Source organism: Papio anubis, unplaced genomic scaffold, assembly GCF_008728515.1.
Source record: "Papio anubis isolate 15944 unplaced genomic scaffold, Panubis1.0 scaffold119, whole genome shotgun sequence".
NCBI lineage: Eukaryota > Metazoa > Chordata > Mammalia > Primates > Cercopithecidae > Papio > Papio anubis.
Window position 1 is genome coordinate 107,652 of NW_022161054.1, and position 120,174 is coordinate 227,825.

The 120,174-nt window shown below is 41.6% G+C and overlaps 1 protein-coding gene, 1 non-coding gene and 2 pseudogenes across 11 annotated transcripts; 3 read left to right on the top strand and 1 right to left on the bottom strand.

Annotated features, from left to right (window-relative positions):
• The first annotated feature begins 2,627 nt into the window (after positions 1-2,627).
• Positions 2,628-7,427, top strand: LOC116272514 (annotated as a pseudogene). The gene is made up of 2 exons (XR_004181182.1): positions 2,628-2,714; positions 6,435-7,427. The product of XR_004181182.1 is annotated as an elongation factor 1-delta-like (transcript).
• Positions 7,428-40,113: 32,686 nt separating this feature from the next.
• On the top strand, positions 40,114-97,460 carry LOC101001442 (ankyrin repeat domain-containing protein 18A-like). 9 transcript variants are annotated; one of them, XR_004181183.1, is made up of 19 exons: positions 40,114-40,846; positions 44,581-44,695; positions 44,858-45,031; positions 49,534-49,640; positions 50,374-50,511; positions 53,110-53,177; positions 57,432-57,485; positions 59,440-59,513; positions 64,502-65,419; positions 67,006-67,155; positions 72,484-72,596; positions 74,804-74,933; positions 83,349-83,630; positions 84,230-84,441; positions 85,803-86,025; positions 89,593-89,646; positions 90,770-90,825; positions 92,440-92,612; positions 92,766-97,460. XR_004181183.1 is itself a non-coding variant. In XM_009199159.4 (17 exons), the coding sequence occupies exons 1-17, from the start codon at positions 40,644-40,646 to the stop codon at positions 89,709-89,711; spliced, it is 3,126 nt and encodes a 1,041-aa protein (XP_009197423.3). In that variant the 5' UTR covers positions 40,114-40,643; the 3' UTR covers positions 89,712-90,379. The 9 variants fall into 9 exon arrangements, 7 of the variants coding, with proteins under 7 accessions (XP_009197423.3, XP_009197424.3, XP_009197426.3 ...); XR_004181184.1 differs by having other exon boundaries at positions 59,443-59,513; XM_009199159.4 differs by lacking the exons at positions 90,770-90,825; positions 92,440-92,612; positions 92,766-97,460 and adding an exon at positions 88,385-88,430 and having other exon boundaries at positions 89,593-90,379.
• LOC116272517 lies at positions 51,880-51,983 on the top strand. Its single transcript, XR_004181186.1, has one exon. It is a non-coding gene; the product is annotated as a U6 spliceosomal RNA (small nuclear RNA).
• A 21,736-nt stretch (positions 97,461-119,196) lies between the features above and the next one.
• LOC101002609 lies at positions 119,197-119,909 on the bottom strand (annotated as a pseudogene).
• Between the last annotated feature and the right edge of the window lie 265 nt (positions 119,910-120,174).

Sequence of the window (120,174 nt, forward strand, 5' to 3'; positions counted from 1 at the left end):
TTACATCAGGTATAACTCCCAATGCAATCCCTCCCCCATCTCGGCCTGTTGTCTGATGGTTATTTTTCTTGAGTTTTGCTGATGTCGTGTGTCCTGATATGGTGATTTTTATATCACTTGCCAGACAATATATATTAAAATTGTAGAGGTAATAAGATGGTCTGGATAATATCTTCTTCCAGAGAGGATTTGCCATAGCTTCTAACATAGCTTCTTAGGCTAGGATCAGTAGTAATCCCTGATTGCCTTTATCCAGTCATATATTAAGATTATTTGAAACTGGGCTTGAGTCTCTGGAAGACTCATCTTATTATATGTTCAGAATGTGAACATATAAACCTTATTTCTAGGATACTTTTAGGACTTAGGATTTTGGGAGGTACGTCAGGCCCCTCCTCTTTGGAAAGACTTGAATTCTAGTATTTCTTCTTCGGTCACTTGAATTTGTCAAAAATTCTCTCCAGCCTCTCTTGCCCAGTATTTGCCTTCAGAATTAGCAAATACCTCTTGGTAATAAACAGTTTCAGACATTATGTCCCAAATTTCAGACATTATGTCTTATCTCCAATTTTATTCCTGCAATTTCTCATTGCCGTGGTAGCTTTCTTTATGCCTTCAGAAAATTAAATGTGTTTAATATTTTCATCCACCTTTTTTAGTTCTCAAAGGAAGTACTAGTCTGTACCACTTACTCTGCCACTGGCAGATGTTTTCAATTCGTTGAGATAGCTGTTTATATTTAAGAAGTATCAAGACCAAAAATATATTTTCTTACTTTCCAAAATTACTGACTTGTAAATGAAAATGCTTAGATGTGCAGCATTACTTTATTCCAATCTTTTGTTGCTAAAAGTCTTAAGGCATTCACTCATTTGTTAAAACCTTTACAAACTTTGATGCATAAGAGAAAATTACCTCTGGTGGTTTCAAATTTTATTTTGGTAGCTGCCAAATTTAGCAAATGGAAGAGATTCACTAAAAGCTTCTCAGATGTCTTTTTTAATACTATGGTTTTTCCTTTGTATAATTAATAGAAAATGGGGTTAATGAAGACTGGTATAGAGTCCCAGGGCTTGAAAAATTAACTTAGGAGGATTACCGAGATAGTGATTCTTAACCTTTATTCTCAAGCACATTTTTAAAAATAGAATGTTACACTCCCAAGAAAAAGAAAAAACTATAAAAGAGCTACTTGACCTTTTGTCAACAAAGTATTAATCTGTAGAAGAAAGAAAGACTTTCTTCTGTGGGATTTCTTGCATCTCAAGGGGCACTTGTGGACTGATTGAGGAATAAATGGTGGAAAACTGAGCGAATTGGGAGAGCTAAATATTAAGTAGAATTTAAAGGTCAGTATAGATTGGAGGCATGTGGAATATAGACTTTACTAGGGAGAATACTGTAGGTTCGCATCTCTTCTTTTTTTTTTTTTTTTTTTTTGAGACAGAGTCTTGCTCTGTCACCCAGGCTGGAGTGCAATGGCACACAATCTTGGCTCACTGCAACCTCCACCTCCTAGGTTCGAGCGATTCTCATGCCTCAGCCTCCCAAGTAGCTGGGATTACAGGCATGCACCACCATGCCCAGCGAATTTTTGTATTTTTAGGAGAGACAGGGTTTCGCCATGTTGGCCAGGCTGGCCATCATGTTGGATGAAGTGATCCACCCACTTCATCCTCTCAAAGTTCTGGGATAACAGGCATGGCTCGGCCAGCCGTTACCTTTTTATGCCAGCACGCTATTATAGTTCATTTGTATTTACAACAAACTATTTTAAGACAGTTTTACAGTTTGAATATTTTAATAAAAATGCATTTTATTCTATTTTATTAATTTTAATTTTTTTTTAGTGACAGGGTCTCACGCTGTCACCCCAGGTAGAGTTCAGTGGTATGATCATAGTTCACCACAGCCTTGAACTCCTTGGCTCAAGCAACCTTCCTGCCTTATCCTTCCAAGTAGCTCGGGCCACAGGCGTTTGTCAGCACACCTGGCTTTTTTTTTGTTTTTCTTGAGACAGAGTTTCCGGTTTTGTTGACCAGGCTGGAGTGCAATGGTGCAACCTTGGCTCACTGCAACCTCTGCCTCCCGGGTTCAGGCAATTCTCCTGCCTCAGCCTCCCAAGTAGCTGGGACTATAGGCATACACCACTACACCTTGCTAATTTTTTTTTGTATTTTTAGTAGAGACAGGGTTTCACCATGTTGGTCAGGCTGGTCTCGAACTCCTGACCTCAGGTGATCCACCCGCCTCAGCCTCCCAAAGTGCTAGGATTACAGGTGTGAGCTACCGTGCCTGGCCCTTTTTTTTTTTTTTCTTGGTAGAGATGAGGCCTCACTTTGCTTTGTTCCCCAGGCTGGTCTCAAACTCCTGGTTTCAAGCAGTCCTCCCACCTTGGCCTCCCAAGGTACTGGGATTACAGATGTGAGCCACTGCACCTAGCCAAAAATGCATTTTAAATTAATTTTTTAAAAGAGAATCATACTGTGTATTCAGAAAATAAAAGAAAACATACACTCAAACATTTACTTATGCATCAGATAATTCATAGGGGATAATAATTTTCTGTTTGTACTAAATGTGGGTAGGGTTTTCTTTACAAGTCATACTTCATTATATATCAGAAAATGAATGCTGGAGAGAAACTTTATGAATATGATGACTCGGAAGTCTTCCACCGAAAAGTTAGTGACGTGAACATACTAAATTCACACGTGAGAAAAAAATAATAATTCAAATCCCATCATACACTCAAAACACCATTTGGAGAACAAAGCCTGTAAGAACACTAGCTGGAAAACACTTCACCTGCAATTTATCAGAAAGTTTCTACCACAAGGAGACAACGTTAAGAGCAAATGTGGGAGTAGCTTCACACAGAAATCAGTTTTTAGTATTCTTCAGTATTTACACATGAGGGAAACTGTATTTCTTGAAAGTGAGAAAGCCTTTTCACAGAAGTCAGAACGAGTTTTAAATGACTCATACTACAGAGAAGCCCTGTGATTATTGTACATTATATATTGTATATGGAAAAATCTTTGTCCATGAGTCACACCTTACTGTATACCAGACAAGTAATTGATAAAAATATGTTTTGTAAGAATACATCATTTTATTAAATGCCATAACATTCAAGTAGAAAAGAAGCTCTATTTGATACATTGGAAAAGGTCTTCCTATAGAAGCAGATTTCATAATAAATATAATTCATTTTGTTTACTGATTTAACTTTAAGCCCATGTCTCAAACCAGTGGAGAAAAACAGACCATGAAACACTTGCCTTTCTTTTTATTAAAATAGTTACATACACACATATGTATAGATATATCACATGGCATAAATGTGACTTTATTCACTTTAGAGACTGTTTCAATCTGTTGCCCAGGCACCCAGGTGGGAGTCCAGTGGCACAATCCTGGCTCACTGCAGCCTCGACCCCAAGGCTCAAGTGATCCTCCTGCCTTAGCCTGTTGAGTAGCTGGGAGTACAGCCACACGCCACCACACCTGCTAATTTTTCTAGTTTTTGTAGAGATGAGGTCTTGCTGTGTTTCCCAGGTCAGTCTCAAACTCCTGGCCTCAAGCAGTCTTCCTGCCTAGCCTCCCAAAGTGCTGAGATTACCGGCGTGAGCCACCATGCCTGACCTAACTAACTTTTATAATGTATTTTATGTCTTCTTGATTTTTGTACTTCCATTCATAGCATTTCCAGGCACTCCAACAGTCTGTCAACAGATAATGCTAATCAACTTGATATTTTTCTCTATATTCACAATCACATACAGTCACATTAATATGTCATCTGTGTCATATATTAGTGTGTGTGACTTCATTGTCATACATAAGAGGGATTGTATACTCATTTTTGCACCTTTTACACTTAACGATTTTTAGCTAGCTGAAAAGACTCCATGGTGTGGACGTACCATAATATTTTGACCATACTGCCATTAGTTATTCACATTGTTTCATTAGGAGAAATAATCTTTTATAACTATACTTGAGAGATTATTGGACAAGGACGGTCATGCCCTTACCTACTGGAGATTATTTTTTTCTATAGCATCTGCTTGTAGGAGTGAGACTGATCAAATGGTATGTGTTATTTTATTTTAACAGATGTTGCCAAATTTCTTTGTCCCAAGACTAGCTTTTTATGTTTCCAGTACTAGTGTATAAATGTACCTCTTTCCCCCTACTAAAAGTAGCTGTTACTCTTTTTTTGTTTTTTGAGACCGAGTCTTGCTTTATCGCCAGACTGGAGTGCAGAGGTGCAATTTTGGCTCACTGCAACCTCTGCCTCCCGGGTTCAAGCGATTCTCGTGCCTCAGCTTCCCAAGTGGCTGGGATTACAAGCTCCTGCAACCACTTCCGGCTAATTTTTGTATTTTTAGTAGAGAGGATGTTGGCCAGGATGGTCTCAAACTCCTGACCTCAAATGATCCACCTGCCTTGGCCTCCCAAAGTGCTGGGATTACAGGCGTGAGCCACTGTGCCCAGCTATGGTTACTCTTTAACCTTGAGAAATTTTACAAGTTCCAAGTGATAACTAATTATAATTTGTATATTAATATGCCTCTAAATGTGTCTTGGCCATTTGAATTTACTATTCTATAAATTGCCTTTACAAAGCATTTGTTTATACATTTCTCTTTTTGGATTGTTTATCTTATTAACTTAAAACAGCTTTTTATGTTAAAGGGAGTAACTCTTTTTTTAAAAAACATCTATTCCTTGTCTCGACTTTGCATATGATATTATCCCATTCACATAATTTTATTTGCTACATGTTTATATGTGTATTCTTTTACAGTTTCTGAATTTTTAATCTTAAGACTTAAGCTTCACATATAATATTTTAAAGTGGTCTTCTGGATAGTTTGTGTATCTTTTGGGAAATTTTTGGAAAATGTTGCTTTGCTGAACCAGCATGCAATCCCCAAACTCCTCTCTCACGGCTTACTTTATCTGTTGTTGTTGTTGTTGTTGTTGTTTGTGAGACAGAGTCTCACTATGTCACCAGGCTGGAGTGCAGTGGCGCAATCTCGGCTCACTGCAACCTACGCCTCCCGGGTTGAAGTGATTCTCCTGCCTCAGCCTCCCAAGTAGCTGGGACTACAGGTGCCCGCCACCACGCCGGCTAATTTTTTGTATATTTAGTAGCGAAGAGGTTTCACCATGTTGGCCAGGATAGTCTCGATCTGTTGACCTTGTGATCTACCTGCCTCAGCCTCTCAAAGTGCTGAGATTATAGGCGTGAGCCACCGCGCCCGGTCTACTTTATCTTTTTTTTTAAATTTAACTTTTAAGTTCAGTGGTACATGTGCAGGTTTGTTACACAGGTAAACCCATATCATGGGTGCTTGTTGTACAGATTATTTCATCACCCAGAACCCATCAGTTATTTTTCCTGATCCTCTCCTTCCTCCCACTCTTCACTCTCCAATAGGCCCTGGTGTGTGTTGTTTCCCTGTTGTGTGTCCATGTGTTCTCATCACTTAGCTCCTATTCATAAGTGAGAACATGTGGTGTTTGGTTATAAGTGAGAATATGTGATATTTGGTTTTCTGTTCCTGCATTAGTTTGCTAAGGATAATGGCCGTCAGCTCCATCCATATCCCTGCAAAGGACATGATCTCATTCTCTTTAATGGCTGCATAGTAATCCATGATGTATATGTACCACATTTTCTTTATACAGTCTACTATTGATGAGCATTTAGGTTGATTCCATGTCTTTGCTATTGTGAATAGTGCTGTAACCTCATCACCTTCTGAAACTGGTAGTGGCCAAATGACCTGCCTCAGCCCAAGAGAAGCAAAACACTGGTAGATGTATTCTGGGAAAACCTTTATTTCCTAAGAAAAGAGACCGACTTAGCTCTTCCTGCCTTGTACATTATGCCACCAGCAGTGGTGATCTTTCAACCACCGGGGAAAGGCCAAAAGATTCACCAACACTGGTCCTGATGTTATTGACTCAAAAGTAGCAGCAACTTAACTACAGACTTTAGCTGTGTGATAAAAATAAACATGTTTGGCATAAACCATTCTATTTTATGTCTTTCTTATTGCACCCAAAACCATACCTAAACTTACTCAGGCAATGAAATTTATAAAATAATCCATCCTTTTCCTACTAAAATGAAAATATTTTAAAACATTAGTAAACTGAATACCTCACATAAACCCGAGTAAGGTAAAGAGATAAGAGCAAAATTATGTAAGATTTGTGATGAGTGAAAGGAGACATGGATATTGAATCAATTCGTAGGATCAGAAGAGAATACTACAGTAAATGGGTGATTTCCTAGTAAGATACAACTGATCAAAATTAATAAAATTAAAAAAACATAAAATAAGTTAAAAATATCGTTTTCAGAGTCATCATTTAAAATTTACCAGGACTATAGGAAAATATTTTTAAGGTAGTGTCCTTTCCTCAGGCATCCCACGTCCGCCAATTCCTCCTCCCTGGCCGCCGCATCCTTGGCTGGCGTCAGAAAACTGGCTACAAACTTCCTAGTACATGAGAAGATCTGGTTGGACAAGTTCAAACATGACGATGCAGAAAGGAGATTCTACGAGCAGATGAATGGGCCTGTGGCCGGTGCCTCCGGCCAGGAGAACTGCGCCAGCGTGATCCTCCGTGACACTGCGAGAGCCAGAGAGAACATCCCGAAATCCCTGGCCGGAAACTCAGGCCCCGAGGCCTCCAGCGGCCCCTGCGCAGACCACAGCGAGCTCGTCGTCCGGATCTCCAGTCTGAAAGTGAAGAACCAGAGCCTGCGCGGCGTGGTACAGGAGCTGCAGCAGATCATCTCCAAGCTGCAGGCGCGGCTGAACGTGCTGGGAAAGAGCTCGCCTGGCCACCGGGCCACAGCCCCGCAGACCCAGCACCTGTCTTCCATGCGCCAAGTGGAGCCCCCGGCCAAGAAGCCAGCCACACCAGCAGGGGATGACGAGGATGATGCCATTGACATGTTTGGCAGCGACAATGAGGAGGGGGACAAGAAGGCGGCACAGCTGCGGGAGGAGCGGCTGCAGCAGTACGTGGAGAGGAAGGCCAAGAAGCCTACACGGGTGGCCAAGTCCTCCATCCTGCTGGATGTCAAGCCTTGGGATGATAAGACGGGCATGGCTGGAGGCCTGTGTGCGCTCCATCCAGCTGGACGGGCTGGTCTGGGGGGCCTCCAAGTTGGTGCCCGTGGGCTACGGTATCTGGAAGCTACAGATTCAGTGTGTGGTGGAGGACAAGGTGGGGACAGACTTGCTGGAGGATGAGATCACGTGCAAAGTGTCGATATCACAGCTTTCAACAAGATCTGAAGCCTGAGTGTGTGTGTGTGCGCGCGTGAGGCCCAGCCACGATTAAAGACTGAGACAGGCAAAAAAAAAAAAAAAAAAAAAAAAAAAAAAAAAAAAGATTTTTAAGGTAGTACACATAAATAATGAACTATAAAAGACAGAAATCATAATTTGTAATTTTCAAAATTAAAAACTCTTGTCCTTTGAAAGCACTTAAGGCGAGAAGGAAAGACTCAGAAGGGGAAGAAACAGTTGCAATAAATTTCTGACAAAAGATTTGTTTCCTGAAAATGTAAAGAAATGTATAACCGAATTGTAAAAGGACAACTTAATAAAAATGACAATATACTTCAACAGAGATAATTCATAAAATAAGGTATGAAATGGTCAATAAGGCCAAGAAAGGATTTCAACATAAGCCACCAGGGAAATACAAATCAAAACCATAATGAGATACTTCTACACACTCATTAAAATTACTGAAATTAAAATGATTGACAGGACCAAGTGTGGGAAGATGTTGAGCAACTGGAGCTCATGTGTGGCAGGTAGGGATGTAAAACGGCACAAAGACTTTGGAAAATACTTTGGCAAATTTTTAAAAAGTTAAACACATAGCTATCATACAACCCAACCATTCTACTCCAGTATTGAACCCAAGTGAAATGAAAACTTATGTCCAAACAAAGACTTGTACATGAATGTTGACAAGACCTTTATTCACAATAGCCTCAAACTGGAAACAACCTACATGTTTATCATCAAGTGAATAGACATAATGTGGTGTATCCATAACTAGAAAACTACTCAGCAATAAAAAGGAACAGACTAATGATAAATGTAACAACATGGATGAATTTCAGTCATTTTGAGTAAAAGATGCCAGACATGAAAGAGTGTTATGTACCATATGGTTGTATTTATATAAAATTCTAGAAATACAAACTAACAGTGAAGTAACAAAATTCGGATTAGCAGTTGCCTGAAGCTAGGGCCAGAGACAGGGATGGCCAGCAAAGAGGTACAAGGAATCTTTTTGAGTTGATAAAAATGTTCTGTATTTTTATTGTGTTGGTAGTTTCATGGGTGCACACACTGTTAAAATGAACACTAAATAGGTACAATTATTGTATGTAAATAATATCTTGCTAAAGTTGATTTTTTAAAATACAGAAGATAAGCAGATAGATCCATATCTGAATGTAGTTCATATTTAAAGATCAGATCATTTTATTAATTGAAATCATTTCAAGTTATAGAGAAATATATACCAATATTTTATTTCTTGTAATTGCTTCATTGCAACTTTAAAATACATCATTACTCTTAGACCATCATAGTAAGTACAGGAAGAAAAAAACAAGAAATTATTGACTCGGGTCATTTATCACCACAGATGCAAAAATTCTAAATAACATTGTGGTGAATACAATATTTAAGTATATTTGAAAAATTAGTAATGATTTTAATTCTAAAATTCGAAAGTGATAGACTATCAAGAAATTGAGGTTGGCCAGGCGCGGTGGCTCACACCTGTAATCCCAGCACTTTGGGAGGCCGAGGCGGGCGGATCATGAGGTCAAGAGATTGAGACCATCCTGGCTAACACAGTGAAACCCCGTCTCTACTAAGGATACAAAAAATTAGCCGGGCGTGGTGGCAGACACCTGTAGTCCCAGCTACTCGGGAGGCTGAGGCAGGAGAATGGCATGAATCTGAGAAGCGGAGCTTGCAGTGAGCCAAGATTGTGCCACTGCACTCCAGCCTGGGCGACAGAGCAAGACTCCATCTCAAAAAAAAAAAAAAAAAAAAAAACAATAAATTGAAATAATTTACTACTGTAAATTAAAAGAGAAGGTAATATATTTATATCAGTAATTACTGAAAGGTATTTTATTAATTCAGCATTCTTAATAAAATAGGCATGGTAGAAAACTACTTAAATATTATTTAAATGCAACAGCAAAATTTTTGAATTTTTTTAAATTGATGAATGACATTTGCACATATTTATGGGGAACATGTGATACTTTGTTACATACATAGAATGTATAATGATAAAGTCAGGGTATTTATGGAGTCCCTCACCTTGAATATTTATCATTTCTATGTATCGGGAACATATTAATACATGTTCTCTTCCAACAATTTTGAAATATACAATAAATTGTTGTTAAATATAGTCGCTCTACTCTGCCATTGAACATTAGAACTTATTCCTTCTAACTATATGTTTGCACTCATTAAACAATCTCCCTTCATACCTCCCCCAACCTGCACACCCTTCACATTCTCTAGTATCTCTAATTCACCCTCTACTTCATGAGATCAACTTTTTTAGCTCCTACATATGAGTGAGTATATGTGATATTTGTCTTTCTGTGTCTGACTTATTTTACTTAACATAATGACCTGTAGTTGCATTCATGTTGCTGCAAATGGCATGATTTCATTCTTTCTTATGGCCAAATAGTATTTCGTGGTAAATATATACATTTTATTTATCCATTTATCCATTGATGGACACTTAGGTTGACTCCATATCTTTGCTACTGTGAGTAGTGCTACAATAAACATGAGGATGCAGGCATCCTTTTGATACGCTGATTTCTTTTCCTTTGAATAAAACGCCATTAGTGAAACTGCAGGATGAGGGAGTCTGTCTTGCAGACCCTGACCCAATGACAGATGAATAAAGTACACTGACACACAGATATTCTGCTTTGCTACTTCAGCCTAACGTCCAGGCCACTTAGTCGCAGCCATGGCCTTTATCAGTTAGCAAGACTTGCATTTATTCAGTAAAGATTAATTGACAAAGGTCGTGAGTAAACACCACTAGAGGGTAAATGACATTGTGGACTTCCTGAATAGAAAGCAATTAAGCACCCTCAGTAGATCAAAGGTCAGTCTTAGGACCACATGAGTAAACAAGCTAGTTAGGTAAACTACTCTACCTTCCTTTGTACCCACTTTAAGCTATTTACTCAAGGTATGGATTAGGTTGCCTTCAGTCATAACCTTATCCTGAGACTTCTACAGAAACCTTCAGGCCTTCCAAGAAGGTTTGTGGCTTATAATTTTCCCCACTGTCCTGATTAAACCCCTACAGCAGGACCGAATGTTAATTCTATTTTAGTTTACTATAGAAATCATGTTGTTTTCCTTAGTAGCTGTACTAATTTACACTGCCACCAACAGTATAAAGAGTTTCTTTTTCTCCACATCCTTGCCACATCTGCTATTTTTGTCTTTTTATTAATAGCCATTCTGGGGTAAGGTATTTTATCTTATTAGCTTTTTGAAGTTTGTATTTCCCTGATGGCTACTGGTGTTGAGCTTTTTTTTTTTTTTTTTTTTTTTTTTTTTTTTTTTTTGAGATGGAGTCTCACTCTATCCACCCAGGCTGGGAGTGCAGTGGCATGATCTCAGCTCACTTGCAACCTCTGCTCCCTGGAGTTCAAGCGATTCTCCTGCCTCAGCCTCCTGAGTAGCTGGAATTACAGGCATGCACCACCACACCCGGCTAATTTTAGTATTTTTAGTAGAGATGGGGTTTCACCAGGTTGGCTAGGCTGATTTCAAACTCCTGACCTCATGTGATTCGCCTGCCTTGGCCTCCCAAAGTGCTGGGATTACAGGCATGAGCCACCACACATGGAACTTTTTTTTTTTTGAGGTGCAGCTTCGCTCTTGTTGCCCAGGTTGGGGGGCAATGGCACAATCTCAGCTCACCACAACCTCCCCATCCTGGGTTCAAGTGATTCTCCTGCCTCAGCCTCCCTAGTAGCTGGGATTGCAGGCATGCACCACCATGCCTGGCTAATTTTTTATTTTTAGTAGAGACGGGGTTTCTCCATGTTGGTCAGGCTGATCTTAAATTCCCAACCTCAGGTGATCCGCCCACCTCGGCCTCCCAAAGTGCTGGGATTACAGGTGTGAGCCACCACACCTGGCCTGAGCATTTTTGTTTCCTGTACTTTGAGGTCTTTGCCATTAAGTATTTGCCTAGGCCAAAATGTCCTGAAGTTTTTCTCCTGCGTTTTTTCTAGTAGTTTTACAGTTTCAGTTCTTAGACTCCCTTAAGTCTTTAATCCATTTTGATTTGATTTTTGTGTATGGTGAGAGATAGCAGCTAGTTTCATTCTTCTCCATATAGTTATTCAGTTTTTGCAGCACCGTTTATTGAAGATACTCTCCTTTCCCCCATGTATGTTCTTGGAGCCTTTCTTGAAAATGAGTTGGCTCTGAATATGAGGATTTATTTCTGGGTTCTCTATTCTATTCCACTGATCTTTTTGTCTGCTTTTATATCAATACCACGCTATTTTGGATACTCTAGCATTGTAATATGTTTTGAAGGTAAGTAGTGTGATGCCTCCAGCTTTGTTCTTTTTGCGCAAAATTGCTTTGGCTATTTGGGCTCTTTATTGGTTCCATACAAATTTTAGTAATTTTCCTATTTTAGTGAAAAAAAATACATTAGTATTTTTATAGAAATGGCATTGAATTTGTAGATTGCTTTGGGCAGTACAGTCATTGTAATAATATTAGTTCTTCCAATCCATGAGCATGGGATGTTTTTCCATTTGTTTGTGTCCTCTTCAATTTATTTTATCGGTGTCTTGTAGTTTTCCTTGTAGAGTCTTTAACCTCATTAGTTAAACTTATTCCTAGGTATTTTGTTTTTTGTATCTATTTGAAATGGGATTGCCTTCTTTATTTATTTCTGATCTATTTCATTGTTGGTGTATAGAAAGGCAACTGGTTTTTGTATGTTAATTTTATATCCTGCAACTTTACTAAATTTACTGATGTGATATAAGAGATTTTTGGTGGAGTCTTTAGATTTTTCTAAATATAAGATCATATCATCTGCAAAAAAGGACAATTTGACTTCCTCATTTATTTTCAGTAACAGCAGATGTAAGCAGGTGGCTGGGGGATACATGTGTCAGCTCTAGGTGGTGGCTGCAGGTGGGGTAGCCAGCAGGGCACTTGTAAATCTGTGGTGATCCTGCTGCTTGTGGGTGTCAGGATTGCTGCTCGTAGCTTGCACTTCAGCTCTGATAGCAGTAGCCAGCAGTGGTAATGGCTCTAGACATGGGAGGTCAATAGATCTCTGGAGATGTGAAAATGCAGGGACTGTTGGACTCCAGAGCAGGATGCAGTCTGGTGATGGCTGGACTCTCAAAATGGCTCCTTAGAGCTCAGGAGATACATGCAATGCAGCGTGGGCTCCCTCTCCGGAGCAATGCCATCGCACAGTCTCCAGGCAGCTCCCTATGTAAGTCTTAGGGCCCACGAGGGTCGAGGGGCTCTCCTGTGGCTAGAATTGCAGGAGTTTGTGGTGGGAGTGTAGACCAATGGGGGTCTCTTACTTACCTTTTTCCCACATTGTGGAGTCTCTTTGAAGTTCCCAGCCAACCGTAGCCAAGCAGGCTGCCTGTCTTCCCCTCTCGTTCCTTGCCTGAGGTGTTTCCTGTTACTTCTCTGTTGAATTCCAGTGTTCTTTTTTAGATTATCTATTTGAAGTGTGATTACGCACTATTTTATTAAGGAAGTGAATCTGCTGAATTTTATGCCTGTTTTGCTTGATTCAGTTACCAATGTGGATTATTTCTTTCCAATGGGAAGCTATTTGAGTGCACATAATTACTACACCACATTTCTTATGTGGCCTCAGGCAATTTTCATCAGGAACAGCATTAAGCTAGTGAAGAGATAACAGTGTTCTTTTCATTGCCTTCCTCTGGGTAAACCGATTTGCACGTGACTAAATGGTTTTCACTGGTTTCTCTATACAGACACTTTTCTACAAATTATGCATGATGCTAGGTATAGTCCAAAACCAGACAAAAGCAGCAGGCTATAATTTGTTCACTCATAATTTGCATTTCACTGCATAAAGTGATTTCAACTGCATCAATATTTTTTCATTCAGAGTGAACAACTAGATTCTCAAAGTTGAAATGCCTGAGCCCCTGACTCCAAGGAAATTTAACACCATTTCTTCAAGTTTCAATATTTTGACTTTTTTTGTCCTTAAGTCTTAAATAGCAACTTGATATGCTACAAAATAAGCGTTTGAAATGTATACCCACCAAAAACATACTGAAAGTATCTGAATTATGTCCAGTCTTTCTCCTCCACCCCTCATTTTCTATACCAAGGTAGCAACGTAAGGTGAGACTTTAAAGAACAAAAGAAATTGGACCAAGAAGAAAAGAAAAGGAAGCTGAATGCTCGAGTTTACTGTTTGTAAACCACATGTTACCCTAATTTGGTATTTGGCAAAAGCACATCGAAAGCCCATTTCATTTGGCTTTTTCCTTCCCTTGGTGCGTGGATAAGTCCACTTCCACCCGCAGGCTTTCTGTGTGTGTGTGCACGTGTGTGCACATGTGCTGGAACTTTGGCTTTTTTCTCTCTTTTGACTGATTTTTCTCTTCCTACTCTATTCATAACTTTTACTTCTTACAATTTTTAGTTCAGACACTAACAGAATAAGAAATCCTTGAAGATCTCTTAACTCAACCTTTTCATTTTGAAGATGAAAATATTGAATATTATTGACATGCCTGACTCAGTGAGAAATTTTCTTGATTTTTTTTCTAAAAGGCCAGTATCTGAAATGCTGCTCTGAATAGTACATTTCTCCCCTCATTGATTTACGAAGCTCCCTTTATCAAATATCCTAGTCTGTTTTAAAACTCTCCATCATGTTTTAATAAATTATCTATCTATCCTTGTTCCTTATCATACTGTTTTAACAATAACATTTTAATCACAGGAATCTTTTCCTCCAGTCTTATCTGTGCAATTTATGCTTGCTGTTTACCTGGTGGTATATTTTCAAGTCAATTTTTCAAGTAGTGAAAAAATGTCCAATTGAAATTATTATTGGAATCAAAATTACACATGTTTTTTTAAAGAAATTCAATATGGTCAGGCACGGTGGTGCATGCCTGTAATCCCAGCACTTTGGGAGGCTGAGGCAGACGATCACTTGAGGTCAGAAGTTCAAGACCAGCCTGCCCAACATGGTGAAACCCCGTCTCCACTAAAAATACAAAAATTAAGGCTTGGTGATGCATACCTGTAAACTCAGCTACTAGGGAAGTTAAGGTAGGAGAATTGCTTGAGCCCAGGAGGCAGAGTTTGCAGTGAGCAGAGATCATGCCACTGCACTCCAGCCTGGGTGACAGAGCGAGACTCCAGCTTAAAAAAAAAAAATCAATCTTTGCCATGTTTAGTTAGTTAGTGCTGAACTCTGGGGAAGGCAGACTCACATTTCCTCAAGGTTTTCTATTTGTCCCAGATGAACTCAGTGTCAAATATGAAAAGGTATCTTTCCAAGGGCTGTTAAGAGAGTCTCATTTACTGTGTAAACAAGGACACAAGGCATCAAAGCCAGAATGCCATTATTCCTTGGCTTCTGAATGTTGGAGTGGAACTGCTTGCCCCGTGATTACTATTAGCATTAAAATATTGGTTGGATTGTCCCATGGACATCAGAGTTTACAGCAAAGAGTGATTTTTCCAGAAGAGGAGCTGCAACAGTATTTGAGTTCGGCTTCTACCTTCTTAATTTTCTGAGGTTCCCTCATGGAAGACCCCAGTGATTGGCAGAGTGGGTAGGATTTAGAAGGCTTTTTCAGGTCTCCGATTAGTCTGATTTTTTTTTTTCCAGCTCCCTCAGAGATTTATTTTGAAGTGTCCCTGCCATGACTTTTCTGACTGCCTGTGTGACTTTCAAACCTGCCCACCAAGTGTTTAGGGGTGAGTCATTTCCCCACAGGTAGGAGGGTAAGAAGAGTCTCCAGCCCCCACGAGGAGGGTCAAGAGAGCAAACACGAGAGAGGACTTGGTCCTTACCAGAGGTGGCCTCCAGAAAAGTGAGGTGTTCCAGTGATCATTCCCTGACCAATGACTTCCTGAGCTAGCTATTTTCTCCAGTAAACGAAGTCTACATGAGATATCATAGGAAATGAGTTTTAGATTTTCTTCCAGCAAACATTTCTTTTATTGTTTTCCAGGAACATTTGCATTGTTTTACCCTAATCTCATCTGTTCACTATTTGTGATTTTTTTTCAAGCCTCAGTTCACCTTTTTTTTTTTTTGAATGGAGTCTCATTCTGCAGCCCAGGCTGGAGTGCAGTGTTGTGATCTCGGCTCACTGCAAACTCCGCCTCCCGGGTTCAAGCGATTGACCTGCCTCAGCCTCCTGAGAAGCTGGGATTACACCCGGCTAATTTTTGTATTTTTAGTAGAGACTGGGTTCCACCATGTTGGCCATGCTGGTCTCGAATTCCTGACCTTGTGATCCGCCCAACTCGGCCTCCCAAAGTGTTGGGATTATAGGCATGAGCCACCATGCCCGGCCCACCATTTTTTCATGTCCCCTTCTAGTCCTTTGAGATAATGCTTTCAGAATTTTGCCATTCTGCTGTGAGACCTGTTGTCTATTTGCATGAGAATAATTCCATGTGGAGGAGGTGACGGCCCAGTTGTTTGATTTGGAGAAGCCCATGACTGCTCATTCTTCTGAGGCCCTGCCTGCACCAGGTGTATGGAATACCTTCATGTGACATGTACAGCTCTTCCAGCTGAGCATAAAAGCAGGCACCTCACCCTTTTATCAAATAATCGACTCAGAACTTTAATCAAGACAGATACAAGTATCTTAAGACCTGAATTTATTTTCTTTAATTTATTAGGTGTTGTGTTTTGTTTTGTGTACTAATTGCAATGTATAATTAAGGAACAGCGTAGGGTTGGCTAACATAGAAGGTGGTTAAACTCTCGTGCAGAATACCCTCTCAGTAAACTTTTAAAGGGCATGGGTTGTTGTTGAGCGATATAGAGAAAAGTCCTGACCTTTAATTCCTATTACTGCTTCTCATCTCTTGCTCTTATTTACTGTTTTGGGCTCTTCATGAAAGGGATTTTTTTCTAGTCCTCCCCAACTCTTGCTCATGGATAATTCAATAGTAGTTAAGTCCGAAATGTCTTAAATGAGAAAAGTTTATTCCTATTTAGATTTCTAATTACTCCACAGAATTTGAATTCCACATAATTTGAGATTGCTTTAAGAGTTCACTAATATCCAGTGCTGGAGTGCTCTCTCATCACTAGTTATAGGGCACTAAATGTCAAATGTTCATCTGGTAATTTATGTTCTTATTTCACAACTTTCCTTAATTGCTTTTTACATAAATCTGAGAAATGGTGATTAAAGTATTGCAGGCTTTGGCACATATCATCAGCTTGTAATATCTTCTGACGTTAAGTGCTTGGCTAACAGACCTACATCTGCATAGAGGTCTATGATAAATTTAAATTTTTCCAATCTCTTGATTTTTAAAGATTTCTTGGTGAATATTGGCGCTTAGCTACAGGATATTTTAGCAACACTTTGTCCAATCATGCTCTCCCAATCCGATGGGGCTTTGATTTGAATTTAATCTTATTATAGCGTCTTGCAACTTATTCAAGTCTACTTTTATTGGTGTCTGTAAAGGTTTATGGTTTATGTCATGAAAGCTCCTGTATTTTTTTTCTTTTGGATTTTTAGTTACTGTACTATTGGAAATGGGATTCACCACCAGCAGCATCTTGGTTTTTTAACCTGGCTTTGCTGTGACCAGCATCTAGTTATAGACATACAATAACGTATAAAAACCACGACCTGTTTCTATGTTTGAAACTTCTGTTTAAGCAATCAGCAAGCCAGAAAGTACCATGACTACTATTTGCTAAGAATCCTGTGCTAGGAGCAATGCCCAACATTTAAAACTTCCCTAAGGACACACTGAATCGAGGCTTAAGATCCCTGTTATCTTGCCCCAAGACCCCAAGAGCCATTGTCACATATGTGGGTCCTCCTGGAAAAGCAACCCAGGAAGGCAGTGAAAACCTGTCCAGTGGTTCCAGCCTGCCACTGACCATGACAGAGCTGCTTTCACCTTTACAGATCCCATGTGGTTACCCTAAACATGCAACTAGGAAACCATATGAATTCCTTGCTCACCAGGTACTTCATGCATGATCAGAACAGTCCAGCCGGCCAACTTGCTGCCCCTCCAACACAGGGAGAGAGAAATGAACAGAAATCTAGGCAAGAATCCTTGGCCATTCTCTTCTTTGGCTGGAGCCATGACAATATTGATAGTTTTGCTATAGCCATCAGGAAGGAGAAAAATTGCTTTAGCTTGTCCCCAAGTCGTAGCATGGAAAATAAAATAATTTTGAACCACAGAGGAGTGGACCAATTCAGGTCCTCACAATCTTTTACAGGTCAACATTTTCTCAAGAGGGAGACTCCTTCACTCATTTTTTTTTTTTTTTTTTTTTTTTGAGATGGTGTCTCACTCTGTCACCCAAGCTGGAGTGCAGTGGAATGATCTTAGCTAACTGCAACCTCTGCCTTCTGAGTTCAAGCGATTCTCCTGCCTCAGCTTCCTGAGTAGCTGGAATTACAGGCATGGGCCACCACACTGGGCGAATTTTTTTGTATTTTTGGTAGAGACGGGGTTTCACCATGTTGACCAGGCTGGTCTCAAACTCCTGACCTCAAGTGATCTGCCTGCCTTCGTCTCCCAAAGTGCTGGGATTACAGGCATGAGCCACCGTGCCCAGCCCCTTCACTCATTCTTGAAATAAGACTATGGATTTCAGAATGGTCAGGCTCCTTCAGCAGTGTGAGAACTAGGCCTACGGGATGTCACTAGTCTCTTATTCTTCTGACTGGAACTATGAATGAGCCTGATGTTCTCATCAACCCCACAGCAAGTTCCACATAGATTTAGCTAGCAGGAAGAGCCATTGTATTCTGAAGGGGCTGGTCCAGTTTGCAAGTGTTTCCAAGCTTTCCAAAATTATCCTGTTTTACACTTATTACAGAAAACACTTCAAATGTTATTTATATATTGTTTTCTATTTCTGCAAATTTTCATACATACAGAAGCTTTTTAACACTGTTGACTAGTACCTGCACTCACGGATTTTATTCGTAACTGTGTTTTTTAGTGACAAGTTTCCATCTCTTAACAAGGACCTCAAAGGAGGCAGAAAGAACCACTCCCCACTGACCTGAGGGACAAAAGGGAAAGAGAGAGAGAGAGAGAGGGAGGGAAATGACTCACAAAAAGCATGCTGGTGTCTCTTCACAACTATGTCTAAGCTCAACCATGTGGCTTTGCCTTTTTTTCTCGTAACAGTTTCTTTCACAGAGCAGAAGTTTTAATTTCGATTAAGTCCAGCTTACCTATTTTCTCCCCTCATGGATTATGCTTTCAATGTAGCATCAAAAACTCATCGTCAAATCAAATCCAAAATCATGTAAATTTTCCCCTATGTTATCTTCTGGAAGTTTTTTACTGTTATGTTTTACATTTAGATCTATGACCCATTTTGAGTTCAGTTTGTGAAGGGTGTAAGGTCTTTGTCTAGATCCTTTTTTTTTTTTCATTTGCATGTGATATCCAGTTGTTCCACCACCATTTGTTAAAAAGACTGTACCTTTGGGCCAGGCACAGTGGCTCACACTTGCAATCCCAGCACTTTGGGAGGCCGAGGCGGGTTGATCACCTGAGGTCATGAGTTTAAGACAAGCCTGGCCAACAAGGTGAAACCCTATGTCTACTAAAAATACAAAAATTAGCCAGACATGGTGGCAGGAACCTGTAATTCCAGCTACTCAGGAGGCTGAGGCAGGAGAATTGTTCAAACCTGGAAGGTAGAGGTTGTAGTAACCTGAGACCATGCCATTGCACTACGGCCTAGGCAATAAGAGCAAAACTACATCTAAAAAAAAAAGAAAAGGAAAAAGAAAAAAAAGACTGTCCCTTTATCCATTGAACTGCGTTTCTTCTTTGTCAAAAATCAGGTGACTAGGCCAGGCGTGGTGACTCACACCTGTAATCCCAGCAGTTTGGGTGGCTGAGGCAGGTGTATCCCGAGGTCAAGAGATCAAGACCATCCTGGCCAACATGGTGAAACCCCATCTCTACTAAAAATGCAAAAATTAGCTGGGCATGGTGGTGCATGCCTGTAATCCCAGCTACTCAAGAGGCTGAGATAGGAGAATTGCTTGAACCAGGGAGGCAGAGATTGCAGTGAGCCAAGATCATGCCACTGCACTCCAGCCTGGTGATAGACTGAGACTCTGTCTCAAAAAAAAAAAAAGAAAATAAAATAAAAAGAAAAAGTACATAATGTGCCTGGAAACAAAATGAGCACAAATAAATGTTAGTGCCTGCCCCTCATGGTAACGATATTTTTGGTGTGACAAATACTGGGGTGATTATGGGGACATTAGAGCAGTCTCCTTGAAGTCAAGGCTATTCTGGAATACTGGGGTCTCTGCAAACCCTTTCTGCTTTCTCCTCTCTCTGCTCTCAAGCTCTCTCTACAACACGAATAGCTTGATTTCTTTTACGTGCATAATTTCAAAATGTATTTCATTTCTCTACCTGCTCTGTTTGTTAGAGCCTTTTGCAAATGTAATCAACTTAAAAGAGGTCTGGCATGTGCCATCCTGGGCTGTATCCCATACAAATAACTTTCTTTGTGAAACTGTGAGCACCTCCAATCACCTGAATCTTATTCTTATGATCATCCTTTTAAACGCCCTGGCTGTGCTGCTGAAAATTGCAGCTCTGAAAGACATACTCAAAATCCCTGCCCAAGAAAACAGTGCATCATTGGGCTTGCACAAAATAAAATCTTTGGGTGCTGAACCCTTGCACTTAATATTCCTCAACAGCTGGCTGAAGGGAACACACCCAGAGGTAATTTGCGTTTACCTCCTGAATAAACTTTCTAATCAAAAGTACTTTGGAATGAAGCATGTTGAAATACGCTGCATTTGCAGTGGGTGGGGTTGATTTATTCATCTTCCCATGCAGTGTATGTTGCTTATGCAGTGCTTTATGGCAATCACAGGTTTGACTGTTCTATTTTTCTCTAACCAATGCTCTAGTGGGCTGCTTGCTTTTTATTATTACAGTGCTCAGAGCTGCAGGGTTGACTGTTTCTATGATTGCTGTCTTGGGGATTAGAATGGCTTTTCTTTTGGTTATTAGTATTGCAGAAGAAACCAATTATCAAATATGAAGTAATCTTGTGGTGATCTTCTCAAATGCCAACCTCATGAAGACCTCAACTAGGAGGTCATTCCTAACACCACATGCAGATTTCCTCAACCTTTACCACTCAGAGGACCCATGACTCACACAACAGAGCATTGACTCATATGGGAGTGTGCTCTAAAGGCAGATTCACACGCCCCACCCAGGGCGACTGAAGTACAAGGTACATTTTACAGGATCTGCAGCTGCTTTGTGCACATTAATGCCCGAGTGGCACCATCCTCAGCCACCCTGGGGTTTGGGAGTCTTTTGAGGCATTACTCCAGGGCTTCCACAAACAGGATCCCATTCAATACAGCAACCTAGCGGCAGCTGCTATCCTCATCTCACATGGTGGGAAAAGAAGGCTCAGCAAACCCATGTGAATGGTGGAGTTTGTTGGGAACAGGCCACCCAAAATCTGGCCATTAACTGGCCCCAAACTGGCCATAAACAAAATCCCTGCAACACTGTGACATGTTCATGATGGCCATAATGCCCATGCTGGAAGGTTGTGGGTTTACTGGAATGAGGGCAAGGGACACCTGACCCACGCAGGGTGGAAAACCGCTTAAAGGTGTTCTTAAACCACAAACAATAGCATGAGCACTCTGTGCCTTAAGGACATGTTCCTCCTACAGATAACTAGCCAGAGCCTATTGCTTTATTTCAGCCCATCCCTTGGTTTCCCATAAGGGATACTTTTAGTTAATCTAATATCTAAAGAAACAATGCTAATGACTGACTTGCTGTTAATAAATATGTGGGTAAATCTCTGTTCGGAGCTCTCAGCTCTGAAGGCTGTGAGACCCCTGATTTCCCACTTCACACCTCTATATTTCTGTGTATGTGTCTTTAATTCCTCTAGCACTGCTGGGTTGGGGTCTCCCCGACTGAGCTGGTCTCAGCAAGTGGCGCCAAAATGTGGGTCTCAAATCCAGGTAGAAGGGTTGCCATAGTGACAGTTGGAGAACTTGGAACTAAGCTGGAGGACACCCGAGTACTCTTAAAGCAATCCCTGTGTTGAGTAAGAGGGGGAGTTTGGAAGCATCAGGGTAACAATGGGACAAGTGTGGGTTCTGGTTTGTTCCACCTTGGAACTTTTTCACACTAATGATGAGGGGTAAGGAGAGTATAACAAAATAACAGAAGAGGTTACAGAGCAGGTTTATTTGCCAGCTAAAGCTAAAGCAGCAAAGGAGGGAGAGGTTCATCCCTACCCTTCTGCACCCCCTCATTATTATTTTGAAAAAAAAAAAGAGTGGCCTGACCCTCCAGATCTTTCTTTTCTGCAGGACACTGGGGAAAAGTAGTGGCCCCAGTGACTGTTCAAGCAGTGCCTCAAGTGACTGCTCTCAGTTCTATTCAGGCAGGAATTCAGCAAGCTAGACACGAGGGTGATTTAGAGGCTTGGCAGTTCACTGTTAGAATACACCCCCCAGATCAACAGGGACATGTTATAGCTACATTTGAGCCTTTTCCTTTTAAATTACTCAAAGAATTTAAACAAGCTATTAATCAGTATGGACAAGATTCTCCTTTTGTAATGGGACTGTTAAAGAATGTTGCTGTTTCCAGTTGGATGATTCCTACTGACTGGGATGCTCCTACTTGAGCTTGTCTAACTCCTGCTCGGTTTTTACAATTTAAAACTTGGTGGGCAGATGAAGCTTCCATTCAGGCTGCTTGCAATACCCAGGTCCAACCTCAAATTAATATAACTGCAAACCAACTTTTGGGGGTTGGTGGCTGGGCTGGTTTAGATGCACAAGTGGTCATGCAGGATGATGCCATAGAACAGCTTAGAGGAGTGTGCATTAGAGCTTGGGAAAAAATCACTTCATGTGGAGAACAATATCCTTCCTTTAGTGCTATAAATCAGAGACCAAAAGAACCATACATGGATTTTATAGCTCGGTTACAGGAGTCTCTTAAAAAGGTGATTGCAGATTCGGCTGCTCAGGATATAGTATTGCAGTTATTAGCTTTCAACAATGCTAATCCTGATTGCCAGGCTGCTCTGCAACCTATCAGAGGGAAAGCACATTTAGTTGATTATATCAAGGCCTGTGATGGTATTGGAGATAATCTGCATAAGGCTACTCTGCTAGCACAGGCAATGGCAGGACTGAGAGTGGATAAAGGAAATACTCCATTACCTGGAGCTTGTTTTAACTGTGGGAAGCATGGTCATACTAAAAAAGAGTGTAGAAAAAAATCAGTGAGTCAGGCCGCCAGATAGGGAAGAAAAGAAAACTGCTGAGTCCGAAATATGTCCAATTTGTAAAAAAGGAAAACACTGGGCTAATCAGTGTCACTCTAAGTTTGATCAAGGTGGGGACCCAATTTCAGGAAATGCCATGAGGGATGTGTCCCAGGTCCCATTCCAAACAGGGGCATTTCCAGCTCAGACCATTCCCTCACCCCTGTACAATGTCTGTCCCCTGCCACAGTCAGTAGTGCCACATCAGATTTATGCCGTGCAAAAACTGTGAGTCTTCTGCCTGGGGAACCTCCACGAAAGGTCCCAACAGGAGTCTGTGGACCCTTGCCAGTAGGGACGATAGGATTACTTTTAAGAAGGTCTAATTTAACTTTAAAAGAGGTACAAATACATACAGGAGTCATTGATTCAGATTATAATGGGGAAATTCGAATTGTTGTATCTACTTCTGTTCCCTGGAAGGCAGAGCCAGGAGAGCACATAGCACAGCTCCTGATTGTGCCATTATGTGGGAATGGGAAAAAGTGAAATTAAATGAACAGGAGGATTTGGAAGCACAAATAAACAAGGCAAAGCAGCTTATCGGGTAAGTCAAACTACTGATAAATGTCCTACCTGTGAAATAACTATTCAGGGAAAGAAATTTAAAGGTTTGGTAGATATAGGAGCAGACATTTAGATCATTTCTCTATAGCACTAACCTTCTGCATGGCCAATTCAACCTGCTCAATTTAACATAGCTGGAGTTGGTAAAGCCCCTGAAGTATATCAAAGTAGCTATATTTTGCATTGTGAAGGGCCTGATAGACAACCTGGGGCTCTTCAACCAATTATAACTTCTGTATCTATGAATTTATGGGGGAGAGATTTATTACAACAGTGGGGAGTACAAGTTCTAATTCCAGAACAATTATATAGCCCTCAAAGTCAACATATAATGCATGAAATGGGGTATGTCCCTGGTATAGGACTAGAAAAAAATTTGCAAGCTTTGAAAGAACTGCCTCAAGCAGAAAGACAAAGTTCCTGCCAAAGATTAGAATATCATTTTTGATGGTGGCCATTGTTAAGCCTCCAGAACCTATACCTTTAAAATGGTTAACAGATAAGCCAATTTGGATAGAACAATGGCCACTAAGTAAAGAGAAACTGGAGGCTTTAGAGAAATTATTTCCTGAACAATTAGAAAATGGGCACATAGCTCCAACGTTTTCCCCTTGGAATTCTCCAGTTTTCGTAATTAAGAAAAAAGTCAGGTAAATGGATAATGTTAACTGACTTAAAAGCCATCAATTCAGTTATAGAACCTATGGGAGCATTACAGCCAGGATTGCCTTCTCCTGCTATAATTCCAAAAAATTGGCCTTTAATAGTCATAGATTTAAAAGATTGTTTCTTTACTATCTCCTTAGTTGAGCAAGACTGTGAATGGTTTGCATTTACAATTCCTGTGGTAAACAACCTGCAGTCTGCTAAGCGTTTTCATTGTTTTACAGATGGGTCTAGTAATGGTAAAGCTTCTTATTCTGCTTCGAAAAGTAAAGTTTTCCAGATGCCCTATACTTCAGCTCAAAAAGCAGAGCTTGTAGCTGTAATTGAGGTATTGACTGCTTTTGATATGCCTTTTAATGTGATTTCTGATTCTTCATATGTGGTTCATTCCACACAGTTAATTTAAAATGCTCAGTTACTATTTCATACAGATAAATAACTAATGACAAAAACAAAAAAGGGGGAGAATAGGGATTATGGGACAGCCCATACACAACTGAATCTAGCATTATTAACTTTAAATTTTTTGAGCCTGCCCAAAGGCCAGATGTTATCAGCAGCTGAACAGCATCTACAGAAACCAGCTGCAAAGACAGAAGCAGAACAACTGGGTTGGTGGAGAGATCCGATAACAAAAAGTTGGGAAATAGGTAAAATAATAACTTGGAGTAGAGGCTATGCTTGTGTTTCTCCAGGCCAAAATCAACAACCAATTTGGATATCATCAAGACACCTGAAACCTTGTTATGAGCCAGATGCTGAGGAAGAGATTCCAGGAGGATCCCAAGGACCCCCTGGTTGAAGCCATGTTGAGACTGATGCTGAGGAGGACCCCAACTGCCACGACCAACACCCATTGAACACAGCCACCCACCTGGGGTCAGATCAAGAAGCTATCACAGATGGCGGAAGAAAACCTGAGGAAAGTGGGACAACCAGTCACAATGAGTAATTGAATGGTAGCTATGATAGCGGTGATCACCACTGCCGTGAGTATTCCTTCAACAAGGGCTGGCACAGAGAGCAATGATACTCGTTGGGCATATTTATCAATCTTGACTGGTAATAATGCCTGGATGTAATCACTCTATGACACAGTTACACATGTTTTCCGATCTCGGTATGTACTATAACAAATCTGCTCCTATAATTGAGGCATACCACCCTCAAAAACCTATTTGTAAACAAAATTGAACCTGGCCAGAAAGAATGAACATATTTGTTTAGGAGGATTGCATTGCAGAACAGGCAGAGGTGCTGCACAATGATTCCTATGGAATCATTAATTGATCCCTTAAGGGGATGGTTAGCTTGAATTGCACCTCTCAGTCTGCATGCCATGGCCACACTATGTTCAGATGATCTGAACAAAACGGTCAGATGGTAGAAATGATAAGAAGTACGGCAAGAGTTCCTATTATCTGGAACTACGGAGCTATAGTGGCACCTCAACCTCAAATGATATGGCCCGCTCTAGAAGCTAAACACAAGGATTTGTAGAAACTATTAATAGTTCTTAATAAGATCAAAATTCGGGAAAGAATAAAAAAGCATCTAGAAAGACACTCTACAAACTTGTTTTTGGATATTGCAAAATTAAAAGAACAAATATTTAAAGCATCCCAGGCACACCTGACTTTAATGCCAGGAACTGGAGTGCTTAAAAGAGCTGCAGACAGATTAGCAGCTAGTAACCCAGTAAAATGGATAAACACACTTGGAAGTTCTGTGATTTCAATGATGATTGTGCTTTTAATCTGTGTTGTCTTTGTATAGTCTGCAGATGCAGATCCTGACTCCTGCGAGAAGTAGCTCACCATGACAAAGCTGCCTTTGCTTTTATCACTTTGAAAATCAAAGAAGAGGGAGGAGTTCATTGGCTTTGGTCAAAGACTAGGATCACCTATAAAAGGCGGACCCCTTGCCGCTGGGTTAACATGGTTCCATTGTGACATGTTTTCAGAATCCTGCACATTGCCATTATGGAGGGTTGCTGTGTCTATCACTGCGAGAATTTGGTTACCATCTTTCTCCCCAACCATACTAGAACCCTATGAGCCCCAGGGTTCAGACTCCAGGGTGGCTGAGAACCCTAGCCGTACGGGGTGGAAGCACTGCCTCTGGGAGGAATCGGAATTCAGCCCAGGCCTCTGAGGGACTCTCCATCCTGCCTGTGCACCAGAAAAAAAAAAAACAAAACCCTGATTGTTTTAAATCAGTTGCTTAGTTCCCTTTGACCCACTGACTTAGAATCTCCTGGGCCCACGGTCCTGGTGCCTGTTTTGTTATAAAGTTCCCAGCCTTATGCAGCCAGGCTAGGGGCCTGCGTGCAAAACAGTCACCCCATCCAGCCACTCACTGGGCCCTAGGAAAAAATGAGATGTCAAGCAGCTGCTAACGTTGATTTGGCAGCTAACACTGCTTCTTTATGCTCTGTAAGTGTCTTGATTTGCTTATGCGTGAGTTTCAATGCCAGTCCCTTCAAGGCCGGAACCCTGATCTTTCCCCATTAACCTGGTCCTCGTCTCGCCCATTCATGGCTCTGCAAATGGCACCAGCCTATGCAGTGTGGAAGACAGACACCTAAGAATGCTCTGTAATGTTCTCTTCCTTTTCTCATATTCAGCCCCATCCTAAAGCTACTACCTGTCAATTTTACCTCCTAGAATTGTCTCTCCCTTTATCCGCAGATTGTCATCATCTGCAGCTACTGACCTCTTCCAGGCTACAATCTACAATCCCTCTTGTGGACTCCTGGAGCCTTTGAATTACTCTGCCATTCATTCCCGACCCCTCCAATCCATTCTCCACCTCGGTAGGCAGCATCTCCCACTGGCACCCAGACATTTCCACCCCCTGGCATTCCTCCTGGCACAATCTCTCCTCCTGAGTGGGCCGCATCCCAGGTAGACTTGTTTCTATGGGTAGAATATTGTAAGTGACAGAATGCCATTTCAGATTAGAGTTACAAAAGGAATCTTTTTCTCTCCTGCCTTTACATTCTAGGAGATCAAATTGCTATGTTGGCAGAAGCCTTAGGGAGGCTCATGAGACAATGGAGAAATGCCTCAGCCAGCAGTGGGCAAAGGCCAGGGTCTGCCAACTGGCCACTTGAAGTAGCGGATGCCAGATCCTCTCCCCAGGCAATCCTTGAGATAGCTGCAGCTCCCACTGGCCACTGGATTGTAACCTTGCTTTAGGAGACCAGGGAGTCAGAGGACCCATGCAGCCAAGTTCCTAAGCCCAAAAGACCGTGAGATGATAATAAGTTGTTTCTATACACTGCCTTTAGAATTAATTTGTACACAGAAATGAATGCTTTAATTACACCTTGCCACTCTTGCACTAGCTTTGGACCACACCCAGCCTTTAAGAGATAAAGGCTAAGGCCATGGCACCCCTAAGGACCTGGACTCTGCTATTTATCTGCCTCACGCAAGCTTAGAATGTCCCTGCTTTCCAGGGTTCCAGACATCTCATCTTCTAGCTAGGTCAGCAGAAGAAGTTTGTAAACCCTCCTGGACCCACAGGGCCTTTGCACAGGCCCCTCTGCTTCAGATCCCTTCGACCCAATTTCAGGAAACGCCATGAGGGGTGTGTCCCAGGCCCCATTCCAAATAGGGCCATTTCCAGCTCAGACCATTCCCTCACCCCTGTACAGTGTCTGTCCCCTGCCACAGTCAGTAGTGCCGCATCAGATTTATGCCGTGCAAAAACTGTGAGTCTTCTGCCTGGGGAACTTCCACAAAAGGTCCCAACAGGAGTCTGTGGACCCTTGCCAGTAGGGACGATAGGATTACTTTTAAGAAGGTCTAATTTAACTTTAAAAGAGGTACAAATACATACAGGAGTCATTGATTCAGATTATAATGGGGAAGACCCTGTCTCAAAAATAAATAAATAAATAAATAAATAAATAAATAAATAAATAATAAATAATAAAAACCCCAAGCTAGGAAGAACCTGGAGACTGAATACTCCTCAAGTGAAACACAATCTCTACAGAACATTCCTCTTCTTCTTCTTCTTCTTTTTTTTTTTTTGGAGACAAGGTATTGCAATGTTGCCCATGCGGGAGTGCAGTGGCTATTCACAGGTGCAACCACAGGACACCACAGCCTTAAACTCCTGGGCTCAGGTGATCCTCCTGCCTCAGCCTCCCAAGTATTTGGAACAACAGGCACGCACCACCATGCCTGACTCAGAACCTTAGTCTTAAAAGTATTATCCAGGAATATGGGGCAAAGACATGTGGGGGACGGGACTTCTGTGCTATAATGAGGGTGGCTAACACTCAGTGAATCCTGTGTATCCGCTGGGGTTCTGAGCAATTTGTATGCATTATCTCATTAAACTCCTCCAGATATATATGTGTGTGTGTGTGTGTGTGTGTATGTATATATATGTGTGTATGTGTATATATACATATATGCCAGGAAACAGACAAGAACATTCCTAAAACACACAGCATTTTTTTTAGCTCAGTATTAACAATGAAAAATAATTCCACTATTGAGGCACAAGTTGCAAATCAGTAACATATTCCTATTGCTGTAGAAAAGGGGGTTAAGTCAGGTGTGTCATATGAGCACTAGAACTTTTCATGGTGTCACAAGCCAGTTGTCTGTCACAAAGAGTTTCAACTTCAGGATTTGCATTTCCTCAGAGGAAGACGCTGTGGACGTTTGTGGTCATGAACTTTTGAGTGGCAATAGCCCAAACAGGTCCAGTGTCTGTAAGCTCTTAACAGGCAGCATCACTGTGAATTATCATTAGACTTGAATGCCAAATGAGGGTGTCTCACTCCACATCCCAGGATCACAACACAACCTCTATAACTTTCTGTATAACTTTACAACGGAATTGTATTTCAGTGACTATTTTGATTCTGGATTAAACTTTGCAAAGAGTTACACAACATTAGGGTCTATTTTTCCTATCAGTAAGAATTGTGCTGAATTTCAAAACCCATCACCACAGTGTTCAGCTTTAAGAAAATTAAACACACAGTAATCTTGCCAACGTCAATCAAAACCAAAACTTCAGAATGCCGTGGTGTTTATGCAGCCAGTCTGGGTTCTAGATACCAATAGCAGCTGTTTATCCCATGAACCATTCTTGCTAGGCTGAGGCTGTGAAAAATCACAAGATGATGTACAATTCTTTTTTTTTTTAATCTCACAAAGGGATTTATGTAGATGGTACAGGGTGACACTGAACAGATCACGAGGCATGGCAGACATAGTTCTCTCCCTCCCCAGCATCTCCCGTGTCTCCCTGGTTTCCCAATGTCCACAGTGAGACTGTCCCAAAGTCACTGCATGATGGGAGTGCTGTCTTTATAAGACACTTCACTCAGTGTATCTAACTCAAGAATTGCTTCATCAAATGCCATGTTTACTAAGTTGCAGGCCTTTTCAGGAGAGTTTAGAATCCCATAGCAAAAGGCTGAGAAATTAAGTGCCAGGCCTAGTCGAATTGGGTGTGTGGGCTGCGTATATTTCTTACTAATTTCAGATGCTTCCTGGTAAGCCTGCTGGGAGTTTATCAGGAGAACCCACTCCCAATGTTTAACATGGGTTTTTTTCTATTTCCTAAGTGTCTCGGCTCGGTTGAGAAATAAAGGAAAAGAGCACAAGAGAGAGAAATTTAAAGCTGGGTGTCCGGGGGAGACATCACATGTCGGCAGGATCCGTGATGTTCCCTGAGCCGTAAAACCAGCAAGTTTTTATTAGCGATTTTCAAAAGGGGAGGGAGTGCACGAATAGAGTGTGGGTCACAGAGATCACATACTTCACGAGGTAATAAAATATCACAAAGCAAATGGAGGCAGGGCGAGATCACAGGACCACCGGATGAGGAAAAATTAAAATTGCTAATGAAGTTTTGGGCACGCATTGTCATTGATAACATCTTATCAGGAAACAGCGTTTGAGAGCAGGTAACCTGTATGACCACAATGTATTAGGTGGGGATTTTCCCATCCTAGTAAGCCTGGGAGCACTATAGGAGACCGGGGCTTATTTCATCCCTTCGGCTTCGACCATAAAAGACGGGATGCCTTAAAAAGGGGCCGTCTATAGGCCTACCTTCAGGGCGCTTTCTCTTTCTCAGGGATGTTCCTTGCTGAGAGAAAGAAAGCAGTGATATTTCTCCTATTTGCTTATGAAAGAGGAGGAATATAGCTCTGTTCCGTCCGGCTCACCGGCGGCCGGTTCAAAGTTACCTCTCTTGTTCCCTGAACATCGCTGTTATCCTGTTCTTTTTTAAAGATACCCAGATTTCATATTCAAACACACATGCTGTACAAACAATTTGTGCAGTTGACACAATCACAGGGTCCTGAGGCAACATTCATCCTCCTCAGCTTACAAAGAAGATGACGGGATTAAGAGATTAAAGTAAAGACGGGCATAGGAAATCGCAAGGATATTCACTGGGGAAGTGATAAGTGTCCATGAAATCTTCATAATTTATGTTCAGAGATTACAGTAAAGACAGGTGTAAGAAATTATAAAAGTATTAATTTGGGGAACTACTAAATGTCCATGAAATCATCACAATTTATGTTCTTCTGCCGTGGCTTCGGCTGGTCCCTCCGTTTGGGGTCCCTGACTTCCCACAACAGGAGTTCAACAGAGCGGTTTGTTTATTGTCTCCAGACGACACCCAGAAAGATATACCTGAAATGATCTCCTTTCATTTCCAAGCAGAACACCTTGCTTTCAGGGTGTGCAAGTGATGCAGATGAGAGATTCGCCCAACCGCTTCTGGAACCTCATTGGCCATGTCCAGTAGCTCTGCCTGTCTTCCCACGTACTTCTTTGCCCATCTGCTGCTTCTCATTCCTCCCTGGTTCCCTGCTTAGTGCTGGAGATGAGAATCCAGGAAGAATGGCGGGCACCCGCCATGTTCCTGTAGGTGGCAGAGGGCAGATTGCTGTCTTCAGTTGGGGGTGCATGCCCCTGTGGCATGGCTGCCTTCCCAGCTGGTGCTCACATCATCACCGACTCAGCCTGGCTAGCTGGTCTTGGCTTCTGTACCGTGACACTTCACTTCCAAGCACAGGCTCTGGAGCATGGTGCACTCACCTCCCAAGACCACTCCTCGGCCGGGCTGCAGTGTGGTAGCAGCGGCAGCTACCCCAGAAGCCCAAAACCAGCAGCTGTCTAATTTCCCCCCAAAACAGCCTCTTTATGAGCCATCATGTCCTGCCCTGATCACAACACCTTGTAAAAAACTAAATAAAAATGAGCAGAAATAAATGAGCCCTAAGTTGCCAACTCTCTGGAAAATTCCCTAGGCGACTCGCCAGCAGGTGTAATTTCCAGGTGTGAGAAAATAGGGAGGCCCTGAAAGCAGACAGGTGCAGCAATGAGGGATGGTGGAACTCAAGGGTTTCTGGCCGGTGAGCCATGGCAGGGTGAGAGTGTGGATGGTTCCTGTGTTCTCCTGAGTCCCTGTCTCACCACAGACCACACAGGGGATGGTTCGGCTCAAATTTTTAATCTCGGGAGGTGACCAGAGTGCAGCCTCCTGGATATCAGAGCATCGGGATGGTGGGTTGTTTTCTTCTGCAAGCCCCACTCTGCCCCCTTGCATCCAACAAGCCCATGCTCTGGCTGATATCATTCCCGAGAGCATCCCAGCCTACTCACAGGGAAAGGGGTCCACACTCCATCTGTCCTGGAAGAGCTGCCATCTCTTGGGCAGCCTCAGGCTGGGAACACTCCGGCCAGAAGTGGGGTATGTCTGACTGTATCATAGTTTGTCATAGTAGGAATAATTGAACTAGCTTTCCTTGGGCCTTTTGATTTTCTAGAAAGGTTAGGACATTCCAAGTTTTTATTTCCTCCTTTCCCATTTCTTGCATCTGAAATTCAATTCTCCACCCCATGCAGTGTGAATCGTATAATGCAAGCCAATAGCCCCATCTAGTGTACTCGTCTCCAACTTCCGCAAAATGACTCTGTGGCCAGTCCTCCCGGACAAGGAGAGGTGCCAGATGTGTGCTTTTATCCCCCTGTCAATCAGACATAAGAAATGTGAGGGGAGACGGGAGGATCGCTTGAGCCAGGGAGGTCAAGGCTGCAGTGAGCCATGATTATGCCACTGCACTCCAGCCTGGACGACAGAGTGAGACCTTGGCTGGAAAAAAAAGAAAAGAAAGAAGAGAAGCATGAGGACCTAATTAATTTTTCAGTGTTAGAATAAATTACATTTATTTTCTGATAAAATTGCACATAACCCTTGACCTATACATGCCCCATGTACCCTTTGTTTCCACAGTTAGCACAAGCGGTGGCAGACCATGCCTGTTCGGTCCTGAGGCACATCAGGCATTCCCCCAGAGCCCCCAGTTCCAGGAGGTGGGTCACAGGGGCCATGCGCAAGGTCTGAGCTCTGAGAGAGAAAATCCCCCTGGGGAAGATCATGATTGACCCCAAATCCCCATCGCGCTCAGCTCAGAATACATTTGAGAGTTCAAGGAGGCACTTTGGGCTAAAGTGAAAGATCCACACTAGAGCCGGATCAAGTCGAAGAGGGATTTTTGTGTCAAGATCCAAGCATGCCTCACTGGGCCTGGCGATACTGCTCTGAAGTTATGCTCACTTTCCTATCTCCATGTGCTGGCTTTACTTCTCTTTGTTTGTCTCTTGGCTGGCAGAATTTCTGTGCTTCCTGGGCCACAAAGGAGAGCTGGCTTTCCACAGCTCCGGGGTTCCCCAGGGCTCTGTTCTAGGACGTGAACCCAGGGGCACGAGCAGGGAGATAATAGCAAAGGCACGATGTTAGGTAGCCAGAGCACTGCGGAACTCAGCAGAGTGCTAGTCCGGTCTGTTTTCTCTCTCCTTTCACCCCTTAGAGACTCCCACTCCTGGGAACATCACACACCAGGGCCTGTCAGGGGGTAGGAAAAAGGGGGAAAGAGAGCATTAAGACGAATACCTAATGCCTGTGGGGCTAAAACCTAGATGATGGGTTGACAGGTACAGCAAACCACCATGGCACATGTATACCTATATAACAAACCTGCATGTTCAGCACATGTATCCCAGAACTTAAAGGAAAAAAAAGAAAAAATAAAATAAAAAAAGACCAGCTCCTGCCATAAAGAGTTCCTGCAGTCCACAGGCATGTAAAGTCGGTGCTTCCTCGGTCCTCTGAGTTTTCCTTTCCTCAGTACCGACTTCATTTATTCCTAAGGCCACTGGGCTTCCCCATCAGAGGGGAAGGTGACCACTCTGATGCCAGATCCAACGCCTCCAAACTCTTGAACCCCCGCAGAAAGGAAAGATGGCCAGAAGGCAAGTGGAAAGCAGGCTTCTTTGGATGCGCTTCAGTTTTACAGAAATCTTTTTGTTTTTTCTTTTTCTTTTCTTTTTTTTTTTTTTTTTTTTTTTGAGATGGAGTCTCCCTCTGTCGCCCAGGCTGGAGTGCAGTGGCTTTGATCTCAGCTCAGTGCAAGCTCCGCCTCCCAGGTTCACACCATTCTTCTGCCTCAGACTCCTGAGTAGTTGGGACTACAGGTGCCCACCACCATGCCTCGCTAATTTTTTGTATTTTTAGTAGAGACAGGGTTTCACCATGTTAGCCAGAGTGGTCTCCATCTCCTGACCTCATGATCCCCCCGCCTCTGGCCTCCCAAAGTGCTGGGATCACAGGCGTGAGACACTGCACCCAGCCCAGAATTCTTATTTTTAAATAATATTTCACATTAATCTGAAAGCATAGACTTATACAGCATCAGGAGAATCATAAGATTTTTCTTACTTTGAAAACTAAAAACAGGCAACATACAAAACTGGCCAATCAGAGGAGGCTTAAAGAAACTAAATACATCCTGGCTACAGACAAAAAGAATCCCCAAAGTATCTCTCTCTTTCTGGTCTGAGGGGAAGGAAAATGAGCCCCTACAGGTGAGAAAGAGGAGGATGAATTCCCTACTCTCTTTCTGCTTTCCTTTCTTTATAACCTAAGCAATACTGTGGTGGTGATTCAGTGGTTGCAGCTGGGCTAAGAGCAACAGCTACCAACAGGAAGCACCTTCAACTCCGAAGGAAGGAAACTCTTCTCTCTAACCCAAGAATCTGTGGTTCCAGGAGTTCGGAGTGAATCTTCACTGCTCGCTTTCTCTGTGTGCTTGTGCCACATGGCTCTGAACCAACAATAGAACTACAGCCCATTGGAGGAATTTGCGTATTGAATCTGACCTAGCTGATTGCCGTTTAAAACAACAGCAAAGCACATTGTCCTGATGTTTTAAACAAAACCCAGAGTCTCATAAGATGATATCCAAAATATCCAAGATATACTCCAAAATGATTCAGCATATAACGAACAAGGAAAATCTCAACCTGCAAATGAAAAGACAGTTATGCTTCAGAACTAAAAATACAAACACTGAAATTAAAAATTCACAAGATGACCTCAACAGCAGAATAGAAATGACAAAGGAAAAAGTCCACGAACTTAAAGATAGATCAATAAGAAGTATTCAATATAAACAATAGAGAAGAAAAATGATTGAAGAAAAATGAGCATAGCCTTAAGGATCTGTGTAACAATACAAAAAAGCCTAACATTTGTGTCACTGAAGTTCTTTAGAGAGAAGCATAAGAACAGAGTAAAAAATATATGAAGCCATGCATCTCTTAATGACAGTACTACATTCTGAGACATGTGTCATTACACAATTTCATCATTGTGTGAACTACAGAGTGCACTTCCTCAAACCTAGATGATAAAGCCTACTACACACCTATGCTACATGGTATATCCTGTAGCTCTGAGGCCACATGCCTGTATAGCATGTTACTATACAGAATACTTCTGGCAATTGTATTACAATGGTAAGTGCTTGTATATCCAAACAGAGAAAAGGTGTAGTAAAAATACGGTAGAAAAGACAAAAAATGGTACACCTACATAGGGCACTTACCATGAATGGAGCTTGCAGGACTGGAAGTTGCTCTGGGTGAGCCAGTGTGTGAGTGGTGAGTAAATATGAAGGCCTAGGACATTAATGTACACTATTGCTGACTTTATAAACACAGTACCCTTGGACTACACTGAATTTATTTTATTTTATTTTTTTATTCAGGCTGGGTTAAAAAAATTGACAAAACCATTAATGGAGGTCCCCAAGTACTGGGAAAGTGTTTCAGGAAGTGCAAGCATATGATAGTTAAAAGATATGGCAGTGTGGACAGAAAGATGGGTTAAGTGCCTAAGATTTTTATGATAAAGTGTAAGAAGTTGCAAGATATGACCAGTGATTTCATGACTTGCACCTTGATGTTATACCTTGCAGTGGAGTGGAGAGAAAAGTTATTGGGTTAAAAAAAGTCGAAGAACCATGAGTCACTTTCCAAGAATTATCAGACTGCCCATGGGGAGCAGTGATTAGAAGCCGGCGACTACAGGAAGGGAAAGGACTATGATGGACATCGGTAGAGTCATGTTGCGTGGTGGCAGGAGTCTCAAAGTCAAAGGCGTGTAACAAGGGAGAAGCGAGTGGAAGTGGAGAACACAGATCAGAAGGGCACTGACACCACCAATAAGCTCGAAAGGAGAAAGGAAAAGGACAGTCTTTCCCTAATTCCACATGTGACCCAGGTGCCACATATACATTACCATGTAGGGAAAAATCAATGGCTATGCACACCTTCTTCTTTAACTGTATAATAAAACAATACGTTTTCTTTTCTTTTCTTTTTGTCTTTTTTTTTAGACAGACTCTCGCTCTGTCACCCAGGCTAGAGTGCAGTGGGATGATGTGGGCTCACTGCAACCTCCGCCTCCCAGGTTCAAGACAGTCTTCTGCTTCAGCTTCCCAAGTATCTGGGACTATAGGCACATGCCACCATGCCTGGATAATTTTTGTACTTTTAGTAGAGACGGGGTTTCACCATATTGGCCAGGCTGGTCTCGAACTCCTAACCTGGAGATCTGCCCGCCTTGGCCTCCCAAAGTGCTGGGATTACAGGTGTGAGCATTTTACCAGCAAATTGTATGAAACATTTAAGGAAGAAAAGATAACAATTATTTACAATCGCTACCAGAAAACAGAAGCAAAAGGAAAATATCCCAATTCATTCTATGAAGTTCTTATACTAAAAGCAGAAAAAGACATTTAAAGAAAAACAAATATTCAGACAAATATCTCTCATCAAAAATTCTCAACAAAATATTAGCATGCTAAAATCTAACAATACATTGTTGAATTACACACCAAGAGCAAGTGAGATTTATTCCAGGTATGCAAGCCTGCCTTAACACAAAATAGTTAAGGCAATCTATCACATAACTAGCTAAAGAAGAAAAGTTATTTGATTGTATTAATAGATCAAGAAAGCATTTTATAGAATCCAAAGCCCATTCATGGTTAAAACTTTCAGCAAATTAGAAATAGAAGGGAAATTCCTCAACTGATAAAGAACATATACCAAAAGAACACCCCACAGACAATATCATACATAATGTGAAAAATGGGATGTTTTACACAAAAGATAAGAAGCAAGGAAAGGTTATCCTCTCTCACTGCTCCTATTCAACATCATACTAAAATCCTAGCTAATGCAACAAGACAAGAAAATAAAATAAAAAGCATACAGATTGGAAAGGGAGCATTAAAATGCCCTTTACTCGCTGATAAATTGATTTTCTATGTAGAAAATCTCAAAAGTATCAGCCAAAAACCCTTCTGGATTATAGCAAGGTTGCACAGTATAGGGTTAATATACAAAATCAATTGCTGTCCTACATCCAGCAATGAACAACAAGAATTTGAAATTAAAAGCCCAATATCATTTTCATTAACATCAAGAAAATGAAACAGACACAATCTAGCAAAATGTGGCAGGCTCTATGTGAGGAAAACTATAAAATCTGTTGAAAGGAATTAAAGATCTAAATAAATGAAGAGATATTGTGTTCACAAAATAAGACTCAGTGTTGTTAAGATGTCAGTTCTCTTCAATGTGATTTATAAATTCAATACAACTCTGGTGAAAACATGAACAAATTATTGTGTGGAAATTGACAAACCAATTCTAAAGTTTATATAGAAAGACAAACTAACCAGAATAGCCAACAATATTGTAGGGGAGGAACAAAGTTCAAGGACTTGCAAAGTGATCAATGGAACAGAATAGAGAAATAAGAGCCCACAAACACAGTCAATTGATCTTTTACAAAAAGTTAAAGGCAGTTCAAAGGAGAAAGGGTAGCTTTTTCAAAACCAGTGATGAATCCATTGCATGTATGTATATATACGTATATGCAAAAAAAGAATTGAGACACAGACCTTGCTCCTCAAAAATTAACTCAGAGGACTCGTTTAAGTTAATAATATTTGAAATTGTCAAACCATAATCGCATACATTTATGGGGTACAGTGTGATGCTTGGATATGTGTATAAAACAAGAATGACTACATCGAGGATAAAATATCCATCACCTCAATTTTATTTTCTGTGGTTAGACATTTGAAATTTACTTTTTGTTATTTTGAAATATACAGTACATTATTATTGACTATAGTCATACTGCTGTGCAATAGATTTCAAAATGAATTTCTCCTGCTTAACTGAATCTGCACGTGTGAACAACTTCCCATTTTCTCTCCAGCAACACAGCCTCTGGTAATCATCATTCTACTCCTACTTTTATGAGTTCAATTTGTAGACCTAAATTTAAATCCAAAAGCTGTAAAACTTCTGTAAAATAACAAAAGGAATAGATATTTAGGTAACTTTGGGTTTGGCAATTACTTTGTAGATACATCACTACAGTACATAAAAGACAAATTTCTACCATGAAAGAAGATATTGGAAAAGAAAGAAAGAAAGAAGATATTGATATGACTTCGTGCTCTGGGAAAGAAAATATTAAGAGAATGGAGAAACAAGCCACAGACAGGGAGAAAATATTTGCCAAACACCTGTCTGGCATCCAGACCATTAAAAACCACTTACAACTCAACAATAAGAAATCAAACAACCCAATTAGTAAATGGACAAAAGATCTAAAAAGGCTCCCATCAGAGATGGCATATAGAAGGGAAAAGCTTATGAAAAGATGTTCGCCTTCCCAGGGCGTTTCCCTCCCTGCGTCCGTTTCTCCCCTACACACCCTCCGCTGCAGCGAGAGTGGGAGCGGATCAGGGTCGCTGAGCTGTGACGATGACGTGCTGTCACTCTGGCGAGGCGTGAGATTTAAGCGCATTACAAGCCGTGGGTCCCGGGGAATCCCGAGAGGCTGCGCTTGGAGCCCAGACTGACCCGCCTCTCTCATGGTCCCGGCCCGCTGCCCTGCGGAACCCGCCTTACTCTTCCTCTCTTCAGGCCTGCTAGCCGCGGCAGGCCTTGGCTCCCCGGATCCTGGTGGACCCACAAGGAGCTGCGTCCAGGAGGAGCCGCCGCCTGGGAACAAGCTGCCCGCGGGCCCTGGGGAGAACTGCCCCTCCGATGAGCTCGGCTGAGTCGAGTGTCGAAATCAAGGACGCCTGGATGCTTTTCATGGCAGTGACGAAAGTTTAACAAGAGGAGGAGAAGGGCTGCTGAAAGGTGCGGTGCCGCGGGGCCAGAGTGCGGGATCCTGAGCCCAGGATGCCAGTCCTCGCGGGGCCGATCGCTGCGAGCCTCGCTCAAGTCCAGTCGCCTCCAGGGAGGACTAATGTCCACGAGACGCAGGGCGTGAGGACGGTGCTGGCCGCACCCCTGGTCCTGCAGCCGCGGAAGCCGCGCGAGGAGGCCGCCTTCCACTGCCGCCTGCGCCGGGACGGGTTGCTGCAGGGGTGCAGCTGCAGGAGCTCCGCGCCTGCTGCTTCTCCGACGCCAGGGCGCCACCAGGATGGCAGGTGCAGGAGGCTGCGGCTGTGGGCAGATGCGGCTTCCAGCCCCAGGTCCCGGCGGCCCCTGGCTTCCCAGCCCGCTGTCCTGTGGGCAAGAAGATGAAGAAAGCCACCCCATCAGCAGGTCAGCTGCCCCGCCTGGCAGCACAGCCGGACAAAGGCAACCCGAAGTTCATCCTCTCTGAGGTGACTTCATGCGGGCAGCGGACCCGCGCCCAGGATGCTGGGGAGCCCTGTGCGCCGGAGGCCGGCCCCTGGGGCCCAGAGGCGTCACAGGGCGAGAAGGCACCCGCCTCCCAGCGATTTCACCCTCCGGCCCGCCCGGCCCGCGAGGTGTCCCAGAGGCTGCGGACAAGCCAGGCATTCTGCTCGGCGGCGGCTGCACAGGGGCGAGAACTGAGAACCCCCGATCAACCCCAATCGGGGTGACTGCCAAGTGCCCATGCCAGCGACCCCGATCTCCCTCCTGCGGAGGAGTGGGGCGGGAGGCATGGCCGGGGGCCTCAGGCTGGGCGCGCTGGCGATCCCGAGGCAGACCAGGTCATGCACCTCCAGCCCGCCTGCGCACCCAAGCTACAGCCGGCTTCTGTGTGCAGGCAGCAGGCTCCAGGCAATCCCCGAGCCCGCCCGCACTCCCCATATCTCAGAACCGGGGCCAGACGTCCCAGTGGCTGCGGCCAAGCCAGGCGGTCTGCCCTGCAGCGGCAGCACAGGGGCGGGAACCGGCCCTCAGCCCCATCCCCGGTGGCTGCAGAGGGCGCCCGGCTAGAGGTCCCGAGCTCCGGCAGAGCAGGAGCCGGCGGGGGCAGGGCCTGGCAGGCTCTCAGGCCAGGTGCACTCGCGATCCAGAGGCCGCCCAGGCCATGCTCCACCACCTGAGCGCCCAAGCTGCAGGCGCCCTCTACCTGCTGGCGACAGCTGCCTGGCAACTCCCAAGCTGGCTGGCGCTCCCAGCCTCGCAGAACCGGGGCTAGATGTCGCCTTGTCTGCTGCCAAGTCAGGCGGTTTGCCCGGCGGCCGCTGCACCAGGGCGGGAATCGGATCCCAGCCCCATCCCTGGTGGCTGCGGAGGGCTCCCGTCAGCTGCCGCGATCTCTCTTCGGAGGAGGAGCCGGCGGGAGTCACGGCCACGCGGACCCTCAGGCCCGACGGGCTTCGCGCCTGCGATTCCGGGACGTCCAGCGCGAGCCTAGGAGAACCCGCAAGCCAGCGGCGCCTGCGCTCAAGCTGCAGCCGCCCCCTTCCGGTCACGCGGACTTGGGAGAGGCTTCCGGAGTCCCGGCGGGCGCTGAGCTGCAGGCGCGCGCGTAACGCTTGGCGGGACTCACTCGATCTGAGAGGTCTGAACGCTGAACTGCAGGCGGGTGCCTAACGCTTCGCAGGGCTCACGCGGTCTGAGAGGTGGGAGCGCTGAGCTGCAGGCACGCGCCTAACGGCTTCGCGGGGCTCGCTGGGTGTGAGAGGTCGGAGCGCTGAGCTGCAGGCACGCGCCTAACGGCTTCGCGGGGCTCGCTGGGTGTGAGAGGTCGGAGCGCTGAGATGCAGGCGCGCGCCTCACGGCTTCGCGGGGCTCACGCGGTCTGAGAGGTCGGAGCGCGGAGCTGCAGGCACGCGCCTAACCGCTTCGCGGGGCTCACTCGGTCTGAGAGGTCGGAGGCTGCGAGTGTCGCTGCTGAAGGCTGTGGTGGACCGGGCTGGATCGCGGATTCTGAGCTACATCGCGGGTTTGGGGACGGATCTTGGATTTGGGGGTGGATCGCGGATTTGGGACTGGGTGGGGGTGGAAAGGCCACGAGGGGCCGCGGCGGCTCAGGAGCGGGTTGTGGGCGTCTGAGAAGTCGCCACCATGAGAAAGCTCTTCAGCTTCGGGAGACGCCTGGGCCAGGCGCTCCTGAGCTCCAGGGACAAAGAGTACGCGGGTCCCGGGTACCACATCCGGGACTGGGAACTGCGGAAGATCCACAGGGCGGCCATCAAGGGCGACGCCGCGGAGGTGGAGCGCTGCCTGAGGCGGTTTCGGGACGTGGACGCCCGCGACAGAAAGGACAGGTAGCGGGGGCTCAGCCCGCGGTGGGAGGGGGGCCCCAGGCCTGGTTTCACCGCAGCCCCTGAGGCGGGGGCCTTGGAGGGCGCCGGCACCCTCGGAGCCGAGGAGCCAAACGGAGCCTCAGCTGCTTTCCATCGCTGGCAATTCCCTTACTGCAGCGCGTGGTGGAGAATTTGAGTGATTTAACTCACGAAGTTAAGCATATACACGTTTAAAACATGGGGTCATATACATGATAGGGAGATGCCTAATGAGAACTCATTCCCATGTCAAAAATACCAGGAGCCATTTTCAGTAGGCGAAGAGTTCTCAGATAAAACCCTGTGTCGGTTTCACATCCGAATCCACCTAGGTAGATAGGTTCTTTACTGCGGCTTCTTAGAGGGACACTTGGAAGTGGGACGTGGGTTCCTTGAATGGGAAGACTCAGTTTTCTCAAAATGTGAGCTCTTTCTTTGTTTATCAGTTCTACATAAACCAAATGAAAATATCGAGGTTTTATGATTTGTGCATGACACTTGCTGTCTGTCTTACCATTGTGATGACTTTTAAAAATGTTTATGATGGAGTGAAAAGACTTGCTCCTCTAGATACCAAAATGTGCTATTAATTCCCACAATTAATTATTTACTAACAGCTGTAAACACAAATAAATGGAACAGAATAGGAAATCCAAAAACTCTGAAATATATGCAAGATACATGCATAGGGATTGATAATGGTAACCTTTCAGATGAGTAGGAAAGGATGTTATTAATAATATGCCTGCTGTGTGAAGAAAACTAATGAAACTTTATGTCACAAAAGTGAGTTCCTGATGGAATTTAGACTGAAATTTTTACATATGCAAAATGAGAAAAGTACCAGAACAAAACACAAAGACTTATTTATACAGGTACGTTTTATGGTAACAAAGGCCTTCCTAAGAATGACCTCGCAAGCAGGCTTTCTGAAAGTTGATTTAGCAAACTAAAAATTAAAATCCCCTGTGTATCAGAGAAAAATTAACAAAAGATAACACACTTGAAAAAATTTACTGTATATATTTTTACTAATATATAAAAATATATATTCAACTGAAAAGTGTATCTTCATCCTACAGGGAATTTATTCTTTATAATATGATATTTAATGATTATATATAAAACATTTACTGATTTTATATATATAACAAATTGTATATATTACTAATATGTTATATATATAGATCAGTTATATATATACAGATAAAAAAACACATCTTTATTTTACAGGGAATTCTTTCCAATCAAATCCACAAGAAAAGAACTCTAAAAGTGAGCAAAGTACTTTTTTGCAGATCCACAAGTTACTTATGTACATAGGAAAAAATCCTTAGTGTTTCTCATAAGAGAATTTAAGTTGAAAGAGGAATGCGACTGTTTTCTATCCACAATGTTTGTGAGAATAAAGAGCAGTGGTACTTATACTGCTGCTTGAAGTTTAAGTTGCTGATGACTTTTCAAGTGGTAATTTGGAGATAATTACCACATTTTAAAAATGTATATGCCCTTTACCCATCAATTCCATTGCATTAAAATACCTTTAGAAAATAGAGATACATGCACTTTGTTTTTCTCAGCATTTATATTAAGAACCGATAGAATGGATATGTGGCCATTGAAGGTGGCAGTAGGTCGAGAAGTATGTTGATGTGTGAAGATGTATTTTGTTATAGCCAGTGAGGAAAAAAAAATCAGTTTGCTTGCACATACACACAAACATACTATGGTCTTGTGTTAGCCAAAATTATGTACAAAATAGGATAAAATTTGTAACTTCTGAGCATTTGTATTTTAAAGTCTTTTGTTCCTTTTTCTTACCTTTGATTTCTGAAGTGAGCATTTAAGAAACTTCTAGTAAAAATTTATTATTAATGGAATAATATTTGGGAAGAGAGAAATATGAATCTTGTATAGATAAAAATAATTTCTCACTGTTTTATATTATTATTGAGAGTTATCTTGTTTGAACTTTTAGCTTCAGAAATAAAAAGGGAATCTTTTTATCTGTGCTTGCAGATTTTATTATGTATATATTTTTATGTATATTTTTATGTATATATGTTTTTCTTATGTATAGATTCATTACATATGTGCATATGCAAACAATGATAGATTAATCATTTCATTATAGTTGTAGTCTTATAAAAATAACAAACAGCAAATATTATTACTATCACGAAAATATTGGTTTATAGAAGTTGTATTTAAAAATACTGGGATCCCCAACTGTATTCTATCAATCCATTTATTCATCAAACATAACCTGAAAACCTGTTATGTAGCAGACATTTTGCACTATCTCTCAGGACCCTTCCATACTTAAAACCTTTATGTTTACCTGTTCTACCTGAGCAAGATGAGAGATTTAAAATGGGAATAGTAGGACTTAATCTCACTGAAGCTTTTCCTCCCACCTTTCAAGCAAAAGCATTTCTGAAGGTAGAAAACAGTAAGAGATAACCTTTAACTGCCCTTTTGAAAATTTATCAGTCTTAAATTCTATTATTAATAATTGGAAAGTCTGATTTGCATATATTCTGTAAATCTAAGTGTTGACTAAAATGAGCCATACCTGTTCATCTCAATCATTAGTTTTCTTTAGCTTCATGTTTTTAAAAATCAAAGTAAGAAGTAATTTGTTTAAAAAATATGTTGTTACTTCAGTGATCGTTCCCCATGGTACTTTTACGAATTAAAATGTATTTAAGTGTCAATTAGATGCCTAGAACTGCCCTAGACCTGCTGTGTATACCGTATTCTACTTAATGTAAGGCCTCATGGATTGTGTAATACCCTACTATTTTCTATATTAATAAGATGATTTTTTAAATGCTACCAATTATAAAAAATTATGAATTATAAATGCCATTCCAATATCAGATATGCTAAAATATGACCTAACCTTTAAATCATCCTGCAAAATAGCAATAATTGTATCATTTTACTTAATTAAAATGTTTTTGTTAAGTAGTAGTAATAGTAATAATTATAACATCTGGCTGGGTGTGTGGCTCACACCTGTCATTCCAGAACTTTGGAAGCCTGAGGTGGGAAGTTCCCATGATGCCAGGAGTTTGAGACCAGACTGGGCAACAAAGTGACATTCCTACTCTACACAAAATTTTTAAAAATTTGCTGATTATGCTGGTGCGCTCCTGTGGTCCCAGCTACTCAGGAGGCTAGGACGGGAGGATTGCTTGAGCCTACGAATTTCAGGCTGCAGTGAGGCATAAATACACCATTGCACTCCAGCCTGGACAACAGGGCAAGACCCTGTCTCAACAAACAAAAATCTAACAGTTATTGAGTTGTTGCTTGTTCTGGAAATGGTTCTAAATGCTTTACATAGATTTTCATTTAAGCATCATAATGGTGTCCTGTGAGCTAGCTACTGTTGTCGTCTTTATTTTATTAATGTGGAAATTGAGGCACAGAAAGGTTAAGCAATAGCTGGTATGTGACCGAGTTCAAAGTAGAACTCAAGCCCTAGTTGAACTGAATCCAAGCACCAAGCTCATTCTATCCAAATAGGCTGCTGTTTCATTAAGGTAGGGAGCAGTAAGAGCTAATAAATACTGTACTTTCTTCAAAAGAAAATTATTTGTTTTGAAGGCAAAGGAATAACTGCCATTCGTTGTTTACAATTACATGAACCATTGTAGGTTTTGAGATATTGCACTACAATTTCCTGAAATCTCCTCTTATTCTCCTAGGACTGTTCTACATTTGGCCTGTGCCCATGGCCGTGTGGAAGTGGTCACTCTCTTGCTGAGCAGAAGTTGCCAGATCGACATCTGTGACAGACTAAACAGGACACCGTTAATGAAGGTATGTAGTAGCCAACTCTTTCAGCATGAAATGAATTTGATTTAAATACATAGAGTTAAAATTAATTTATCTCATTTAAATATAACTAGTTGGTGAAACCTGTGGAATACGTATTTTGAATTCTTAGAATTTATAGTCTAATTTTTTACCTAACACGAATAGGCTGTACATTGCCAGGAAGAGGCTTGTGCAATTATTCTCCTGGAACATGGCGCCAATCCAAACATTAAGGATATCTACGGCAACACTGCTCTCCATTATGCTATGTATAACAAGGGGACTTCGCTGGCAGAAAAACTGCTTTCCCACCGTGCAAATATTGAAGCACTAAATGAGGTATAGATCGATCAACTTTCTTTTCAAAATGTTTGTTTTAACATTGACATAGGTAAGAGTCAGTTTTTCATATTTGGAACTCAAGTATTTCTGAATAAAAATATTTTGAAATAATTGTCTAAAATTTTATTTTAAATATACTTTTAAAGAAGCATTAGAAGGCACAGCTTTTTTAGTGCACTTATGGGAAATATTTGTGAATTTGTTAAGGTAAAACTTCTTTTCAAATATTTGTTTCCTACCCCAGGTGTGTTTTTTTTTTCTAATTAGTATTTTAAAAATCACAGGAAAAAAATTACCCTGGAAACAGGTTTTATCTTAAAACTCAAAGCTAAAGCAACTTACAATAAATGTAAATCTTGCTGCTGCTGACAGTTTTCTAAAAAAAAAGGATGTATCTTTCATTGGTAAGGTTTAAGAGGGAAAAATGGGAAGGGAAAAGGGGAGCAATCAAAAACATGCAGGTCACTTGGAAATTAGGTAATGAGGGAAAATGCCAAGAAGAGGTTTTGTTTTTCAGTTTGTTGTTTTCCCAGTTGATGTATTGAGACAAAGTGCTCTTCAGCTTTGGGGTAATCGTTTTTGGTCTGGTAAATAGAGTGATTGAAACTTGCCTAAAGATTAATTTTTAGAGGACTCTGAGGAAACCAGATTGGCAGTGAGTAGATGGTGATGAGGTGAGAAACACTTCAGCAAAGGGTGGAACAAATTAGTAACTGACTTATTACCCATCCTGGCAAAAACAGTCACTTAGATAAGAGTCTAAACTCTCAAATCTAGAATATCTTGGTGGGAAGGTGGGAGATGAGGAACTTATAAATAGCAAAATCAACTGGGATTTTGAGTTTACTTGTCCCTGTTATACCCACACCCAGGAAAATTAACTGGAGTTTTAACAAAAAACTCTATCTCATACTCTTCTCTTTCTGGCCACATCCCAACTGATAAAGGATACTGGCCGTGTGGGTGAGAGATGAAACGGAAGTGATTGTCTGCTGCAGTAATTCTCAGCTAGAATTGTGCATTACAGTGACCTGGGGAAATTTTGTTAAAAATCTACAGGTGTAGGCTTTCCCCTGATGTTTTTGATGTAATAGATCTAATAAGTTCTGAACATGTATGGTTAATAATATTTTCTTGAAGTCATACACAATGACATGTACCTGCAGTCCCAGCTACTTAGGAGGCTCAGGTGGGAGGATTGCTTCAGCCCAGGAGTTTGAGTCCAGCCTGAGAAACATAGTAATTTTTGTTTGTTTGTTTTGAGACAGAGTCTCACCTTGTTGCCCAGGCTGGAGTGCAGTGGCATGATCTCCCCTCAATGCAAGCTCCACCTCCCAGGTTTACACCATTCTCCTGCCTCAGCCTCCCAAGTAGCTGGGACTACAGGTGCCCGCCACCATACCTGGCTAATTTTTTGTATTTTTAGTAGAGTCAGGGTTTTACCACGTTAGCCAGGATGGTCTGGATCTCCTGATCTCGTGATCCGCCTGCCCCTTAGAATCTATAGTCTAATTTTTTTATCTTACACGAATAGGCTGTACATTGCCAGGAAGAGGCTTGTGCAATTATTCTCCTGTAACATGGTGCCAATCCAAAAATCTTGTCTTTTACAACAAGAGCAAAAACAAATACCTCAGCATTCAAATACACTCCTGATGAAGAAGCACAGAATAGATAAGTGCAGTATATAAATTCCCATATCTCAAAGACATAAGAAATCTCTAAAAGAGTTGGCATTTGATAGGTGCTACTTTCTTCAAAGGTCTCCTTTCCAATAACATTAGCCTGACTTATCTGTCTTTCTCTATGTTTGTGACTGGGAAGTGAAAGGAAATATCATTGGCAACAGCTCTCAGCTTACAAAATAACACCCTTTCCTTCCCACCATGAATCATTCACTGTCATTCAGAGAGTCTTCAGCAATTTGCTTGTGGGTAATCTTTCAATAAGTAGAGGCTGACCCTTTCACAATTTCATGTTCCTCTGTCACCATTCTAGTGATTATGTGTCAACAAATGTTCATTACAAGTGAGATTTTCTCAATTAGATTAGTAGCTAATCCCGAACCTTTTTTTTTTCAGTTGAAGTTGTGTTAGGGACTATCTCAGTGTGTCTGTTAAGTTTATAGAGCTTTGGCATAATCAGGATGTCAGTTTTAAACACTGAAATCCTTGAAGTCAGTGAGAATACAATAGAAATTCTTTTAATAATTCAGTTTCCGCAGTCCTATGAACTAATTATCTATTTGGTTAACAATCTGGGAAAATGATATACACATAGATTGCAAATGAATAAATGTTGGGAAAATTCTTGAGGTGGGTATTATGAGTCTTAACAGCATTTTTTATTATGTATATTTCAGGGCCTGAGTTTTTTTATTAAACATATGATACTAGAGAAGGAAAAAGTTCCACATGCAAATACTTGGTTTATACACAATTTAGTAACACATTCATAGCAAATATAAAAACACAAGGGTTATAGTCTACATGTGGCACATAGATTTGTTCTTTGCCTCTTTAAATTGAGTCAACATGTAAAATTTAGTAGACTCCTGCAGAAATCTGTACCTCAGGCTTAAGAATCAAATCTAGTGTCCCCTGAACTGCATCAGTGCTTAGTCTGCTGTGCAGGGGTTGCCCTGTGTAGGAGGCACATATTCTCCAGTTTGCTACTGTGCACACCTGAGTACTTCGCTTACTTAGGTAACCTCCTTCATCCTTACAAGTATTTGAGTTTACAACTCCTTTTTTATAGTATATTTTCATAAAGATATCAAGTTTTTCAAGATAGCATATATTGATTCATAATATATAGTCTATAGTTATATAAATCCCTCAATTATAGAGTTGGATTCTAGAATTCAGACGTTTAACTCTTTTTTTATATCTATACCACAAATAGTCATCTTCTCATAAGAATGCCTAGAAGCCTTTTTTAGGTTATGCCTGCTGAGAAGTGGATAGATTATGAATATTGCAGACATTATATCTTTCTTCTCAGCAATGTCCCTTAAAAATGCAAGTGACGACTGGGCACGGTGGCTCATACCTGTAATCCCAGCACTTTGGGAGGCCGAGGCAGGCAGATCACGAGGTCAGGAGATCCAGACCATCCTGGCTAACATGGTGAAACCCTGTCTCTACTAAAAATACAAAAAATTAGCTGGCAACTGTAGTCCCAGCTACTTGGGAGGCTGAGGCAGGAGAATGGCGTGAACCCAGGAGGCAGAGCTTGCATTGAGGGGAGATCATGCCACCACTGCACTGCAGCCTGGGCGACAGGGTGAGACTCCGTCTCAAAACAAACAACAAAAAAGCAAGTAACTTACTGGCTTTTGTTATGCTAGAAATAAGCCCTATACATCAGCATTAGAACTTTTATTGAGAAGCCATTGTATTTTTATTTCTGATTCATATTTTGCCTAAAGTAAAAAAATAATGTTAAATAGCAATTTAAATGGAAACCAATACAAATGGATTTAAAAAGTAAAGTTGCATTAGCATCCCAGGATTATCATTATAATTGAGAATAAAATTTCTTACTGAGCTTTGCTTTTTAATATTTATTTTCAAAAATTTTTAACTGGTCTGTATTACACAGAACATACTGAACTTTCTAAGTTAAGATAAAAATCTATCCTTTTGTATTAGGAAAAATCCCATGCACTATTTAATAGTAAGGAAAATAAGTGCATTTGAAGCCAATCTCTCTTAATTCAGAGCTCATTTCTTTAGTAGCCCCTTTGCATCAGGAGTGCCTGACATTGACATCCTGACACCATTGATGCAAGTGAATCAAGCAAGTTTGTACCACCCAGAGGAAACCTACACTTGTATTGCAAAGCTCTGACAACTGTGTCCCTGAAACTCTAGTTCCTAAAGTGTTAATGTTTGCCACAAAAAGTATTGTCAAATTGAGATTAGGCAAAGTTCAAGGGATTTCTAGATTTTTGGCCATGTAATACAGTTTTGTAATACTTCTCAAATGCAGATGATCATGGAACCTTTTCGTTGGGGTACAGTTCTTCTGGTAAAACAAATATTCTTTGAAATGTAGTTTAAGAAACACTGCTCTAGAGATAATTTAAATCATTAATTTATTTTAAAAACTTAAAGCATTTGCTACTATGTCTTAGGTTTTAGGGTTATAGAGAAAAAAGATAGAGCCCTTGCCCTCAAGAAGCTCTTGTTTTCAGTGGGAAACAATGAAATAATTACAACATACTGTGCTAAATGCTGAGATAGAAGCAAGGATTTTTGGGACTGGTAAATAAAGTGAGTTTTGGAGATGACCGAAGTTAATGTGGGGAGGCAGAGGAGGGGTGTTTGCAAGGCAGTGTGTGGGAAAGCACAGAGGAGTGAAAAGGAAGGGACTGCTTTGCATTTACTTTCTTTCTATATTGTAAGTTTAAGTTCATAGCATCTTATAGAAGATTTTTAGTTCAGTTGAGAAATATGTAATTTTGTCAATTATAAATTGTTTTTGCTTTCTTACAGGAGGGAAACACTCCACTTTTGTTTGCTATAAATTCTAGGAGACAGCAAATGGTGGAATTTTTGTTGAAGAACCAGGCAAATATACATGCCGTTGACAATTTCAGAAGGTGCAATAGTTTTTGGGTTTTTTTGTTGTTTTTTGTTTATTTCCTAAAAACCTGAGTGTTCTGGAGTGGTAACTCAAGTAAGAAATGTTAATAAGATTCACTTATAATTATTGACATATAGTAAAAAATAATACAAATAATCAGTTAGGTAGAAAAGCAGTTATTTGGACTGAGCAACATCAAAAACAGTATATAGTAGGATTCATCTTTTCTTATAGACTGTTATTTGTAATCTGATGTTTTTGGTCCTGTAATCATAATAACTAAAGGGGTTTTGTATTTTCTTAATTTTATAAAGCATAGACTTTAACTTTCAGTTTACAACAACTACTATCACTATTATTGTTGTTGTTGCTGTTGTTTTCAGCCTGCAGATAGCTCTTACTTGTTTGATCCCTAGCTGACTTTGAATTACAATATATCAGACTAGGAAAGCAATGGGGAAATCTTCATCTGAATCTTTGCCTACTTTAGATAAGTGACCTTAGCACAGTTTCTTGGCCATCAAAGGATTATAAATTAAGAGCTTGTATTATGTCATATCCCAGTGGGACAAGAAGCTTCCTTGTTGTCCCTGCCTTCTAGAGATGCTTATACACATAAGCTAGTACATGTAAATGGTTATTATGTCTATCCTGAGAGGCAAGATATGAAATCGGTAAAGTGTATCCAATTTGCTAATTAAATATCTTTATTAAAGTTCTTGAGTGCTGTTATTTCTTTGTTATTTTAGAACAGCCCTCATGCTTGCTGTGCAGCATAGCTCATCAAGTATCGTCAGCCTCCTCCTTCAGCAAAATATAAATATCTTTTCTCAAGACATGTTTGGCCAAACTGCTGAGGATTATGCTGTTTGTTGTGATTTGAGAAGGTATATGCTTATATTAGGTTAATACTACATTAAGGTTTAAAATAATTACAAATATTGCATCTTATACATTAGGTGAGAGTTCATAGTTTGGTTGAAGTAGTTTGGAATGGCAACAAGTTAGTCCACTTTTTAGCCAGAAATCAAACAGAAAGCTAGACTAGTTAGAAGTAGCAATGAGTGCAAGATTCTTTCAGAATCTTTGAAGACCTTTATCCCTAGGGATCTCAGTGTTGTTCATTTCATTCCAAGTATTACCCTTGTATGTGAGACATAAATAATGTCACATCTTTTACTTTCTTTTTTTCTTTCTTCTTTCTTCTTCTTTTTTTTAAACAAAGTCTCACTATGTTGCCCATGTTCCTGAGCTCAAGTGATTCTCCTGCCTCGGCCTCGCAAAGGCCACCGTGGCTGGCCTGACTTTCCAAATTAGTTGTTGGGTCTTGAAATGTCCAGTTTAGCAGAAAATCTTGTATTTATTCCCTGGGGCTATCTCTTATGCCTTCCTGCTTTGGATTTTTCAAAAAGCTAAGGGGTTCCCTAAGTCCAAGGAAGACAATCTTGCTTTACAAGTCAGAAGAAGGGGGGAAAAGGCCATTCTAGTCATTCTGTTGTTTCCATTGATTCACTTCCTGTATTGCTGCCATTGTAACTTGTCCTGCAATCTGGTAATGATTGACTTTTGGCACCAGGATGCCCTTACTGATTCAGATCCCTCTGTCTTCATGATGACTCATACACAGTGTCCACAGCTACAGTGTTTTTTAGTTCATGTACATAGATAGGCTCAGCCATTGTTCCCAGCACCCTGCTCTGGCAGAAAGGCCTCCTAGCTTTACCCACACACGTAGTGAGTAAATTGACCTTCTCCCTAATACTAAAAACCTTATTTGTAGCCCACGTCTTAGCTTGGCCTAGCCTATACCTTCATGGTATGTTATCCTTTGAGACCAGTGTCCATCTGTTCTCTAGCAAACATTAGTTGGATTGTACTCAACAGTTAGGGATGTTCAAATAATGTTGCAGGAAGAGAGCAGAGGTCCCTTTGCCTTTTGTTGTCACATCTGTACCTTGAACCTTTTTTCTGTCCCGTGTAGCCTTTTGTTAGATAGCAGAATGTTCCACATTATCCTTCAATAGAGTAATGAGCACCAACTTGGAGTTGGCCCCTCAAGTAATGTGTTTCCATAATAATGAAAACCTGTCAGGCTCTTTGCATCTCCACCTCAAGTTTTTAAAATATTTTAAAATTCTACCTCACAGGAAGTCATTCAACAGAATTCTCTGTATCTAAAGTAGGTAATTTGGATTTAACAGAGCTAAGCCTCATCCATGACTTTTGAGTATCCGTGTATAAAACAGGGCTTTATACTGGTTTCAGCAGCACATATTCTAAAATTGGATCAATACAGAACAGATAAGCATGCCTGCTGCCTAAGGATGGCACACAAATTCAGAAAGCATTCCACATGTTGCATGGTCCCCAGAAGGTCATTTGACTATTTGTTAACTAGCTTCAAGGAAACAATGTGAGTCAAACCAAAACAAGAGACACCTGATATGGAAATTGTTATTATGAACATTATAGAAGTATTCATGTAAGGTGATCTGTGAAATGAGAACACAGCTGAGTGGCATATGGGATGTTACATGCAAATATGTTGTTAGTACATGACTTGAAAATGAGGAAACATCAACTTGCATCTCTTTCATGGAACTGAAAAACAATACAAGCAAGGCTTTGTCTTGTGTGTCAGTCGGAGAGGACCCAGAAGATGCAGCCTCTGACACAGACCTGCTGGCTCTGAGTTTGAGGAGGGAGGGAAGGAATGTTAGTTGTCCCAGCCAGGTTTTGCCATCTATTAGTTTTCTGCCCTTGGTGTGATTGATGAGCTCAGTAATAGGGGACAATTAGGTTATATGTTTTAATGAGACAATAATATATTTATATATAAATTTAGTTATAAGTTATGAGCTAGCTAAAATGCTCTGAACTATAAGCCACAATGAATAGAACTAATAACCAAAATTAACACTTAATAATATTCTCTGAAAACTGTGACATTCAAGTATTAGAACCTATGAAAAAACACTCATCAGGTTTTATTTGAGATTCCAAAATTGTTCCAGCAATGCAGCTCAAGAATAAATTTTTCCATTGCTTTACTATTTCTCTGAACATTTAAACATTTTACCTCATTACATCCTCCTAACAACCTAGTGAAGTCAAGTAGTAAAATCTTTGTTTTTTAGAAGAAGCCGTGGAGCCTAAGAGAAGCAACTGGTCTGAAAACAAAATACCTATTGGTCACAGAGCGAGGACTTACTCCGAGTGCAGGACAGTTTCCAGGCTGTTAAGCTAACTAGAATTAACTTACTGAGCTATGTTTTTCTCAGTTTATGAGTACTTCCTGTTTTTCTTCTTTAATTAGAAGCTTAATAAGTTTATACAGCTTAAAATTTTAAAGTGTATTGGACATTAGAGTTCTGATATTAGCTCTGATATTGTCTGAAATGCTTTAAGAATTTAATATGTTTGGTAAATATTTTTCATATCACTATTAAAATACTAATTTTATTTATTACATTTATTATGCATAGCATTCAACAACAAATTTTGGAACATAAAAATAAGATGCTTAAAAATCATCTTCGAAATGACAATCAAGGTAAGACTTCTGATAGTAAATTTCTCATTTCTCTTGGTGGTCTTACTGATTTTAAAAAGCAAAATTACAGGCCAGGCGTGGTGGCTCAAACATGTAATCCCAGCTCTTTGGGAGGCCAAGGCGGGTGGATCACCTGAGGTCAGGATTTTGAGACCAGCCTGGCTAACATGGTGAAACCCCATCTCTACTAAAAATACAAAAATTAGCTGGGCATGGTGGCGGGCGCCTGTAATCCCAGTTACTTGGGAGGCTGAGGCAGGAGAATCACTTGAACCCAGGAAGTGGAGGTTGCAGTGAGCTGAGATGGCACCACTGCACTCTAGCCTGGATGAAAGAGCGAGACTCTATCTCCAAAAAAAACCAAAAAAAGTCAGATTACGTATTTTTAATCATAAAAGAGCAGTTTAAAATATGTATATTTATGTATAAATTAATTTTTTAAATTTAATTTCTTTAGTTTAGAATTCAGTTATTTAAGAAGTTAGTTCTCAATCTCAAACAGTATTCTCTGAAAAAAATTCGTTTATGATCCCTGAAATTCTACATTATATTTTTGTATTAATATAAATAAGAAATTAGATTTTTAAGTTAACATGTTGCATTTTCCTCTATAATTACATTGTTACAAATTGCACTTGTTATGCAAATGGATCTTCTATTTAACTTTTATAGTAAATGGTTTATATTTAGTAAATAAATGTTAATTACAGTTGATTCTTGAATGTTGTGGGGGTTAGGGACTCTGATCCCTGTGCAGTTGAAAATCTGAGTATAACTTTGACTCCTTCCAAACATAACTACTAATAGCCTACCATTGACTGGAAACTTTACTGATAACATAAACGGTCGATGAACACATAGTTGGTATGTGTTGCATTATTATATACTATGCTTTTAGAATAAAATAAGCTAGAGAAATGAAGCTGTTACGAAGAAAATCATAGAAAAGAAAAAAACATACCTACTATTCATAAACATAAGTGAATCCTCCCAAAGGTCTTCATCTTCATCATCTTCAGGTTAATTAGGCTGAGGAGGAAGAAAATGGTTGGTTTTGCTGTCTCTTGGTTGCAGAAGCAGAAGAAAAATCTGCATATAAGTGGACCCCTGCAGTTCAAACTCTTATTGTTCAGGGTCAAGTGTATTACACAGGAATTTGTGTCACTAAGAAAGTAACTGTCTTTAGAACTGGGAATTCAACAATCCCTTTCTGATACCATAAACAAATGGCAATAAGAACCATAAAACTGAGCCATTGTGCACCTATACAAATAGGAGATTATTTCTGAAGATACCTACTGAATGCAGAAGACAGAAAAGTAATTCCTTCCCAAGAAGCAGAAATTATGTTACATATTCTTATACAAACAAGGTCTACTTTTAATTTATTCACCATAAGTTGGAACCTCATGAGATATATTCACTTCTTAGAACAAGCTGTGTTTTTTTATATGCTGGATAATTATAATAATAGTAATTTTGTTGGGACAAGATAATCTGTTACCAGGCTGGGCGTGGTGGCTCATGCATGTAATCCCAGCACTTGGGAGGCCAAGGAAGGCAGATCACTTGAGGTCAGGAGTTTGAGACCAGCCTGGCCAACATGGTGAAACCCTATCTCTACTAAAAGTACAAAAATTAACCAGGCATGGGGGTGGGCACCCATATTCCCAACTACTCGGGACGCTGAGGCAGGAGAATTGTTTGAACCTTGGAGGTGGAGATTGCAGTGAGCTGAGAACGTGCCACTGCACTCCAGCCTGGGTGACTGAGCAAGATTCCATCTCAAAAAACAAAAACAAAACAAAACAAACTCTGGTAACCATTAGGCAAGAGATGATCATAATAAATATTCCAATAGCCAAACTCTAGGCTCAGAAAAATTTTTTTAATTATAATAAAATTATAAAAATGGTTCACAATAACAAAAGTATAACACCTAATGTGTTGTACAGTCTGAACTGTATAAAGACACCGTTAATTTAGTATATATTTATCAAACCACTTCTATAAGTTAGGTTTGGCAAATGCACGAGACAAAGATGGAATTGACGTAGTTTTTGTCTTTAAGGTGCTCATAATAGAATATTAGAATATAGATAACTATTTAATTTTTGTGTTTTTTAACAGACTTTTTAAGAAAAATATTTTAATTTATTCATATACTTGTCCACTTAAAAAATAACTATCATATATCTTTTATAGACTAAGCATTTTTCCAATGTTACAAAATACATTTAAAAAATACAGTTAGGAGATTGTTATTACCACTGTTATTTATTTACCACCTTAAATAGTGCTTACTGTATGTCCAATGTCACCTGGGAGCTTATAGTTATTATTTATTACATATGTATCATGTTCAGTATGTGCCAAGCACGTTTATGTTTGTGGTAATGAATGCAAGCTTCTAAAATGTGGGTAGGATTTAGGGTAAGCATGCATAGTGGGTGGAACTTTGCCAGGTAAGGAGGCAGAGGGATGATGCTTGGCAGAAGGAGTATCTAACAAGCTTGCATGTTTGACAGAAGCAGCAGCCACGAGGAATGAAAGTTTTAAAACACGAGGAGCAAGTTCAAAAGATAGGACACTTGAGTGAACTTTGTAGAGTTTATGAGCAGTTCAAATTTACTAGTGCAAAAAAATGTATATGGAGAGCTTGTTAATGAGGTGAAAATAGCTTACAGTTATTATTTATTATGTATTTATCGTGTTTAGTATGTGTCAGTGAAGGCAGGCTTAGGAGAGACTTTGTTGTTGGTTTACCTGTGTCTAGAAACAAGTCCAGTAAAAGACTTTTAATAGTATAGAACTGAGTAGATCTTATCCTGTAGGCCAGGGGAAACTTCTGAGGTAGAATGCTTTTGGCTGCAGATACTAGAGGACATAACAGTGGCCAAACCATAAGAACTAGACTTGTTTTGGTTGTCTGGTGATATTATTGGATCCCACTTGTTCCTCTTTCAGCTATGCTGTTGACAGTGTCTTGTTCATGTCTCCTTTCATGGTTGGCTACTTAGCAACAGCTCCAAACATCATGTTCTCACAAGACAGTATCTAAAGGCTGGAAGGGCTGCTTTTCTTCACATGTGTCTTTTAAATTGGGAGAAAACTCAGAACCTTGCAGGGGACTTTTTGTAATTTTTTTTTTTTTTGGCGGGGGGATGTAGTCTCTCTCTGTCGCCAGTCTGGAGTCCAGTGGCACGATCTCGGCTCACTGCAGCCTCCACCTCCCAAGGTCAAGCAATTCTCCTGCCTCAGCCTCCCGAGGAGCTGGGACAACAGGCACGTGTAACCAAGCCCAGGTAATTTTTCTATGTTTAGTAGAGACGGGGTTTCACCTTGTTGTCTAGGATGGTCTCGGTCTCTTGACCTTGTGATCCGCCTGTCTCGGCCACCCAAAGTGCTGGGGTTACAGGCATGAGCCACCGTGCTCAGCCCTTTTTGTAAAATTTTATTAGCTGGATCACACCACATACTCATTCCTAAACCAGGCACTGGGAAAGCAAATGTGGTTATGTGATTAGCTTTGAATAATCACTTACCTTTTGAAGCTGGAGAGGAGTATTGAGATAATAAATATCCAAATAGATTTGTGATTCTCCAGCAAGAAACGACAAGGAACTGCTCTTGGGTAGGGAGCCAGCAGTGTTTGCTCTAGAAATTCATTGGAAAATTGTGAGCAGGGGAGGCATTAGATTCAATTTGAGAATTAGGGCATTCTGTTCAGGGTATAAAGCAGGGATTGGCAAACTTTTTCTGTAAAGGGCCAAATAGGAAATATTTTAGGCCATGTGGTCTCTCTTTCTCTCTCTCTCTCTCTTTCAAGAACGATTTAAGCAGCTGAAGGCCATGTGATCTCTGTCGTAGCTACTCAACCCTGCCATTGTAGTGTGAAAGCAGTCATAGGCAGCATGTCAGTGAATAGGCATGACTGTACTCTCATAAAACTTTACTGAGAAAAAACTTACGGTAGGCAGGATTTGGCGTGTGGTCTGCAGTGTGCTGACCCATTTTGTAGAGGGTAGATGGAGGATAGGTGTCACCTGGGAGCATATAGTTATTATTTACTAGAAATTTATTATGTTCATTAGATGCCATGCACTTTTAAATTTGTGGTGATGACTGCAAGCTTCTAAAAAAATGGGTAGGATTTAGGGGAAGCATGCAGAGTGAGTGAAACTTTGCCAGGTAAGGAGGCAGAGGGATGATGTTTTCTAGAAGGAATAGCTAACAAGCTTGTATGTTTGGCAGAAACAGCAGCTGTGAAGCCTGCAAATTTGAAAAAAAGGAAAGAAGGTGCAAAAGGTAAGACACTTGAGTGTCTCTGCTCTTAACCATGTGAAGAGACTGGGAGACAAGGGAAGCTTCAGCCATAGTTAATGCTATAGTTTCCTTGTCACAAATCCATGGAGTCCATGAGTCTATTACAAGGTTTTCACCCATCCATGATAAAATAAAATGATGGAGCTCCAGTTTATTCATTTGAAAGTATTGGTGTTGCCAGGGATGGTGGCTCCTCCCTGTGATCTTGTCAGTGTTGGAGGCTGAGATAGAAGCATCCCTTGAGGCTAGGAGGTCCAGCAGCCTGGGCAACATCGCCAAATCTTGTGTCTATTTTTTAAAAATCTGTAGCTGGGTGTGGTGTTCTGCCCCTGTGATCTCAGTTACTTGGGAGGCTAAAGCAGGAAAATTACTTGAGCCTAGAAGTTTGATCCTGCAGTTAGTTATGATAACAACCTTACACTGTAGCCTAGGTGGCAGAGTGAGACCCCATCTCTAAGAAAAATCAAGTCAAATAGGATAAGATACAATAAAGTAAAATGTTGGTCTTTTTCTTGGAATTATGCGTTTCTAATTTGTTTTGCTTTTTTTATAAATTTAAGAAACAACAGTAATAGTTGGTTTATATAAGGCTTTCAGAAACTGGCTTCTGCCCAAATCTCCATCTGCAGCCCTTTCTCTGTCTGCCTCTTTTTCTGGCATTACTGAGCTGCTGGTGATGCCCCCGTCACCATCCCTCTCATGTAGACAAATACATACACTCTGGGAAACTTCTCTCCCTCTCTTGCCACTGCCTGGCATGTACTATCTTTCCTGCCCTCTGCCTCTTTTAATCTGGTGAACCTCACTGTCTAAGTCTCAGCCCATGCATGATCTCTAGAAAAACCATCCCTGACAGCTTTTATTCTCATTCTTTAAACCCCACTTAGCAGGAACTCAATTAAACATTTAGTAAAATAAAGACTTTATACAAAGATGATTGCTACAGTCTAGCAACAAAGGGGATAGACGTGCAAAAACATGATGCGCAGTTCAGATGGTGAAGTGACACTAGAAAAATGGACACTAGAAAAATGGACTAAGGGAGCCCCAAGGACAGAGAGCCTGTGTATGTGGAGAAAGATAGCCAGATTCAAGGAGGACTTCATATAGCATTTTGAGCCTTTTTTCCTTTTTTCTTTTTCTGTTTTTGGAAACAAGTTCTTACTGTGTCATCCAGGGTAGAGTGCAGTGGCATGATCGAGACTCACTGCAAACTGAAACTCCTGGGCTTAAGGGATCCTCTTGCCTCAACCTCTTGAGTAGCTGGGACTACAGGCACACACCACCATACCTGGCAAATTTTCTGTAGAGTCAGGATTTCACTATGGTCTCCAGACTGGCCTTAAACTCCTGGCTTTAAGCAGTTATCCCACCTGGACCTTCCAAAGTGATGGGATTACAGGTGTGAGCTACTGTGCCCAGCCTACATTCTGAGTCTTACAACACAAAAATACATTTATCAGAATAGTAGAGGAAAACATTTCAGATGTAAAAAACAGGGTGTACATTATAAAGGTGTAACAGTAACAAAAATTTTGCAAATTATTAGTAAATAACAACTTAGCATGTTGTTTAAAAGATACTATTATGAAGTAGAGAATGGTAAAGTGTTACTTTATATGTTTTCACTGTATTTTTAAATTTTGTTTTGTTTCCAGCAGTTTTGTTTATTTACATTGGGTGGAATAATTTGTGGGTGACCCTGAGACTTTTGCATGTCTTGAACCTGCTGATATCTAGTGTCTCCCCAAGTGGTTTGTTAAAGTTTTAGGTAATTAGAAGTGCTTCTTAAAAATGTAAATATTCCAATAAACATTTAGCTTCATTTAAACTCTCAATTTATAAAATAAAAGTATGTTATTTTGTATCCATTTTAATAAAGATTATAGTCTTTATTCTAAGTCATTCATTTTAACTGAACATATGGATTTGTCAGCAGAACACAACTTAAAAGTGGCTTCAGAGGAAAAGCAAGAAAGGCTTGAAAGAAGTGGAAATAAACAGCCACAGGTATATAGCAATTTAAATTTCTGGTTTACTATTGGTTTGTTTGTTTGTTTTTCTTTAATACCATAGCATAGTCCAAATGAAGTGACCTTATAGGCTATCCTTTTAGAATCCAACAGAGCGTAATTTCATATTGAATTTTAAAACATTTTAGCCACTTATAAAATTTAAAATATTCTTACAGTCTGTAGTAACTCATAGCTATCTGTACCCTTGGAATTGAGGCCAGAAATTTCCAGAAGTCGCTTTGCTCTTTTATTTTTATAACCTTCTTCATGATAAAGAAGGTAACATCAGAAATGGAGTTGTATTACTAAGCAAGAGAAATTATGAACAATTGGACAGTGATGGCCCCTGAGTTCACCTCATGTTAAAGGAGTGGTTCCCAGTGGTTCAAACTTTGCAGTTTTATGTTGCTGGTCACCAGTGCGGAGGTTAAAGACTTCGTCTGTTTTTTGGTTTCTGGTTGCCTTCAGTGTCTATGTTTAGGGAGAGGATGGGTTCATAAAATCAGCCCAACTGCCTATTGAGAGAATCATGCCTTCCAGAAAGGGACTTTGGTGTCAAGGTACAAACAATAACTTTCTTGTTTTAACATAAGTAGAAAATGCCATTAAAATTTTTTAACCCACTGTCACTAGTGGAGCTTAGAATATATTAGACCTGGATATAAGCAGATAACTTTCTAGATAACACTGTCATATTACAGTACAATATTTGAAGTAGAATGTAAAAATTTTCTTGTCTTTCTGATTGGTATTCATTTTGGCTTCTAATAATTTAGCATTTGCCAACTCTTTAGTTAATCCTCAGAGATATTAATTCACTGTAGGGGTTCACTATTTAGGGTATGCTGAGGTAAAAATCCTTTGAAGAGAGAAAGCCTGTGGAATACTACATATCATCTGTGAACCCATTTCTGTCAGATTTAATTCATAATGAATTAAGTTTATTCCAAACAAACAGAGTTAAGCTTCCTGACTCATGTTTTTCTCCTATATTAAGCCAAGGCAAATTATTTTTTACTTCTTAGTTATAATCCAGTAACTTAGGGGTAGTAAAACATAGATTAAGTTTCACAGTTCAATTTTAATTATTTTCTATTTTTTCTTTGTTCATACTTAATTGAGACTAGAGTTAATTTTAAAACATGCACCCTGTCAGAAAAGACATCTGAGAAACAAAAGAAGCAAATTAATTTTCACTTTTGCACCTGCAAAAAAAAAAAAAAGTCTCAAGAACCAGAACTGGGTAAAAATTGTAATAAAGACGATATATCTGTATATTCAGGACTTCCTTTAAAATTCATTACAAAGACTCACACCTGTAATGCCAGCACTTTGGGAGGCCTAGGCGGGCAGATCACCTGAGGTTGAGAGTTTGAGACCAGCCTGACCAACGTGGAGAAACCCCGTCTCTACTAACAATACAAAATTAGCCAGATGTGGTGGCACATGCCTGCAATCCCAGCTACTCGGGAGGCTGAGGCAGGAGAATCGCTTGAACCTGGGAGGCAGAGGTTGTGTTGAGCCAAGATCATGCCATTGCACTCCAGCCTGGGCAACAAGAGTGAAAGTCCATCTCAAAAAAAAAATTCATTACAAAAAAGTTCAACTGAAGATTGTTGAAAGTTTTGAAAAATCCAAAATTACTGTTTGTCCTGAGGAAGAGCTTTTACATTGTAAACCTAAAGAGGGACAAAGTTAAAGGGAGTGCCCTGTAATCTGATGAATCATATCCCTGATAATATCCCTGAGGAAGCAGATACACCTGGAGTGTCTTAACTCTCTAGTATTCCAGGCATTGCCTGAACAGAACGAGTCCATCTCACTCAGGTCTTGTCATTGCATTTACACTCGGAGTCCCTGAAACACACTTGCCAGTCGTCTTCTAAGCTTTATTCAAATGAAAATAAATCAGACTGTAAAAACTGTAACAAACCAGACATGTCGCCATTTCTCACAGAGATGAAGAAGAAAGAGAATTGTTGTAATGATACAGAAATTGAAAAATTAAGGAACCCAGTAGTTATGGCTGAAATGAAAGAAGACCAAGAGTTTGATATTCAAATGACAAGAAAATACAACCCAAAATACCACAGATTGGAAATTAGACATTAGACATTGGCCTCAGTCTAGAGATGCAAAAAGTCTTTTTGGTTTGTGGTTTGCTCACTTCAAAGAATTGAAGCATGTAATATGGATAGAAAGCTACAGTATTTCTGCTGTTACAGACACTTACAAAAACCGAAAACCAATACAGCGCTTGTTCCACAAGCCATATGGAACTTAGAAGCTCTTCTAAAGCTTAGAAGATGACTGGCAAGTGTGTTTCAGGGACCCACATGTGACAGTCCCACTGCTAATATCTATAAAAGCATGAAACCCGAATTAGAAAATGTGAGTTATTCTCCACCACATAGTGACAGAACATCAAAAGCATATCTAGAAGAAGACTTACAGCAAGATATGCAAAGGCTTAAGAATGAGGTGGGCTTGTTACAAGTAGAGGTCCTGGCTTTGAAGAAAAGAAGTTCAACTATAAAAAGAAAGAGGTTCCCTTGCTGCTTCTCTTATTATAAGTTATCTGATTCTTTCTGGTTCTCTACTCAAGAAAATCTCATGTATATAGTTACAGTGGGGTTATCTAAATGTGTAGTTACGTGTCAAAGTAGATTAGTGCGGCTATCTAAATAACAGTTCTGGAAAAAATTCCCATAATCTTTGCTCATTCATCAACTTAAGTCTCACTATGAGTCTTCCAAGTGGCATATGCACTGGGAAAATTATTTAACTATATACCATGTGACCTTCTGAACTAGATAAGCATAAGGAAAATTGCTAAAGAAATAATGTCTAGATTCTTTTTTCTATATTCATTTTAATATGAATTACATTTATTTAAATGATAAAATGGTAATACAGTGGGAGGGAAGCAATGACTGAGAAGAGACATGAAAATGTGTCTGACCTTGAGAGTTGCAACAAATATTTCCAGCCAAAGACGTCTGTTTAACGTGCTTCATGCATGCAGGTTTATCTGTTTGACTCAAACTGTTTAAACTTATAATTCCATCATGGCCACTTTAAATAATTTTGGAAACAAATATATATACTTTCACATATTTAAAAAAATCATCACTCTCCAATGTTTCTGTTGAATCAGACTTTTACATGATGTTGTTTCATAAAATATGGTAGATTTTGAGATGTATGATTTTATCATAAGTACCATAACTCCTCAGCCAAAAATTTAGCATTTGACTCTGTAGTAGAAGGCTGAGTTCTGTACATTGTGTTCTAAAGATAGACAAAAATCTAGAGATTTTCTTTCAAAGTAAAAGCAGATGAGGCCTCCCACCACCCTCTGAGCCATTAAATTGCTTTGCCAAAGTCACACCTTTAATTTATTTGATGAATTTAATGCATTTATCTGGTAATTTATGTAATTCAGCAACATGTAATTGTATCTTCCCTTTTGGTGCCACGAAATGCTAGGTAATGCCACCTTAGGAGCGTTGAGTGAGTTACTTAATATTTCTTGGTTTTACTTCCCTTATCAAGTAGATAATGGGGCTAGAGTGGACAACTATACTGTATATCTTCCAGCTATAAACTTTTGTGGTAATTGAATGTAAATTTGAGGAACATCTCATTTTCCAGGATTCTGCACTAGCAACTCAGCAGTTTGACTCGGCTCCTTGTGTTGTGGCAAACTTTGGTTCCTCATTTCAGTGAGCACCTTCACTTTTTTGGTATCCCAGGATCCAAATGAAAAAATAAGGAGAACAAGCAGTGGGGAAAAGAATAGCTTAGTGCAGAAAAGGGAAAGCTTCTTTTCTGTTTCTGAGGCCCCACATGTCACATCCTCTCAATCTGGCTATTTCATGGAGAATCCAGGTGACAAAGACAGAAGACACATTTTATGCCTGTGTCTTTTTGTTTCTGTTTTTGTGTTGATACATTTACACCACAGAAGTACCTGTGATCTGATGGAGAACTAGAAGTAGAATCAGAAGCCCTGAGGAAAATCCTGCAGCTTGCTTATATTTTTAACCTCTCTTTTTTAAGGATTGTGATGATTAAATAAGTTCATCAATGTTTGTATGTAGAAGTGCTTAGTACAATGTCTAGATTTATGATTTAGTAAATGTAATTCTTACAACTGACTAAAAAATGTTGAGTCAAATCACAATAGAATATGATCAGAGAAACAGAACTTTTAAAACTTTGAGAGATTTTATCTGTCCAAATAGATGTGGAGGTAAAGCTCTTGGGTTAGATATCAGAGTATAAATGCAATTTTCTTTTTTCAAGATTTTAGTCAAAATTTTTAACATTTAACTTTATGCTTTGAGTTTGTTGTAATTCAGAGAAAGGTTTTTCCAATTCTGATATTCTTAAAAATTCTCTAGAGTGTGTGTGTGTGTGTGTGTGTGTGTGTGTGTGTGTGTGTTTTATGGATTCATTGACATCAAATAAATTTAATTTTTTTTTTTTTTTTTTTTTTTTTGAGACGGAGTCTCGCTCTGCCGCCCAGGCTGGAGTGCAGTGGCCGAATCTCAGCTCACTGCAAGCTCCGCCTCCCGGGTTCACGCCATTCTCCTGCCTCACCCTCCCGAGTAGCTGGGACTACAGGCGCCCACCACTGCGCCCGGCTAGTTTTTTGTATTTTTTAGTAGAGACGGGGTTTCACCGTGTTCACCAGGATGGTCTCAATCTCCTGACCTCGTGATCCGCCCATCTCGGCCTCCCAAAGTGCTGGGATTACAGGCTTGAGCCACCGCGCCCGGCCTGACATCAAATAAATTTTTGAACTTTTTGAAATGTATGCTAAGGTTCAAGGTTTTACTTCAACTTTTTCTCCAGTTTGATATCCACTTACAGCAACTTTTAATTCCATGAATGTACAGGTTGTTCTTTCACTTCAGAAATAACCATGATATGTTATTTTGTTGAGTGCTAGCTAAAAATTTGTTTTGTTTTATTTAGGATTCTCAAAGTTATGGAAGAAAGAAGGATGTGATGTATGGAAATTACATGTTGAAGAGAGACATTGCCATGCTCAAACAGGAATTATACACAATAAAAAATGACAGTCTCAGAAAGGAAAAAGAATATATTCAGGAAATTAAAAGTATTACAGAAATGAATGCTAACTTTGAAAAGAGTGTAAGACTCAATGACGAAATGATAACAAAAACAACGGCCCAGTATTCGCAACAGCTTAATGAACTGAAAGCTGAGAATACAAGGCTGAATTCAAAATTGGAGAAGGAAAAACACAGCAAAGAAAGACTAGAAGCTGAAGTTGAATCCCTCCATTCTAGCCTGGCCTCTGCTATAAATGAGTACAATGAAATTTTGGAAAGAAAAGACCTGGAACTAGTTTTATGGAGAGCAGATTATGTTTCTGTACATGAAAAAATGGATTCCAATATTTCTCAATTAACAGATAAGAATGAGTTGCTTACCAAACAACTTTCTAAAGCTCGGGTGAAGTTCAATACCTTAGAAGGTAAGCTTCATGAGACAAGAGATGCTCTCAGGGAAAAGACACTGGCTTTAGAAAGTGTACAGATGGACCTAAAGCAAGCGCAGTATCGATTAAAGGAAATGAAGCAGATGCATCCAAATGAGGAAGCTAAAGAAAGTCAATCCTTTGGAAAGCAGAACTCTTTAGAGGAGAGAATACATCAACAAGAACTTGAAAATCTATTGCTTGAACAACAAGTAAAGGATGCTTATAAGGAAGGCAATAATAAAGAGATAGTCATTAATATCCAAGAAGACTGTCTTGAGAATGGAAAGGAAGATCTTACAGAAGAAAAAAATATGGAATTAATGAATGAATATAATTATTTAAAAGAAAAACTGTTTCAGTATGAAAAAGAAGAAGCAGAAGGAGAAGTAAGTATGAAGAAAACTTTTTAACCTTCTGGAAAGAAATTTAAGCATTTCATTTTGGCTGTATGTTGAACCTAGTTCAATATAAAAATAAATAGATGAAAATGTGTTTACCATACTGTATAATTCCATTTACATGAATCATCCAGGAAATACATGTATAGGAACAGAAAGAAGATTAATGTTTGTGTAGGGCTGGGGCTGGAAATGGGTGGTGACTGCTAATGGGCATGAGGGATTGTCCTGGAGTGATGAAAATGTTCTAAAGTTGGATTGTAGAGATGGTTGCACGACACAGTAAATTTACTAAAAATCTTTGAACTGTTTGTTAAAACAGATAAATTCTATAAATCATATTTCAACAAAGCTGTTTTAATAAAAATCATATTTCCACAAAGCTGTTTTAATACAAAACCAAAAAAAATATGTTTACTGTATCAGCTTGGAAACATACTTTGTTTCCAGAAAATAAAAGGTAGAACTGGCAGATGCTTTCCTTTGAGTAAAGACATTATGTCACCTATGAAATTTTAGTAGATACAGAGCAATGTTGATAAGGGAGGTAGTCTTATACTACTGAAATAATAAATTTAATGTCTTTATATTGCCACATTCTAAGACCATAATGAAGCAGGTAAATGGAAATGCTTGTACCTGAAATGTGTATTTTGAAATTAAGATTCAATTAAGTGAGCCGCTTTGACACTTTTAATTCTAGATTTCCCAGATGAAGTGAAGTTTGTTGCTGTGTCTTGTGATGCTTTTCCTTTAGTGACTCTCTCTTTTATGTATTTTGGTTGGTATAACTTTGTTTTGATTCATACCAATGTGACTTAAGTCTAAAAATATGTCAGTCTCACATTATGTGTTTTTCTGACCACTTAGAATTTTAAAGACATCTACTTGTTATAAAATCACAATTTGGAATAAATGTCACAAATTTTAGCAAAAAAAAATTCGATATAGTGTTCCCACTGGTAGGTATTTATAATTTATTGTGAATATTTTATGAATAATTAGCTCATAATTTACATTTTAAGTCTCAATGGCTATCATTTAGATATGACTCTTTCCCGTACAAGGATACTTGTAGCTGTCTGTGATTTATGAGTTTGACATTGAATCCCCATTTTCAGACTAATAAGGAGTGGCAGAGTTCATGGAGAATGGGATGGAAGTGAGTACGGGACACAGATGTAGGAGCTGAGGTCAGGGAGAGAGTTAGAGGCCATGTTACCTAGCGCCTTGAAGGCTATTGGAATTTTACTTTTATTCTGAGATAGGAATCTGTTGGAAGGATTTCAATAGGTGACTGAATATGTGAGGAACTCAGGTTGAGTTGAGGATCTAAGATGAATGAATAGTGGGCTAAATCCATCTGTCATGTAAGAGAATGATTTGGCAGGAAGATAACACCTTCTGTGCCCCTCACTGAATTCAGTAATAAAGAAGAATGTGTACATATGAGGAAAAGAAAGTGAATCTGTGTGTGTGGTAATAATTTTCAAAGCATGTATGCTAGAGTTAAATATTAACATAATTTAATAATAAGGCACTTTATAAAATTGGTAACAAAAATATTTTATCAGGTGATTGTGAGACGACTTCAAGAAGAACTGGCTGATCACCTTAACAAATTTTCTATGTCAGAATCTCCACTGGAAGGTACATCACATTGTCATATTAATTTGGATGACACACGGGCTTCAAAGAAGAAATTATTTCAAGTAGGAAGTCAAGTATGTATGGAATTTAACATGTAGACCATTAATCTGTAGCTGGTTGAATAATATAAAGTGTTTTAGGATACTAATTTCAGTGGACAGCCTGTTTTTGTAATTTCATTATAATTGATTATTACCATTTTATTATCTTTATAACGTACTTATTTCTTCAACTCTGGCTCTTGTTCTGACATTTTGAAAAATAGTTGCATATGTTTTCTCTTACAATGTTTACTCTTGGGAAAGTTGAGAATGATAAATCACTCCTCACAGAAAATTGACTTTTTTCCTGTTAAACAGTATTTTTAGATAATTTCCTTATTGTCTTGGTGAGGCAAGCCAGATTGAGTCAGAGGAGAATGTTTAATGGAATATTGCAGAAAGTTGTCTTATTTCTTCACTTTTGTGAATGGACACAGAAGCTGTGCCTATTCATTTCATGGATTCTAGGTTAACTTGTACAGAAAGGTCATCATACTGTTCTTTGAAATGCACACGTTTTAGATTAATTCACAAACTACTTGAAAAGTTAGGCATTGCCTTCATCTTCCTTTCATTTAAAATATACTGTAATGGCATAAAAATATTCAGATCTGATAGAGCATATACATCCAAAATAGAGAGCTGAGAAAATTATCTTGATCCTACCATGAGATTTTTAAAACAATTTCACTGAGAGATAATTCACATGTCAGACAGTTCAACCATTTAAAATGTACAACTCAGTGTCTGTTAGTATATTCACAGCATTGTGTAATCATCAGCACAATCAATGCTAGAACATTTTCGCCACTCTGAAAAGCAACCCCACATCTCTTAGCCATGACTGCAACCCCTCTCCACGTCTCTCCACCTACCCCTACCCCATGTCTCTCCACCTACCCCAGTTATAGGCAACCACTGTCCACTTTTGTCTCCATAGATGTGTATGGTCTGCATATTTTATATACACAGAGTCATACAATATGAAGTCCTTTCTGACTGGCTCTTTCACTTAGCAGAATGTTTTCAGAATTTTATCCATGTTGTAGCACGTATCAGTAGTTTATTCCTTCTTATTGTCTCATAATAGTCTATTTCATGGCTATACGAGTTTTCCATTCATTCATCAGCTGATGGACCTTTAGGTTGTTTCCACTTTTTGGCTATTATGAAAACAGCTGTTGTGAACATTCATTTACAGGTTATTGTATGGATGTATGTTTTTATTTCTCTGCCATTGGACTTTATCCTAGCGTTAATTGGGCAGATGTCAGCCCCAGTTTTACCCATGCTGTCCTTCCTGCCTTCTCAGTTCCTGCTCATCTAGCCTCATTCATTCAGACCTGGCAGGCAATTTCCTCTTCATGAAGCTTTCTCTGACTGTTCTTACTCTCACTGACCTTACATCTCAGCACTTGTTGCCCAGTCTGCAGAATAACTTAGCCCTTAATTTGACATGGCTTTTTGATGGAAGATAATTTTGTCTCATCATAAATTTGCTTAAAGGGAAAATAATATCTGACATGCATGTCACCTATCCTTGTATAAATTGAAAATATTTTAGCTTGGCAGCTTTTAGCATAGAACAAAATATACCATACCAGTTATTTCTTCTTTGAGACATTAACACAGTAAGTCTTTTATTCTAAGTGTATTTTTAGCAATTAAATATGAAATTAAAACCAATTAGTCTAATAAAGGAGAATTGTTCAATCAAATGCTCATGTTTTTCTCAGTATGAAAAAGAATCTAAATTTGCCTTCCTTCACTATGTAGCCAAAACTGTATTTCTGGATGGTTGCCAGTTTGTCAGCTGAACAGTTCTGGCTGCAGCTTGTCTGATGAATGATAGCACAGCCCCTTAATCCGAGCGCACAGCGGAGTACTCGTGAAAGCAGTGCCACAGCAACAGCTTCTGGGAGGGAATTGATTCAGAAGCCTTGATTTAGCAATAGAGTCCAGGGTTTTCAGCTCCGTGGCTCAGCCTGTCTCTGCTGCTCATGTCGGTTATGTACTACTCAATCCAGGAGGTGCTGTTTACATTGTACTACGTACATGACTGTTGCCCACTGAGTCATATGGAGAGAAAAGTAAGCTATAAATTATGCGCTCCCCATTTGCTGCCACTTTCAGTGGTGTCAAGAATGATTCAGTGCAGCTCTAGGAGACTACTCCCATTGGAATGCCACCTGCCTAACGTGTACAATTGTCAAGATATAAAAAAGTAAAAATTACCATGCTAATAGCAAATCTTATCTGTAGTTCACTATGTACATGGACTCTTCTAAGTGCTTCTAAGCAAATCTTATCTGTAGCTCGCCATGCACCATGTACTCTTCTAAGTGCTTCATGTCAGTCCCCGGTTTAATCTTCCCAACATCCCAGTGAAGTAGATGGTATTATTCTCTCCATTTCATAGATAAAGAACCAGAGACACAGAAAATTAATTTTCTCAAGTTCACACAGCTAGTATCTGGTAGAGCTGGGATTCAGACCCAGGCCTTCTGGCTTCTGTGTAGAACTGCTTCTCAAACCATTGCATGGAACACCTGGTTGGTGAGGTGGTTAATGCCAGTAATTCTAGCACTTTGGGAGGCTAAGGCAAGAACAGTGCTTGAGCCCAGGAATTTGAGACTAGCCAGAGCAATATAAGTGAGACCCTGACTCTACCAAAAAAAATTTTTTTTAACAGATGAGGCATGGTGGTGCATGCCTGTAATCCCAGCTACATTGGAAGGCTGTGGTGGGAGGATCGCTTGAGCTCAGAATATCAAGGCTGCAGTGAGCGGTAATCAAGCCATCGCACTCCAGCCTGGGTAGCAGAGCAAGACTCTGTCTCATAAATAAAATGTTTTTTATAGATTCGCATAGAGTTGATTTAGACATCAGGCATAGAATTATTAGCCACTGTGATGTCTGCCTTGGGAGTAAAACATATAATAAGGGACAGCTTTAAACCATCTCAGTCAATAGCTTCTAACTTCTCCAGAAGGTTCTTATTTCATGAGTTCCTAAGCAAGAGACTACCTGGATAAGACATTTGATGGACACCATTTTGAGATGAAGAATCTCGATTAGGAAGAAGGGAGATCTCTACTTGACTGGAGCTTCCCAATGATATAGTTGAGTGTCCCCAGAAAGAAACTGTAGAACAAGATGTTCATCATGCCATATCTCTATGGAAAAGGAAATTCTTTAGAAGGAAACAAAGGCAAACAATTGATAATCTGATTCTCATGGGAAAGTTTTATTATACAAGAAAAAAAGGGCTGGGTGCCATGGCTCATGCCTGTAATTCCAACACTTTGGGAGACTGAGGTGGGTGGATTGCCTGAGGCCAGAAGTACAAGAACAACCTGGCCAACATGGCAAACCCCTGTCTCTACTGAAAATACAAAAATTAGCTTGGTGTAGTGGTGTGCAACTGTAGTCCCAGCTACTTAGGAGGCTGAGGCAGGAGAATCACTTGAACCCAGGAGATGGAAGTTGCAGTGAGCCGACGTGACACCACTGCACTCCAGCCTGGATAAGAGACTGTGACTCTATCTCAACAAAAAAGAAAGAAAAAGAAAAAAAGGACAAAGTATAGTGGTCAAAAAAAGAAGAAAGAGAGAGATATGAAAGAAAGAGAAGGAAGGAAGGAAGGAAGGAAAGAAGGAAGGAAGAAGAAAGAAAGGAAAGAAAGAAAGGAAAGAAAGAAAAAGGGAAAGAAAGAAAGAGAAAGAAAAGAAGGAAGGAAGGAAGGACAAAGTATACTGGTCAATATCCAAAGAAAAAGGAAAAAAAAAGAAAAGAAAAGAAGGAAAAAGTACAAAGTATACTGGTCAATATCCTAAGGGTGAGACAGCCCCCCTTCAAGATTAGAAAATAATACTATATTCAAAGTAACATCAATAAGAATCAACATAAAATAGACAAGATTCACTATCTACAAAAGTAATCTGCACCAGGTAGCAATGTATGAGTGTGTGGTTGAAAATATTGTCTATAATATGTGTACTAGAAGGAAGAAGCCTCAGTAAAAAGGTCAGAGTTGGAAATATATATTAGGGAATCCAGGTTAACCTTTGGAGATTTTAGGAGTTCTGAGAGAATTTAAAAAGAGGAGTAGCAGCCGGGCATGGTGGCTCATGCCTGTAATCCCAGCACTTTGAGAGACCGAGGTGGGCGGATCATGAGGTCAGGAGTTCAAGACCTGCCTGGCCAACATAGTGAAACCCCATCTCTACTAAAAACAAACAATTAGCTGGGTGAGGTGGTGGGCACCTGTAATCCCAGCTACTCGGGAGGCTGAGACAGGATAATCACGTGAACCCGAGAGGTGGAGGTTGCAGTGAGTGGAGATCGCGCTGTTGTGGAATCAGGAGGACCAGAGATAGACCTTGAGGTATATACGGGAGGATATCTTTATTGAGTGTATTCAGGTCCAGTGGACTCAACTTTTGACAAACTGGGCCCAGAACAAAGACAGCACTTGACTTTTTTTATGCACACTTCAAAAAGAGGGTGGGCTAGCTTGAAGCAGGCTTACAGTTAGAGTGGTGTGAAAGCACGGATACAGAGCAGAACAATTAATTAAATTGTGACAGGTTCATAACTCAGGATTACACATGACGTTTGCCAAGCAACCCAGATGTCTGTTATCTAGGTTTTGCTCTAAAGAGCCATACACTGGTTTATCTCAAGTTTCAGTATACAAAGCGATGAAAAGTAGATCTCTGGATGAGACCATGTGTCATAGAGTCCAATGGAAGGGGAGAAACAGGATAATAGAAAAGCCACAAAAACTAGACAAAAGTTATTGTTTATTATAGAAAAAATAAACTTTGTTTAAAGAGAAATGGTAAAGAGACATGGAAAGACTAAAACCCACAGGTGAATACGTACAGAGGATGACAGTATTTAGCTCAGCCTGAAGATAGATGAGGATCAAAAATGTAATGGGAACTAGTAAGAGTTTTCTAAAAATCATCTTAATAAGATGTAATTTAACTTGGAATATCTTAAACTATTAATGACAATGTTTCTAGAGCATCTTTAAAAACTAAAATGTAAATATAGCTACCTTTATTTTTTTTTTACTAACCCTTAGTATTTTATGTGTAAAAATTCTCATTTTTAACAAACATTTTTGGCAGTTTAAATTTCAGAAAAGATAATGATGAAAGTGTGAATCATTTTTAGCTGTTTTAAGAAAATGACTATTTTTGAAATCTGTCCTTATTGGCATCAGGTTTATAAAACGCACTTTATATACCTGCCTAAATACATATTATTCGTCAACTTATGAGAAATAATATTTTTAAGATAAAAGAGGGGTCTAGATTTTGCAAAAATAATTTTAACCCCTTTGTTTTCAAGCCTGAAGAAAAACATGAAGAATTCAGAAAACTTTTTGAGTTAATATCATCACTGTACTATAATGTGGATCAAATAAGAAAGAAAAATCATAAATTAGAAGAAGAGACAACTGGGTATGGTTTTCATATTGTAGGACATTTTAACCATTTATTAATTGATTTAACTCTAACTTTACTTGACTAAAACCTAGATACAAATTCATTTTATGTCTGCATTTTCATAATTAAACGAATTGTATTTTAAAATGTATTTCAGAAACTCACAACACAACTTTATAGGCATGTGAGCAGGGGTCCATGACCCTTGCACTTTTTTGTTGGAATTATTAAAAAATCAAATTTCAGTATAAAAACACAATAACTGATGAAAAATAGATCTCTGGATGAGACCATGTGTCACAGAGTCCAATGGAAGGGGAGAAACGGGGCAGAAGTCAGCTAAGTGCTATGGCGAAGTTGGGATGAAAACATTCATATTAAAAATATGTGAAAAAAAAGAAACAATGCAATCTCAAAATTTTTTTGAATGCCGAAACATTACACTTATTTATTTATTTATTTTTTGAGACAGAGTCGGGCTCTGTCACCCAGGCTGGAGTGCAATGACACGATCTCGGCTCATTGCAACCTCCACCTCCTGGGTTCAAGTGATTCTCTTGCCCCAGCCTCCTGAGTAGCTGTGATTACAGGAGTGCACCACCCTGCCCGGCGAATTTTTATAGTTTTAGTAGAGACAGTGTTTCACCATGTTGGTCACGCTGGTCTCGAACTCCTAACCTCATGATCCACCTGCCTCGGCCTCCCAAAGTGAGGCATGAGCCATTGTGCTTGGCAACGTATTCTTTAATGGTTTTGAAAACAATAATGACAATGCTTTGGGCATGTGATGTCAAGTGCACTCTTCATGACCTAGTTTGAATTTTTATTTCTGAAGATATTTTTGCTGTATTTGGTCATCTTTTCTTCCTTTTACAGTGTTCTTCTCTGCTACATTCAAATTTTTTTAAGACCTATTTGTGTCATTCTTTAACATCAAAATTTATCTTGATATATAGCTTGTATTTGGTTTCTGCTTCTTTCTTTTGCTTTTAGATATAAAACATATCATGGAAATTTACTCATTTTACATGCGTACCTCCATTGTATACATGAAGTATACATCTTATTAAACTTTTGTTTTACAGAAATAAATTATACATATGTATAAATATATGTATAACCTAAAGAAAAAGAGTAAAAGAGCATTCATGTTTTGATCACAGATTTAAAAAAAAAAAATGGAACGTGTCTTTGAAGTCCTGAACACAGCTAGTTTTCTATTTATTTACTGAGCACTTAAGTTGGTTCTCTGATTCTGTTCAACATTTTTCTGTCATTGTCTTTCTCTACATGGTTTTGTATCTCTTTCATTTTGTTGGATTATGTCAGTAAAGATCTCTAGATCTCTTCTTCAAAGTCTTTAAATCATCACATATCTGTCTCCACCTTTCCTTTTTTCTAAAACTGCCTGTTTTCTTTTTCTCCTCAACTCAGATATTAAAGATGTTTCCTTACTTCTCTTTCTCTACATTGAATGACCTTCTTGATGCTTTTTGTGTGTACTTTTTTTTCTTGTTATAGACTGTGGTCAACAGATATCAAAATGTATTTTTGTGTCTTTTTCAAACATGTATGTGTTTTACTTTTTATCTTGGTTACTCATCTCTGGGTTATGGCGTATATTTACTAATAGGTCATTTTATCTTAGCATACCAAAATGGATGTAAATAGTTTATTTATAAAAAACTGTATGGTTAGGCCAGGTGTGGTGGCTCATGCCTGTAATCCCAGCAATTTGGGAGGCCAAGGCAGGTAGATCATTTGAGGTCAGGAGTCCAAAACCAGCCTGACCAAAATGGTGAACCTCATCTCTACTAAAAATACAAAATTAGCCAGGGATGGTGGCACATGCCTGTAATCCCAGCTACTTGGGAGGCTGAGACAAGAGAATCACTTGAACCTAGGAAGCAGAAGTTGCAGTGAGCCGTCATCACGCCATCGCACTTCAGCCTGAGCAACAAGAGTGAAATTCCATCTCAAAAAAAACTATGGCTATCGTATCACTTTACCTGCTATGTATGCCATAAAATTGTTGTTCATATTATTTATCTAAGATTATAATTTCATATAGAATATTTTCAAACTATGTTCAGTTGAAACTGAGAGGATCATAGTTTATAGATTTGTTTCTTTGATATGCCATAACATAATATCTGTTTAAACAATTATTAAATATTTACTCTTAAAAATACTTGACTTACTAATTCTGTACATTTCTGCAGATATAAGAAATGCCTAGAAATGACAATAAATATGTTAAATGTATTTGGAAATGAAGACTTCAGTTGCCATGGAGACTTAAATACAGATCAACTGAAAATGGATATTCTGTTTAAGAAGCTAAAACAGAAGGTAATTAAAAATAATTATTTTATCTTAAGGTCTAGATTACATGTGCGAGACGTGCAGGTTTGTTACATAGGTAAACGTGTGCCATGATGGTTTGCTGCACCTATCAATCCATCACCTATGTATTAAGCCCCGCAGGTGTTAGCTATTAATATTGATGCTCTCCCTCCTGACCCAAACAGGCCCAGGTGTTTGTTGTTCCCCACCCCAAGTGCATGTGTTCTCATCATTCAGCTCCTACTTATAAGTGAGAGGATGAAGTGTTTGGTTTTTTGTTCCTGAGTTAGTTTGCTGAGGATAACAGCTTCAAGTTCATCCATGTCTTGCAAGGAGCATGATCTCATTTGTATGGCTCCATAGTATTCCATAACGTATATATACCACATTTTTTTTATCCTATCATTGATGGACATCTGGGTTGACTCCATGTCTTTGCTATTGTGAATAGTGCTGCAATGAACATACAAATACATGTATCTTTGTAATAGGATAATTTATATTCCAACATAAGGTAATTTTAAATCAGTTTGGGGATTAAAATTATGTAATTTGGGGAAATATTAATGATGGATAAACCCAAATTCAGCCATAATATGTTTAAGGAGGTTGATTCTGAGCCAATATGGTGACTGTGGCCCTGGATTACTGAATCTCAAGAGCTCTTGAGAATGTTTCATGAGACAGTCAGATTACAGTTTGGTTTTGGTTTTGTACATTTCCAGCAGACAGAAGGTATAGGGAAAATCATAAATCAATATGAGGAAGGCAGACATTGGCTCAGCCTAAAAGTGGGACATCAAAAAGGAGGGGCTAACAAGTCATAGGTGGGTTTTGGGGATTCTTTAGGTGACAATTGGTAAAGAAAATCTGTTGTCTAAAACTGGAAATAGGTAGAAAGGAAGGCCTTAATTAAGATAAGGTGGTTACGGAGGTTAAGGTTCTTATTATGTAGACAAAGCCTCATAGCTGGCAGCCCTCAGAGAAAATAGAGGGTAAAAATATCTTTTCAGACTTTAAATGCATCAGGCTCTTAGTTAATCTTCCCTAGATCTGGGAAGACCTAGAACGGGAGAGATTAGGCTACATTAATGAAGACTTCTTACAGATGCAGTTTCCCCCACAGAAGACAGCTTTGTATGGTCATTTCAATTTCTTGGTCCTGCAATAGCCATTTCAAAATATGTCAAAAATATATATATCTGGGGGTAAAATACTTTGATTTTTTTCAGGTTCTTCTCTCTGTGATGCTGTACCAGAATCACGTTAGAAAGTAAGCCACATCATAAGAGTTAATAAAACCTGTCTGATGAGATTTGATAATTTGAAGGGTGTGATTCCCAGACCCTTTAGATAGAAACTGGGGCAAAAGAATACAAGGTCTTTCTCCTCAATATAAATCTCTCAGTGCTTTAAGCGGTGAAAGATTTTTCATTTAATTTTACAGACTTGATGCTAATAAAAAGGATACTTTAAAAAATATATATATATATATATATATTCTATACATCTTATAAGACATGCTGTTGATTCTCTTATGTCTTGAACCCTGGCTAGTGATCTGAAACCAAGCAGCCCATGTCTCCAGATCACTAGTATCAAATAAATTTTGGGGTGCAACAGGTTTATTGAGAAATAACACACCGTGCAATTCACTCATTTAAAATATACAAGTCATTGACTTTTCGTATTTTCAGAGAGTTATGCAATCATCATTACAATCAATTTTAGAACATTTTCATCACCTTAAAAACAAACCCCACATCATTTAGCCATCTTCACTAGTTTTCCCTTCCTCCCTCAGCCCTAGGGAACCACCCACCTTCTTTGTATAGATTTGCCTATAAGCCTCTGAAATAAAAAGCAAGTGGTCTACTGTGACTGGCTTATTTCACTTAGCATAATTTTTCATGCTGCATCTGTGCTGTAGCAGGTATTGATGCAGGGTTTTTGCTCCTTAATTCAGCTAAATCTGGGTTCTTCTCTCATGATCAGGAAAAATTAGGCACGTGGACACATTGAAGGGTGAGGAGGACAGAATTTATTAAGTGAAAGGGAAGCTCTCAGCAAAGAGAAGGGTCCTGCAATCAGATTTCCACCTCACAGTTGAATACCAGGAACACATGAGCTGAAAAGGCCAGGCTCCTCCTCTGCATAAGGCGTGAATTCCTGGTGGCTCCACCCCAACCCCCCAGTGCATGTGGGCCTCTGGTCGGCTGCTGGCATGTCCAGGCAAAACCCTGTGCAGGTTCCCTTATCTGCACCAGATGTTTTGTCTGGTGTAGACACTTGTGGGCCTGGTTGGAGATTCTCTGGGGACTGTGCTGTATCTGCCTAGGCATTTTGCTGTCTCCTGCTTCTATCAGTATCAGTACTTAATTTCTTCTTATTGCTGAGTAATATTCCACTGTATGGATACATTAAACATTTTATGTATCCATTCATGAGGTGATGGACCTTTGGGTTCTTTCCACTTCTTGACTTTATTAATAATGCTGCTGTATAAGTTTTTGTGCTTGCATATGTTTTTATTTTTCTGGAGTATATAATTAATGACTGGAATTTCTGGGTCATATGATAACTTCATGCTTAACTTTTTGAGGAGCTACCAGTTTTCCAAAGTGACTGCACCACTTTACATTCCCAGCAGCATTGGATAAGGGTTTTAATTTCCTTACATTTTTCCTAACACTTATTTTCTCTTTTTTATTGAACAAAGATTTCATCCTGTGGTGTGAAGTGGTACCACAAGGTGGTTGTGATTTACATTTTCCTAATGACTAATTACATTAAGCATCTATTAATGTGCTTATTATCCATCTTTATATCTTCTTTGCAGAAATATCTATTCAAAATCTTTGCCCATTTTTAAAATTGGGTTATTTTATTATTTATGAATTCTATATCCTATATATGTAAGTCCCTTATTAGATATATGCTTTTCAAATACTTTCTTCTACTCAGTGTCTTACCTTTTCACTTCTTGATACTGTCTTCTCAGGCCCAGCAGTTTTCAATTTTGAAGTCCATTGAATCCATTTTTGCTTTGGAGTCAAGGCTAAGAAAACTGCCAAATGCAGGCACAAAGATTTATACCAATGTTTTTTTCTGAGAGTTTTACAGTTTTAGCTGTTACAGTTAACTGTTTTATTTTGAGTTAATTTTTAGGTACGGTATTAGGTGAGAGTCCAACTTTATATATATATTTTTTGCACATGTATACCCAGTTGTTCCAACACCATTTATTGAAAAGACTATTCTTTTCCCATTCTGTTTTTTTGTTAACCTTGTATAAAATCAATTGTAAATGTGCAGGCTTATTTTTAGATTATCAATTCTTAGTTTGTTTATGTCTATTCTTATACTAGGACCAAATCAAATTTAATGAAAAGGTTTTTTTCAATCATGTTGCATATTACCAGTTGTCTTATGTCATAATAAAAATTAAATGTAGTGAAATATCTTTAACTTCACCTTTTGTGTCTCAAAGGAGTCTGTGGTCAGCTTATACCTTACTTACTCTAAGACACAATGGCAAGTCAGGCTTACAAGACACACTTTCTTTCTTTTTTTTCTCCATTTAAACCTTTAGTCTCTTATCCAGTGCCTCCCTCTATAGTTTCGTTTTCAGTAAATTTTGGTCACAGGATCTGCAGACATAGTCTACTGTTTAGTGCATTATGTTTTACTAATTCATTATAATTCATAGAATCATCCATAGATATTTACCATCCAGGAAGGAGAAGTTTAAGTCTGAGCTGCCAGCTTTCCTCAGTGGAAACCAAGTGAAGTCATCATCTTCCAGTTCGCAGATCCTCTTTCCACGTGGTAGCTGGTTCTCTTGAGTAGCACTGTGGCTAATCCTTTTCTTGGTGCAGATCTTGCATTCTCAGAAACCACAGTTCTCTGTATTGACCTCCTTTGACTGAAACAGAGATGCACAGCTCTGCTTTCTAGCTTACTAGAGGATTCTTGGAATAAAAAGTTTAACTCATTCCAAGAAAAGTTTTAGGAGCGCAGCAGTTAAAAATCAGGTAATATTCAGCAATTTATCAGAGACAAATGGTAGATTGGTATTTTGAATTTCAAAATATCAGAGCCAAGTTGTGTGCTATAGAGAAGCATTGTGGTATAACATAGAGATGGGATGGTCTTAACTTCTCCATACAAACAAGCTTGGAGTAAGGTAAAGGAGAAATTGCATTTGATGTCTTAACACTCAAACCTCACTGTTTATTTTACTTCTTTGAAGACTAAAAATCATTCCATAATGTTCTCCTTATTTCCTCCTCAATGAGAAAAGGAAAATGAAAATTGAATACTAGATTGATTAATAAATACTCAAAGCTTCTTCTCTTTTTTGTTTTTTCTTTTTTTTTTTTTTAGATGGAGCCCTGCTCTGTCACCCAGGCTGCAGTGCAGTGGCGCCATCTCGGCTCACTGCAAGCTCCGCCTCCCGGGTTTGCGCCATTCTCCTGCCTCAGCCTCCTGAGTGGCTGGGACTACAGGCGCCCGCCACCACGCCCGGCTAATGTTTTGTATTTTTAGTAGAGATGGGGTTTGACCCTGTTAGCCAGGATGGTCTTGATCTCCTGACCTCGTGATCCGCCCGCCTTGGCCTCCCAAGCTGGGATTACAGGCGTGAGCCACCGTGCCCGGATCAAAGCTTCTTTTAGAACTTTCGTTAATTGAAATCACATAAATATCTGATTTTGGTTATGTAACCAGGTATTTCTAGTTGTTTTTCAAATCATATGTCTTCTTGCTTCGCAGTCTGGTCTCATAACTTGAGGGGAAATTGTAAGGAGACACCCTTGCCTTGTTATCAGAGCTCATAATTGAAGGGGGTTTTAGGAAAAGTTCCTCCTCAGCAGCTTATGTCTCTCTCCTGGTTATCTGCTGCTTCTCAGTAATGTTTGCCATCAATAAATTAATCTCAACATTTATTAGATCCTACTTTAAAGGAGAGTCTTTTCTGCTGTATAAGTTATGTTTCTTGTTGTCTTTTTTTAAAACTTACTTTTCTAACAATTACCCAGAGATTTTTAGCTTAAAAGAAAAACATTTATTTAGTTCATGAACCTGTGGTTTGGAAAAAGCTTGGCTGGGACAGCTTGCCTCTGCTCCCCTCAGCTTCCCTAGGAACAGCTGATCATTTGGGGAAGTGGCATCATCTGAAGCTTTGCTCACCCATGCGTTTGATGGTTGATGCTGGCCATTGGCTGGAACCTTGCTTGGGGCAGGCAGCATGAACACTGACACTGGCACTCCCAGGCTGTCTTTGTGGTCTGATCTCTCACACAATCTGGGGGCTGAGTTTGAAGGGAAAGCAGTCTGAGATAGGGAAGCCACATGGTATCCCTTTTACTGCATTCTATTCATTAGAAGGAAGTCAGTAAGGATGGCCCATATTCTATTCTTTTGATGGGATAAATATAGCTTCTCTTTTGTTTTAATTGACATGTATATACATAATTTTGGGCTATAGAGTGACATTTTGATACACGTATATAGTGCGTAATGATCAAGCCAACTAGCATATTTACTACTTCAACCATTTCTCATTTCTTTGAATTGTGAACATTCAAAATCTTCTGGCTTTTTAAAAATATACAATAAATCATAGTTAACCATATTTGCCTACAATGCCACAGACCACCAGAACTCATTCCTCTTATCTAACTGTAATTCTGTATCCATTAACCAGACTCCCATCCCCTATCTTTATGAGCTTTTTTATTGTTGTTAAGAGACGAGGTCTTGCTAGTGAAGTCTGGTCTCCGGGCAACTGTAGTCACCCAGACTAGAGACAGTGATTTGATCATAGCTCACTGCAGCCTCAAACTCTTGGACTCATGTGATCCTCCCACCTCAGCCTCCTGAGCAGCTGGGATTGTGGACATGCACCATTGCACTTGTCTGATTTTTCACTTTGTAGAGATGTCTCTCTGTGTTACTCAGCCTGCTCTGGAGCTTTTGGTCTCCAGTGATTCTCCTGCCTTGGTCTTTCAAAGTGCTAGGAAATTACAGGCATCAGCTGTGTCGCCCAGCCCTCAATTATTCTTTTCTTTTTTTTTTTGAGATGGAGTTTTGCTCTGTTGCCCAGGCTGGAGTGCAGTGGTGCGATCACAGCTCACTGCAAACTCCACCTCCTGGGTTTGCGCCGTTCTCCTGCCTCAGCCTCCCGAGTAGCTGGGACTACAGGCGCCCGCCACCACGCCCAGCTAATTTTTTGTATTTTTAGTAGAGACTGGGTTTCACCATGTTAGCCAGGATGGTCTTGATTTCCTGACCTCATGATCCACCTGCCTCAGCCTCCCAAAGTGCTGGGATTACAGGTGTGAGCCACCATGCCCAGCCTCAATTTTTCTTTAGCTTCCACACATGAGTGCGAATGTACGGTATGTATCTTTCTGTGTCTGCACTTAATATAATATCCTCCAGACTGATCCAAATGGCCACAAATAAGAGGATTTCATTTTTTTACATGGTGAATAGTGTTCCATTGTGTATGTGTACCACGATTTTTGGTCCATTCATTTGTTGATAGACATGCAGGTTGATTTATTACATCAGTTGTTGTGAATAGTGCTACAATGAACATATGAGGACAGGTATCTTTGTGATCTATTGGTTTTTTTCTATTGCCTGAATACCCGGTAGTGGGGTTGCTGGATCCCTCGACAGTTCCATTATTAGTTTTTTGAGAAATCTTCATGTTGTTTTCTAAGTGGCTTCACTAATTTACCTTCCCACCAACACCATGTAAGAGTTTACTGTTCTCTGAAACCTCACCAGCATTTGTTATTTTTTGTCTTTTCTATGATAGCCATTTATTCGAAATGGAGCAAGAGTATATCACATTTTAGGTTTGATTTGTATTTCCCTGATGATTAGTGATACTGAACATTTTAAAATGTATTTATTGGCCATTTGTATTTCTTTTTTTCTTAAAAAAAGAAAAGCTAATCAGATATTTTGCGCAGTTTTGAACTCAGATTATTTTTTATACTGTGAGGGTGTTTGAGTTCCTTGTATATTTTGGATATTTACCTTTTATTAGATGAATAGCTTGAAAATATTTTCTTCCATTCTATAGGTTTTCACTTCACTCAGTTGTAGTACTGTTTGTCTATCGTTTGTTTTTTCCTGGGCTTCTGATGTCTTACCCATAGAAATCTTTGTGCAGACTAATGTCCTCAAGCATTTTCCCTATCTTTACTTATAGTAGTTTGATAATTTTCCCTATCTTTACTTATAGTAGTTTGATAATTTTGGGCCTTACACTTCAGTCATCAATTGATTCTATTTTGCTATATGGTGCTAGATAGGAAGCTAGTGTCATTCTTCCCCATATGGATATTTAGTTTTCCCAGTGCCTTTCATTTGAAGAGACTGTCCTTTCCCTAATGTATGTTCTTGGCACCTTAGTCCAAAATCAGTTGGCTTTAAATATGTGGATTTATTTCTGGGTGCTGTATTCTATGGCCTTTACCCCAAGAATCATTACTTCTTAAAATGCAATTCAAATTGTCCTGAAACATTTGCAGTCTAAGGAAAGGCTTATGGCATTGAATCCTTATTTACAGGATTCATTATTTTGTGTCTTTTTGAAATATGGTCTTTGTCTGTCATCCAGGCAGAAGTGCAGTGGTGTGGTCATAATTCACTGCAGCCCTGAACTCTGGGTACAAGCCATCCTTTTGCCTCAGTCTCCCAACTAGCTGGCTCTACATGCATGAGCCACCATGCCCAGATAATTAAAAATAAGTATATATATATACACACACACAGAGACACACACATACACACACACACACACATATATATAGACATGGGAGTATCACTATGTTGCTCTTTGCTGATCTCAAATTCCTGGCCTCCAGTGATCTTTCTGCCACAGCCTCCTAAAGTGCTGGGATTACCTGCATGAGTCACCATCCCTAGTATAGAGTATTAAATTATTTTCAAAGTCTTATTCCTCTGTAGAGGAGCTACTTTATTGATCTTCTAATACCTAAAATCACTCCAATGCTATGATATGTCTGATACTGTTTTGACATATTATCGGGAGGAGGATGAGGGAGGGGGTTAGACACTTTTCACTGAGAGATCACTTAGTGCTTTTAGTTACCATTGAAGGAGGAACAGAAATGTATTATCAGGAAAATAAAAGTCAGATGAATGCAAAAGTTCTCTGGAAAGATGATGACAGTAAAGCATATATTTTTGTGACTCATGGTAGCTTTAACTTTGCTCTTAAAATTCAGAGTACATTTAAGGCTTTACATTTGAAGAATGTACTGTGTTACAGATAACGTTTTTATCAGGCAGCAAATACTTCAAAATTCTCATATTAGTTTTGTATTAGATTATTCGCAGCCTGCTTCACTATCAAGCTCTATTATTTTATTCATGCAGTTTGATGATCTTACGGCCGAGAAGGAAGCTGTGTCTTCAAAATGTGTCAATTTGGCTAAAGACAATCAAGTTCTTCAACAGGAGTTTTTATCTATGAGAAAAATACAAGAGAAATGTGAAAAACTTGAGGAAGATAAAAAGATGTTGGAAGAAGAAGTATTAACTCTTAAGACACATATGGAAAACAATATGGTAGAACTTGGTAAAGTACAAGACTATAAATCAGAGCTAGATGAAAGGACAATGCAGATAATAGAAAAATTAGAAGAAATCCATTTACAGGTTAGTTTTTAAAGTCAGGTAAGTTTATCTGTACTGTGCTTTCATTTGTTTCACTGCAAATTATATTTTGGATATGTATATATTGTGTTTCCTCTGCCTCCCTTAGAGCAATTTGCTTTGTAGAATTCTAGAAAACAAGTGGCATCTTTTTTTTCTTTTAAATATTTAAATTTACATTATTATTATAACAAAATCAGTATTTCAAAGTAATGATTCTCACTATAGAGTCATTTGATGATTAAGACCAACTGGCATAAGATAAAACTGTGATTTACAAATTATGTGATACTTTTGGATTGGTCTTAAGCTACGTTGTTCATTGTTCACTTTTTAAAATTATAAATGGATTCTATTACTTTTTATAGGACCAGATTATATTAATACTAACATAATTATGATTTCAAATTTTTATAAATCAGATTTAATTCTGAATTCAGTTATTAGTTTTGTTGATATTGCTGATAAATATTTTAAGTTTCAGCCTCTTTTTAACATATTCAAAATTGCTCTTTGAATCACTGACTCAAAATGAAAGGCAGCAAACATATGGTAATTAGGTTATAATTGTTTTAAAAGTGTATTCTTTTCATTTGTTTTAGGAACAAGCAAAATATGAAAAACAATTAGAGCAGTTAAACAAGGATAATACAGCTTCACTAAATAAGAAGGAACTCACACTTACAGATGTGGAATGTAAATTCTCCGAAATGAAAACTGCTTATGAAGAGGTTATAACCGAATTAGCAGAATATAAGGAAGCCTTTGCAGTAGCATTGAAAGCTAACAATTCCATGTCAAAAAATTTAATGAAGTAAGTCAAAACACACTAACAGAAAATGAATTAAGCTCATTAATTTGTTTTGAAAGTATAATTTTTAGTGAGATGGCTTCAGGAGATCAGTAGGAAGTGAATGCTAATTTGATAATGTAATTTTGGAAAACAATGTTAGTAAATAATCTTACCTTTAAAATGTTCTTCAAGGATAGTTTCTGTCTCTATGCTCTCTCTTTTTTTTTTTTTTTTTTTTGCTTTTGTATGGCTTTTTTCCCCTGAGAAGTCTCATGTAGTTAACCTGACCTGTTAGTTTTTTTCACTAAGTATTTTTGAAGCTTTATAATTAATAAAGTGATCTTGTTATAAAATTGCCAGAATTTCCCTAAATAGAAATATTAAAGAGTTTATTTTTTGGTAGATCACAACCTAAACCCAAAGTGTCGAGTTGTGCTTCTACTCTGGGCACATACTGCCACTGAGGCAAGAACTGTTTTTGATTGTGATCTTTAGTATTATCACTAGAGGGTGCCTCAAGAAAGACTATTTGTGTAACATTTTCAAGGAGTTACAGCAAGTTGTCCTTGTGAAATAGGGAATAATTATCACAGGAATGAAAAGAAGTGTAATCCACAAGGTGGTTAAAAGAAAAACACCATGTTCAGCCTGAAGGGGTATGTGGAAGGCAGAAAGAACAAGCCCCACCTGCAGTGCCTTGGTCACAGTGCTGGGGGCTAATTGCCTTCAGAGATGCTTTAGTTCTCTTTGATCACCAACCAACCAATCTGGTTCTCCCCCAGGAGTTGTTGCTCTGAGTTATTCCTCAGTGCCAAATACTTAAGTGTTCTTGGATAATGGGTGAAATGTACAAGGGTGAAACCTGAAACTGGTTTACAAAACACAAGTATTTCTAGATTATTTTTGTTCATTTTAGTTTTCTTAATCTACATTCTTTAAGGAGTACAACATGATGTTTTGATATAATTATTTATAGTGAAGTCGTTCTTATAGTCAAGCAAATTAACATATTCATTTTCCCATATAGTTACCCTTCAAATACAAGTATTTCTAAAGGAATCTGTAGAATCTTGCAAGTAGAGCTATTTTAGAAGGCAGCTGGGTTACCTGTTGAGCTGTACATCGCTGATAACCATTTCTCTTCCCTGTCGACTTTGAACTTCTTGCTCAGTAGAAATCACTTTAGAAGCAATATACTTATTTAGAATGATTTTAAAATTAAAGTTGCTTACAAGAGGTAGGCTCTCACACATCTTCTTGTGAAAACAGTGTTTAGTGGGTAATTTGGTTTACTCTCGGGCAACTGTTTTAAAAATGCAAGTCGTTAAGAATCATTCAAGGAAAAATGAAATACTAAGCATTTGTCTTTGCTGTCTTTACAGATCGAATAAGAAAATAGCAGTGATCAGCACCAAGCTCCTTATGGAGAAAGAGCGGATGAAGTATTTTCTCAGCACTCTTCCTGTAAGGCCAGACCCAGAGTTACCTTGTATTGAAAATCTTAATAGTATAGGACTCAACAGAAAAGATATTTCCAAAACACCCGTAAGAATTCCTGCTTCAAACCCACAGACTTCAAATAACTGCAAGAACTCCTTGACTGAGGTTAGTTATATGACCGTTTCTCTTTTGGGTTTCATTTCTTTAATATAATTCTTGTTTATAATTTGGTGAAATACTGAGTTGTTCTGTTGACTTATGCATGTTAAGTGAAGATTATAATTACCTGTGTTAACACAGAAAGGAAATGGGAACTTTACATTTTTTAATTCACTGGAGCTCTCATTTTCAAGAGATACCCATTTGCTAAGTTTATTCAATAAATGTGACTAAACTGACACATTTAAAATTTCTTTAAAAGCTGCATTTAAGTTAGGTTTTAGAAATTGCATGTTATTGCCTACTAACTGACGGTATACTTTGAGATGCTTTGTCTTACTCTACTTGATTGTAGTTTGTCTGTGGTTCACATCACCTTTTTTTTTTTTTTTTTTGAGAAGGAATCTTGCTCTGTTGCCTAGGCTAGAGTGCAGTGGCATGATCTCAGCTCATTGCAACCTCCGCCTCCCGGGTTCAAGTGACTCTCCTGCCTCAGCCTCCCGAGTAGCTGGGACTACAGGTGCCCACCACCACACCTAGCTAATTTTTGTATTTTTAGTAAGGATGGGATTTCACCATATTGGCCAGGCTGATCTCAAGCTCCTGACCTTGTGCTCCACCCACCTCAGCCTCCCAAAGTGCTGGGATTACAGGGTGAGCCACCATGCCCAGCCCATACCACTTTTAAAGTTTCTTTACACCATCTTAACTCTTCCCACCCATAATCATAAGTGAATGGCTGGCAACCAAACACTTAACCACACATAGATATTTATTATTTAATAGAATCCAAAATAAGTGCATTTTATGAATTAAATAAACAAGACACTGAAAGATTCATTTCCATTTTTCTGTTAAAAGATTTGTGCTTGGCCAGGTGCGGTGGCTCACGCCTGTAATCCCAGCATTTTGGGAGGCCGAGGCAGATGGATCACCTGAAACCAGGAGTTTGAGACCAGCCTGGCCAACATGATGAAACCCTGTCTCTACTAAAACTATAAAAATTAGCCAGGCGTGGTGGCAGGCACATGTAATCCCACATGCAGCAACCCCATTACTATACTAGGGGTATACCTGAAGGAAAATAAATCATTGTAACAAAAAGATGCATGCACCTGTATGTTCATTGCAGCACTGTTCACAATAGAAAGACATGGAGTCAATCCAGGTGCACCCAAGGATTGGGTGATTGAAAATCCAAGGTAGATTGGAAAATTCCATATACATCATGGAATACTATGCAGTCATGAAAAGAACAAAGTCATGTCCTTTGCAGCAACATGGATACAGCTGGAATCCACTATCCTGAGGAAACTAAGGCAGAAACAGAAACCGAATATCTTGTTTTCACTCATATGTGGGAGCTACACATTAGGTGCACATTGGCGTGAACATGGGAACAGTAGACACTGGGAAATAAGAACGGGGAGGGACAGAGTAGGCCAGGATTGAAAAACTACTTCTTGGGTCCTATGCTCACTACCTGTGTGATGGGTTCAATTGTACTCCAAACCTCAGCATCCCTCAATATACCTTTGGAAGAAACTTACACCGGTACCACTTTAATTTAGCATACAAACTAGAAAAAAAAAAAAAGCAAGAAAAATTTACTATAAAAATTTTTTTCTATAAGTAAAGAATATAAATTTCTTTTTAAGAAAAAATTTATTGAAGTAAAAAATTGGATTGAACTTTTATAAAGGACAGAGTTTTGCTAAGAATTTCAAAGCAATGCATTCATTGCAAAATATGACTTTAATTGTTTAACTTTTTTTTCTTTCTTTTTTGAGATGGAGTCTCGCTGTGTCACTAGGCTGGAGTGCAGTGGCACGATCTCGGCTCACTGCAACCTCCGCCTCCTGGGTTCAAACGATTTTCCTGCCTCAGCCTCCCAAGTAGCTGGGATTATAGGCACGTACCACCATGCCCAGCTAATTTTTGTATTTTTAGTAGAAATAGGGTTTCACCATGTTGGCCAGGATGGGTCTTGATCTCTTGACCTTGTGATCTGCCCACCTTTGTCTCCCAAAGTGCTGGGATTACAGGCATGAGCTGTCATGCCCTGCCATTGTTTAACCTTTGTACTAATAAAACACCACCTTTCTAAAATTATGTATATCCAACAGACCAATATTATCTATTTTTGTCAGATTACTCTAAACAGCATTACACAGATACATCCCCTATTATCTAAACTTAAGTAGAAATTTTACTTTATGTATGTGATTATTTTTCTTTTGAAGCCAACTTCAAGTTATGTCTAGTCACTAAAAATACTAAAGGCCACATTTTGTAAGTGATTTATTATTCTCATGATACTGTCTCTTGTTTAATTTAAACATTTTTTTTTTTTTACTTATTTTAGGTGGAGCCGGACTGTGTAGAACAAATAATTAGAGAAACAAAGAAAAGTATGTTGCCAAAATTTATTAATTAAATTTAGGTTTATTTTAGTAATAAAGTTAAATAGCAGATGGCATTCCTTTTCATTGTTGGGTTAGTAGATACTATGTTCAGTATCTTTTTCTTACACACATCTAATGAAAGATGTGAAAACAAAAACTTTCACAGTGAAGAGTATACTTATGCACCATTAATTCATCATGTTCCATAGCTTAAAAAATTCCCGAGAAGTGTATCCATCTTTTTTTCACTGACTCTACAATTTCTTCGCTTTTGCCATCCTCATGGAACTGTCAGCCAGCACACTGAAAGGATTCTCCGAAAACAAAGGCATCATCAAGTTCTCAGGGTTTTGGTGGAGATTGAAGGCCAACAGACCTCAGACTCATTTAGAAATACTTAACTGAGCAATAACCCTTCATAAGCAGTCGCTTGACAGGTGATATTTTAAATCTCCTGTCGTTTACTGTGTCATTGACTTACATCTGTTCTCAAGAAAAGTTCCAAAATTTTCACCATGAAATAAAAACACCCATGTCAATGTAATTCTTGTCAAGTTACTCAGCCTTGTCTCTCACCACTTACCGCACTCTGCCCTTTGCTCTAGCACCAAAGTGGATGAAGTAGAACTCCACCGGGCTGTTGGTCACCTCAGGCTCTTTGCCTTTGCCTTTTCCCTCTATCTGGCAAGCTTTTCCTTGTCCTTTAGGCATCAACCTATGCATCTCCTCCACCAGAAAGCCCATGATATTGACACAAAAGTGGGATAGGTGTCCCTTCTGTGTGTTCCAGTAGTGCCCTGCTGTATACCTGTCATGGTATCTGTGACTCTATATGGACATTGCCTGCCTGTTTTTTAGGTTATAGCATATGACTGTTGAGAGGTGGACCATGCCATCTTCATCTTGTAATTCCAGTGCTAGTTTCAGTACCTTAGAACGTGGCTGTTGAGTACATGAATGAAGAATGAAAAAGCTGTGATATTTAACCACAGTTAGAATTTATGCTATGTGTAGATTATTTAATAGTAATTTTGGATTGTAATTGTACATACATATTTCTCATTCTTATTAACTCTGATAATGTTCTCAACTCTTTACATTTTAAACTCACACTTAGTTAACTGAAATGTATTAGGTAAAGAACATAATTCTTTCTTTTTCTTTCCAGCTTTTGCTGTGTTGGGCACTTGCTCCCATCTACTTTCTTCTCTAGAATCCACTGGTAAGCCACATCTAATGAAGAGAATATTTAACCAGAAAATCTTAAGGAAAAGTTGTATGATTTAAAAGATAATAAAACTTTATTACTGGGCTATTTACATGAAATTTTAATTGTTTCTCATAAAATATATAACATCACAATCTTTACTAAATTTTTCAGGTACTAGAATATTTCTGTGTCATATGTATGTTGAAAATTTATATGGTATTTTAAATGACATTTTTTAGCCTTCTTAAGTTTTAAGTGGATCTTGCAAATGAACACCAGTATTATTGGGTTGGGCATACTCAAATTGCCCAAATGTCAGCTGTTTAAACAGCCAAACAACCAAGTCATCATTGATACTTTAGTAAAGGTCATCAAAGGCTTATTTGCATTTTACAGTTTTTATTACTCTATATAGTAGGAGACTTAAAGAGTACCTGCCAGGTTTCTCCATACTAATGTTATGATTTTCAATGTGTAGTTCAACCATATTTTGTGTGGAAATACTTTGAGGCTCTGTAAATATCTGGTTACTCCTCAAAACCCATTAGATTTAGCATTTCATGGGTGACTTGTGTTTGAACAAGTATTACTATGATGGTTGCCAGATGATTTTCTTGTTCTCTTCTTTGTTCTACATGGAGAAATAACACCAATAAATAAGACCGGGTGCAGTGGCTCACAACTGTGATCCCAGCACTTTGGGAGGCCAAGCCAGGCAGATCACGAGGTCAGGAGATCGAGACCATCCTGGCTAACAAAGTGAAACCCCGTCTCTTACTAAAAATACAAAAATTAGCCAGGCATGGTGGCGGACGCCTGTAGTCCCAGCTACTCGGGAGGCTGAGGCAGGAGAATGGCGTGAACCTGGGAGGTGGAGCTTGCAGTGAGCCGAGATTGTGCCATTGCACTCCAGCCTGGGCAACAGAGCGAGACTCCATCTCAAAAACAAACAAAAACAATAAATAAAGGAGAAGGGAAATCTTGTGATTCTTGTGCTCCAATTCCCAAGATTAGGTCAGTAGTAGACATTTCAAGCTGACTTTGTGTCTTTTTGATTTGTCCCTGTTACTCTGTCAGCACTTTTTAACTCTGGCATAAAATGTTCTAAGCTAATCTTGTATTTTCTCTGCCCCAGGGCCGGAATGAGTGATTTTTCTTAGAAGCAGAGTTGGAGCCACCGAGGAAACACAGGTGAGCGCTCCCCAGCACACACTTACTAGTCCCCAACAGAAGAACCACTGCTGCATCCACTGAGGTACCAAGAAACTAGCGAAGGGCCTTCTAGCTGTCTGGGGACAATCCTCATGTGGTCTCTGGCTCAGCCTCAAGGGTTCTGGATTAGTCTCTCTGCAACCTCTGTGCTGTGTCTCTAGATCGGGGCTCTGCGGGAAGGGCCTGGGAGACCCAGAAGAACAGGGTGTCTTGCCTGCCAAATGTCCCTTCCTTCTTCCCACTCTGACACTCAGGAATAGGCTACATGGCATGTCCAGGCAGTGCCAGGCCATCTCACTATCTCCTTTGAGATGGGCCCAGAGGGCCTTGGGGGGCAAGTGTGAAGCTCGGTACCTGGAGCCTGAGGCTGACTGTCCCTCCCTGTGTCTTGGAGGAGAGGCCTTGGGGCCCAAGAAAACCCCCAAGGCCTGACTTCTGGGCACACATGCAGGGAGGGAGGGTCTGTGGGCTGATGGGGGCATTGTAATGAGACTTTGAGCACCACTGCTCAGGGGCCTCATCAGTGGACCATGGTCAGAGATGACCTGGTCATCAGGACCTGGTCAGTTGGGACCTGATCAGCAGGGACCTGGTTAGCAGTGGCCTCCTCAGTGAAGGCCTCACCAGTGGGGATCTGGTGACCTAGTCATTGGAAGCCTAGCCAGTAGAGACCTGGTCAGTGGTGGCCTTATTAGTGGGGCCTGATCGGTTGAAACAAACTATAAAAAACTGGTTGGTGGGGTCAACTCAGTATATTAGGGGCCTGGTCAGTGTGGGGCCTTAGTGGCTTGGAGCCTGGTCAGTGAGCGCCTGGTCAGAGAGGGCTTGGTCAGCTGGGCACTGATCCATGGAGAGCTGTTCAGTGGGGTTGGGGTGAGCGGCAACCTGGTAAATTGTGGTCTTGTCAGTGGGAACCCAGTCAATGGGGACCAGATCAGTGGGAAATTGGTCAGTGGGGTCTGGTCCATGAGGCCTATTAATGGGGGCCTAGTTAGGGAGACATGGTCAGTGGGGACTTGGTCAGTGGGACCTGGTCAATGGAGAAGTGGTCATTAGGGGCCTCATCAGTGGGGACCTGGTTGGGGGCACCTGGTCAGTAGGAACCTGGCCAGTTGGCCGTTGTGTGACCTCAGGCAGGGGGTTTGTCTGTGGAGCCTTCTTGCCTCCATCTGTAGGGAAGCTGAGTTAGGACACCCTGGAGGGTTGCTGGAAAGAGAATGTGAGAAGATGTGTTGAATACAGACAGACCTACAACTTTACACACGACCTGGGTTCCACCTAGAGAGGGTGCCAGCCCTCTCTGCTCTGCCCGGTGCCCTTCCTCTGTCTGCATCCCCAGGACAACCCTCAGTGGGGAGGGTAGAGTTTGGGGAGCACCTGTGGAGGCTCTAATCCTGGCCCTGGGCCCTGGTAGTGACAGTGATGAGGACGTGGGTGCACCTGTGAGTGGAGCAGCTAGGCCTGGCCAGAGAAGCAAGACAAACAAACACACCCATATGTACACACACACACAGATGCACAAACACATTGCATGCACACATGTCAGTTCAGTGGATAGAGGACACTGACTCTGGGCCCTCTTGACCCAAGCAGGCTCCAGTTGTGGTGGGTTGTGTCACCCCACGATGTCACTGTTGCTGAGCCCCCATTGCCTCTGTGTTGTGGAGCAGTTAGAGACACACAGCAGTATCCGTGAGTGGCTCTGCATGAAGAACTGTTTTCTAGGTGAAAGGCACATCTCAGCACAGCTGACTGATCAGACTCAGGTGAGTGGAACCTGCTCTGTTCTCTTCCTCCTGGCTTAGGGACAGTAGCTATCAGGTGGGTGGTTTTGGCCTCTGGGCAGCTACTGAGGGTAATCCCTGAGCACTCACCAGGTGCCTGTTCTGTGCTGACAGTCATCTTATTTATCCTCACAGCAATTCCATTCTGCATCTCCTCTGGACGCCCCCCCCAAGGACCACCAGGACAACCCCATCAGGGCCCTATCACCAGGCCCAGTCTGGCTCCATGATAGCCAAGAAGCAGATCCAGAGACAACTGCCCTGCATGGTGCCTGCATCTGACCCCCCTTGATAGGTAGTGATGAGCACAACATGGAAGAAGCCAGGGCAGCATGCGGACAGCTGCCCTGCAGCCCCAGATGGCACCTGGGCCTTGGGAAGTCATTCTCAAAGGGGAAGCTGGAAACTTTGATGTCCCTGGAGGAAAGGGTAAACGTGGCCTCCCAACAACCCTAGCAGCCAGCAGCATGCCATACATCTTCTCACCCAACCTGTGGGACAGAGGCCCCCTCCTGGGGAACAAGATCCATATCTAAGGGGTCTTGACCCAGTTGGGCCTCATTCTGGGCCCTGGGAGGGGAGAGGCACTGTGGGCCCTCCAGCAGCAGCCAGGATTACCACCCAGGGGACTCAGCCTTCTGTGGCCTTGGCCAGACTTAGAATTTGGCACAAGACAGGACAAGCTCACTCAGCGCAGCTTGTTAATACCCAGGGCCTATGCATGCCAGGCAAGGCCAAGCTGACTCAAAGAGCAACCAGCCACCTCTGCAAGGGTGTGCCTGGAGCAGGTAGACCAGCCACCAGCCTTACCCACTCAAGGAAGCAGGGGTGGCCAGGTCCCGCAGCCTGAGTAGCTGCCACCTGATGGCTGATGGAGCAGAGGCCTGAGGAAAAGCAGATGGCACTGGGGCCCTACCTCCAGGGCAGAATTACTGATTTACCCTGAGGGCAGCGAGTGAGGTTGGTGGCTGGTCCACCTGCTCCTGGCGCACCCTTGCAGAGGTGGCTGGTTGCTCTTTGAGCCAGTTTGGCCTTGCCTGGCATGCACAGGCCTCAGTGCAACAACTGTGCTACAAATGGAGCCACATAGAGAAAATGAGCAGCAGGCTCAGGAGCAGGGTGTGTGCTGCCCTTGGGGCCCCAGTCCATGCTTCAGGGCTCCTACAGCACTGTGGGCTTCTTGGGTGCCAAGAGGCAGACCACAGGCCATCTTGAGGAGGACTCTGCTCAAGTACAGAAAGGGCCCAATCTAGTGGATGAACCGCACGGCCAGCTTCTGGGTGCGGGCACAGTGCCACATCTTCCATCACTTCCTGATGTGCCCCACCAGCACTGAAGAGCCTGGAGACAGGGCAAGAGGTAGGCTGAGAAGGATGAGATGGTGAATTCCAGCTTCTTCCTGACCCTGAGCCCACCCCCAGGATGACCCTTAACCTTTAGAAGTGGGAGAGCAAGATTGACAGCTTCGAGTGCTTCACCAAGAAGATGGACAGCAGGACGCTCAGCTCAACTTCACAGCCAGTGAGTTGACATGCAAGCAGATGATGGTGACAGGCTTTAAGAAAGAGCATCAGATGGCAGCCAGTACTTCAGCCTCAGCCAGGCATTGGAGTTGGACCAGGCCATCATTTCACCAGAGATGCCTTCAACACCGTCAGTGAGCTCTTTGCCAGTCAACCCAGGCAGGACCTGGACCCAGTCATGGACCTGTTAGGGCTGTCTCAGGGACACCAGGCCAACATCCTAGACATCATCCACATACACAAGGAAGCTTTTACCAATGTCACGAAAAGCAGGCAATGTGGGGCAGAAGGGAAGACAGAGGTGCAGAGGCTGATGACATCAGAATCACAGGAACAGGATTTCTTTGGCCACTTTGGCTGAAATTCACCACTTTCATCCAATTCGAGTGAGAGACATGGACTCACAGATGCTGCATTTCTTGCAGCAAAAGATACTGTTTTTTCAAAAAGTCACCCAGGAATTGATAGTGTTAAATGACTAGATACTCCTTTGTGGACTGTTTCCAGTTCAAGGATACTTTCTACAGCAGAATAATAACACGAAAAAAGAGCTAATGCCAGCTGTTGGTGGTAGGACAAGGATGCTTTTGTTCTCAGTTGAAACTCAGCTGAATATAGAATTGTGTAGGAAACAGTTAATATGGTGATAGAATAGAAAAAGTAGCAAAGATGAACTAAATCATGCTATGATTGCCTACACTACCAGTGTAACTTTTGGAAGAAAGATACCACTTACTTTATTGCTTTTTAAAGTATGAATATTTTAGTATATATGCTGTAGACTTCAAACCGTGTGAAGAGTCTCAAAGAAGCTGGCTGTATAAAGCCTGATGTGGATGTCTTTATACTCAAAGACTGATGATGCAATTCGAATATATGTCCCCACCAAATCTCATGTTGAATTATATTTCCTAATGTTGAAGGTAGATCCTGGTCTAAGGTGATTGAATCCTGAAGGCAAAGTTCTCATGAATGGTTTAGCACCATCCTCTTGCTACTGTCCTCACAATCATGAGTGACTTCTCATGAGACCTGGTCATTGAAAACTCTATGTCACCTCCCTACTCTGCATGTTTTCCTCTTGCCATGTGAGACAACTTACTCACTCTTTCTCTTTCTTCACCTTGCACGAAGATTGAAAGATTTCTGAGGCCTCCCAGAAGCAGAAGCCAGTGTGCTTCCTGTCCACCCTGCAGAACCATAAGCCAATTAAACCTCTTTTTCAAAATGAATCATACAGAAAATGGCAAATAAGGACTGGAGCATTGCTATAAAGATACCTAAAAATGTGGAAGCAGCTTTGGAACTAGGTAATGGACAGACATTTTAAGAGTTTGGAGGGCTCAAAAGAAGACAGACAGATGAGAAAATGTTTGGACCATCTTAGAGACTGGTTAAATGGTTGTGACAAAAATCCTGACAGAAACATGGACAGTGAAGGCCAGGCTGAGGAGGCCTCAGATAGAAATAAGAAGCTTTCTGGAAAATGTCTTCCTTTTGGATATGGAAAGCTTACACAATGCCTGTACCGTCATTGTACCTTAGAAGCAGTGAACTTGCTTTTTATTTCAGAGACTCATAGGAAAAAAGAGACTGGAGCCTTAACTTAGATGAGACTTTGGACTTTGTAACTTTGAGTTAATGCTGAAATGAGTTAAGACTCATGCTGGCAAGGCATGATTGTATTTTGCAATGTGAGAAGGACATGAAGTTCGTAGGGTCAGGGACAGAATAATATGGTTTGTCTCTATGTCCCTTTCAAAACTCATGTGGAATTATACTCCCTAATGTTAGAGGTGGGGCCTAGGTGGAAAAAGATTTAGTCCTAAAATGGTGCGGGTAGATCCTTCACGAATGATACAGGACCATCCCCTTGATGCTGTCCTGATAGTGAGTTCTAATGTGATCTGGTTGTTTAACAGGCTGTGGAACCTCTTTCCTCTGTCTTTCTCCTACTTCTGCCATGGGAGACAGCTCATTGTTCCTTGGCCTTCTGGTATAATTAGGAGGCTTCCTGACTCCTCCCTGAAACAAAAGACACTATGCTTCCTTCACAGCCTGCAGAATCCCGAGTCAGTTAAACCTCTTTTATTTACGATAATACAGAAAATTAGAACTGCAGAGAGGAGCTGTGAAATGTCTTGAAGGCCTTTTTCCATTTGTCTTGGCTAATTTGCACAGGGCTTTTGTATATGCAAGTTTCTGAAGTCTTGAATTTTCCCCCCTTATATCAGGTTTTGTGTTATTACTACATAGCCAACCCCACTCCAGAGATACCTGAAAAAGTAGAAGCAGGTTCCAAGTGGGTAACAAACAAAGACTGAGAGGGTTTGGAGGGATTGGAGAATGACAGAAGGAAGAGGGCCTGGCGGGAGTGATTTAATCATGGATGGGAGGCAGGTCGGGTGGAAGGAAAAAGGGGTGGGTAGGGTGAGGAGGAGTAGGCTGGCTGTAGGCTGGTGGAAGGGTGGGGTGTAGTGGGAGTAGGGAGTCACCTGCTGCAGAGGCATAGCCTCATGGACAACCTCTACTAGGGCAGTGCACCTGTGGCTTTGCAAGTTTTAGCCCCCGTGGCTGCTCTTATGGACTGGCCTAGTGTTGAGTGCCTGCAGCTTTTCCACACTGAGGGTGCAAGCTGTTGTTGGGTCTATGAATCTGGCTCTGCCTGTGCAGCAGGCTTCTGCCTGGAGACAGTGGGAAGTGGAGGTGGAGGTGGGGATAGAGGGGCGGATCCTTCACCAGTGGTTACGCACCATCTTCTTGATGCTGACCTTGTGATATGGAGTTCTCATGAGATCTGGTTGTATAATAGGGTGTGGCACCTCTTCTCTCAGTCTTGCCCCTACTCCTGCCATATGAAGCATCTCGGTGCCCCTTGGCCTTCTGATATGATTGGGAGGCTTCCTGAGTCCTCCTAGAAGCAGAAGCCACTATGCTTCCTTTACAGCCTGCAGAACCGTGAGCCAATTAAACCTCTTTTCTTTATGATTATACACAAAATTAGTGCTGTGAAGTGGAGCTATGAAATGCCTTCAAGGCCTTTTCCCCACTGTCTTGGCAACCAGCACCCACATTCTTTTCATGAAAATATCTGAAAGCCTTCGTGAATTTTCCCCTGAAAATGGACTTTTCTTCTTTTACCACATTGCCAGGCTGTGACAAAGATAACTGACAATGTAGAAGCAGGTTCAGAAGTAGGTAAAAGACAGAGGTCGGGAGAGTTGGGAAAGCTTAGAAGACAGCAAGATGAGGAAAAGTTTGGACCACTGTAGAGAATTGTTAAATACTTGTGATCAGAAGGCTGACAGAAGGATGGACAGCGAAGGCCGGACTTAAAAGGTCTCAGATGAAAATGAGGAATTTCCTGTGAACAGGAGCCAAGGTTACATTTGATTGGCGTTAGCCCTGGAGATCTGTGAAACTATAAACATGGGGGTGATGATTTAGGATGTATCTGGTGGAATGAACATCTTGGCAGCATAGCTCAAGAGGTGTCCTCTTCGTTCAACAGCCTGTATTCTTATGTGCAACCTAAGAAATGACCTCAAGTTGCAACTTCTATTTAAATGGGAAGTGGAGCTCAAAAATTTGAAGAATTTGCAGCCTAGCCAAGTGGTCACAAAGAGAAGCTGATTTTCAGGGGGAAAAATTCAAGAACACTTAGAGTATTTGCATAAAAAAGAGCCGAGTGCAAATAGCCAAGACTATGGGGAAAAAGCCTTGATGGCATTTCAGAGACCTTTGCAACAGCCCTTGCTGTCACAGGCCCTGGGGCCTAGGAGAGAATGGTTTCCTGGGCCAGCTCCATGGCCTCGCTGCTGTGTGCATCCTCAGGACACTGCTGCCTGCATCCCTGCAGCTCCAGCTCCAGCCATGGCTGAAAGATAGATACACAGGTACAGCTTGGGTCACTACTTCAGAGGTGGCTCCAAGCCTTGATGGCTTCCACATAGTGTTAAGCCAGGAGGTGCACAGAGCAAGAGACTAGAGGCTTGGGAGCCTCCGTCTATAGTCCAGAGGATGTACAGAAAAGCCTGGGTGTCCAGGGAGAAGCCTTTCCAAGACGCAGAGCCTCATGGGAAACCTTTACTAGGGCAGGAAAGAAGGGATATATCAAGTTGAAGCCCTCACACAGGGAGGCAACATCCTTCAAATCCCAGATTCATAGACCCACCAACAGCTTGCCCCCTCAGTGTGGAAAAGCTACAGGCACTCAACACCAGCCCTGTCCGTGAGGGCAGCCACAGGAGCTGATCACTGCAAACCCACAGGTGGAGATCTGCCCAAAGCCTTGGGAGCCCAGCCCTTACACCCCTCTGCCGTGGATGTGGGACAAGGATTCCAAAAGGATGATTTTGGAGCTGTAGGATTAAATGACTGGCCTGCTGGGTTTTGGAGGTTCATGTATCCTGTGAATCCCATCGGTGTTTTGTTTTTCTTTCTAACAATTTTTCTTCTGTTGGCTGGGAATGCTTACCTGTTGCCTGTATAATCATTGTACCTTGGAAATAGTTAACTTGTTTTATAATTCAGAGGCTCATGGGCAGAAGGGACTGTATCCTTGTCTCAGATGAAACTTTGGGCTTTACACATTTGAGTAAATGCTGGAATGAGTTAAGATTTGGGGGACTGTAGGGAAGGCATCATTGTATTTTGCAATGTGAGAAAGACATGAGATTGGTGGGGGCAGGGACAGAATAATATGATTTGGTTCTGTGTCCCACTGATGTGGAATTGTCATGGGAGATGTTAAAGGTAGGGGCTGGTGGAAGGTGATTTAATCATGGTGGAGAGTGGAGGTTGGAAGGTAGGGGTGGTGGGGAGAATTGGGGGGAATTATGGTGGGAAAAGGCAGGGGTTGGGGGCAGATCCTTCACAAATGGTTAAACACCATAATGCTGTCCTTCTGATAGTTCTCTTCATGATTTTGTAGCTGTGAGTTTGAATGAATACTGGTCTGCTGGGTTTTGGATGTGCATTGGGCCTATGGTCCCATTTGTGATATTTTTCTGGGAAATTTCTTCCCTTTGGATTGAGAAAGCTTACCCAATACCTGTATCATCATTGTACCTTTGAAGAAAAGCACTCCGTTTTAACTTCAGGGGGTCATAGGCAGAAGAGACTGTAGCCTTGTCTTGGATGAGACTTTGAACTTTTTATATTTGAGTTAATGCTAGAATGAGTTAAGGCTTTTGGAAACTTTTGAAAAGGCATGATTGTATTTTACCCTGTGAGAAGGACATGAGATTTGGAAGGGTCAAGGTCGGAATAATATGGTTAGGCTGTTTTTCCCTAGAAAAACTCATGTGGAACTGTAATCCCAAATTTTGGAGGTGAAGGCTGGTGGGAGGTGATTTAATCATGGATGGGAGGAGGGTGGGGGAGTAAGGAAAAAGTGGTGGGGAGGAGTAGACTGGCCATAGGGTGGTGGGAGGGTGGTGGGTAGTAGGAGGGAGGAGTAGCCTGCTGCAGAGGCAGAGGCTCATGGAAAACTACTAAGGCAGTGCACCTGTGGCTTTGCAGGCTTTAGCCCCGTGGCTGCTCTCATGGGCTGGGCTGGTGTTGAGTACCTGTAGCTTTTCCATATTGAGGGTGTGGGCTGTTGGTTGGTCTGTGAATCTGGGGTCTGGAGGATGGTGGTATCCTGCATGGGGACTCCAAGCCCATATTTTCCTTCTGCACTGCCCTAGTAGGGGTTTTCCAAGAGGCTCTGCCTCTGCATCAGGCTTCTGCCTGGAAACAGTAGGGGGTGGAGGTGTGTTGCGGGGTAGATCCTTCACCAATGGTTAAGTTCCATCTTCTTGATGCTGACCTTGTGATACTGAGTTCTCATGAGATCTGGTTGTATAACAGGATGTGACACCTCTTTCCTCTCTGTGTTGCTCCTACTCCTGCCATATGCAACATTTTATTGCTGCTTGTCCTTCTGGTATAATTGAGAGGCTTCCTGAGTCCTCCTAGAAGCAGAAGTTACTATGCTTTCTTTACAGCCTACAGAACCATGAGCCCCTTTTCGTTATGATCATACAGAAATTTAGTACTGCAAAATGAAGCTATGAAATACCTTCAATGACTTTTCCCTTTTCCCCATTGTATTAGCTATTAGCACTGGTCTTTTTAATGCAAAGATCTGAAGCCTTCTTGAAGTTTGCCCTGAAAATTGACTTTTTTTTTCCTTCTACATTGCCAGGCTGTGAAAAAGATAGCTGAAAATGTAAAAGCAGGTTCAAAGTGGCTAACAGCAAGAGGTTGGAGAGTTTGGAGGACTTGAAAGAAGACAGGAAGATGAGGGAAAGTTTGGACCATTGTAGAGACTTGTTAAATAGTTGTGATTAAAATGCTGACAGAAGGAGAGACAGTGAAGGCCAGGCTTATGAGGTCTCAGATGAAAACGGGGAACTTACTGGGAACAGGAGCCAAGAGCCAAGGTTACTTTTGTTTTGCTGTAGGAAAGAACGTGGCTGCAGGGTGACCTTGCCCTAGAGATCTGTGAAACGTGGAACTTGAGGGTGATGATTCAGTGAGGGTGATGATATCTGGTGGAATGAACTTCTAGGCAGCAAATCTCAAGAGGTGTCCTGTCTGTGTCAAACAGCCTGTGCTCTTTTGTGTGACCGAGGAAATGACCTTAAGTTGGAACTTATATTTAAATGACAAGCAGAACTCAAAAGTTTGGAATATTTGCAGCCTGGCCAAGTGGTCAAAACAAAAGCTGATTTTCAGAGGGAAAATTCATGATGGCTTCAAAAATTTGCATAAAATGAAGGCCAGTGCTAATAGCCAAGACAATGGGAGAGAAAGCCTTGGAGGCATTTCAGAGATGTTTGCAGCAGCCCTTGCTGTCACAGGCCCTGGGGAGAAAAGAATGGTTTCCTGGGCCAGCCTCATGGTCCTGCTGCTGTGTGCAGCAGGGATGCAGGCAGCACTGTAGCTCCCTGCAGCTCCAGCTCCTGCTCTGGCCTTGTCTCAAAGACAGGTACAGCTTGGGTCACTGCTTCAGAGGGTGCAAGCTATGAGCCTTGGTGGCTTCCACATAGTGTTAAGCCACTGGGTGCACAAAGCACTAGTCCAGAGGCTTGAGATCCCACACATTCTCAGAAGATGTATGAAAGTGCCTGGTGTCCAGTCAGAAGGCTGCCAAAAGGCAGAGCCTCATGAGAAACCTCTACTAGAGCAGTGCAGAAGGAAAATATGGTGTTAGAGCCCCCACAATGGAGGCCACCATCATGCAGACCCCAGATCATAGACCCACCAAGAGTTTTGTATCCTTCATGGGTAAAAACTACAGACACTTTACACCAGCACAGCCCATGAGGGCAGCTGCGGGGGCTGAACACTGCAAAGCCACAGGTGCAGAGCTTCCCAAGGCCTTGGGAGCCCAGCCCTCATACCCTTGTGCCCTGGATGTGGGACAAGGATTAAAAAAGGGTGACTTTGGATCTGTGGGTTTGAATAACTGGCCTGCTGGGTTTTGGACTTTAATGGGACCTGTAAGTCCCATTTGTGTTTTGTTCTTCTTTCTGGCAAAAATGCTCCTTTTGGCTGCGAATTCTTACTCAATACCTGGACAATCATTATACCTTGGAGGTAGTTAACTTGTTTGTATTTCAGAGGCTCAGGGGCAGAAGAGACTGCCTTGTCTCAGATACAACTTTGGGCTTCGGACATTTGAGTAAATGCTGGAATGAGTTAAGACCTACGGGGGCTGTAGGTAAGGCATTGTTGTATTTTGCAAATTGAGAAGGACTTGAGATTGGGGGAGGCAGGGACAGAATAAGATTCGGCTGTGTGTCCCTACAGAAACTTAGGTGGAACTATAATCGGAAACGTTAGAAGTGGGACAGGTGGAAGGTGATTTAATCATGGAGAGCAGTGGGTGTTGGAAGGTGAGAATTGGGGAGAATGGGGGGATTATGGTGGGGGTGAGGGGTAAAAGGTGGGTGTTGGGGGAGGATCTCGCACAAATGGTTAAACACCATCTCCTTTTTTTTTTTTTTTTTTTGAGACGGAGTCTCGCTCTGTCGCCCAGGCTGGAGTGCAGTGGCCGGATCTCAGCTCACTGCAAGCTTCGCCTCGCGGGTTCCCACCATTCTCCTGCCTCAGCCTCCCGAGTAGCTGGGACTACAGGCGCCCACAACCGCGCCCGGCTAATTTTTTGTATTTTTAGTAGAGACGAGGTTTCACCGTGGTCTCGATCTCCTGACCTTGTGATCCGCCCGCCTCGGCCTCCCAAAGTGCTGGGATTACAGGCGTGAGCCACCGCGCCCGGCCAACACCATCTCCTTAATGCTTTCCTCATGATGGTGAGTTCTCGTGATGATTCTGGAGCTGTAAGATTAAGTGGATACTGTCCTGCTGGGTTTTGGACTTGCACTGGGCCTGTGATCCCATTTGTGTTATTTTCCTGACAAATCTCTTCCCTTTGGATTGAGAAAACTTATCCAATGTCTGTACCATCATTGTACCTTGAAAGAAAAGAACTCCCTTTTAAATTCAGGGACTCACAGGCAAAAGGGACTGTAGGCTTTTCTCAGATGAGATGTTGAACCTTTTACATTTGTGTTAATGCTGGAATGAGTTAAGACTTTTGGCACCTTTTGAAAAGGCATGAATGTATTTTACTCAGTGAGAAGGATACGCTATTCGGGGAATCAGGGTCAAAATAATATGGTTTGGCTCTGTGTCCCTACCAAAACACATGGGAAATTGTAATTCCAAATGTAGCAGGTGGGGCCTGGTGGAAGGTGATTTATTCATGTACTTGAGAGGGAGGGGTGGTGTTGGAAGTAAAAAGAAGTGGGTAAGGTGGGGAGGAGTAGGCTGGCAGTACAGTGGTGCAAGGGCGGTGGGTAGTAGGAACGGGGAGTAACCTGCTACAGAAGCAGAGGCTCATGGAAAACCTCTACTAGGGCAGTGCACCTGTGGCTTTGCAGGCTTTAGCCCCCATGGCTGCTTTCATGGGCTGGGCTGCTGTTGAGTGCCTGTAGCTTTTCCACACTGAGTGTGGGAGCTTTTGGTGGGTCTATGACTCTGGAGTCTGGAGGGTGGTGGTATCCTGTATGGGGGCTCCAGGCCCATATTTTCCTCCTGTACTGCCCTAGTAGAGGTTTTCCAAGAGGCTCTGCCTCTGCCTCAGGTTTCTGTTTGGAAACAGTACAGGGTGGATGAAGGGTATTGGGTGGATCCTTCACCAATAGTTAAGCATCACCTTCTTGATGCTGATCTCCTGACACTGAGTTCTCAGGAGATCTTGTTGTGTAAGAGGATGTGGTGTTATGCCCAGACCGTTTGTTCCCCAAAGAAGACCACCAGAGTCCAGAGTCAAAGCCAAGCAGCAAGGATCTTTTACTGCAAGTTCGAACTTGGTCCCTCCATTCCACAGCATCCGAACAATGCGAGTGCTTGCCTTTTTATAGCCTGATGTAAACAGGATATGTAAAGTTACAGAGGAACAAGGGAATTCTTTTGGTTACAGCACTATAATTGGTTAACACTATGCATTTAGCATTTTTTATTGATTCCCGCTGTGTCCTTATCGGAGATTTCCCAGGTGGTGTTTTTCTAAAGTTGAGAGACATATGGAGGAATGTGTTTGTGCTGGGCTCAGGGAGTTGAGAGAGATATATGGAGGAATGTGTTTGTGCTGGGCCCAGGGAGTTGGGAGATATATGGAGGCATGTGTCGGGTTTCTTTCATTCCTCCCTTTTCTTAGGTACCTCTAGAGCCAATCTTGGGTCTTATAAGTCTGATTCTGTTTCAGCGTTTACAGGTTGGTATTGGGCTCTGAGGACCATGAGCTGTACGGTGTCAAATCTTTCCCTGACAAATTGTAAAATTCTGTTAACAACACAAGGTCCTACGGTAAACAGAAATAGTAGACTTAGAAGGGGTCCAAGGAAGGGGGCTAACAGGGAAAACACAGAGGAATTCCACCATTGGTCTGCAGCTGAAGCAAACTGCCGTGTTTTTACTTCTGTGCTTAGCTTGCGTAACTGTTGGACCCAGTCCTCTACAAGCCCTGATTCATTTATGTAGAAACAACAGTCTTCTTTTAGAAACATACATGTACCACCTTTTTCAGCAGTGAGTAGGTCTAGGGCCCTCCGGTTCTGCAAGGTTACCTGAGCTAGGGACGTGAGCTGCCGCTGAAGGGAGGCAAGGGACTCAGCCGACTCCTCCATAGCAACGGCAAATTGTTGGTATAACTTGTTGCTTTCTATGAGGGTGTGACCTAGGGCTCCCCCCACCAGTCCGGCCGCAATGAGGGATGAGGTGAGGGAGATTCCCGCAATGAGGGGGAGAAATATGGCTCATGCAGGTCTCGGTCTAGGGACTGGGTGAATAGCAGTACTAGTCCAGTTACCGGTGTACCCTAGGAACTCGCCGGCAGTTAGTAGAGCCAACCGGGGAACTAATGTGACAGGAAGACACAGTAGGTTGGTAACAGAGGGACTAGATAGGTTCTTAGATAATGTTCCATTACACCAGAAGAATATGCCCGGCGGAGCCCGTAGGGAGATATTAGGGGGCATTGCAGTGATGCTGCAGAGGCTGGAATTGGTTCCTGAGAAACATTAGGGAAACTTCTCCTGACTGGGGTTTAGGTATAGGGGCACATTAAGGATAGGGGCATATGAGAGGTTTCGGAGGTTGTTAGCTTGGGCAGAGGTAGAGGATCCCCATGGCAGAGGGACAGCGGTTAGTGGTGGATGCCCTAGAGTGGCACACAGAAAGCAGCCAGACAGGCTGTGAAGTCCTGTAAGGTTAGCAAGTTCTAGTCCTTCTTGTAATAATTTTAACCAGGAGAAAGGACGTAAGTCTTGTGTTAGTCTGTTTTCTTGTCGTTGGATATTTCCATGGACCAGAGGCAGTACCTGCACTAGACCTCGCCACAGATAGAGGTGACTGCTAGGCCATGTGGAGGAGGGGGAGTAGTATACAGCCCCATGTTGAGGCGTGGTCCAGCGGGAGTTCCAGGGGTCTCTAACTATCCATGTATATGAAAAGTCTCCGTCCCGTCTATGATGGAAGGCCCACTTAGGGTCTAACTGTTCTTCCTCTCCCCAGTAACGGAATCTATGGATGTTACAATAGTTATAAGGACAGCTGGCATTTTGGTGCCACCAATAGTGTTTACAATTGTATTTAGTCTGATCAAACTCAAAGCATATTATTGGTGTCATAGGTTTGGCTATTTGAAAACCAGTAAAATTTAGTAGAATTGGGCTATTGCACCCTGAGGAGGGGCAATCAGCACTGGCTAATAGTTTCCCAGGCTTATGAGGTTGCCCAGGGTGGGTTCGGTTTTCATAAAGCCAGAATCTCCAGACAAAGGGATTAGGAGCTGGTTTGGTGTTTTCTCCAGCGGCCACTAGGGCGACTAACGTTAGGGCTAGACTACCTAACTGTATGTTTGCAGTGAGCTATGCTGCCGGCGCAGGGTGAGTTTTAAGGGGTTGTTCTTAGCTCTGTCCACAGTCCACGTGGCCGGTGCTTCAGCCGCCACCGTGATTGGTCCCAGAAGGTCGGAGGTTGGGTCCACTGGCTTGACGTGGGTGTAGTGGATCCACGACGCGATGCCTTCTACCTTCAGGGCGGTGGGTGTGGTTAGGAGTACCTGGAGTGGTCCCTTCCACCTGGGTTCTAGGGTCTCTTTTCGGTGTTGCTTAACCATGACCCAGTCTCCTGGCTGGTACGGATGGGGTGTCAGTGGGGGACCGGTCTCATATAGTTCCTTCAGCTTGGGCCAGATTTCTTGATGAATTTTCTGCAAGGCTTGTAAGGAAAATAAGAGTTCAGAGACATTTTCTGTTTCAGACTTGAGCAGATCATCTTTTAGGCTAGGGACCGGGGTGGGGGTCTGCCATACATGATTTCATAAGGGGTAAGGCCCAGTCTGTAAGGGGTATTATGGGCCCAGAACAGAGCGTAGGGGAGAAGGACCACCCAATTAGCGCCAGTTTCCATAGTCAATTTAGTTAAGGTCTCCTTTAAGGTCCGATTCATCCTCTCTACCTGTCCTGAACTCTGGGGCCTGTAAGCGCAATGTAGTTTCCAATTTGCCCCAAGGATGGAAGCCAAATCCTGACTTACCTTAGCGATGAAGGCCGGCCCATTATCTGACCCTATCTGGATGGGGAAGCCATACCTGGGGAGGATATCTTCCAGGATTTTCTTTGCTACAACCTGAGCAGTTTCCCTTTTGGTTGGGAATGCTTCAGTCCATCGTGAAAAAGTATCTACAAAGACAAGTAAGTACCGATACCCGTATTTTCCTGGCTTTATCTCAGTAAAATCTATTTCCCAGTAGATACCGGGCCTGGTTCCCCTGAGCCTTGTTCCCGTTGCAGCCTGGGATTGGGGGTAGGCGTTGTTAAGCTGGCAGACTTTGCAACTTGTCAGGATGCTGCTGGCTGTCTCGGCTATATGTCTGATTTTGAGCTTGGAGCGTCTGATCAGGTCTATCATCCGCCGGGCACCCAGGTGGGTGGTTCGGTGGATGTGTTCTAACACTTGGTGTCCTAATTTTTCTGGTAGGATGGTTTGGCCATTAGTATCAGTCCACCACCCATTCTGGATCTGTTTCAGGGGAAGTTTGTCGATCCACTGGAGATCTTGTTCTGAATAATCAGGGAGATATGGCAAGTCCCGGGGGCCCAGATCAGGGAGCTGGAGTGCAAGGAGTTGGCTGGGAGCCTTTGCCACACTCCTTGCAGTTTGGTCTGCCAGAAAGTTGCCTTGAGCAATTGGAGTGGTTGGTTTCTGATGCCCTGGGCAATGTACAATAGCCAATTTTTCTGGTCTCCATAGGACTGTTAACAGGGCTAGGATCTCTTGCTTGTTTTTTATCTCTTTTCGTTTAGCCGTTAGTAACCCTCCCTCCCTGTAAATGGCCCCATGTATGTGCGCCGTAGCAAAAGCATATCGGCTGTCTGTGTATACTGTCAGTTTCTTCCCTGCCCCTAAGGTGAGAGCTTGGGTGAGCACTATCAGTTCGGCCTTCTGGGCCGATGTCCCCGGGGGCAGGGGTTCCACCCAGATTACCTCAGTCTCTGAAGTCACTGCTGCTCCAGCATACCTCTGGCCTTGGTGTATGGAGCTGCTCCCATCAGTAAACCAGACGAGGTCAGCGTCAGGAAGTGGGCGGTCCTGCAGGTCCTCTCGAACTCCGTGCACCTGAGCTAGTATCTCGGTGCAATCATGGAACGGGGCGTCCAGGTCCGGGTTGGGCAGCAGCGAGGCAGGGTTTAAGGTTGTTGGGGGCAGGAAAGTTATCCTGAGGGGATTTAGTAGTAGTCCTTGGTAGTGGGTGAGCCGGGCGTTACTTATCCATCGATTAGGTGGCTGTTTGAGTACACCCTTGATGGCATGTGGGGTAACGACCTGTAATTCTTGACCCATGACAAGTTTATCAGCATCTTGTACCATCAGGGCCGTGGCCGCAATCATTCGGAGACAAGGGGGCCACCCGGCAGCCACTGGGTCTAATTTCTTTGACAGGTAGGCAACCGGCCTCCGCCAGGGGCCTAAGTTTTGAGTTATTACCGCCTTGGCGACACCCTTGCTCTTGTCCACGTATAAGTGGAAGGGCTTGGTGACATCAGGTAGTCCCAGTGCAGGTGCAGAGAGTAGGGCGGTTTTGATCTGTTGGAAAGCTGACTCGGCTTCTTCTGTCCACTTAAATGGCTGCTGCCCCCGTGTTGCCTGATACATGGGTTTAACCAGTTCTGCAAACCCAGGTATCCATAGTCTATAAAATCCCGCCGACCCCAGGAATTCCCTTACTTGTCGGGTGGATTGTGGCCTAGGGATCTGCAGAACGGTCTGCTTCCGGGCATCTGTTAACCAGTGCTGCCCTCCTTTTAGCAGGTACCCCAGATATGTTACTTCTGATTTACAGATTTGAGCTTTCTTTGCCAAGGCTCGGTAGCCTAGATTCCCTAGAGTTTGTAAGAGACCCTTGGTCCCTTGAATACAAGCTTCTTGGGTCTCGGCAGCAATCAGGAGGTCATCAACATACTGTAGTAAGGTTATTTCAGGGTGTTTGCATCGGTACTCACCCAGGTCTTCATGGAGGGCCTCATTGAACAGGGTAGGAGAGTTTTTGAATCCCTGCGGCAGTCTGGTCCATATCAGCTGGCCACTTATGCCCCTCTCAGGGTCAGTCCACTCAAAGGCGAAGAGCTTTTGGCTCTGAGGGGCTAAAGGCAAACTGAAGAAAGCATCTTTCAAATCTAAAACAGTGTACCATTGATGTTTAGGGTTTAGGGTACTCAGGAGGGTGTACGGGTTAGGCACAGTTGGATGTATGTCCATAACCCTCTTACTGACTTCTCTCAAGTCTTGTACAGGTCTGTATTCTCCACTATTAGGTTTTCGTACCGGCAACAATGGAGTGTTCCAGGGCGAGTGACATGGGCGAAGGACCCCTTGGTCGAGGAGCTGGCGAATATGTGGTGCAATCCCTTCTTTGGCCTCTAGGGGCATCGGGTATTGGCGTACCCGAACGGGGTCTGTCCCAGGCTTGAGTTCCACAAACAAGGCAGGATGGTGTTTTGCCAGTCCTAAGCCCCCCGTTTCCGCCCAAGCTCCTGGATATTGCTGGAGCCAGGTTGCTATGTCCTGGTCAGGGGCCGCTCGCTCCTGGTGGAGCCGGTACTCATCTTCTAGGGTTATAGTCAGGACAGACACGGGCTGATTTTGGGAGTTGGTCACGACGGGCCCCTCAGGGAGGAAATGGATCTGTGCTCCCATTTTAGTTAGCAGGTCTCTCCCTAATAGGGGACAGGGGCTCTCAGGGATGACCAGGAAAGAATGGGTTACATTCCTGGCTCCGAGGTTTACTATTCTTTGTGTTGTCCAGGGGTATTTCTTAATTCCTGTGGCCCCTTGTACCCATGAGGACTTGGAGGATAATTTTCCATTAGTTTTAACTAGGACCGAGTGCTGTGCTCCCGTATCGACCAAGAACTGAACTGGGGACCCCTCCACTTGCAAAGTTACCCTAGGTTCGGGGAGGGGGTCCAAACCCCGTCTTCCCTAGTCTTCATCTTGAGTGACTAGTATGGGTGTAGACCTAGGGGGTCCCTGTCCTCATTGTTTCTTTTTGGGGCAGTCTCTTACCCAGTGGCCAGCTTCCTTACAGTAGGCACATTGGTCTTTGCTCAGATTATCATGTCTGGGGGACCGCCTAGGTTGGGTGTTCTCTGGCTGTAGATGCTCTTTCTGTACTACTGCTGCCAGGACCTTGGTCATTTTTTCAGTGGCCTTAAATTGCTTTTCCTCTGGAGTATCTCTGTTATTGTAAACCCACTGGGCTATCTGAAGGAGGTCCTGAATCTGTTTTCCCTCTAAGTCTTCTAATTTCTGGAGTTTCCTTTTAATGTCTGGGGCCACCTGATTTACAAAAGACATTACAACAGCTGCCTGACTTCCTGGAGCCTCTGGGTCTATGGGGGTGTATTGTCTAAAAGCTTCCATTAATCTTTCTAAGTAGGTAGCTGGGCTTTCTGTCTTTCCCTGCAGAACAGAGTATACTTTAGCCAAATTAGTGGGCTTGCGAGCAGCTGCCCGGAGACCCGCCATTAGAGTCTGGCGATAAAGGTGTAGCCGTCCCCTACCTTCTGCCATGTTGTAGTCCCACGCCGGCCTGGTCAGAGGAAAAGTCGCATTTATGAGGTCAGGGTTGGCAGTCGGTTGACCGTCGTCCCCCGGGACCAGCTTTCTAGCTTCTATCTGTATTCTCTCTCACTCCTCCGTTGTGAACAAGATTCAGAGGAGCTGCTGACAATCATCCCAAGTAGGCTGGTGGGTGAACATGACACTATCCAGTAAAGCCATTAAATCTTTGAGGTTGTCTGAAAACCGAGCACTCTGAGTCTTCCAGTTATACAGATCACTGGTGGAGAATGGCCAGCACTGGAGCCTGGGGATTCCCGTGTCATCTGGGGGTCCTATTTCCCGAAGGGGTAGAGCCACTGTGGAGTCAGACGGCTGGGGGGGGGGGCTAGCCCGCAAAGTGCGTCCTCGTGTCCGCCCCGCCGGCCCTTCAGAGTTACTTTCACTTTCAGCGGGTCCAGGTGCGCTGGCCGCCTCCTGTCCACCTGCTCCTTCCCGCAGCTCAGCCCGGGGGGCTGGGGCCTGGGGCCCGGAGGGGTACAGAAGGGGTTCTGTGGACAGTGGGTCCCAGCTATCAAGTAGAACAGGATGGGGGGGCAGTCGGTTGCTTGGATTTTAGAGGCTGAGCAACCAGTGCCTTACAGGGTTTAGGGGCTAATTGGAAAGAGGACAGCCAAGGAGGCGGGTTCTCAACAAGGTCCTGCCATATGAGGATATATGGGATTTGATCCAAGTGGCCTGCACGCCCAGGTAGGAAAATCTTGGACTTTACTCTAGTGATGACAGGTAGTCGGAACGTCCCTTTGGGTGGCCACCCCACATCAAAGGCAGGCCATTTGGAGCGGCACAGAGTAATTAGCTTTCTCTTCCTGATTTCCATACTAAGATCATGGCCCCTTGCTCTACCATCCTTGAAATTACTTGTAAGGAGAGATAGGGGAGTGCTCTGGGTATTACCCATCCTGTAATAATTTGTAGTCTCTTCTTGTAAAAGAATATGGGTTAGAATTCCTGTAAAGGAAATCTGGCATATTAATAATATCTAGCCGCAAGCGCGCTCCAGAAGCCCGGGTCAGAATCAGTTCAGATAAAAATCTAGATCAGACGAGAGCCAGGGGCGTCTCCCACCAGTCTCCAGCTGGCTGTCCTATAAGCAGCGTCTGCCAGGACTCGTCAGCTTCAGTTTCAGACCTGCAAGTCACAGATACAGGTTCAGAACAGACCACCCGGACCAGACAAACAGGCCACGAGCGGCTCACCTATCAGCAGATCGATCCTGGTAGATCCATTGACCAGGGGTCTGGTGGGCTTAGGGAATCGGGCCGAGCCCCAGATATTATACCCAGACGTTTGTTCCCCCAAAGAAGACCACAGAGTCCAGAGTCAAGCCAAGCAGCAGGATCTTTTACTACAAGTTCGAACTTGGTCCCTCCATTCCACAGCATACAAGGGGCCTCGAACAATGGAGTGCTTGCTTTTATAGCCCGATGTAAATAGGATCACGTAAAGTTACAGAGGAAGGGAATTCTTTTAGTTTACAACGTACGATTGGTTTACATTTTAAGTTATACGTTTAGCAGTTTTTCTATTGGTTCCCCGTGCTTTCAGTAAAACCACAAATGCCTGTGTCTTATCGAGGGGACTTTTCAGGTGGTGTTTTCTAAAGTTGAGGATATATGGTGGTCTCTGAGTTGGGGAGTTGTGTTTTGTACTGGGCTCAGGAAGTTAAAGAGAGATATATGGTGGGATGTGTTTGCTGGGCCCAGGAAGTTGAGAGATATATGGTGGGATGTGTTTGTACTGGGCCTGTTTGTGTTGAGCCTGGGGCTGAGGAATGTGCCTGATTTCTTTCACTTGCTCTTACAGAATTGAACATCAAAGGAGAAATGAAGGTACATGTTTGGGATTAGCATCCATTTTGTAGTGCCCTAACTATTAAATGAAATTGCATGGAATTTCATAATTGACACTATCATCTCCTGTGAAGCACAAATACGAAGGACTCTCATAACTTTTTCCTCTGCTTTTCCTATACTTTCCTATACTGCAAAAAATATCTTCATGGCAAATAACATTAATGAAATAATTGGGCTAATTATAGACTCAGAATAATAGATGTTCAGCTACAGTTAACTAAAAGTAGAATAATGGAGAGAAGATTAGAAAGATTCCTGCTCGTAGCTTCAGAAAAATCTCGCATAAATATATGGGGACCTTAGAAACAAGACTATTTCAAGATCCATATCTATAGCACATTTTCTGATATGTAATTGTCAGCCTCAAACTTCCGTTTCCAAAAGTTTATTCAAGAATTAAAGCAGCCCATTTCATGTTTGAAGGTTTAAATATTAAGAATACCTGTACCTAATAATGAGGTAAAATAGGCTATCCTATAATATCTACCCGTTTTTAACCTCCATGTGTAAATACGGCCACCCTGTAAAAATATTTAAAAACTATCACGGTAGGCCTTTTCCATATTATCCTTGGGTTCCAGAATAAGCATACCTAGTGCTTGACCAATCTATAAGTGCCCTCTTGCCAATCTGAGCTTTCAATTTGTCTTCTTTTGGATGTCATTTATTTGTAGACATTTAAAAGGACAGTGTTGCTCAGGAATTCTCAGAGTGAACTAGATTAATTCATAGCAAATGGGAACACTAACACTCTTGATGAACATTCTGTTCAGTATGTTATATATTAGCACTTTAAGTTATAAAGGAGTGCTACTCCAGATTTATATTAAGTGAATTTGTTCCATATTTATGCAATTAGCCTTTTAAATCTGCATTTTGAAATTGTGGTTTTCAGATTATGTATCATTTCATTTTTTTTCAGATCCTGACTCCATGGTCATTGTCTTGTTATTTAGCAGGTGGATTATCCTTCTAGTTTTGTGTCAGTGATACACCAAATGACTTTCTTTGTCTTCTGTAATTTTCTTTGATAAGAATGTAGAAGATAGTAGAAGGGTAAGTATTACACACCATTTGGCAGCCACCTGAGCAGCTCTAAACTTTTCCCTACCCAGTGCACTCAACTCACATAGGCTGAGGGAACAGAAACCTGGTTGGAACCTCATGGTTCAAGCACGGAATAGTAAAGATGATTTTCAAAAGGGAATAAATACCTTTCCTAGAAGATTGGTGAGTTTGTTTGTTCATGCTTATATTAAAGAATATCATGGAATGGGTGGCTTATAAGCAGCCAAATGTATATCTCTACCCTTCTGAAGACGAGCAAGTACCTAAGATCATGGTGGTAACACCATTAAGGGCCTGATGAAAATGCTTTTCCTCACTGTAATTTCAAAGAAAGGGTGATGAATCTCTGAGGCCCTCTTTTTCTAAGGGCACTAAGCACCTAATCTCTAATCACCTTCCAAGGCCCCGCCTAATATGACAACCTAGGGCATTAGGCTATCAACCTGTGAACTTGGAGGTGGGACAACCATTCCAGTTCATTGTAATGGAATAAAGCACTTTTGTACATTTTTTTAAAAGAGAGAAAAGATCACATTTCTGTATCAAGCTTAGGTTCAGAAAAATGGTGGTCTGCCAGAATGATGTAGATGATAAAAGAAATTGACTTTGGGGAAATGAGTTCAAAATAACGTACTGAGTTTAGTAAAATTTTATATTAAGCCTTTTAAAGCGTGTGTCTATAGAATTGGTAATGTGGTATTGTGAAACACTAAACATAAAGTGCGATATTAATAGCCTTTTATCTGAGGAAATGGTAGCTATGAAAGGTGAGCGAAATCAGAGAAAGGGTATTGGTAGAGAAAATGAGACAGAAGTCATTTTATTTGAAAGGAAATAATCAGAGAAACAATTCCTTGGTGCTGATTATGGACCAGTCACTGATGGAACTGTAGTTATATGGAAAACCACCAAATTGGTACTGCTTACATGCACTGAAATAACACCACAAAGGTTCTACTTAAGTCTGACCCATATTTCAGGCCAAGTCTTTTACATTTCTCTATTAAGCTAATTCAGACATTCACTAAAACATGCTCAGGAAGTGAATCTAGGTTTTATATGAACATTTTACCTGGTCTTCTGTATTTAAAAAAAATAAAAATGAAATAAAACCAAAGAAACAAAAAGAAATCTTTATTTTGAATAAATTACTATGTTGGATGTTGGATATACATTTAGAAGATAAACAACCAAGAGCTAGAAGAACATAATTTACTGATATGCAGAATGAATAAAAGCATTTCTTTTCAAGCTTCTAAATTCACTGCTGCTTAAATTTTTTCTAGAATAATAAAAAGGTCAAGTGGGCAGATAAAATGCCTAATTAAAATTGGCTTTTAGCACCAACTGTGGGGAGTTTGTGATAATTAGTAGCCATTCTCTGTCACATTAGACAGATGAGGCTTAACCTCAAAACTAGCAGAAGAAAATCAACATTCTTAGGAACCTTGTGCAGGTCCTCGGCGCTTTTTTTTTGATTAATCATTTTCAAAGGGATTTCCTATTGACTTCTTACAGGATACTCATGTCTTTTCTGCAATGCAATGCTACGAATTTAGTTTTGTTTGTTTGTTTTTGTTTTGTTTTGTTTGTTTTTTAATTCCATTGAATTTATTAAATGAGGAGGGGCAAAAGATTTGTCAGTTATTTGAGATACTATCTTTGGCTACAAATTTGGTCTGTGACTTTCTCTAGCGCAAAAGAAAGAGTAGATGTTTTAGTGAACTAAAGGGTCAATTTGACGAGTGAAAAGTTTGAAAAATTTAGGAAAGCTGATTGTTTTGCTGGATCGATAAAGTCAGACCAATAATGTTGATGTCTGGGAATAAAAAGGACTCAAGTAGAGTCTAAGAGAATAATTTTGCCGCAACTATTTACTTTCGGCAAGATTAATAACTTATTCTGAAAAATAGAATCTACTGTAACTCTATATTTGTGAAAAGTGTCTTGACTAAATTATATTTAAAAGGTTCTTATGGTTAAATTGAATTAGCCATGAGAGAAGCGGTTAATGGGAAGGAATATGGTAAGAGGAGAGAGGAGGAAGTTAGGATTAGGGGAGCATGGCTAGGGCACGAGCATTTTTAAGGAGCATGGTGAAGATGGATGGATTGGGGTTAGGGGGCTAGGCCATGGTGCAGTGACGCAGGAGTGGCTACTTTGAAGGAAGATGGAGAATGGACAATGTCCGATCCAACTGTCCACTAAGTGGCTGGAAGGGGGAATTTTTCATATTTTTATCTACTATGCTATGCCATATGCTATGACTGCTATGCTATACTATGAGCTACTATGAGCATACAGCACGCCGCGCCACGCCGCTGCCGCTTTTTCATGCTTTTGCCATATGATGCCAGCGCGCTGCCATTATTATTGACTTTGTCAGAGAGGTTTCCGTCCAGGAAGGGTTCTGTCCCAATTCAGCTATGTTAATGTAATTGTTGACCTCATTACAGGGTTTACAGAAGTCTATTTACATTTGTCATTGCTGCCTGCTAATATTATCTCTTTCTTACTCAACTATTTTTCTGTTATGTTGCCTTCTTTAGAGTGCGTCTAAAATCTCTTTTGCATTATTGTAGTCTTCCTCAATAAGTGTTCTGATTAAAATTATCTTATTATTTCTTTATTTCTATCTAAAGCACAATAATCTGTGACTTATTACCAGCAACTTAATGACATAACTTCCCTGACTTTCACCTGCCTGTGCAGACAGCTTCAGGGAAGAATCAATTATCTCTGGCTCTGAGACACAGAAATTAGTGGAAGTAGGAAATTGATTGGATGATGAATCTGTAGCCTTTTAGGGGCATCGGGCCCCTCACCTGCATTCCTCTGTAAAGTCTCTCCCTCCCTGAATGCCTGCATTTTCCCTCTCTCACTCTGTATCATCCTGCCCAAAGTCTTTATCTCCATGACAACGCTCCACCCCTTAGGCTCCTCGGTCAACACTGTCACGTGTCATGATTCTTCTTCTCACACCTGAATCGTCATTAGCAAGTGCTGTGAAGTCTCTTCCATTCATCCCGAGTCCTTCACTTCCATATTTTCCCTCACTCACACCCCCAGAGATCAATTAAACCAACATCCTCGATATGAGATATTCACTCCTTTCCCACCATTTTCCCCGCACACTCCTGGTCCCACCTCAGTTCTTATTACTCAGCTTTGGCCAGCCAGAGGAGAAGCAAAGGAATAAAATCCTGCCATGTCACTTTCCTTTGCACAGTCCTCCTAACTCCCCATGTCATTTTCAGGCAAGGTCCAACCGCCTTCCCATCCTCCAAGGGCTGCTGCTCTAACCACACCTCTGACCTCATTTGGTTCTCTCTGTTTACAACCTTCTGACCTCTTCATCCTTCCAGAACACAGACAATTTCCTGCCCCTAGATTAATCTGCACTGAAGGTTCCCCTGAAAAATTTTCTCAGGCATCCCTGTGGATTAACTCCTCACATCCTCAATCCTGCTCCAAAGGTCACATTTGTACGACAGGCCCATACTGATACCCAACAACAATACCTCCTGTCCCCACAGCCACACTCTGGATCACCTGCCACGCAGCGCGCATACCTTCCCTGGCTCGGCATCTTGTTCCTGCTCTTAGCTTATACTATATCTATCATCTGCCTGCACAGAGGTCTGTCGTTTGTCTTCCCCGGTTCACATGGGAAGAGTTGTCTTCAAACCACTAAAAATACACTAATGACGGCATTGAGCGAAAAATGAAAAGAAGAAAAAGGTGCGTGGATAATTTTCGTGATATCTGCCACTACAAATAAACAAAAATTCGTCACATTCTAAAAGCTGTACAAGATACACATACATCCCGAGCCGCAGATTTGGACAAAGCTTGCATCTAAAACATTAGCCACCACAAGGCCAGAAATGTTTCTGTTTTACTTTAATGATGTTTTCTAAATGCAAAAGCAGTCATATCCCTATGAGGCAACAAATATAGTTAATTGGATGATCACTCTTAGAGCATCTCCTGTTCCTAAAAATATTTTGCTTTATTAAATAGCAACCTCAAGTCAAATGTCGATTTTGTAGCAGCTACAGGGCAATATATCTCATGTGGTTTCAATGCACCAGTGCTTTCGCCATTCTGTGTCCTCCCTCCTCCTCCTCCACCAACCTCACCATACTGCATACAAAAACACATATTTCTCTGGAAAGTAACCCCACCTAGGCTTATGGGTCAATTGTCAACTCCAACCATGTGAATCTAGGTGGAGCTCTGCTTTACCGATCCTGCAGCAGTTTGGTTGGGCCAACACTAGGATACTGCAACTCAGGGCAGGAAGAAGAGTAGGAGAGAGCAGAAGAGAAGACCAGCAGAAAATAACCTATGGTGAAAAACTCAGGGACCTCTCTCTGGAAGTTTCAGAATCTGCTTCCTTTAAGAATGTTGGGGGAGGCTGGGCTTGGTGGCTCATGCCTGTAGTCAGCACTCTGGGAGGAGCAGAGTGACGGAATCAAGGTCAGGAGATCATCATCCTGTCTAATATGGTGAAATTCCATCTCTACTAAAATACAAAAATAAACTGGGCATTGTAGTGTGCGTGTCTGTGGCGTCCCAGTTACACTGGGGGAGACTGAGACAGAGAATCCGCCCAGACAGTGGAGGTTGCAGTGAGCAGATAGGCGCCACACACTCAAGCCTGGGGGAGTGAGACTCAGATCTCAAAAAGGTGGGGGAAAGATGGAAATAGGTGAAAAAGGCCTGGAAGGAAGGAAGAAGTGTGAGGCATTTACAGAAATTTTTCACAATAACACAGAAGGAACCTTCTATGTAGAGAGGCCACCCTGGGTGATATCAAGTCCCTGCTGGCAAAGATGTGAAGAATGGAGCCAAACGGGAATGAAGCCTGAAAAGCGGAAATGGCGTGAATAGCCTTATTAGGACTGCTGGGTGAGGTTTCTCGGTCCAAGAGTCTTGGTAGGGGAGAGAAGTAGCATGAGGGGCTTTTTGCAAGCTCAGAGGAAGGTAGGGAAGCTGGTTGTGCAAACAGGGCCTGGTCTTAAAACTACTGAGGCAGGAGTTGATGGGGTCATGAGGAAGGGATCTTTGGAAACTGTCTTGAAACTGCTGTTTACAGAACTTGTGGGAATGCAGGTGAGCTTTCTTGGGTCATGGGAGAATTATGGTTGTAGCCAGAACTCTGGCCTTGCCATTAAGTCTCTTGGGTGTGTACAAAGAGTGGAAGAAAAGTCTTGAACAAAAGGCCTGCTAAGCTGGAAGTAGCGCCGCCATGTTGGAGTCTAGATTCCTCCACTAACACCTGTGATCACAGGTCCTATGGTGGGATAAATTATGCTACTGAAGGGCAAGACAATGGAAAACCTTAGAATGACCCAGCCCAGGCAGTATTACATAAAGTTCATGGTAGCCTGAGCACCCACCTGTGCACAGCCCATCACAATCCTCACTCTGCAACAAATCAGCTTCAAAGAAACACACATTATGCTGGAAGGTTCTCTCTCTTCCATTTTGCTTTGTCTCTCAATTTCAAGAATCTTCTCTTTAATTAACCCATCAACACTCTCCAGAAATCATTTGAAAAAGTAAATTTATACTCAGATTCTAATTTTAATAGAGAAATGAGAGAAGTTATGGTTCAGTGCACCACAAAATTCCAGAGACAGGAGATGGAAACATCCAGCCCCATTTCTGGAACAGGGAAGGAGTAGTTAGGGAAGAATGCAGGTCGAAAGCGTGGGGAGGGGGAAGGGGTCACTTGGTGGACATGGGGACAGGGGCTGGTCTCCCCGCCTCCTCACATTATGCTACAGAGACACAGGAGGAGCTTTGTTCAGATGCCTTTGCGAAGAAAAAGTGCAGGGTTCTTGAAGTCTCACAAAGGGAAAAGTTAGCAAATCTTGCCACTCAGTCCCACACAGGCAGCTGTCCTCAGCGTTCTACGAATAACATTCGTGAAAAATTATATCCGTCTGATGAGGGGTGACCTTGACAACCATCCACATGCTCAATACATCAAGTCAAAGAAAACCTCGCTGCTTCCTTTATGTGTCACTGTTCCCCTAACAACCCACACATCAGGCCCCAGGGTCTCACATTTACAAGCTGTGAGGGCATGAGGCAGACACTGTCACTGCCTGGGGTTGCAGCAAAACAGGACCTGGTCCAGATCCCACGGGAATATGGCCAGGAGGAAAATATTGCCTGAGTGGCTCTGTCAGCTTACCCAACCACAAGATCCCAAGGATCTCAGAGTCAGCCTCCTTCATGCCTTGCAGCCTGAGGTAGCTCCCTCCTTTCTATCTGTGGGGGAGAAAATGTCTTTTGAGAGGAGTCAGAAGATTGGCAGCGCCATGGGGTTTTCAGAAACTGCTAGTCTTGGACTGAAGTTTCCAGAAATGTGTGACAGACCCAGGGCAGGATAAGGGAAACAAGGAGAGGCTGTAGTCGCCAGGTCCTGGACTAACTGCCCTCCTAAGGTCTGTCCTTAGCCAGGGACCTTCCCCTGACCTGTGATTACTGGGATCAGGTCCCCATCACTACAATCATCAAGGTGATAAATCTGTGCTTCTTTGTCACATGTGCTTTACAAAAGAGTAAGTGCTGGCACACCGGGCTAGGCTGGGTCGGCCCATGAGTGTAGATGGTGCTTTCCAGTAACCAGGCAGGGCATTTCTACCTGGGGCTTGGAACCGTCAGTGGGACAAAAAAACTCAGAGCTCTTCTTCCTCCACAGCACAAAAGTGACCACAGCTTCAGTGACAACAGCTGCAAAGACAACCAGTCCAGCAATGACGCCCATGATGGGGATAGTGGGCTGGGAAGACTGCTCTGGGAAAGGAGGGGAAGGTGAGGGTCTCTGACCCCAGGCCCCACCACCGACCCTGTTAAAGGTCTCCAGAGGGGCTCCTGCAGCTCAGGCAGCCCCTGGTGCTGCACATAGCACGTGAATCTCTGCTCCTCTCCAGAAGGCACCACCACAGATGCCCACTTCTGGAAGGTTCCATCCCCTGCAGGCCTGGTCCCCACGAGCTCCACGTCGTGGATCTAGTCCTCACTCTCCCGCTGCCAGGTCAGTCTGATCTCCGCAGGGTAGAAGCCCAGGGCTCAGCACCTCAGGGTGGCCTCATAGTCAAAGACAGGATGGTGGGTCACGTGTGAATTGGGGGGGTCTGAAAGGAAGAGTCCGAAAACTCAGGCACTTTGCATCTCTCGTGGGACACTCCAGCAGCACCAGTATGTGACCGTCCTAAGAATGAACCAGATACCTGGCGGGGTGGGGGGAGGGGAGGGAGCACAAAACTCAGACACCAGACTGGACACGGGCACCTGGGATAATCTCCTAATCCTTGGAAAATTCTAATCTCTCAGCGGGGGAGCAGGGACTTCCGATTCTGACCTGAGTGAAGGCCAAAGGACTCAGAGGAGCTGGAGTCA

Excerpts from the sequence above, each read along its gene's own strand:
- LOC101001442 (XM_009199159.4), top strand. The coding sequence starts at position 40,644 with ATGAGAAAGCTCTTCAGCTTCGGGAGACGCCTGGGCCAGGCGCTCCTG. Across the intron at positions 83,631-84,229 it reads TAGAAGAAATCCATTTACAG|GAACAAGCAAAATATGAAAA; the intron begins GTTAGTTTTTAA and ends CATTTGTTTTAG. Across the intron at positions 84,442-85,802 it reads ATGTCAAAAAATTTAATGAA|ATCGAATAAGAAAATAGCAG; the intron begins GTAAGTCAAAAC and ends CTGTCTTTACAG.